This window comes from Colias croceus, chromosome 12, assembly GCF_905220415.1.
Source record: "Colias croceus chromosome 12, ilColCroc2.1".
Lineage (NCBI taxonomy): Eukaryota > Metazoa > Arthropoda > Insecta > Lepidoptera > Pieridae > Colias > Colias croceus.
The window spans coordinates 8669484-8782668 of NC_059548.1; the positions used below are offsets into that span (position 1 = coordinate 8669484).

General features: G+C 36.8%; 5 protein-coding genes across 48 annotated transcripts; 1 reads left to right on the plus strand and 4 right to left on the minus strand.

Annotated features, from left to right (window-relative positions):
• Positions 1-2347: 2347 nt before the first annotated feature.
• On the minus strand, positions 2348-3244 carry LOC123696514 (28S ribosomal protein S18a, mitochondrial-like). 2 transcript variants are annotated; one of them, XM_045642770.1, is made up of 4 exons: positions 3092-3244; positions 2731-3021; positions 2465-2613; positions 2348-2364 (listed from the first exon to the last, which is right to left on the minus strand). In XM_045642770.1, exons 1-3 carry the CDS (start codon positions 3192-3194, stop codon positions 2471-2473), a joined length of 537 nt encoding a protein of 178 aa, XP_045498726.1. In that variant the 5' UTR covers positions 3195-3244; the 3' UTR covers positions 2348-2364; positions 2465-2470. The 2 variants fall into 2 exon arrangements, with proteins under 2 accessions (XP_045498726.1, XP_045498725.1); XM_045642769.1 differs by lacking the exon at positions 2348-2364 and having other exon boundaries at positions 2420-2613.
• A 7926-nt stretch (positions 3245-11170) lies between these two features.
• On the minus strand, positions 11171-44160 carry LOC123696513 (perilipin-4-like). 43 transcript variants are annotated; one of them, XM_045642722.1, is made up of 30 exons: positions 44011-44160; positions 43868-43914; positions 25583-25762; positions 23783-23917; positions 23324-23389; positions 22952-23038; positions 22533-22619; positions 22371-22457; positions 22123-22221; positions 21938-22024; positions 21758-21856; positions 21599-21685; positions 21347-21445; positions 21048-21146; positions 20512-20598; positions 20328-20426; positions 20162-20248; positions 19860-19958; positions 19672-19770; positions 19493-19591; positions 19217-19315; positions 19027-19125; positions 18830-18916; positions 18653-18751; positions 17860-17946; positions 17654-17752; positions 17466-17534; positions 16880-17020; positions 11736-11893; positions 11171-11392 (listed from the first exon to the last, which is right to left on the minus strand). In XM_045642722.1, exons 1-30 carry the CDS (start codon positions 44124-44126, stop codon positions 11306-11308), a joined length of 2970 nt encoding a protein of 989 aa, XP_045498678.1. In that variant the 5' UTR covers positions 44127-44160; the 3' UTR covers positions 11171-11305. The 43 variants fall into 43 exon arrangements, with proteins under 43 accessions (XP_045498678.1, XP_045498677.1, XP_045498692.1 ...); XM_045642721.1 differs by lacking the exons at positions 11171-11392; positions 11736-11893 and adding exons at positions 13122-14142; positions 14489-14682; XM_045642736.1 differs by lacking the exons at positions 11171-11392; positions 11736-11893 and adding exons at positions 13122-14142; positions 14489-14682 and having other exon boundaries at positions 43868-43933; positions 44011-44130.
• A 784-nt stretch (positions 44161-44944) lies between these two features.
• On the plus strand, positions 44945-87120 carry LOC123696508 (centrosomal protein of 131 kDa). Its single transcript, XM_045642711.1, has 16 exons — positions 44945-45176; positions 45606-45717; positions 45937-48010; positions 48202-48291; positions 48602-48731; positions 49091-49198; positions 49578-49736; positions 49955-49999; positions 50481-50686; positions 51206-51342; positions 51774-51862; positions 57486-57697; positions 74576-74688; positions 75444-75502; positions 86042-86184; positions 86914-87120. Exons 1-16 carry the CDS (start codon positions 45045-45047, stop codon positions 87047-87049), a joined length of 3945 nt encoding a protein of 1314 aa, XP_045498667.1. The 5' UTR covers positions 44945-45044; the 3' UTR covers positions 87050-87120.
• A 2836-nt stretch (positions 87121-89956) lies between these two features.
• Positions 89957-92126, minus strand: LOC123696380 (hairy/enhancer-of-split related with YRPW motif-like protein). The gene is made up of 3 exons (XM_045642517.1): positions 91999-92126; positions 91598-91693; positions 89957-91393 (listed from the first exon to the last, which is right to left on the minus strand). Exons 1-3 carry the CDS (start codon positions 92077-92079, stop codon positions 90317-90319), a joined length of 1254 nt encoding a protein of 417 aa, XP_045498473.1. The 5' UTR covers positions 92080-92126; the 3' UTR covers positions 89957-90316.
• Positions 92127-101892: 9766 nt separating this feature from the next.
• Positions 101893-110341, minus strand: LOC123696466 (coiled-coil domain-containing protein 186-like). Its single transcript, XM_045642640.1, has 11 exons — positions 110138-110341; positions 109946-110057; positions 109611-109742; positions 109048-109106; positions 107052-107208; positions 106396-106564; positions 105538-105720; positions 105101-105248; positions 104078-104797; positions 103183-103270; positions 101893-102674 (listed from the first exon to the last, which is right to left on the minus strand). Exons 1-11 carry the CDS (start codon positions 110166-110168, stop codon positions 102485-102487), a joined length of 1989 nt encoding a protein of 662 aa, XP_045498596.1. The 5' UTR covers positions 110169-110341; the 3' UTR covers positions 101893-102484.
• Positions 110342-113185: the final 2844 nt, after the last annotated feature.

Below are 113185 nucleotides of genomic sequence, written 5' to 3' on the forward strand. Positions count from 1 at the left end.
TAATGGAAAAACGCCCATTGCATTAAAAAGAATTCAGTAGTTTACCAGTGAAAAAAAGAGTCGAGCCATTTATTCGATTCAATATTAATCAATCTTTATTATTCATCATCACATGGACTTATTATATCCATAACAAGACTTCTATTGTAAATTAAAGTCAAATAAAAATATCCTGTCTTACCACAAAAAACTTTAGACAGGGTTTAACTTTAGGGCTAAATAGGGCCGATTTTTCAATCCATGGTTAAAATTTATCCGTCCAATAAAGTCGTCCAAAAACAAAAACATTTTAAAATGTCATACGGACAATTAGAATACATTTTTGAAATAGTAGTTTAATATGTTATTTGATGAATAAATTTTAACCAACAATTGAAAAATCAGCCCATAGACAACTTAATAGTTGTCACTCTTAATGAGTGACAGATACCTGGTGGTTTAAAGTTAGACTGTGTTTAAATTGTTTTGTGGTTGACTTACTTGACTTAAGGTCCTATGGCCCCTATGTGGGGCAGAGGGCGTCCACAGTGCGAAAGTTTGTTTTGTGGTTAATAATATAGTTTTAATCCGATATAACTCCATTAATCACGGAGCTCTCTCATCGAACTAAGTTTAAGATATTGCTTTTATTATTAATTAAACTATTAAATTGGTCTCATTATCACAAAAGTGATATTTCACGTTAAAGCCTAAGGTATGTGTACCAAAGCTAAAAAAAATGTGTGCGTGTACTAGTGTACACACGTAAGAAGTGAAACTTCTTTAAGACCTTATTTTTCAAAAAAATAATTTACTAATGCAACTTACGAATCACGCGTGGTAGGGATAAAAAAAGATGGCGCGTAACGGAAAAATGTTACACTAAATTTTTTTCCAACCCCGATAAAGAAGTTTCACTTCAAAATAACTAAAAATCTGAGATTCTATAGGTATGATAAGTATCATTTTATACAGAAATACTTACTCGTATAAGATGTATAACAAATAATAAAGCTCATGAAATATTATAGTTACAATTTTAACTATAAATACTTAAGGCATGCTTTTATTCACGACTATGGTAGTGATGTGAAAGTAGAAAAAAAGTTCTTGTAACATAGATTATTATACTTTTTTTGCAGACGCAATATTTTTATTTACTTAAAAGCTGTTGTTTTAAAGAACTGTCTATTATAATAGTTCAGGATACATCGCCCATTTTTGCAAGTGACTACTATCAAGCTAATTTTCCGTTTGTAGCTTTATTTTGATGAGACGCCCAATAATTTCGTGTACGAAAGTCTCGATTGTGGTAGCTAACAGAGATAACAAGGATAAAAATTTTTGATTTGATGGTTCTCAAATATTTATTACGAACTGAATTTTTTTTTTGTTCAATCTCAAGATAATTACCTAAATTATTCGAAAAAATATTTGTCCTACAAAATCTATGGTTTGTTCAAAGAGTCCCCCTTTCCAAAGTGTATCGATTACGAGGTCATCATAAATGATTACTAACAAGCTGATTTTTTTGTTTTCACTTACTTAATGTTTATATAATTCAACAGACATATTGTCCTACAAAAATTTTTATCCTTGTTATCTCTGTTAGCTACCACAATCGAGAGTTTCGTACACGAAATTATTCGGTGTCTCATTAAAATAAAGCTACAAACGGAAAATCAGCTTGATAGTAGTCACTTGCAAAAATGGGGGATGTATCCTGAACTATAAGAAATAAGTAGTAGATATGTGTGAAATTTCAGATGTTTTATGTCAAAAATGTTAGATGAATTTCTATGTGTATAAAAACAACGAATAAATTATTGTCTTAATTTTTTGTTTTATTTATCCTACACTCCACTAAAAGTGTGTACTTCCCAGATAAAAACATGCAAATAAACTATTAATATGGATTAATTCAGACAAGATTGTTAACATCAGATTTGATCAGCCATTTCTGTGAAACAAATAGTAACGAACCATCACTACAAAAAATCCATATTTGGGATATGCATCCCTTGAGATTCGAGATTTGACTATAAAATACATATGTATATTGAATAACATGCATTATGTTATAGTCAAATCTGTTTGCGGAAGGACTGGTTTATCTTATCTGATAGTTTTGTACTATCAATCAATGAAAGCTAGTGTAATTAGTTATAGGTTACTATCAAAATTTGTTGTTGTAGTAGTAGATTATAGGCTATACCGCTATAGCTTATGTGATTCTGCTAGATAAGCTACATAACTTGCAAGTATGTACCATAAAAATTTGCTCAGTTTTTGGGTAAAAACATTACAAACATACACTCCAAACTTTCATTTTTATAATATAAAGTAGTTATTTTACTTGTACTTTTATAATATCTACAAATAAATAGTCAGGAGAAGTAATGATTGGGCTAAAAATTAGTATTGAAGTAAAACAAACATATTATAATTTAACTAATTTATTATCTAAATCTGAATTATTATAAATCTATATTTATCGCTTAAATTTATCCTTTTGATCTGGTATTCTCTTCATAAAGATAGTTGACTCATCAAAGTAAGTGTTGAACTTTTTGAATCCATATCTTTTCTTTGGATCCTTCTTACAAAATGATGGAGTTAGGTTAATCATAAGACCTGAAAATATATTATTAAATTAAAATAGATAAGAAAACATTATTAGTATCATCAATACACTAGAATGAATCTTCAGAGGGATTATTACTAATTATACAAACACTATTGAATACTAACCAGCTTTTTGTGCCATTGTTACCATTTTGCCAACTTTAAACTGTTGTCTCCTACATAGACCAGTGATACGACGTGGTAGCATGCAGCCGTCTGATCGAACGAATTGACTCAATATCAAGACATCGGTATGCTTAACATCCAGCCCCAATTTACACATGTAACATAGCGGTTTCTCGGCTTCAGGTAAAGCCAAGCCGGGTACATTCTCCGCCTTTACCAACACTTCTGAACGCGGCGATGGGATTGTTACACCTTCGACTACTAATTTATTTCCCTCTTTATATTCTCTCACTGAAAATGTATAGATAAATTTAAGGTTATGTTATGATCATTGTATATGAAATTTCTCAATGATACTTACATTCCTTTATATTTAATTGTTGGGTTAGGGACAATGCCCGTACAGAAGTTGATGTTATCGCATTTTTAATTAAAGAAAATGTAGTTTTTGCAAGTAAGGCCATTTTCAGAAAATTCTACTCATAATAATTATTTTCGTACATTGACATTATTGAATGACAGTTTGTCAAATGTCAAGTTTGATAAATTGTCAGTCACAACTCACTGACGTCTGACAGTGAGAACATACAGTGTTGTCATAAATTTTTATCATTGTCCACTTTTTTGTGTTTTTTACATAGCCTTTTTCGAAAAAAATTGTCCGTTTCACATTACAGTAAGAACAGAACTAGTAAGTTTGTTTTTACTGTTCTGTGTTATGAACTGTGAAATACCGTGCTCCCACCTTTTGTGATATCGGGCAGATGCATTGTTTTCACATCTTCATTGATCAATTTTCTTTACGGACAAGTTGTGTTATTAAGCATTTTATTATGAATATACGTGCAGTGGCCAAAAAAAATAATCGATACGTTCAATGTAAGGTTTTTCGGTTTTTCGTTCATTGAAAATGGAATCAAGAAATCTTTGAATAACTCGTTTTTTGTATTTTTATAAACGTAGATTTTCTCATTTCATGACATGATCAATCATTTCACGAAATGGTCGCATTTCATGAAATGGCCAACATGGTTTGATCGTTAAATCATCAACGTTTCACGATATGGTCATCCACATTTGGCCAGATCGTATAAAATATATTAAGTCCGTAAAACTTTAAAAAATTCTGAATATTTTTAGAACTTGTTTATTGTCATTTCATGTTAGTGTCACGGCAGTGGCCGGCGAATAGTTTTTGCAATAGAAAACATTTAGGTTAGGTTAGGTTAGACTTTAATAAAGAACGCACGAGCCGAGCGAGCAAAGCGAGCGTGCCACGGTAGCGGCCGGAGAGTGCCAGAAGCGAATCGCTTTTTAAAAAAAGGAACAATAATTATAATAACATAGGTTACATAAATATAATTATGTAAAGGATTTTAGACGCATTTTTTCCTCAATATAAGATATCCATAGTATTCGCATTTTCCATAGTACTCGAATCTCTTCGTCGTAAATTATTTGCTATGACTTTCTTCATATTGTAATAAAACGAACTATGAAGTTTCTGCGATAACTGCGAATAATTAAATTTTCGCCGGCGGCCGCCATCTTATCACATAAACACAGCGCTTGCAGCGCCTCTACCAATAATTAATGTAACTATTTTACGATATGATCAAATAATTTTGATCATTTCATGAAAAAACCGCGCGTTTAGTTGGCCATATCGAGAAACGATTTTTTATCATTGATCTGCTCAAACCACGTCATGATGTGGCCAATAGACATTCGACCATTTCATGAAATGCGACCATTTCACGAAATGATCGATCATATTATCATGAAATGAGCAAATCTACGATATGGCCACGACATCTACATACCTCTTACATACCTAGTATAAAACAATGTCGCTTTCTCTGTCCCTATGCCCTATGTTAGGCTATGTATTATCTTTAAAACTAAGCAACGGTAATTGATGCGGGTTTTTTTTAAAGATAAAGTTATTGTCGAGGGAAGTTTTTAAACAAAGCGAGGGCGAGTCGCTAGAAGATTTATAAAATACTGGGTAGGCTCCGCGGTTTTATCCACAGTGCTCGTGTTGGTCTCAGCGAGATGATTTTTAAAATCGGACCAGCAGTTTCCGAGATTAGCGCGATCAAACAAACAAACTTTTTAGCTTTATAATATTACTATAGATAATTTTTTTTTTGATAAGACTAAGTTTTCAATTTCCCTTTTTTTGTTTGTTTTAGCGATGTTTTTAATCTATTTATCACTAATGGTCCGCCCCGGCTTCGCCCGTGGTACATATTTCGCAATAAAAGGCAGCCTATGTCTCGGGTATCAAAATATCTCCATACCAAATTTCATGCAAATTGGTTCAGTAAGTAGTTTAGGCATGATTGAGTAACAGACAGACAGACAGAGTTACTTTCGCATTATTTTATAATATTAGTATGGATTAAACATATTGGTATTCTGTCAATATTATGTGTTGCTTGAATAAGTTGTTTTCGTGAGTTGAGTGAGTATAATAAAAATAGTTAAATGAAAGAAAAATCATTTAATGATGGAGATGCATTTATTAAACAACAAATACACAATCATGTCGACTTAATTTGAGTAGGCAATTAGAAATAAAACATATAAATATATTAAACATGATTAAAATTTAAGAATGGATAACATAATATTCAAAAATAGGAGGGTAGGCGTGAAAAAGGCAACAGTTAAAATTTTAATCTGATAAATATTCTGTTTTTAAAAATATTCAAAACCAATTTTTCAATCTAATTCTATGGAATACTGATAATTAACACCTACCAGCACTAAATCCTATAATATTTTTTCCTCTATCTTCGCATAAATTTTCAAGTCACTTCAAACTCACTCTCACAATGGAATCAATTAGAGAAACTATGGCACAGATGTCAGAAAACTTTAATAAAAGGATGGAAGAGTTTCAAAAGGAATTGCAGAACAACACTTCTCCTGCTGCTACAAACATATCTGGTGATTTTGAACTTTTTAGAAAATTTGTTATCTCCTCGCTTAAAAACATCCATGATGAAATTGAGCTTCTCTTCAAACTTCACGACCTCCAGGAAACTCGTTCTCGTAGGAAAATGCTCCTGATTCATGGTGTGCATGAAGATAAAAAAGAAGACACTCGTGCATTAGTAGTGAGAACATTATCTGACAAGCTCCCGAACATTAAGATCTCTATCGAGTCAATAAGCCGCTGCCATCGAATGGGTCGAGCTGTCAGTGGAATCAATGATGAAGCCAGTGGTTCAAATTCCAAGCCCCGTCCAATCTTGGTTAAATTCAGTGATGTGCAATTGAAAGATAACATCTGGTTCAAAAAGACTAGCTTAAAAAACTCTGGTATTACACTCTCTGAATTTTTAACTAAGAGTCGCCATGAAACTTTTATGGCTGCTCGTAAGAGATTCGGCATAAATAAGTGTTGGACAAGAGACGGTAACATTTTCATTATTGGGCAGAGCGGTGATAAGATTTGTGTGACCTCCTTAAGTGAGTTGGACTCGATACCGTGCACAGCCTCGGCGCAGGTGGTCTCCAATGAACTGTCTAGTAACGACCCTAAAACTTCCAAATGTGTTGCGTCTAGGTCAAGAAGGTTACTTAAACAAAATAAGTAACAAGTAAGTTTCACACTTCATATTATATCGATCTGTCAAGTGATTTTAAACCTTGTTACACTGTTAAACATTTTATTTTCGTTTTTCTTTCTTGTCCGTTCAAACTAAAACTTTATTACCCGCTTTTGTCTTATTAATATTTTCATTGTACCAACTTTAAATTATAATGTTACCTATTGTATTTGTCATGTTGTTGTAATTCTTTCATTTGTTTACTGTCAAGTGTCAACTGTCAAACATTGGCTGTCAGATGTCACCGTTTAAACGTTCCGATACAGATTATAAATGCGTTCAATTCTGTACATTTAAATTGATTGCTGGGGTGTAGTTAAAATAAGTCATAAACAAATTTTTATTTTTTTTTTCTCTCTTGAATATCAATTATAATCATATTTATTCATTACTATTAGAATATATAATCATTATTTTTTATCTTTATTGATTCATATAACTTGCATAAAACATTATCATTCTGTAATTATAGTCTATTATTTTACTTATTCTTATAGTTTATTTAATATTTATATTATATTAATATATTTTATATATACATTTTATATATTTACTTTTATTTATCTTTTTTCAAATGAACACGCTGAACGAAACCTCTTCTAGTGATTTTAACTATTTGTCTTTCTCGTCTGAGGATCCTGGCAGTGAGGACAGCTTCCACAGTACTTCTTCCTTCACTCCTCTAAATAATCTCCTTTCAAACTGTTTCCCTAATAGGTCCAAAATATTCAACGCAGTACACATCAATGCGCAAAGTGTTCCTGCACACTTTCCCGATTTGTTAACAACTTTCGATTCTCTCAACATTCACGCTATACTTATCTCAGAGTCTTGGCTCAAGCCCTGCCTTCCTTCCTCCTGTTATTCCCTTCCTGGCTATAATCTAATACGCAACGATCGGATTGGTAGAGTTGGCGGTGGTGTCGCGATCTATCTAAGCTCACAAATCTCCTACAAAATAGTTAGCGTGTCCCCCCAGCCTCCGCCATCCGATGCTGCTGAGCATCTAATTATTGAGGTTACTTTGCATCACTCTAAGCTCCTGCTTGGTGTTTTTTATAGCCCTTCCCTTTCCATAAATTACTTTCACTCCTTTCAAACCATCCTCGATCATCATGTTCCCATCTATGAAAACTCCCTGATAATGGGTGATTTTAACACCTGTATCATCAAAAATGATTCCCGAGCCAAGACTCTCCTATCTGCAGTTGAGTCAGCGAACCTACACCTTCTTCCCTTAAATCCTACCCATAATTTACCTAACTGCTCTCCCTCTCTCCTTGACCTTATTATTGTATCCTCCCCTAACCTCGTCCTTAAGCACGGTCAATTTGCTGCCGATGCTTTCTCCCACCATGACCTTATCTATATCTCCTACAACATCCGTCCTCCTAAACTGAAATCCAAAATTTCCATGCGACGCAACTTTGCTGGAATGGATGTTGATCAACTTTGTCGTGATGCTCAAGACATAGACTGGTCCGTAGTTTATTCTGAACACAATATCGATGCCAAGGTTGAACTGTTCACCTCACGTGTTACACAATTGTATGACAAGCATGCTCCATTGAGACCTGTTAAACTCAAACACCTCCCTGCACCTTGGTTAACTGATGAATTAAAGTCACTTTTACATCTTAAGTCTAAAGCTAAAACTAAACTGAAGTTGAACAATACCGACGCGAACAGAGAGAAGTACACAAAGATTCGGAATCGTTGTAATACATGTTGTAGAGATGCACAAAGACGCCACATTCATTCGTCGGTCGAGAACGGCGACCCTGCTAAAGTCTGGAAGTTCTTAAAAACCTTAGGAGTTGGCTCCAAAGATCCTAACACTGATTTTAAAAATTTTAATATTGAACTTCTTAATCAGTATTTTGCTGAAACTCCTCCCTTCGATAATATTACTAAAGTTACGACTCTTAATACTCTTTCTTCTATTCCAACTCCTAATTTTCCTCCGTTCTGTCTTAATCAATTTTCTAGTAGTGATGTTAAGAAGAATATTATGTCTTTGTCATCTAACGCCGTCGGGAGTGATTGCATAAGTCGTAGCATGATCCTTCCTATCCTCGATGTAGTTGTTCCTGTCATTACCCATATTCTTAACCATTCCGTTTCCTCTGGTACCTTTCCCTCGTCTTGGAAAAAGGCTAAAATTATTCCTCTTCCGAAAAAACGCAACCCTTCCTCTTTTGCTGATTTTCGTCCTATCTCCATTTTACCATTTCTGTCTAAAGTCCTCGAAAAGTTAGTACATCACCAATTAAACACCTTCCTCAATAAAAATAACCTGCTGAATCCTCTCCAGTCCGGTTTTCGTCCAGGTCATGGTACGACTACTGCTCTCACTAAAGTAACTGATGACATTAGACTTGGCATGGACAACAAGCAGCTCACATTGCTTACGTTGCTGGATTTTAGTAACGCTTTCAGCTCTGTTGATTTCGATGTCCTTGTGAGTCTGCTTCGTTCCCTTAACATATCTCCAACTAGTATTGATTGGTTTCATAGTTATTTATATGGACGTCAGCAAAGGATTCACAGTGATGACGTCTCCTCGTCATGGTGTGATATTCGTGCTGGAGTTCCTCAAGGTGGCGTTTTGTCTCCACTCCTTTTCGCTATTTTCATCAATTCTATCTCAAAATCCTTAACTTCTCTCTACCACATGTATGCTGACGACGTTCAAATCTATACCCAGTCAACCCTAGCTGAGTTGCCGGATGCTATCCAAACAATGAATAGTGACCTGAGTTCAGTCCTTCAGTGGAGTAACCAATTCGGTTTGAAAGTTAATCCATCAAAAACGCAGGTCATCATTGTTGGTAGCCCATCGGTAATCGCGAAGGTTGACTGGGCTTCGCTTCCTCCAGTCAGTTTATGCGGTACTCTAATACCCTATAGTAAACAAGTCAAAGATCTTGGCATTTACATCGATCAAACACTATCATGGGATGTTCAATTGAATAATGTAAGTAGGAAATTGTTTGCTTCCGCAGGTGCTTTGCGGCGTCTACGGAACCTTCTGCCCATTCCAACAAAGTTAGCGCTTGCTCATTCCCTTCTTCTATCCCACCTCGACTATGCTGATGTCACCTACCTTGACCTTTCCGAAGCCCAGTTGGATAGGCTTGAGAGACTCCAAAACTTCTGCATCCGATTCATATTTGGGTTAAGAAAATATGATCACGTTTCTGAGTTTCGAAAGAAGCTACAATGGCTCCCTATCCGACTGCGGCGTAACTCCCATGTCCTTCATCTCCTGTACTGTGTGTTGTTTGATCCAAAAGCTCCAAGCTATCTCCGAGAGAAATTCAAATATGTAAACTCATTGCGTTCCTCCTCTAATCTCTTGCTTTTTATGCCGGCCCATAATACTAAATTTTTCCATAACTCATTTGCTGTTCGTGCAGTTCAATTGTGGAATTCTCTCCCCATAAATGTCAGACGAGCCCAAAATTTAAATTCTTTTAAAACTTTAGTAAAACATCATTTCATGTCTCTTTCTTAGTTCTAATCTTAGCTGTCTCGTTAGTTATATAATTTTGTTACTTAAACTAGATGTGTTCAGTTTATATTTATACCTAATGTACGTATAATTATTTCATATACAGTATACTTATATTATAAATATTTTATACTATGTAACTATTTTATTTTATGTACCTTATTATGTTATTTATTTATGTATATTGTTATTACATATTGTTATTATTATATAATATATTTATAATATATATTATATATATATTGTTTATATTTATATATATTTCTTATTTTTATTTATATGTTTAGATACTAGATAGTGGATTTGAATATAATTTAATAAGTGTAATAGAATTTTTTTTTTTTTTTGTTTTTTCCAGTTTGCCTTGTTTTTGCTCACCCACTTTTGTTTTGTGTATTTCCTATATGAAGGGTTGCCTGGTAGAGATCGCTAACTAGCGATAAGGCCGCCTTTTGCTTATTTTATGTTATGTGTTGTGTGCTTTTCCACTTGTATTTTTAATTTATTATCTATTTATAAGCAATAAAGAATATTCATTCATTCATTCATTCATAATATTAATTCACATATTAAATGAAATATTATAGTCCTAACGTTTTATTTTTTACTTTCATAAAACATAATAATAAAAAAACTTGATAAAAAAAAATTTATTCATAAACTTAGGACCAACATAGAAATCTAAATAACAGTGTCTTGTTATTTAGATTTCTATGGACCTGAAAGAACGAGATAAGATAGTGTTGAATAATTATTTATTCGCCGTGACATTTTTAAGCGTAGGTAATATTATACATAACTATTATGTTTTTTTTAATGTGCGAATTGGACAATAGATGGTAAACAAATTTTAATGATAAATATCGCATTATAATGACTACAATTTCAAAGCGAAACATAAATATATTTTGTACGATTTTAGGCCCAAAATAAATCTTAAACACTATGTAGCTTATCGCGCATTATTACAAAACATAACTGCTTAGGAGAATAAACTCTACAATCATAAATTAATTTTCGAGAAAGAATTATTTTGGTGAAATCTGACAGCTTGCAAATATTACTGTGCTTTTTTATAAATGGCGTATGTATATTTAGCCTTATTTTATATTATAATATAGGTAGGTACTAAACACAGAACAGTAAAAACTTAGTTTTTACTGTTCTGTGGTACTAAATTACATATTAAACTCTACTATTCGATAACAGTACAATAAAGCAGATATATTAGAAATTCAATATTATATACTCTATTAAAATTACTTAATGATCTAAATTTAAAAAGGAAAAATATTAATTTGCAAACTTAGGTATAAAACTTTATTTTTCATCACAATATTATACAGTATTAAAATAATATATTTTATTTACAATGCAGTCTGTCAGTTTCCCGTATATAGATATCGCAGAAAAAACAAGGGAGATGAATTTTAGTAGATTTTTATTTGAAAGCAGAGAGGCCCTTGTTTAGTAGTCCAGCAGCACCCTCGGCACCATCGTGGGCTGCTGTTGAGACCTTATTGACAAGCTGTAAAAATAATACAATTTTCATAATAAATATATGTATTTAAATTAAAAATTTAGCTAGTTATATCAGTATAACTTATGTTTTTAAGTAGGTATTTGAAAATAAAAAATAATAAGTATGTTTAATTAAAAAAAGTAAAAGTCTAAATGCATTAATTCATAATACGTAGTTGGGCTAGATTTTTCCATAAACTTTTTTAAATGAAAATGGCAACACAAACACAATTAAGTTGTGAATGTATCTATATATTAAACAACCTATATTTATTTTTAGATTTAAATCAATAACCTAATCTTTACAAATTATCAAATCTAACACAAATGTGGTACATTTCCAAACTCACCGTATCCTTTTTCTCATCGACAACTTCCCCAGCATTCTTGAGTCCTTGGCCTGCGGCATTGGTGGCATTTTCCACTCCCTTGAGAGTATTGTCCACGGCGTTAGATGCGTCGGCTGCTACTTTTTGTGCTGCTTTCTTGGATGCTTCCATTGCTACGTCTGGTAGTTAATGGAAAAGAATATATATTTAATGAGCTTACACATTTAGGTGAGTATTTAATATGTGTTTTATTTTCAGGAAAAACACAGCTATTAAACACTTGACCGTAATTTGAAGCTTACTATATTGAGACGTGTTTGTGACCCACCTGTTAAAATCACAGTACGCAACTTACTTTTAAATGTATGTTATAGCGTGTTGTATTACGTAATTAAATATTATGTACTGATATACTATTTCTTAGACATCTTTACTCTACCAAAGTCAAGACAAGAATGCTCCGCAACTGCAGACGACCGTTATATAAAGGACGATCGAAAGTCGAAACAACTATTCGAGTGGTGTGAGTCAACGCAGGTGTTATCTGTGTTGTTTTGATCGTTATTTTGAATACTAGCTTCCGCCCGCGACTCCGTCCGCGCGGATGTCGGTCTTCGCGTGGATGGTTTATTTCTCCATTTTCAGTAACTCTGACAATGACATCTTATAAAAAAAAAAATCACATATTTTGGTTTGGTATCGATCCAGTAACACCCCCTGCTATTTATTTTTTCAATATTTTCAATGTACAGAATTGACCCTTGTACAGATTTATTATATATGTAAGTATAATAATAACAAATAATAACATAATGATAACACTAAGGTAATTTTCCATCTCCCTTATGTTTTTTTGTATATTTTAGCCAGTGCCGGCGTTAAGGGCCACTGACACCCCGGGCGAAAATATTGTGGCGCCCACTTGACGGTTTTCGCGTTGCATAAATTCGAGCGACGTTCGAAGTTCGAACCCATCGCCCCATCACGCCCCCCCCCCCCCCCCCCTAACGCCGACACTGATTTAAGCTATGTTGCTAATCTATGTACAGTGCCACAAACTTATCTGACCCGGTGGCAAAAACTGGAACTACGTGCCGCCTTTTTGAAATGTCACATTTGACATTTTCACACTTTTCATACGGAATAATTTGGATAAATAAAAAGTTACTTACCTATTAATGTTAATTTACACCTTGATTTACACCATTGGCAATGACCAAGGCAATGACATTATTTTTACCCTTGCCGTGCTAGTGACACCGTCACCGGGTCAGTTAAGTTTGTGGCAAGGTTTGTTTGTGGCACTGTATCAGTTTAAATATTGGCATTCTGTCAATATTATATATTATGTTGCCTGATTAAGTTGTTTTCGTGAGTAAGGTAAAAATAGTTAAATAAAAGAAAAACCATGTAATGATGGAGATGCATTTATTAAACAACAAATACACATGCTGACTTAATTTGAGTAATTACAAAAAAACATATAAATATATTAAACATGATTAAAATTTAAGAACGGATAACATATTTCATTTTATATACTTAGTAACATTTTATTTTTTACTTTCATAAAACATAATAATTGATATAAAAATATTTTATTCATAAACATAAGTCCTGAAAAAACGAGATACGATAGCGTTGAATAATTTATTCGCCGTGACATTAATAAATGTGCGAATTGGACAATAGAAGGTAATAATGATGTTGGTACGCTTATAAAATCGCACATTGGACGGTATTACGTAAGCCAAGCATGATTTTACATAAAATGCATTAAAATGCTACAAAACGAAAGTTCTTACTTCAAAGCTTACAACTAAAATATCCAATTATAATGACTACAATTTTATTTCAAAGCGAAACAAATATATTTTGTACGATTTAGGCCCAAAATAAATCTTAAACACTAGCTTATCGCGCATTATTACAAAACATAACTAGGAGATTAAACTCTTAACATACAATCATAAATTAATTTGTGAGAAATAATTACTTTGGGAAATCTAACAGCTTGCAAATATTATTGTGCATTTTTATAAATGGCGTATATATTTTAGTCTTATTTTCTATTATAATATACTAAATTACATATTAAACTCTATTATTCGATAACAGTATTATTCTTGTGTAAATACAATAGCGGATATATTATTAGAAATACAATATAATATAGGTACTCTGTTAAAAAGGAAAAATATTAATTTGCAAACTTATAAATTTTTTTTTCATCACAATAATATACAGTATTAAAATAATATATTTTATTTACAATGCAGTCTGTCAGTTTCCCGTATAGATATCGCAGAAAAAAGAAGGGAGATTGATTTTTATGAGATTTTTATTTGAAAGCAGAGAGGCCCTTGCTTAGAAGACCGGCAGCACCCTCGGCACCATCGTGGGCTGCTGTTGAGAAGTTATTGACAAGCTGTAAAAATAATAGATTTTTCTTAATATATTTAAATAAAAATGTAGCTTTATCAGTATCACTTATATTATTAAGTAGAAATTTTGTTTAAATATAAAATCCTTATGAAATTTTAATAAGTAATAATATGTTTAATTAAAAAAAGTAAAAGCCTAAATGCATTAATTCATGTTGGGCTAGTTTTTTCCATAACCTCGTTTCGAAAATGACAACACAAACACAATTTGTGCAGGTATCTGTTTATTAAACAACCTAAATTTATTTTGAAAATCTAAATCGATAACTATCACCTCATCTACTGCTTTACAAATTATCTAACCCAAATGTGGTACATTTCCAAACTCACCGCATCCCTATTCTCATTGAGGTATTTATCAGCATCCTTAATCTTAGAATCGACAACTTCCCCGGCATTCTTGAGTCCTTGATCTGCGGCATTTTCAACTCTCTTGAGAGTATTGTCCACGGTACTGTGGACGGCGTTAGATGCGTCGGCTGCTGCTTTTTGTGCTGCTTTCTTGGTTTCTTCCATTGCTACGTCTGGTAATGGAAAAGAATATATATTTACATTAGAATTTATATTGAGCTTACACATATGTTACAATTGAAAGGTCTGATTTCCTAGCTAGGAAAATCCAGTTTATAAATAGGTTGATAATGTAATGCATCATTTGTCGATGCGTGTGTGCAACTATGCGTGCGAAAGTTTTAAAGATTTACCTAATATTAGGTATATTAGTTAAATCTTTAAATAGCTGTGTTTTACCTGAAAATAAAACACGAGGATTGACCGAATTTTGCAGTCGCTTCTAGAATTGACCAGGCCAAAACCAAAACAGAAGAATTTACGTTCGACTGAAAAGTTAGGAGCTCTTAGGGTTGAGTAATAATACTTCAGTCAAAGTGCGAAATTATATTATAGTTATAACTTGTTTGTATATTATATTTTGAATACAAGTTACATTGACCGACAGAAAAATATTTTAACATAATATACATTAAAACTAGATTGTACGTACGTGCATTCATATTATGACGATTAAAACTTTTAGAGCCAGCGCGCACGAGCAACTTTGTCTCCGCAACTATTGTCTCTCCCACCCATGGGCTAGTATGAAAGTGCGCATACGTAGCGACGCAACTCCCCATACAAATTGATGGGAGAGACAAAATAGTTGCGGAGACAAAGTTGCTCGTGCGCGCTGGCTCTTACAATTTTAAGCATCGTAACTATTATATCAAAAACGGTGGGGTCGTATGAAAAAAATTATTAATACGTTTTTTGTAGATAATTTTATGATCTACAATTTTATCTCCGATATTTTTCCGATTAAACTAAGTTTCCCTGAAAATCGCGAAGAACTATTTTTTTGACCTTTAACATTGAATAACAAATTTTTCACGCATTACAATGATTGGTAATTTCTAAATTTTATTTATGATTGTATTTTGAACAACTTTACTTTACTGATTTTTAGCTTGTTGGGAACACGGAATGTTTAGATTGACCGGATTAATGTGTAGTGGATTTTCCCTTTCAGCTCCAGTTCAGTAAACCAGAGAATTTCATTGTAAAATTTTTGTACTTATGCGTATTCGACCTTGCACCTTGACCTACTCGCCTTAACCAAAAAAATTGCATCATTTGTACAAAGGAAACGTAACTTTCGGTCGAAATCCGTCGGTTCAAAGTCGAAATCCGACGGTTCAAAGTCGAAATCCGTCGGTTCAATGTCGAAATCCGTCGGTTTAAAGTGGGTCAAAATCGAGTCGAAAGGAGTCGGTTACATATACATACAAACATACAGGTGAAGCTAATAAAAGCGTTTTAATAAACTATTGCTGAAAGATTCATTAGCAACATCAGCATTTAAAATAAAATCCAACAGTTATACCGTTGGTTTAAAAGACTCAACTCACTGCGAACTCACTGTACTATCCGACGGGGTACACTTTTTCACACTTAGAACTTGTTTTACCTATGCAATACTGATTACTAATAGCACCAAGGTTGTAGACAACCTTACTGCAGCGAAAACTAGACACCAATGAACTACAAATAGCGCCTGAACATTATCGTGCGCCGCGATTATGTGCAGGCAGAGAGATAGCATACATACAACGGAAAGAGAGGGAATATCTAGGCGAAATAGCTAGGCCCCTTCTCAATATAGTACTTCAAACTGACGGCCAAGTTTTTAATTTGGCATCATTACCTACCTAACCAAAATTTTAACACGAATTCCAAACTAAAACTGATGAGTGATGGAAATCTTGCCTAAGAATCCTTTGATACCCATGGCTCCCGGGGAAGGAGCCGTGGGTTAACAACCGACTAAAACCCCACGTGTACCAACGCGCTGCTTTAGCCGGGATGCGGGAACACTTCGCAATCTTCCCATCTTCACATGAAAGACTTGGCATGACCCGCCCAGCAGTTGCCCGTTTCCAGGCCCTCCACCAAACGCCCATCTCAAAGCCGGCGCAAGCTGTACACGAGCTCACGCCACCCGCTCCCCAATGATGGATTGTAAATCTTCCGCCGACTATGACAACCTATTACCTACCTCTATCCTATCTATATTCAAAGAATATTAAAAAAATGTCAAAGATGCTGATGACGTTTCTATAACTTATCGCATGGTATCGCTCCTTGAGACTTATTTCTCACGTAATAACATTAACCATTATGATAAAATTAAAAGTCTGTCTCATAAAAATAGTTACAATAACTTACTGGCAGCACGCTTGGCTTCTTCAGCAGCAGCACCAGCCGCCTTCCTGGCCTCCTCCTTCGCGGCTTCAGCAGCCAATCGAGCCTTCTCCTTGGCATCTTCAGCCGCTTTCTTTGTGTGGTCTACTGTCGCGTTGATACTATCTGTAACGATTTTTATAAACAATAACAATTACACAATTATCTTGAAATAATTTTAAGTTAAGATTAATATTAAAAACGCGTCAAAATTAGAGAATAAACAATTATTATTATGTTTTGTTATCGTCAAAAGGCTAAGCAATATAACTATAGATATAAAATAGTTAATAAAAAACAATTTTCAAATTGCTGTTAAGTATCACAATGTTTAAATATCATAATTTTCGCGTTACGCAATTAAAAAAGCCGTTAAAGTTCTTAAAAATAATTTATTTTTTAATAACTGAGTCGACATAACAGTACAGTGGAATTTCATCGACCTTGTAAAACAACAGTAGGTAATAACAACATTATATCATCAACAATTACCACATCGTAACACATAGAACTTACCTTCAATACAATTAATTGTTAACACACTAGGAAAAACAACTGAAAACTTTAGTACCTTTACCGCTGTCAATTAGACTTTTTCCCGAAGATTCATTATCACCCGACACCAAACTTGATACCATATCTACAATTTAGCAAGAAAACATAAGTACAAACAAACGTGCAAAAAAGAACAAATGAAATAAGATATTGGTGAAAAAGGAAGAGTAAAATTAAGAAGAGTACAGAGTACTAATACAATACCTTTAGCTCCCGTAACCAAAGAGGCACTTTTATCATAAATAGAGCCAGCTACATTTTTAGTTGTATCTACTGTGCTTTGAACTGTGCCTGATACTGTATCTAAAATAATAAATTGTACAGGCGTGAGGTCTATCGATAAATTCCTTTTCCTATAAATCTTTATATTTCACTCTAGCCCAGTTCCACTATTATATAATTAGACATACCTTTAGCACTACCTATGAAAGGTGCTCCTTTACCAAAAGCAGATTCAGTAACAGATTTAGTGCTGTCTACAGTGTTTTCTACATTATCTAAAATAACAATAAATTTTATTGTAACTACATATATCATTTACTAGCGGTCCGCCCCGGCTTCGCCCGTGGTACATATTAACGTTTTCTCTACATAAGAACCATCCTCGTACTTCAAGGAATATAATAAAAAAAGAATTATCGAAATCGGTTCAGCCGTTCTCGAGTTATGGAATTACAACGAAAAGTGGCATTGATTTTTATATATTAGATAAACAATAATATTAAAATGTGAAAAATGCATGTTCCTGAAACGATAAGCGAATGAACCTTAATGAACGCATGAATATGTCGTGATACAAAATGATGCCAAGCGAATAATATGGCTTCTACCTTTTGTGATTATTACCAATGACTTGCCCTTCTCCAAAACAGATGATACTAAACCTTTGCTTGTATCAATCGTACTGTGAACAGTGTTAGTTAAAGTATCTACAAACATAATGAAATTGTAGTACAATAATATAATCGTCAAAAAGCAATGATAATATAATGAGTGAAACAGGTCTACCTTCAACACCGCGAGTTAATGAGACTCCTTTACCAACAGACGAAGGAGAGGCAGCCGTATTTACATTGCTACCTGTATCGCTAGTTAATGAATGCACAATGACCCACACCAATCGATTAAAGAAATGAACAATGAATGATAGAAATTTACGCATAATGAACATGAAGATATCGTCTGAATCCATAATAAAAATACCTTTAGCCGTATCTACTAGTGATGCGCCTTTATCATAAGCTGAGGAAACAGCCGTTTTTGTGGTATCTACTGTTGAATAAACAGTATTTGCTACTGTATTTACAAAATGAAATATGAGGGGTTAAATAGACGCAATATCATTGATTGTAACTCATTTGCATTTACGAGATTGTATACCTTTAGCAGAAGTCATGAAATTAAGCCCTTTGTCTGTTGCAGATGAGGCAACATTCTTTGTTGCATCTATTGTGCTTGCTACAGAGTCTACAAATGATAATGAAATAAAAAATAACTAAAAAATTAAAACTTAATAAGAATAACAACAACCAATAAAAATAAATAAACAAGGATAAATAAAATGTTATATTCTATACCTCTAGCAGTGCCTACAAATGATGAACCTTTGTCTACAGCCGCGTTAGCTACACTTTTAGTCGCATCTACAGTGCTTTGAACTGTATTTGCTACTGTATCTAAAATATGGAAACGTGAAAATAGTGATTTTGATAAAAACAACAATAGTGAACAATAAAAATAAATCAATATTTGAAATGATAAGCGAACCTTTAGCAGTGCCTACAATGGATGTGCCTTTGTCTAATGCTGCATTGGCTACATTTTTGGTCGCTTCTACAGTGCCTTGAACGGTATTAGTGACAGTATCTAGAAATGGTGGAATCATGACAACAATATCAAACAAATTTTAATTTAAAATTATCTGAAAATCATAATTCAGAAAGCAAACAGAGTACTTAATAAAGCAACAGAAACAAATAAACAGTGACTTGATGTCACTATAAATAAATCATTCATATTTTGTAAATTGTGGTATTTTTATACCTTTAGCAGTGCCTACAAAGGATGTGCCTTTATCTAATGCTGCGTTAGCTACATTTTTGGTCGTGTCTACAGTGCCTTGAACGGTATTAGTGACGGTATCTATAAACATGACAAAAACATGTTAAAAGTGTCTCAAAATATCACAACAGAATAAAAACATAAAATGATGTGCGTTATACCTTTAGCAGTGCCTACAATGGATGTGCCTTTCTCTACAGCTGCGTTAGCTACACTTTTGGTCGCATTTACAGTGCTTTGAACAGTATTTGCTACTGTATCTAAAATATGGTAACGACAAATTAAAAATGAATTACTAAAACTACAATGAATAATGAAAAAAAAATAACATGTGAAGTGATGAGCTAACCTTTAGCAGTGCCTGCAATAGATGTGCCTTTATCTAAAGCTGCATTAGCTACATTTTTGGTCGCTTCTACAGTGCCGTAAACGGTGTTAGCCACAGTATCTAAAATTATGGAATCATGAAACGATTTTAATTTTAACCAATACATGATCATGTATAATGTACTGTAGATTGACTTCGGTAACATTAGATTGGATAATAAAAAATGATGTTTACACAGAATCTAAGGAGTAACGAAATAACTGAGCGTTATTTAAGTAATATTTACTTCGTCTATAATATATCAGCTGATTTTTTATGTTTACCTTTAGCTGCGCCAACATAAGAAGCGCCAGTATCAACAGCAGATGACGCTGCTTTCTTAGTAGAATCTACTGAACTCGCAACCGTTTCTATAGAAATACATTTTATCAATGCATAAATTAATTAAATATCATAGCAACTTGTAAAAGACATCTAATCAAATAATACCTTTAGCACTATCTACAAGTGATGCGCCTTGATCGTAAGCAGATGCAGCAACCGTTTTTGTAGAATCTACTGTTGAATAAACAGTATTTGCTACTGTATCTAAAAATCAAACGTTAAGTGTGTTATGGACGCATTAAAATCTGTGACTCTGAATATAGATAAATATGGACGTAACGTTATGTACCTTTTGCAGAAGTCATAAAATTAAGCCCTTTGTCTGTTGCAGATGATGCAACATTCTTTGTTGCATCTATTGTGCTTGCTACAGAGTCTACAAATAATAATAGCATGATAACATAATTTATATAAAAAAGAGCGTGTGTGTCGAGCACACGTGTCAGAAGTGAAACTTCTTTGGCGTGGTACAAAGTTACTAAAACCGTCGCCTTATTCCATAACGGGACGGCATTGCCATGACGCGATCTTCAAATTTTACTCGCGTGCCTAAAGAAATTTCACTACAATAAACTAAAAAAAACGAAAAAGAACTTAAAGAGCAACGAAAACAAGCAAATATAAATGCTATGCAGATTTATACCTTTAGTTTTACCTACAATGGATGAGCCTTTGTCTACAGCTGCGTTAGCTACATTTTTGGTTGCTTCTACAGTGCCTTGAACAGTATTTGTGACGGTATCTAAAATAATTGTAACGCGGATATTTTAAATGAGATTAAAAAGAAAATCTTAATAAAATTAACGTGTAAAACGATAAGCTAACCTTTAGCAGTGCCTACAATGGATGTGCCTTTGTCTAATGCTGCGTTAGCTACATTTTTGGTCGCTTCTACAGTGCCTTGGACGGTATTAGTGACGGTATCTAGAAATTGTGCAATCATGGCAACCGTAAGAAACAAATTATTTTATTGAAATGATCTTAAAATCATAATTCAGAAAGCAAACAAGGTATTAAATGTAAGCAAAAGAAAACACATAAACATCAAATTTGGGGACTTGATGATTTGATGTCCACATAAAATATAAATCAATATTAATACGTAAATTGGGGTGTTTTTATACCTTTAGCAGTGCCTACAATTGCAGTGCCTTTGTCTACAGCAGCATTAGCAACATTTTTGGTCGCTTCTACAGTGCTATGAACGGTGTTAGTCACAGTATCTAAAATTAATGAGTACACGATTCTATTTAAAAATATGTAACAAAAAATATGAGCACAAATGAAACAACTCAAGTCTCAATGGTCTAACGTGGTCTAACTGTAATAGGTGGCAAAATTGTGGTTTCATATTTATTTTCATTTTATTTATATACCTTTAGCTGAACTGACATAAGACCCGCTAGTCTCGACAGCAGACGTGGCTGCTTTCTTTGTAGAATCTACTTTACTTGCAACGGTTTCTAAGGGAATTCATAATTTTAATAACTAATAATAATTTACAAAATGATATATGACATGTTAATCTAGTTTACCTTTAGCTGTGTCAATATATCCCTTTCCAGTTTCAACAACTGTTCCTGCTGTACTTTTTGTCGTATCTATAGTGCTTTGAATCGTGCTTTGTACGGTATCTACAAGTGCAAATAATAATTCATTATGAGCTTTATGTTACTCTATTTATGTGGTTTTAAAGCTTATTGTTTCTTAATTACCTTTAGCAGAATCTACGTATGACTTGCCCGTTTCAACTGTTGAATAAGCCGCTTTCATAGTACTATCTACAGTGCTCGCAACTGAATCTATAAATATTTAAATAGTAAAATTATCCGAGCTAGATTCTTTAAACAACTATAAGCAAATAATAAAGAAGCGAAACAAAAACATAAAGCTCAACTACCTTTAGCAGAGTCTAAATACGATCTGCCGAACTCATATGCGGAATATGCATAGCCTTTTGAATTATCCAACGCGCTTTGTAAAGTGTTTTCGGTTGAATCTAAATTAGTTAGCAGAAACCAAAACAAAATTAGTAACTCATTGCAAAACAATACAAATACCTACAGAATTAATTAGACTAAACAAATATCACAACACAGATTGTTATTACAACACTCAAACAAAAACAAAACACTACGCTCAAAGTACCTTTCGCACTATGTACATAACTTTTGGTTGTGTCAATTCCTGAGCTAGCTAATTTCTTATTTTCTTCCACTTTGTTGAGAACAGTATCTTTAAAACAATCATACATTTGAGTAATTCCAATATTATATTTTTAATTTAAATTTGTATTATTCTTTTAGTTACCTTTGGCACTGTCTACATAACTCTTGCCAGTCTCAACAGCTGATTGCGCTGATTTTTGTGCAGCGTCCACAGAACTAGACAGAGTATCTAAAATATTTTGTATTATATCGATATGTAGCATAGATATATCTATAAATTTTAGTATTTTGGCCTCAACCGAATGAAGTTATAATGTTATTAATAGGGAAGATTAATAAGGACAATAGGTTAGGTTTGACAAGCAATCTATCAAACTACAACAGAAAATAGAAAGAAAAGATTGTGCAGAAATAGAAAAATTTAGAAGTTTATCAAAATGTTTATCATTTATTCCGATCGAATCAATATTTGTGTTTTATTATTCAAGCATACTGATTCATCACTATCTATAGTTTTTCCACTTTTACCATTTTGATAAACTTCGTCATTAATATCAATACCTTTAGCCCCGGTAGCATAGTTTTTCCCCGTCTCCATAGCACTTTGCGCTGTACTCTTGGTACTGTCTACTGTGCTACTGATCGTATCTACAACACATGCATTTATTGTAAGACTGGAATGCGGTGTTCAGCGTCGATATTTAGAATGTTTTGTTTACGATTGCTTGAATTTTTTAAGGACCTTTTTGCACACGGTAAGCTAATATTATTTCGTGTTTCTATTGGAATTTGATGTGCTAAATCGTACGCAAATCAACAAAATTACATTTGAGTTTGAATATCCAACCAATCGTAAGAACACATTCTATTAAGTATGTCAAAACCGAACATAATTATAGTACTTAATTAAAACAAATCTCATATGACACCTGCCTTTCGCTGTGTTGATCGCTGTCCCAGCTGCTTTCTTCGTATTGTCTACTGTTGTCGCAATTGTATCTAAGAAAATCGAACAAAAACAAAATAAATAAAGGCTACAAAATATAAGAAAATAACTGCAAAATAACTGTGTAGGTAAGCTGTACTAAAATTGGCTACACACTATCAACTTATGTGAAAAAAAATACAAGTGCAATATCAATTTAACTAACTACGTAATGTTTTAAGAACAATACCTCACTGTTATATCCACATCCGTCAAATTTCCTCCTTCTTAAACAATAGTTCTACTTAAATAATCATCATACCTTTTTGCTACATCATCATTTAAACCTTCCTTATAATTCCGTGGTTATCTAGGATCAGAATTTTCAGGTCTTTTCTATACTGATTTTATTTCTTCACTTAGCACGTTTACTGTTTTCATTCCTGATCTTTCTTATCTAGACTTACCTTTAGTTGTATCGACGACTTTCTTGCCGTCAGCGATGGCTTTAGCAGCAGCATCTTGGGCTTCACCAGCAGCGAGGGACACTTTAGACAATTCCTTGTCTAGAGCATCAATGGCAGAGTGCTTAGCGTCTGCGGCTGTTGAAAACGAAAATTTAAAACATTAAAATATTTTGATATCTATCCTACTAATATTATAAAGCTGAAGTGTTTGTTTGTTTGTTTGAACGCGCTAATCTCGGGAACTACTAGTCCGATTTGAAAAATTATTTCAGTGTTAGATAGCCCATTTATCGAGGAAGGCTTATAGGCTATATAATATCGTCACGGCCAAGACCACCGGGAGTAGAGCAATGCGGGTGAAACCGCGGGGAACAGCTAGTAGTGTTATAACCATGAGTTTCCTTTTTAAATAATAATTTTTTGAAATAAATTATAAAAATCTTTAGTTAATTTATGTAGCCTGTTAAACTACCAAAATTCTGATGATTTCAACAACGAAACGAACACCAAAAAAATATACGCACATACATAGTTGTACCTTTAATAATATGTATAGGTTTTGAGAAAAATACTATGTATTATCTATAATATAAAAATGAATCCCAAAATGTGGGTAAGCGCATAACTTTAGAACAGCTGAACCGATTTCTTTAATTCTTTTTTTATTATATTCCTTGAAGTACGAGGATGGTTCTTATGTAGAGAAAACGTAAATATATACCACGGGCGAAACCGGGGCGGACCGCTAGTAATTTATAATTACAAGGAATGTAGAAATAGATAGGTTCAACGTATTTATGTGAAGGCCATTTATTTATAATCCATCTGCTTAGTAAGATTATAGCTGTCGAATAAACATGGTGTAAACAAACATTACAACACATAAATTGTACCAAACCACTTACAATTTTTTTTTGTGTTGGTTATAATTTCGTGAGATTTGATAATACAAACAAATAAACATCGGTCATCGTAATATGACATTCCCTTTGACTGTGACCTAAAACTACCCATACAAAAAATAAACACATTTTTTTTCTCCCCTACCACCAAACTATTTTTTTCCACTCGCTTCTATCAATCTAATGTGCATTTGCATTAGACTACCTAAACGCATTAAACCATTACATAATAATTACAATGACATTATCAGTCGTTATCAATAGATCATTGCCCTATTTCGTTAATCACATTAGTAAAAGGAACCAAAGTGCGATGACACAACGGTGTCACTGTTTTTTTCCATTATTCCTGGACTTTGACCGCCAAGAGGGCGTAGAATACTCATATTTATTTAAACTGTCTCCGGTATTTTTATGTTGATCTATATTATTTTATAATAGACTTTTAAAAGGTCATTATAAAATTTGAGTCTATGGAATGTTCGTTTAGGCGTAATTTTACGAAGCCGTATTTTATTCAGTTGAATTCTGATTTTAGTTTAATTTCCTTACTATTAGTTATAGCTTTTTCCATAGCTTACAATAATTGATGTTTTTTTTAGAAATGCTTGATGAAGTTTATGAAAACTTTCAGGGCATGCTGTCATGCTGACATACGAAGCGTAATACATATCTATACTAATAATTATAAAACTGAAGAGTTTGTTTGTTTGAACGCGCTAATCTCAGGAACTAACTATTGGTCCGATTTGAAAAATTATTTCGGTGTTAGATAGCCCATATATCGAGGAAGGCTATATATCATCACGCTAAGACCAACAGGAGCGGAGTAATGCGGGTGAAACCGCGGGGAACAGCTAGTATCAAATATCTATATTCTATTCATGTGTACACTTACCAGATCCAGCCGCCTCATTAGCGGTCTTCTCAGCTCCCGCGACGAGTTCAGCAGCCTTCTTGACCTGATCCTCAACCACATGTGCTGCTTCTGCCGCCTTCTCCTGGGCGATCTGTTCAGCGTCCTTCTTCTTTCTGTCGAAGAGAGATGACGCCTTCTCGCCCATGCTCCGGAACGCTCCTAGAAATTTTTTGGATGTAAATTTTGTTGAATGTTTAGGGTGTGAAATTGGATTGTGACGTCATTAGTTTTGTTTTTACGTGTCGGTACACGTAACAGATGCTATATCTAAATGTAACTGTAGGTATTTAATTTATTCTGAACTACATCCTGTTTTAAAAGTATAACTTTGATAGATCATTGAACTACCTATCTAGGGTTTATGGAAGAAGACAACAATCAGTTCAGAAGGATTATTTAAAGCGTTAAACTTAGTAGGTATATAATATACCTACGTAGGAATATTTTAAAAACTTTCTCATTTGTTATATTAACATAAAACAATCTAATTTCATTTTATTGTTATCTTGACGTGAATGTTTAGAAAGTAGGTAAATGCGTAGATTTCTGAACAATGTAGGTAGCTTAATTTCGGTAAACGGTATACTAATCTAATCTCATATCATAAAGAGATTTATTTTTTCGGATGTATGTTTGTAAACAAAATAAAATACTGGACCGGTTTCAAATAACTTCACCAGCAGAGAGCACTACATTTTTTCTGAGTCACATAATACCTATGATAAAATACGCTTTTTCCTCTGCAGCCGGTAAGATAAAATTAATAAGTGCCGACAAATTTTAAATATTCCCCTTATGCTAAGTAAATACACATAATATGTATTGTATTTATATTTTATTCGCCAGAGTCAACTCTCAAGCCGTGAGAAACTCTGTGCAAAACTCATAAATATTAGCATAATAAAGTACCTACTATTAATTTATAAAAGTTAAACATGTTTTTTACGGTGGAGGTCTATAAAAATAACGACTTTAAGATTAATACAAATAAGTGACAATTTTCTTAAATGTAAATGGTCTCATTATCAAAAGCCGACTTTTTTTTTAATTAAATAAAGTTTAATTAACTTACATATTTAAATAGTAATAAAAATTAATTTTCTGAGTAAAGCTCGCTAATGGAAAAAAATGTTAACCTTTCACTTCACTTATTGAATTATTTTTTTAACAATAATTTTTTCGTATTTAGGAACTCACATCTTCACTCTTGTTACTGAATAATATGTTTTCATCTTAAAAAAAAAAATGATTTCAATACCATATTTCAAAAGTGATTTGATTGTTTAACCTTTTCAAGTCTAAACCGCTGAAGAAATCAATAAAAATCTTCATGGAGAGTTAAAAGTTTTAAGTGTTCTGGCATTTTTCCAAAACATCATCATTAAAGAAATGAAATAAAGATTAATATCCTGCGAAAAGACACGTAGCAGGAAGTGCGAATGCAATTAGTTTTAGGAGAAAATTATTAATTATTGCTAATAGTACTATAAATATGCTTTGTAATTCCATATGCCTTGACAGGTATAGGATATAGCTGGACATAATGAATGTCCTGACCTGAATTGCACCCATGTTCATGAAATAAAATATAGGTAGGTATGAATATTATTATAATGCAGTTTCCAGAAGTACCGCAAGCATATTGATCTCCCAGAGATGCGCAATACCTTCTCTTTCTGGGTCACATCAGGCGCACTGCGAAAGGCAGTGCTTATATAAGGTAGCCTGCAGGTCTGGGTATCGACCACTTCGTGTCAAGGTGACCTGACCGTTGGAATGTCAGTGCCGAACCTTTAGTATTCTTTTGGCTGGACAGTGCATTTTGTGAAGTAAAGAAAATTAAATGTCCAATTTCTTTAAATCTTGTTAATACATATTATAACTGCTACTAAACTATAATTGATTTAAAATTAAATTGTAGGGATCCCTATCATGTTTTACAACACTTTTATTTGATCGATTGTCTTGAAACTTTTTCTTTAAGTGCATGTTGCCACTGGCTAGCCTTCTGTACCCATAACGAGACATTTGTTTCTAGTCTCCAACTTGCATTAAACCCACGACATGCGTTTACATACAGAGACAGTCCAGGGTAAGAATAATGTCTTAAAATAGTAAATAACATTGTAAACACTCCTAAAACGAGGTTCATTACCAATTCACTGGCGACCTTCTGGCGACGTGTGGTCTAGATAACAAAGTAAATGCTTCCATACTGCAAAATGGTAATGCAGTTCAGAGAAATGAACATTATTTAAATACATCGTTTGGACAGGAGCCAATCGTGTCATAGAATTATAGCGTTTAAAAGTGGAACAGCGTCATAACTGTTATTTTTCAAATGATGCTTTATTGTTGTATAAATTAACAGCAGTCCATACTGAATGATATGTATTGAATACTGCATACTTGAAACATCTTGAAACACTTGAACGGATAACGAATCTCAAAACTTAATATTTAGTCATTAAGAAAACTTAATTTAGAAGCACTTTTATTTTCTTTTAATCCTATAATTCTGTGCCTCCAGTGAATAAGGGAGTAAGACGAGTTATTCCCTTTGGTTTTTATTGCACCATTGGATTCAGCTCGTCAAAATACACAACATATCAAAACGACATATCTCTAGCTGCATCCTAACCCATTTTTTCGAATGACCCAAACGGTATAAGTAGGGTGTGATTAACGGTATAAGTTACCTTATCCATCATTTTAGGCAATCGCAAAGGAACTATTCGTCTCGAGTCAAAATAACCCACGAACACAAGGACGTACGTGTAGTTATACTTTTTGAATAAAGACATAACTCATTTTGTTCCATCCGTGCTAACACTATTTTAGTATATATAAACGCATTTGTGTCATTTTTCTAACATGAGCATAAAGGAACAACTCTTGTGTCTTAGTGTCATTGGTTCAAGTGACTAAATGAGACAGTTTCGCATTAATGCCGTGTTGCTATTGGTCTATTTGAATACTGCACGGAAACAACAGACACTATTTCTTTTTGCTTTATAATATTTTTCAATCGTTTTTTCAATAAATATGCAACAATAAATCTTTATATTTAAAAAAAAAGGTTGATTGATCAGTCAACTTGGGATACTAATAATATTTCTATGGAAATTAACTATTTTTTCCAATAGATAAAAATACAGTTTTAATTAACACATTAAGTGCATTTAATGATATTATACTCTTTGTTTATATAAATACAGAACGATAATTGAATTTTCTAAAAAAGCCAACAAAAATGTTAAACTTATATTTTCTTCTTATAATTAGGTAAGTTTTATAAAAAATAACTACTTAGTTTTTTTTAATTTAATCTAACCAATAATACTATAATTATAGACGCATAGAAAAAAAAATTATAACCAGTCTTGACAATTATGAATATTGTGTTCTCTCTCATATAGCGTTTTAGCCACTTTAATTTGCCTTTTTTATAGGAAAAAATCCGCAATATCGATACTATTTTGGTCCTGACTCCTGCATAATCGTTAAAATATTATGGATACTCTGGTACCACATATTTTGAAAAAATTGGGATATTGTCACGTAGAGTCTCATCAAGTCGTATTTGCATCCAAGGCACCTTCAAATCTGTGCTTAATTTTTTCATAAAATCTCTGCGGCTCATTGTTTTTTCTTTATTTATCTATATTATTTTGATATTATAAGATATAGAAATTGTTAAAATTTCATATCATGCCGTAAAATATCGCCACAGGGCACAGACTACCTATAACTTTCCCTGTAAGGTAACTGAACATACAGGAATATGGTTTTCGAGCTTCTCTTATCTCTTTATAGTGCTTGTATCCTCAATGTATAACTGTCGTGGTCATATCGTAGATTTGATCATTTCATGATATGAGTGGCCATTTCACGAAATGGTCGCATCACAAAATATTTTTTTAAACAATCGTAAAAGTTACGAAAAGCCCAATTATACGTCAAATGACGTACAACATCCTCTTTACTACAAAATGGCGGAATTTACCGGGAAGAGCCAACTATGTACTGCTAGGTCTCGACGGCTAATGAGTTGTTTCTGGATTTCGAAGTGATTCGATGGTAAATATAGAAAAGACAAAGATATTTCGCCGCGGTGTACATCAAATTTACGTAGATTGGACTTCTAAGGTTAAATGCATAAACACCTAGGTAAATGTTGTTTTGTTTTTATTATATCTAATAACGATAAAAAATCCGTTGATTTCATTCGTTTTTCAAGCTACATGCATGGTTGTTCCACTAAAAGGCCTCAATTGAGTCATAAAGTACACAAATTTCAAGCATGATAAGTCGCATTATTTCTATAAAACCAAAACTGGCAATAATATAAGTCGTGTTATGCGACTATGAACATAGTGCATTAGGGCATAAGTCGTTATATTGCAAAGAGCAAAAAAAAATTATGTGAATACATTGAGTTATTCCATGAAGTACTCGTTCATAAGGCCACAACTACAAAAAAACACGAAAAAAGTATATTTATGGGGTTGTTACAATATCTGTTTATATGTTAAACTAAAGTCTAACATCATATCTTACCCATACAAGCTTAAAAATTTGAAGTTACAAAGATTTAGTGTTGATATATAGTTTTTTGTCTCTCCTGAAAAGTGCTGTTTTTGAGTTATTCCCTTATTCACTGGAGGCACAGAATTATACGCAGGTAAAATAATTTGAGTCTCAAAAAGCAGCTTCTATTAGAGGGGCGGAAAAAAACAAGAAAGTTCCCGTTGCCAATATAATGTATAAAATTTTGCGAATCGGTGCCAACAAAGGTTATTTTGCAAACAGTTTTTGCATAAAAATTTTCCATTGTTATTACCAGAGTTAGTAGATATAAGTAGTATATGGTAAGCCCATATTAAATTTTAATGACTTTACTCCCATATTTTCAAACTTTAAATACCTATATCAATGCTTTCTATTTATTTTATATACCAGCTCTTTATGTATAAAATGTGCTTAGTATATAACATTGCAAATATATTTAGTAACAAATTACCCTTCAAGGTTTTAAACCATAGTAAATGAAAAGACAAACAAACATATTATATAATGCTAATATGTAACTCACCAAGGTTTTTGTCTATCGGACAGCATGGAAACATAGTAAACATTAGACATTTTACGATAAATTTTTATGATAGAAAGGTTCCATGCTAAAAGACTACTGAATTACTCATGCGTCCAGCTTTACCTCTGTAACTATATGGTTCATCAAATAAAATAGCATATTAACATTATTAAATACCATGATTACTACAACGTGCTATTACAGCAGGTAACTATTAAATGTTCTAGAATTCTATGAATGGCCATTAATTACTAAAAGTATGACTAATGTTTGCAAAATGATTGTACTTACTTTATCCACTATTTACTCAGGTTCATACAAATTCAATCATCATCCATAAAAATGTATGTACTTGTAAGTACTTACTTTATTCTACCCATTTACTGTTTACTCAGGTTCATACAAAGTACAAACTCAATTATCATTCATAAAGATGTATGTACATTCAAATAAGATCAAATATAACAAATCCTACGTAAATTGACTCAAAATTAAGCTCTCAATCCGCTATATTTGATTCAATAAACAGACCAAAACATACTATAGTTTCAAACCTGTTTTATCTCGGCTAGCGAAACAAGACTAAATATTTACTTCACTAACGTGCAATCGATAAAAATAATTATTATTTAAATACATTTCTAACTATTGTGAGTCATGATCATGAGACATGCAAACTAGCAATACAATTAAAATTTATTATTTACTATGTATGTTTCATTGTTATTTTTTGAACTAGGTAGGTATGTGTCACCAAAATGTGACCTATCACCCTTTAAATTATGCCGTCACTGCTCGAGCATATAATACCTAGCTATACTTATCTACAAGGATACTAACTATACTACTTACTTCTTTTCAACAGTACAATAACAAACAAAAAATATTACAAGTGTCGTAAACAATCGTAAACTTTACGTTTTAAACGTACTTAAGTACTCAAATTTCAGTATTTACATTTTACATCTTAACTGACTTGCGACCTTCTCCGATCAACCTTTACCATCATCAGGTTTCTATATCGTATATATTACACGAGCGTGATTTATTACGGAATCCATACCTGATTCATTCATCATATTGCCTACCTCTACATTCTTAGCGATATACTCTGATATAAGAACAAACGGGAGACGTTGCGTTGTTATCTCATGGTCATTTAACTATTAATCATTTTCTTTTGACTTCCTATCCATTACAGTCTTATAAACTTTCCTAGCCGTCAAATATTTTAAAGTCTTGCCAACTTGTGCAATTTCTAATAAATAGAACAAGTTTAATACAGTCTATGCCGCATTTCCTCTCTCACTGTAACTACAAGATTGTCGTAGGCGGCGACCGGTGTCACGTTAGTACAATGATCTAGATTGTTCGAAAATAGACCATAACTAAATGTACTGCTGAACTTTTCTTTGAAGCTATGTCTACAAGGTGATGGAAAAGTTCAGCAGCAGAAAGAAATAGAATATAAAATTAAGGCAAAAAAAAAAAGAAATGTATCATTGCAAATGTTCGATACTATGTTACAATGTAGTGGCTCGAAACACGAAAGAATATCCGAAAGTCCAAACAATTATCAATCTTCCCGATACTATACGTCTAATCATATATCTATCTTCGAATTAAAAAGTTATCAATTCAGATAACGCTCATCGCTACCGTAAAATTTGGCACTGTTGCCATAGAAAACCCGGATATGTCATCTCGCACGACTCATCTATGAATTGTTTTACATTATTTTTTTCGAAATAATTGAATTAAAACAAAGTCAGAAGTTCTTTAGGCAGCCCTTTACCTTGCCTTTACCCTTCCCTTACTAAAATAACAACCAGTTATTCAGAAAACATTTTACAAAGATAGACAGCAGATAAGAAATGCAATGGAAAAATAAGGTATCCCAGATAAGTTTATGTTACTTCAAGGTATAAATAAGATAATCCTGACCGCATTCGTACACCGTGACCAATCACGACGGAAACTACCAATCTACACAGGAAATTTTACAATGCACAAGTGTATGAGCAAACACTTAAGTCAAATAGAAAACCGGATACAAATGGAGAAAGATCAGGGTGCAGGAGCGATAGTTTATGTGCTCTCTGAAGTGGGGGACATATTACTTTGATACCTAACTGAGTCCGTGGTGGTTTACACTTTACCATGATAAGCAAGCAGTCTTACAAGCAGTATTACAATTTGGAAAGAAGATATTATATGTAGCTATAATACAGAATATAGGTCGTCTCACGTCTGGCACCATAGCTTTTCCTTTCTGGAATTAATGCTGGTTTAAGACTTCACGGTAAGCCCACGAGTATTAAGTATAATATGACACGATTACTTCTTTTTCTAACCTGTAAAATGTACTGCCACTGCCAATCATAGAATGCTAGCACGACAAAACAAAAGACCATAGCCATTAACACAATAACTTTACGAGCACACTGGTCTAATAACCATTTACCGCCGCCCGCCTGTCTAGGTTTTATATAATCGAGATTCAATATTGATCGGGTCACACTTTTATGACCTGAATGCTAACATTGTGGCGTTTTGTAAGCTTTTGTTTTAGTTGCGTATTGAGTCTAACAATTTGCCTTACCTACCAAAACTGCACAACTATATATTTTTGAATATCAATGTACATATTATTATTTATGCCTATTAGGTATATTGATTTGTAAACTGGTATACTAAGAGTGAGAAGGTGTAAACATGTAAAATTATGTAAGTATAGGAACTTCACACCTACTGAAGATTGGATAGATAAATTCATAATTCATACTTCATTGAATTTATCCCGCAAGATTCTGTTTTTCCGTTACCATTTTTGTACGCAACTAAAAATAATGCTATAATTTTGTCTACAGCAAAAAGTTAATGATCACTAGAGATCATAGTCATAGTTTTTTTTTATCTTCCTACAACTAAATTAGTTGCGATTAAAATGGAGTTCCGTATGCGGCCCTCAAATCACGGTGCTAGATTAAAACGGTGACGTCACCTATGACGTCATCATTCAATTAACTGCGGAATCTCGCCTCCGTATCACGACTAACAAAGGAAAAACAGTGATTGTCCTTTGTAATGCGTTGTTTAGATAATACGAAGTTGGACTAAAAGGATATTTTGGTACTTAGGTCTTAGATAAACAATGCAGGTATCCTGATTATGGTAAGTACCTATCTAATTATTGTGGACTGAGGAACTCCAGAATTATGTAATATGTTGTTATTCTTTAAAAGCCTTGTTATTGTAAAAGTAATCTTATGTACTTACATTTGTTATTTACATTGCTGTGTAATTAAATGGGAGTATCACAACACGGTTGCATTATTATCAATCGGTTATTTTTCTTATAACATTAAACTGTACCTATTGCTTCGATAGCATACGCTCTTTTTCATACAAACAAACAGCACATTTGCATCACTTAACTGTATATTAGACATTAGTATTTAGTGCCGATAAATATTGAAGACGGTATTGTCATACGGATTATTTCAATAGGAATACCAGTTTAATGGTATACTTGCACTGCATACCAATAGATTGATATGATGAACTGTAAACAAAGACTTAAAGAAAACCTTTGCAATCAGTAACTAAAAATTTTGGTAATTATTTCAATTCTGCAACTTCGAAGATTTTTATGAGACTTAAAATAAAAAGATTTCTGTGTTACCTTACGCAATTTTACACACAATTTTTTTTCACCGCCTCCTTGGTACCTACAGTGGTTAGCGTAGAACCGAGGGGTCTTGGGTTCGATTCCCGGTGGAGACGAAGAAAAAAAAATGTCTCGGTCTAGCAGGACACAGAAGGCTGATCACCTACTTGTCCCTAAAGAAAAATTTATCAGTGAAACAGATGTAAGTGCTTATGCATAAATCATTAATGCATATGCCCCTTACTGCACTTGGGGACATGGGACTTCACTTTACGCAATTTTAGACTAATGTACTTTTGATAGCAGAAAAAATATGACCTCTATGAACGTGCAGAAAGGAATAATTTTAAATCTTTCCGATAACCCAGAACCTAAAGATAAAAAAAAACATTAAAAGCAATTAGACCGTACCTAGTTGCTAGGAAGTTAGAATACATCAATTTCAAACACCTACGTATAAAAATAACCTGCACGTATACATTGCGTGTTAGCCATTAAAGCAATACAAAGTGCATTAGCTACCGCCTGAGGTCACAAGTCCACGATAATATCAACAAAACAATGATTCTATTGAATACCTCCATGTTACATTTGAATTTTGAACTCATTTGATAGAAAAAGATAGATAGTTTTTTTTTTATTCTTTGTTACACTGTGGTTAATCTGACTGACAGTTTTTGATAAATTTATAGTTTATGGCTTTGTATGTTATGAGCTAAGGTTATGACCACAGTTATGACCTTGGTTATGACTATGAGCTACAGTATCTACCTATTTACAGTTTGATAACTTAAAATTCATTTTAGGAGTGGTATGTTTAGGAAACTAAAAAGTATTAAAAATCCTATAGGTATCTAGTTATCTATGTGGCAATGGAATCGACTTTAATTTTAATAATACCTACATAATCATTGATTATGTAATCATATGTGTATCAGTAACAGTAACACACGTTATTTTAGGCGAATCGGTTACGGCTACGAGCTTTTTCTATTCGTTCATTTATACTTATAGGATAACCGTCCTTCATCCACTTTAAGGAAAACAACATTCTTGTTATAAATAGTCCGTAACCCCAGCATACCTCAGTCCTCAACACACACGTTTGTAATATTACCGTATACAAAGTCTATTCCATGTCTCAATTTCCCCTCTCACTTTTTTATGCGCATGATGCATGCAAAAGAAAAAGAGGGAAAATTTGCGTTCAGCTCAGCTCCCACCGGTTGACCTTGGTGATGTCACCACGTCGCGTCGCGGGAACGCTCCGATTGTAACATTGTAACTTCAAATTACTAGGTATGTGATTAGTTTGCAGTAAACAATCGAGAAGATTGCAACAAAAGTAAAGAGAATATATGGTAAAAATTAAAAAATACGTCGCCGTTATTGGGCGTTGCGGGTGCTACGGGGAGGATGATGCAGAAAAGATTGACTATGAACATAATACCTAATTATTATAAATAGGTATACCTACTTGTTACATTGACTTAGTTACGAGTTTTTAATTATTACCTGTTTTGAAAATAATAATGCATGTGCTTACGCCTACACAATATATTAAATTTATAGGAAACATAGGTAGGTACACGGTAGGTACATATACTTTTATATCTTTAACATGAGAAAAAATAAATGCTAGGTAGGTACTGTACGGGGTTGTAGGGCCCGTACAGAGTAAATAAAAGAATTAAGTACAATAATTGCATTAATTATTGCCTTAACTCTATAATATGGTTAATGGTTATGGACGTGAGAACGCGCGATTGCTGTGGTGACCGAAAGCGATTAGCGAACTAATGAAATGTATTAAAATGCCGCGTGTCCGCGTAAAATGCTGACAGCGCGCAATGAAGCTATCACGAAGTACATTTCAAATTTAATATTAAATTTGTAGTGAGCAGTAGCACATTAATGCAATAATATAGGTAGGTACATTAATCATTGTGGTTCGATGTAAACCAGAATGTCAACAAATATTGATACATTTAGGTACCTACATTTTACAAGCGCGGCGTGCGTAGGTACGATATTAATACGAAATGGTTTTGTTTACAAAATTCGATTGCTCATTCCTCGTCCACATGATTCTAAACGATTAATTATCACATTTTCGCATAGAGTTAATAACCATAATAAAACCTTACGGAATTGTATGTGTTAAGTAGATGTATTAATTCGATGTGAATCATGGCTTCCCTCGAGACCTTGACAAATTCGATTCCTGATTATGAGTATCGAAGGTTAACAATGTTCTCTTACATCGATGATAGATAAATAAAATACTATTTAGAATAGGTAGGGAGTAGGGACAGTACCTCGGTACATGATCAAGAATCAAATGGCCGTAACAAACCGTAAAAACATATATTTTAGTTCATGATCGGCCTATTTTACACGAGTAATATCCAATTAATTAATTATTTTAATTAGTTTTCGGAAAAATCTCATGATTTTAACACACCATTGGTGGATATATTTTTTTTTTTTTGTGTAAGAAAATATTTGTGAATTGACACTGTCGAACTAGGTATTTGTACACAAACTAAAATATACCAACGTGACTAGGGCATGAATATCGGAATCTCGGAATCTCGCAATATCGGAATCTCGGAATGAAAATTGCGATATTACAATTCCGATACTGAATGATCCAATATCGTTATATCGGAATTAAGATTTTGCACGCCTCATAAGCGAAGCGTTGAGGTGGGTACTACTGTCACTTCGCGCAAAACATCTGATTTTTCAATCTTAAAATGTCTTTATGTATCATACATTGCACTTGTAAGATAATACATACACACACATATTAAGAAAAAACACTATTTTTAACATTCATGATATTTTTGATGTCATTTTTGTTATTTAAACTAGTTAAAAAACAGTTTAAAAAAGTTTTGTCTTGGACGTCCGTGTGTCTGTATGTGCGGAGGATTTTCTTGTTAACACGATAGCGACCGAAATACTTTACTAATCGAGTCTTTTTTTTTCTCTTACGCTTGAGTATGCTCAGGAATAGAACCCTTTCATTTTTCAGGGTCTGATTCGATGTGGTTTAATTGTTATTAAATAAACAAAAAAAAAAAGGATGAGATTATGAGGCGTGCACTTTTGGATTTTCCAAATTTATTTTTTTATTCAGTGCTAAATTACTAAATTGTGACGCCGTTGTGGACTTGTTAACAAATATAAAAATAACCAAACCCGCTCTATCACTGTCCCGCAAACTGAGAGTGAGTGTCGTACGGCTGTTTTATCTTCCGATGAAGATGATCGTCCCCTATCAAGTCTCGCTACAACAAGTGAGCTAACCCTGCAACGACAATTGGAAAAGTGCAAAGAGAAGAAAAAGGCAATGCCTTCAAACGACGAATTTCATCTTTTAGGATTTGTAGTGACTGAAAAAGCTATATACGACAACAGAGGTGAAAGAGGTGTTTATTTGACACAGGCGTACACGTACCTTTCATCAGTCTTGCCTACGAGTGTCGAAAGTGAGCGTGTTTTTTTCATCTGCTAGATATTTTTGTAATAAAATCCGAAGTTCGTTATCCGACAAAATGCTTGATGCTTTACTATTTTTGAGAACTTATTTCCAAGAGAAGTAAATCTTGCGTTAAAAAAATAATCTTATTTCTACTCATTGTTTATAATTGTTGATTTAATGATTTTGAATGCAAATTTAAAATTATTTAAGTTTTGTTATGTTACCTAATGTTAATTCTAAGTTTATTAAATAGCAACTAGCATTCCTGCCGGACTCCACGTCCATATAATTGTTGATTTTTCGTGTTATATTTTATGTTTGTAAAATTTTATTAAGTTCATCCGATAGTGACTAGTGTTAGTTAAATTTATATTTTAGCAGTAAAACAACTACTAGTCGTGTGAAAATCAAAGAGTTATATATGTATATAATTTTTTATATTTTTAAAATTGTATTGCTTAAAACATGTTTATTTTGAGTCAGTTAAATAAAAGTTGTTTAGCAGTAAAATAAGCAAATAAAAGATTATGATTATAATACGTTTTTAATTAATAAAATCCACCTTTTTATCATATATGTCCAATTCCGATATCAATATCGGAATTCCGATATTGAGCTCAAATATCGGAAATCAATATCGGAATTCAAAACTGTTCCGATATTACATGCCCTAAACGTGACTTTGCTGCGCAGTTTCTCTGAATAACTACCTAGGTACCTATTTCCCAAACATTTTGCGTTTCATTTAAGTTTGGATTGCAAAGGACTATGTAGGTAGTAGGTAGGTACCTGGTTTCACTGAATCAAGGCACCGAAAACACATGTGTGCGCATGCTGGGTGGCTCAGTGGTGGACGTGACCTTCGCGAGCACCTCTCTTGCCTGTCGTGTCCAAGGTTGGCGAGTCCTGTCGGAGGTCGAGACCTTATCTGATCATAAATATATCAGATTCGAGGTTCTCCCTACGACAGGCACTACGAGGAATACAAACCTCGATACCTACTCGACTATCGAGACCAATCCGAGGTGGTCCCTTAAGAGCCTGGATGGACACCTACTAGAGCTAGCATCCTTAATCAGGGCGTGGTGTCCGAAACCCGATACCATAAATGTAGATGCCGAAACGGAATGGTTTGCCGAGACAATGACGCAAATCTCGGATGCCGCGATGTCAAGACTGAGAAAATTTCTCCCACGAAACAAAGTCTACTGGTGGTCGATGGAACATGCGCGGCTCCGATCTGCTTGTGTGACCGCCAGACGCCGATATACGAAATATAGGCGAAGGAGGAGACGCGTTGACTATTCTACTGCTGAGGAGGCCGAACGATACAGCAATTATCAGAACGCCAAAAAGGCTCTCAGAGATGCCATCGCGGTTGCGAAGGAAATAGCCTGGGCTGAACTGCTAGACACGCTGAACCTGGATCCCTGGGGACGCCCCTACAGGCTAGTAATGAATAAGCTGCGCCCTTGGGCACCACCGCTAACAGCTACATTAGAGCCATCGCTGCTTCAAAGGGTAGTGACCACCCTATTCCCAGGTTGTAGTCTTAATGCCACCGATCTTGCGAGCCGAGTTGGAAGCATCGAACAGGAAGAGTTGAACTGCGATGAACCTTTTTCGGACGTGTCCCTAGCCGAACTGAAGGCTGCAGTAGACCGTCTGAAAAGGAAGACTACCACACCGGGCCCAGATGGAGTGCACGGTAAAGTGTTGTCCCTCGCCCTGTCGTATGGACTGGACCAGCGTTTCTGTAATTTATTAACAGAATGCCTTAAGAGCGGGAGGTTTCCGGAGCGTTGGAAGACGGGGCGCCTAGTTCTGCTAAAAAAGAGTGGCAAACCGGCAGACTCACCATCAGCATATAGGCCAATTGTCCTCCTCGACGAAGCGGGTAAGCTCTTTGAGCGCATTATCTCGAGCCGCATTCAGACTCACCTGACAGGAATAGGACCAGACCTTCAGGACGCGCAATTCGGATTTAGGCGGGGACGCTCCACAGTGGATGCCATAGCTCGCCTTCGTGACATCTGTGAAGGATGCGTCTCCCAAGGTGGGGTTGCACTGGCAGTATCCTTAGATATTTCCAATGCATTTAATACCCTGCCTTGGGACAAAATATTAGACGGCCTCGCCCGACACCAGCTACCGTTTTATCTCCGCCGTATCGTCCACTCATATCTCTACGGACGCAAAATTGCCTTCCCAAGGCAAAATGGTTGGGGTAGCCATAGCGTTGCACGCGGTGTTCCACAGGGCTCCGTACTGGGGCCTCTTCTGTGGAACATCGGGTACAACCACGTGCTACGAGGAGGGCTGCCGCAAGGAGTTAGCGCCATCTGCTACGCTGATGACACCCTAGTGGTTTCCACGGGCCGGGATTTCAGGGAGGCGCGACTTCGAGCTACGGCAGGAGTGGCACAAGTGGTTGGCCGAATCAAAAGCCTCGGGCTAAAAGTAGCCCTCGATAAATCTGAGGCTATATGCTTCCACGGCCACCGGAGAGCTCCACCACCCGGAGAAGAGATCGTGGTGAGCGGGGTGCCCATCCGAATCGGGCCCAGACTGAATTATCTCGGTTTGGTGCTCGATCCGCGATGGACATTCCAGGGCCACTTTTCGGCACTGGCCACCAAACTCAGCACCACGGCAGCGGCTCTTTGCCGCATTATGCCAAATATTGGAGGGCCGAGCTGGGGGTGTCGCCGACTGTTCGCTGGTGTGGTAAGATCACAAGCGCTGTATGGGTGTCCGATATGGGCGGACAAACTGTTGACGCGTAACACAATCGTGCTAAGGCGGTCCCAACGAGTGGTAGCCATAAGAGTTGCTAGGGCGTATCGCACCGTCTCCTATGATGCGGTTTGTGTCATTGCCGGAACTGCTCCTTGGCATCTTGAAGCCGCTGCCCTGGCACAAGTTTATTGGCGCAGAACTGAGGCAAGAGAGAGGGACGAGAACCTGCCCTCTGAAATGCTCCAAGGATGGAAACAGGAAGCTCGCGACGCGGTGTTTCGCCGATGGCGTCGAGAATTGGACTCGTCCTGCGTGGGGGCCTGGACTTTGAACGCAATCAGCCCGATGCTCAAGGAATGGGTGGATAGGCGGTGGGGGTCGGTCAGTTACCGGCTTGTGCAGGTTCTGTCAGGGCACGGTTGCTTTGGCAGTTACCTGCACAGAAGCGGTCGTGAACCGGCTCCCGCCTGCCATCATTGTAGCAGCCCTCAAGACACGGCTTTGCACACGCTTGCGGAATGCCCAGCATGGACAGACGAGCGTAGGTCTCTCGAGAGCCTGCTAGGGACAGACACACAGCTGACCCTGCGGGCTCTTGTAGAGACTATGGTCACTGGCGACACCGACCGTGCATGGAAGACCGTCGTCACTTTCTGTGCGACGGTTATGAAAAGAAAGGAGGACGCCGAAAGGGCCCGAGAGAACGACCCAGCGGCGGATCCTCTGCGTCGGCGCAGACCCGGCAGGCGTAGGCGTCTTTATGACCAGCGCCAGCCGTAAACTACCTTAGTGAAAAAGCGCGGGGGGAGGTTTCCGTAGATACGCGCATACTATAGTTATGCTCGCGGCAAGGAAACCAGAGCCCCCCGCGGCGTAAGGTGGCTAGGTCCGAAAATGAAACGACGATATTATTTAATATCGTCGCTCATTGCCACTTCCGGACCTCGAAGGGCCGCCAAGAAGCGGCAGTCGCCACAGACGGCGGGGGTACAAGGCCTGGCTGTTAACCCCCGCCGTTCAAAACGATAGACGGCAACCGTTGGGTTTTAGTGGGTATGGCTTCGTGCGAGTCCCACATACCCCCTTGGACAGTAAAACTGGCGAGGGGGATGCGTAAAGGCATTTCCCAACGTTAAAAAAAAAAAAAAAAAAAAAAAAAAAAAAAGGTAGGTACCTACTTAGCCGTATATATATTAATCATACGTTTATAAATATAAGGAACCTTCCTAATCTGAGAAGCAAATATTTTTCGGCTTGTGTTCTATATACCTATCTATCTATAATATAAAAATGAATCCCAAAATGTGTTGGTAAGCGCATAGGTAACTTTAGAACAGCTGAACCAATTTCTTTAATTCTTTTTTTATTATATTCCTTGAAATACCTACGAGGATGGTTCTTATGTAGAGAAAACGTGAATATGTACCACGGGCGAAGCTGGGGCGGACCGCTAGTATAAAGATAAAAACAACATCGTGTGGAATTTAGCTTTCTAGATAAGAGATTTTATAAACAACTTTATATGGATATACCTAGTCACCTAGATGGGCTAGGTGGGGATATGCCTAATTTATTTTAATGTTACCGCTGACCGGATTAGAGCACTTTTTTGTTGCGTACTAGAACTAGAATTTTATTTTTATATTAAAATATAGTACCTATTTGATCGCCTAAAATGTCAGTATCGTGGAGCAATGAAGAAACTTTCAGGTTTATTGATTTATATCAATCTGAGACCTGTACGTCCATCGCAAGTGGCTTGCCAGTCAGCAATGAGACATGGGCCATTGTGTGAACAGCAATTGATCGTGGCCTCCAGTTGTGCATTGCCTGCAATGGATCAGCATGGACCATTGTGTACTGGGGCTTTTAGCCTTTACCGCGGCAGTCCCCGGACAGGCACGGTCCCAGCCTGACATTTTGGGGGGGGACACGCAGCTGGAAAGGTATGGAATCCCCCCCCAACCGTACTCGCCAAATATCGTATTCACGTGAAGAAGAAGTGATAAGTAAAAACTTGAGAAAATCGTACTCGATAAAATAGAAAAAAAATTCTTATACTGTACAATATATTATAAAAAAACCGGCCAAGTGCGAGTAGGAAGCCGTTAGCTGCAAATTTTCGCAAATTTCAACATTTGCAAGGGATTAAAAACAGGTTTAAACAGAACTTTAGATGTGCGAGTGACTCCGATTTGCACCAGTTTTTTATATATTGTACAGTATAAGAATTTTTTTCTATTTTATCGAGTACGATTTTGGGGGGGTCATGTCCCCCGTGACCACCCCCCTGGGACCGCGCCTGTCCCCGGACCCCGAGTGCCACACGTCTTTTTTATTATTACCGATACTATTATAGGTATCTAGGTAGATATAATACATCACTGCAATGACTCATGATCGAAGGCCGAAGCTGATCATTTATTTACAGAAATACAGACACTCCAAAACAAACGTTAAATCATTAGCTCAATGAGAGTTACGAGATATATTTTAGTTTTACAGTCTTTTACGGTAGGTAAAGCGCTCGTTTTTGCAGAGAAAGGTTAGGTAGGTACCTACCTATTTGAAATATTATTGTCTATGCACAAGCACAATGCACATTGTTGAATAATCGAATGTCCTAAACGTATGTACCTATTTATGTTATTATTTTCTGGATCTCAACAGGTTGGTACCTACCGCTGACGCAAATTTAAAACAACATCTGACGACCCGGCTATTTTATTCTCATTACAAAGTCATAAAATATTAGGTACTTTTCCTATCATAGCTTGGTAAATCATCGAGTAGAGAGTAGAAACCTGTGGTAGACTATTAGTTGTATACGTAGTATATTATTATTAGTCTGTGCTATTAGAGACCAATTGATTACTACTTTGTGTCTTGTGAATGGGAGGTCACGCATAGGTAGGTGTGGTCTTAAAAATCTAAATAAAAAATATGCCTCATTCATTTTACACGAATAAAACTGTACATCACACTAATATTTTCTTACAAATGATTTTATTACTATTTTTACATACATATTAATATTTACAGTAATTTCATGCTTGAAAATAAATTTAAAAAAGAAATTATTTCTAACTACCTATAGGTACCTACCTACATTAATTAAAAACTAGCATGCCTACATGAATCGCTAGCTAACTATAAATTAATATAAGAAACTACCTGTAGGTAATAATTATTTTTATAACATAAAAAATGTGTAAAAACATGCACAAATATAATAGGTAGGTACTTCTCTAATAAATTATTAAAACTCACCTGCGATTCCGCTAAACATTTTTTCAAATTTGTTGAGACTTAAAACCCTGTTAAAAAATCACAACACTATTAATCGATAACATTCACTATTTTACAATAAACTCAATATATAAGTGCGCTTGTACGCAGTTCAACCGATTTACCGAAATAAAATCGACGCGTAACCTTCAAGAAAGTAGTAATAGGCAAAGAATCCGAGTCGTAGGTATTCGTTTACTAACTGAATGACACATTCACAAGAGAGGCGAATCGAACACATACAACTTGTACCAACTACCAAGATGATCAATTCCAGTTAGTTAATTTTATCTCTGACGTCATTGCATAATAAGCAAGCGTTCAATGGTTAAATTGACAATTCGTAATATCTCCTTTTAAACTATAATTAAAACTATTTCAAACGGATGGAAGTATAAAGAAATGAAAAAGCTATTGAAATAATTTTTTATTTATCTTTAATGAATATTTTTTTTATTTAGCAATGGTGAGTTCACGCATTTTAAAATACTAACGAAGATGGCAACACGAGTTATTTTTTTCGCACGTTTGACATTGACACATTGTACGCCTACCTATTTTGAAATTGCCACAAAAGGAGACCCACGGCGAAGTTACGAACTAAATTTGACAGGTCTGCCATATTGTACAAAAATTACCAGTTGCCTCCCTTGAACAAACTTGAACAAGTATGGGAACTGATGAAACGAAGGATTGCATTGAAATACCAAAATAAAAATATGTTTAGACAATTCATACCTAACTCTTACAACCATCTTGAGTTTGGGTGTAAAATAACTGATAAAAAATCTGTTCCGTGGTACGTTAATGTTTTAATTGTTCTCTATCTTTTCGATACTATTGTAAAAAGAAAAATAAATAACATATACATACTCTGAACAGAAACAATGAATGTATTTTCTATTATACTTTTCATACCTATCTATTTTCCCCAATTCTGTGGGATTAGGCTTTAATACTGGCAGCATTATTTTAGGCGCCAACAGCGCCGCGCTTATGGTTTTTTTTCGTAGCACACTACAATGACAATGACATTTAAAATGACAACCGTTGCCTAGCAACATATTTTGTAAACAAGCAAAATTAAAAAAATGGATAAATCGATATTGCTAGGCATGCAGAGCCGAGAATTCGAAGATATCTTGGAATAATCATAGTGATGTCGAAAGAAAATAATAACTTACGATTGTTAGGTTCGCCTGTTAATCTTTCTTATAGAAACAAGAAGAGAGAAGACAAAAGAAACAACAGAGGTCGACCGCGATCAGCGTTGCAAAATTCTTCTGTTCCGGTAATATTCCATTTTTAAAATATTGTTTCTTTTTATAAATTGAAAATTAATGTTCACGGACTACATCTACATTGAAATAATCCTCGGAAATAATTATAATGTTTTGATAAAAATCTAGTTTTTTTAGCAAAAATCAACAAGCTAGCTAGACTGATTGTTTATGTTCATAGTATTAATAAAAATATGTACATATATACAATTTGAAATTTCCAATTTTCTTTTTCCATGTGTTTGTACACTTTATAGTTATTAGTTACCTGAGCTATTGTGCAGGGACTTTGTCTGTGTGCTAATTAATTTTATAGTCGCATAACACATGTATGTGTAAGCAAATAGATAGTTTATACTTTGTTTCATAAATATACAAGAGAACTAGTTCTATAGAAAATTTAATGACTATTTTATTTATTCCATAATTTTTTCCTGCAGGACAATCAAGAGAGATATAAAAGACCATTTTCCGCTGACACTAAGGACAGAGCACCCTCTACGAGATCTTTTTTCAAAGTATTTAGTGCTGAACTTTTGCAATCATATAACAGTAAGTTTAGACACTTGGCATAATATATTATATTTGAAAGACATATAAAATTGATTTAGTTTCTTGTTAAAAATTATGTAAATTGCAAAATATTGCTACAATTACTCTCTTTTCACTTTTATTTCCATTCCTTAATTCTCAGACTTATTTTTTTAGTGTGTTTTTATTATCATGAAGATGTATAAAAATGGTCTTATGTTTTTCCTATTTACATTTCAGATTCTCCGTTAACAGTAAAAGTTCTACCACCAACAGAAGAGTTACTCGGCAGTTCAAAGAATTTTGAAAACCAAATTACCAAAAAAGACAAAGATATTTGCAGCAACGCTTCAGATTACGGTTCTGAAGACACTTTCATAAGCTTAGGAACTAAGATAAAAGCCAAAGCGCAATTGGGTCCAAAGAATAGGAATATTAATTCTAAAAATGCTCTAAAGTATAGGAACAATACAAAGAAAAATCGTAAACCAGTAGATATGAGTGCAAATTCTAAGGATTCTCCAAGGGATAATTATGGCATGGAAGTCACTATTACAGAGAGACCAAGGTCAACGTCCCCCACAAGATATAAAGATATGTTTGAACTAAGATCTATGTCACCAACCTTTAAAAATAAACCATATGAATCTTACTTTCTTCCACTGGACAAGAGACCTACTGAGAGCAACTTAGATCTTGATCCTGCTTTAAAAAGTTGTTCTGTAAATGATGTTGATACTTTTTCTCGCCGACTCTTGCAAACAAGGCAGCAACTGTCGTTAGTTGAAGAAGAATCAACACAAGATTTGGATAGTAATATTTCTCAACATATGCTAAGCTTGCCTCCAGATGATGTAAGACAGGAGACTAATAAGTCTAAGGAAAATGATGTAGATAGAAACTTCACTACTAACTACTTAGAACATTCTAGTACTCATAAAAATGAAGAAACTCGTGATTATATTAATGGATCTCACACATACAGGACAATTTTTAATGAATTTCATACAAATATTATTGACAAAGCCAAAATGTCAAGCACAATGATCCCAACAGATGCATCCTCAAAAGATTCTGGTTATCAAGATAGCGGAGCAAAAGATGACAAACCATACAATGCACAGACTTACTCCCTACCATCTACATCATTTAATGGTAACTCCAATGCAAATGTACATGAACAACCAAAGAGTTTAGAAAGTACATCTTCTAAAGAGTCAAACTATAAAGACTTTTCAAATGACAAGAATAAAATAGAGCCTTTAAATCATAGCAGATTGCTGTATAAGGATTTTTTTCTTAAGAAAGAAGGTCATGTAGCTCTACCACCGCAAAATACACCAAAGAAAGATGATGATACACCTGAATCGAGTGAACCAACAAGCTCCAAGATTGATGAGGAAAACACGAATTTGGAGTATCCATCATACCTTTTGAACAGTTCAACAAAAGCATATACTTCAAAAGTCATTGAAGATTACAAAAAAGAAATAGCGGCTATTAATACTTTACATGAACTGACTCTAAAAGATATAAAGACAGATGCCGTTTCACCTACTCCGCTTAACATCAACGAAATGTTTGAACAATACTCCACTAACTTGTCAGATAATAGGAGAGATGAAGGTGGTAATTCCAGTTCTAATACTTACGACGATTCACAATCAAAAGACAAAAACTCATTTGATCAGAAACAAAAAGATATATCAAAAGTAACAACAAAAGAACTGATTCAAAATTATTTCAAAGTCAAAGGAGATTACAAGCCGGAAAACATGCCAAAGAATATCAAAAAGTTTGATAAGAAATTAAACAACATGCTGTCGAAAAATGAAGAAAATTCTGGTTACAAAAGATTCTGGAATAACAAAAACGCAAATAAAAATACTGACAAAAATTCTTCTATCGCAAAAAATGCTGGTCAAAGAAATGTATTCACGATGAAAACTCCGCTAAGTGCAAGGACTGATAATATTCAAACTGATAAAGATATAGAATCTTGGATGTCAATGTCGGCTCCTTCGCCAAGAATACTCGAAATAGATACCGAAGTAACTACAGAACAACTTCCTAGAGCCAAAAGTCCTGTAAAGAGTGAAATTACTCCAGTGAGTCAAGTTCAGACAAATAATAATACAGATGTTCCAAAACCAAAGGATCTGAGCTCAAATTCTACTGTAATGGACATTTATTCCATGTTAAAAGAGATTGAGAGTTACGGAGACAATCCGGTCACGTCATTTGCAGAATCTCAAGTGCAACAAACACAAGTAAAAGAGGAAGAAAGATCTCACACACCGAAAGATAACTTTATGTAAGTCGTTAATGGTCAAAATGTAACTCAAACATTTATTTTTTCAAATGGACTTCTGAGTTTCTACAGAAAAGAGCCTTCGTAAAGGAGTAACTTCCTTTAAAATCTGTACATTTTTAGAATTTCTATAATATGTTTTTATATTTTCGTTTTAGTATAATGACGTATTTATTTGTAGTGTTTGTTTTTAGGGAGATATTCGAATTCCTGGAAAAAGTTGAGCAGAGCGCTAGTGAAGCTCTTTCAGTTGTTACCAGTTCAGTGCCTCAAAGCGTTCCAAAGTAAGTACTGCACTTATGCTTGAGTGATTTATAAATAATTTTCATAAAAAAATAATAAATATAGCTATGCTTTAAAAATCACACCCATTAATCCCTTTTCCTGATCAGTTTTTTTTACCATCTCAAATGTTCCAATAAATTGTATAACCAAACATTCATTTAGCTTTTTCTTCTCATAAATAAGGCTAATATTAGAAAAGAATTACACGGGATAGAAGGCAGTATCTCCCAAGAACCAATGGAAAAGTAAATTCCGCATGTTCTAAAATATTTCTTTAATATTGTAACATAATTATTATTAACATTTTAGACTCGAATTGCTCCTAAAACTACCTCAAACTGAACTAGCACAGCGGTTGGTCACAGCTTCATTACAATTGGAAGAAAGATCGTGCTGCATCGCTCTGTTGCAAGAGAGTCTTGCTAATCATAAGGAGCAGGTTAGATTGTTTCTTTATATTCTCTTTCTCTTTTTTAGTATATTTCTTCTGCTCTGTCTTGATAATGATTACTTATAAATAGTAAAAATACATTTTATGGACCAGGAAAAATCTAGGAAACACAACTTAATAACTAGAGTAATTGAGTTGTGTTTCCTAGATTTTTCCTTTTTTAACGAATATCTTTTATCGTAGCTGTTCAAATTTCAAAGAATCTATTTACTATCGTTACATGAAAGGCCATAAAGAAAGTCATCTTTAAGCATTTCTATTCTATTTTCCATGCTACAACAATAAACTACATATTTATTTTTAATTATGAAGTGAATGTTACAAAACAATATGTTATTCGATTTCAGATGATAAGCAAAGTCAGTAACCTAGAGAAGCAGTCGCACCGTAACATCGCTAAAGTGAAACAGGAGTGCGAAGAAACAATAAAGAGACATCAGAATTTTATTGATCAGGTACCTTTTTTAGTGGTGAAATCTTGCATATAAGATACCCAAGATCCCCGGAGATGAAGCCGTGGGTTATGAGATTCTTACCGACTAAAACCTCACTGTATTCGGTCGAGCCACTTTAATGACAGAGCCGTGGGTATTGGTTGGAGTTCTTATACGATCATTGATCAGGACTTAAAGCTTTTTGACATATTTTCTTAAGAAAATAAACCTAAGGATAAAGGAGGGTCTATTTAGTAGTTTGGTTAATTGAAAAAATGGTCCTAAAGTCTAATATTTTAACTCAAACATAATATGTTTTCTTCTTTCAAATTTCAAAATAACAGAGCTCCTTATACTTAGCTTTATAAAGTACTGTATAATCACCATTATAATGTTTCAGCTGATAAATGACAAGAAAACGCTTAACCATCGTATAGAAGAGTTGGTGGACGAGAGAAGGTCACTAGAAGAGAGATGGAAGCGATCTGCTCAAGCTTTGGAGGAGAGATACAAGTTGGAGCTTCGAAATCAACACGACAAGATGGCCGCCGCTCAACAGGTGACAGTTGTTTTTCTGTTATTTTATAATGATAAAAAAGTAAAAAAATACCTACTGTTTACAATCAAATATAACAATCATACTATCTCTTTATATATAAAATTATTGTGTCACCATGTCAGTTACATTCCTCGGAAACGGCTCGACCGATTCTCATGAAATTTTGTATGCCTATCTGAGCTAGTTGTTATAATAAAATTATGTTCATTTAATTGCAGGTAGCCAGACAGCGTTGGGTCCGACAGAAGGCTGAGAAGATTAAGGTAAAACCGGAATATTTTTACTTTATGAATAATTAATTAACATGTTCCATGTTAAATATAATCTATACTATCTATACTAATATTATAAAGCTGAAGAGTTTCTATTTAAGTTAATATTATGCTATAGTTTTGTTATTATTGTGTCATTAAGGAAGGTGGACCCCAAAATACAGGCTGTCCTAGTTTGGGGTCCAAATGTTACATGTTTGTACCTAACCCACAAATTGATTGACAATAAATGATTTTTATTTTATTTTTATTTATTATTTGTTTGTTTGAACACGCTAATCTCAGGAACTACTGGTCCGGTTTGAAAACATTATTTTGGTATTAGATAGCCCATTTATCGAGCAAGGCTATAGGCTATTATATCATCACGCTAAGACCAACAGGAGTGGAGCCACGCGGGTGAAACCGCAGAGCGCGGCTAGTGTATTATAAAATTAATAAAATTTTATTTTGTACATTTTTCTTCTTCCAGGAATTAACAGTAAAAGGTCTAGAGGGGGAGCTTAGAGAAATGGCGGAAAGACAACAAAAAGAGATATCCGACTTGAAGATGTTTCACGCGGAACAAATCGGAAAGTTGAACGCGAAGCGTGCGAGCGAGATGGAAGATCTGAGACGCACGCTCGAGACAGAGAGGGAAGAGGCTTTGGTTAAAGAGAGGCAATTGGCTAGCTCGAGGTAACGAAATACTGTATATTTATGTGTGATATCTAATGATTAAAATAAACTATAATTACTATCTACACTAATATTATAAAGAGGAAAACTTTGTTTGTTTGATTGATTGTAATGAATAGACTCATAAACTACTGGACCGATTTTGATGAAATTTGGCACAGACAATTTTTAGACCCTGAGAAAGAACATAGGCTACTTTTTATTGCAAAATATGTACCACGGGCGAAGCCGGGGCGGACCGCTAGTTATTAATAAAATAATTATCAATTTTTATGAACATGGAAAATTGTCGTATAATACATGGCCAGCGCTAAATTTTTGTAAAAATTAAAAGTACCCAAGCTACCCTCTTAAACATAGTTTTATAACTAAATATTTGATCCCATTTCTATTTTTTCTGCATAATATCCAAAACATTATTATTATATTACAAAATTTGATAAATGTTTGTCTATGTCTGCTTTTTCTGTTTTTCTGAGTTATAACTGCTACATTTAATATAAAATATTCGTTTTCTAGGTTAGAAAAACAAATACTAGAGCTAGAAATGTCTTACCAAGAGCAACGCACGCGACTCATAGCGGAGATGAGAGCGGAGAACGAGAGAGTTGCGCAAGAGTTGAGTGAGAGAGAGAGGACGCAGAGAGAGGAGTTTGGTAAGAGAGTTATTGCTTGTTATTATGTAATATGTAGGTAATTTTCTTTGGACTTTTTCGATAAGGTGTTTTTTTGTTCTTAAGGAGAGTTATTTTATTCGTATTTAAAGCGGTTTGGTTTGCAATTATCTTTACTTTCGCGGTTTCACCCGCGTGGCTCCGCTCCTGTTGGTCTTAGCGTGATGATATATAGCCTATAGCCTTCCTCGATACATGGGCTATCTAACACTGAAATAATTTTTCAAATCGGACCAGTAGTTCCTGAGATTAGCGCGTTCAAACAAACAAACTCTTCAGCTTTATAATATTAGTATAGATTCGGAATGAGCTATAAAAACGCAATCCTTACAATTCAATGTCTATTTCCAATACATTTCATAAATCCTTGAAATTAACTACTATGAGTAAGTATATTTTGCTTTGATCTATAGAAAAATGGCGGACGGAACAAGAACGTTTATTGGAGATGAAGAAAGAAAATGTTGAAGCAGAGATAATGAAAGAGAAGGAAAAGTTGCAGGTATATTAGTTTTATTAAAGAGCAACTATGAAGTTTCTTGCCGGTTCTTTTCCATAGATACCGCTTTCTAAAGGTAGCTTCGAAGCTCAAGCCAGGGCTAAAATTTGTAAGACAGATAGTGCCAAAAACTACTATATCGATTTAAAAAAATATGTTGCATCTGCACTTCATCGAGAAAAAACAGCTTACTTTGAAACATACATTAATTCTAACATACAAAATCCACGGGCTTTATGGACCCATATAAAAGATAATGTACAGATTAAACAAAAAGATGACTTCATACTTCCAGCGCATATCAGTGACGCCAATACTATAAATACACATTTCCTAAATGTCCCTATCAATAACGCCGTACCAACGTCTTACTTAGCTTACTTCAACGAACATCGCTTTATAAGCAATGCCTCTTTCGAGCTGAAGCCTGTGAGCGAAGATACTGTACTTAAGGCATTAAAGAGTCTCAAGTCTCAAGCAGTAGGTATCGATGACTTGTCTCTAGATATGATTAACCTCACAATATCACAGACACTACCTATCTTGACGCACATTATTAATGTATCTTTAAAAAGTGGTACATTTCCGGCGATGTGGCAGAGTGCATTGGTGCGACCACTTCCAAAGAAAAATAATCCTGCATCTGTTAAAGATTTACGGCCTATCAGCATCTTGCCATGTTGCTCCAAAATCCTTGAAAAGATTGTTCACAAACAGTTAATGGATTATCTTGAGTCCAATAACATACTGCCCGACCTTCAATCTGGTTTCAGAAAGCGAAGAGGTACTGTAACGGCATTGACAGATGTGCTGGATAATATTTTATGCGAACAAGATTGTGGTAAAGGAACGCTTTTGGTCCTTTTAGACTTTTCACGTGCTTTTGACACCATAGATACTAACCTACTTTTGTCAAAATTGGTCTATTACGGCTTTTGCCCACAATCTGTTGCTTGGTTTAAGAGTTATCTTAGTGAACGTAGGCAAACTGTAGTGGTCTCTAATAGTGACGGAACTACTTCTCTTTCTCATTGTAGTCCAGTGAAACGAGGAGTACCTCAGGGTTCTATTTTGGGACCTATTTTGTTTGTCTTGTACACTGCAGATATAATATCGAAAATTAAGTACTGCCACTACCATATTTACGCTGATGATGTCCAATTATATACCTCTTTTAAACCTGATAATACTGACGAATTCATACAAAAATTAAACGACGATCTAGACAGCATTTCAAAATGGTCAATGAATAACGCATTAGTGCTCAACGCCGAAAAAACCAAATATATGATACTGGGTACTCCTCAAATTATTAAAAAAGTTGAGCAACAAACGTCGCTGTTGCATGTAAATGGAGTTCCATTGGAACGTGTGCGTGAGGCTCGGAATCTAGGTGTAATTTTCGATGAAGCACTTAGATTCGAAAAGTTCATAAATACGACAATCGCAAACTGCTTCTATCGATTAAAACTATTGTATCGCATAAGAAATTATCTAGACCCTCGTCTACGTCTCAGACTATGTGAGTCTTTGGTTTTGTCAAAACTCAACTATGCGGATGTAATGTACGGTCCTCGTCTCCTGTCTCGTACTAAAAACGCCATTCAACGAGTGCAAAACGCTTGCGCAAGGTTTTGTTGGGATATTCCTGCTCGCACGCACATCTCGCCTTATTTAAAAAAAGCAAATATCCTTAACATGGACCATCGTAGGCGTTTATAAGTATATTAAGAAGAGCTGGAACGTCAACACATTTACACATTGCACATGTTAGGCCGGGAGATACTGACACAAAATTTCGGGTCATTTGTAACAGGATGGCGGTCTAGAGGGGTCTTACTTATCCGACGAGTGTGACTTACGCCCACGCGACTAGTCCGCCGGTACCAGCGTTCTGACCATCATTTTTCTTTTTGTCATTGCGTAATAAGACCTCTGTAGAACCGCCATTCTGTTACAAATGACCCGAAATTTTGTGTCAGTATCTCCCGGCCTATGTATGTGTCATATTTTGCAATTGTTTATAAATACAGGGTGATGTAATTGGTGTAGTACGAATATCTAAAAATCTATGAAGAATTTTGTGATACAGTAAATGGAAGAATTATATACTATTTTACAGTATTTAATAAAATCATTTAATTTTTTGTTCATTTTCATTAGAAATGTCAATTTTTCTCACCAAGGTGGAAATTGGGATGATAAGGATCTTGTTAGAAAAATATAAATTTTGACTAAAATCTGCATTTTTTTTTTCAAAAATCAAATTACTAATTAATAATCAAAGTTATCCACATTATTAAAAAAATAAGCCAAACTATACACAATTTTTACTTGATGCAATCCTCAAAGATCATGGACATAGTGTATTGCGCCTTCCACCGTACCATCCAGAACTCAACCCAATAAAGTTACTATGGGGCATAATTAAAGAGAAAGTAGCATCACAAAATGTGAACTTTAACTTGAAAACTGTGGAAGAATTATTTAGAAAGGAAGCAAATGCCATTAGTCTGGATATGTTTAGTGACGTTTGGAGAAAGACGCGAGAACATGAGGAAAAATATATTCAATTAGAACCAAAAGTATATAATTACACTGACTCATTTATAATAACATTAAGAAATTCCGACGGCGAAACATCGAGTTCTTCGAGCGATGAAAGTTTCAGTGAAGTAGAAGATTACGATTATGATTTAATAGATTCTTCTTCTTCTCTATAGATACTGCTTTCTGAATTGGTGGTAAATGTTAAAACTGTTAAACTGTTATGACGATTCAAAAGTGCTTCTAGAAGAAGTCTAATAGTATAAATGTTTGAGTTTGAGTTTAAAACCAATAGTGTGAAAATTATACAATAAACATGTAACATAATATATTTGTTAGCGCGTATTGGTAGGTATTACGTACTTACTACAAAATATATAATGTGGAGGAAGGAAGGTGGAATTCCTCCATCGAAAAAGGGAGGATCCTCGACCAGTCAACTCGACTGGCCGGCCGTAAAGGCCCCGATGGATGATGTCGGAAAGTTGTATATATATCTCTGTAGCGAAAACATTTCGCTTGCGCGATTCAGAGCGAGGTGTCGCTACAATAATATTTCTTAGATATTTTTACTCGACCAAAGTCAGGACAAGACTGCTCCGCAACTGCAGAAGACGTCCGTTATTTAAATCATTATCAAAACAACCATCCGTGTGTTGGGACTTGGGAGTGAGCGCACGTGTTATTTGTATTGTTTTTATGACCTGAAATTTAATTATTATTTGATAATTGAATGATTATTAATACTTTTATCCAATTGATTATTTTTAGAATAAATCATAAAGTTCATCAATTGATTTACTTTTAAATTATAATTTTACAGGTAAATTATGAGAGCTTTCATAATTATATTTCTACAACGCACCCATTTTACAATTCAAGTCTAAAATGAAACTAGAGTCGCATTTATTTTTGAACATACTGTAAGTGAAATTGCATAAGTGTGAGTACTGTGAACATGCCAGCTTTCCCTAATTGACCTGTACATCTTGCATCTCTTCTCTTTGATGTGATCAGTACCAAAGCCCCAGCGTATCTCTATAATAAACTGACATGGATGGGATGTAATAATGGTATAACTACTAGGGCGACTCTCGTCAAACTGGCAGTACCTAATAATAATAATAATTTATTTATTAATAGAACAACATAGGTCCACTTGTTAGTAATTTCTTAATTACTATGTTAGTACATTACATTAATTATTTAAATATCATTTTACAATTTACAATTTACCATCTATATGTCATTTTATTTTTATTGATATAGGATGTGTGTACTTGCTCGCAATGGTGCAAGTACACACAATCAAATCTGTCTGCGCTCATTTTAAACACCATAAATCGATTTTTAAAGGTAGTTTTAAATATAGTGCGACTAAGTGCTGGAATAATTTACCGCCTCCATTACGAAACTCGAGGACCTTATCAAGTTTTAAACATGGCTTTAAAAAGCAGCTTCTTACCGAGTTTCGTAACCAGCCTTAGTCGCATAGGATATTACAGGGTACGATTGTGTTTATTGTTTATTGTGTTATATTGTATTTCATATCTATATTACCTATATGTAAAATTATGTTATTATGTCTTGTTTATATTATATTACTATTATTATTAATATGTACTTGTGTTGTGTATTCTACTAATTATTATATATTTGTATATTACCTATATTTAAGTATACATGAGAAATAATAATACGTATATTTTATAATTCAAGTCTATTGACTGGCACTCCAACAAGGGGCTACTGAAAATCAGCGCTTCACAACAAGTGCAGCACATGCTGAGTAGCGACCCTTTTTAGCACCACACTGATTAGGAATAAGTTCTATTTTTTTTTTTTTTTTTTTAATTTGTTGCTTTTGTTTTGTGTTTTTTTTTTTCCTTTTATTATGTGTGTGGTGTTGAATAAACTTTTCTTCTTCTTCTTCTTCTTCTTCTTTCCGAAACAGTGGTAAATGTTAAAAATATGACGATTCAAAAGGGCTTATATATATGCAATAAATAAATGTTTGTGTTTGAGCTTATTAAAAACTAACAAACGAAAGTTATTTTTTGTTAATACACCTAATAAGAACTTAATTTTCAACAAACACACAAAAACCGTAAGAATTACAGGCGCCTGATACTCGAAAATGTTGTTTATGACAATATTTTTCATATAAATTGAATTTAACATATGCCGGGTGATATTCCATAAGTTTATACAGGGTTGCTTGTAAAACACCGGCAACCTCGCAGGACAAGATAGCTAACATCATAAGCAACAACACTTGTTCTACGACTTTTGATAATTTGTTAGATTTTATTTTCATACAAAAATAAATATTCATTTAATAATTTTCCGTTTGAATATTATAAACTCTACGCCTCACAAAAATTACGTAAACAAGAAGCGAATGAGAGGGGGAAGGGGGTGTCGCGTCGTCCATCTAATAATTAATAGAACATAGACTTACAAATGTTAAGAGAGTACAATAAAAGTTTAAAAAATCATTCAAAAATAATTTATTGCGTTATGCCAAAAGTCGTTGAACAAATGTTGTTACATATGATGTTAGCTATCTTGTCCTGCGAGGTTGCTGGTGTTTTACAAGTAACCCTGTATAGTACTAGCGGTCCGCCCCGGCTTCGCCCGTGGTACATATGAAAAATAGATGTTGGCCGATTCTCAGACTTACCCGATATGCACAGAAAATTTCATGAGAATCGGTCCAGCCGTTTCGGAGGAGTATGCAGACTAACATTGTGACACGAGAATTTTATATATAAGATTACACAGGCATAGTTCGTTACATATTGTGGATGTTATAAAAACGAACGGATAACTCTTTAGATTTATACTCAACTAGCTTTCCGCCGGCGGCTCCGCGGTTTCAAAGAAAAACTCGCATAGTTCCCGTTCCCGTGGAATTTCCGGGATAAAACCTATCCTATATTACTCGTGGATAATGTAGCTTTCGAATGGTGAAATAATTTTTAAAATCGGTCCAGTAGTTTATGAGCCTATTCATTACAAACAAACAAAGTTTTCCTCTTTATAATATTAGTGTAGGTAACAAAATATTCCCTCACAGGAACAAATGAACCAAAAGCGCATTGAACTAGAAGAAGAATTCGCGTCATACAAGAAACAGCACGAAGCGGAACAGCAGCTTGCGTTCAAAAAGAGAGTGACGGAGATAGCGGCGCAGCACAAGTGCGAGCGGGACAGGGAGATAGAGAGGGCGATAGAGAGCATGGAGGCGGAGGCGCAGGCGGGCAGGAGGGAGTTGCAGGATGCTTTGAGGTGTGTTTACTTAATAGTAGCTTTTGCCCGCGGCTTCGCCCGCGTTTTCAAAGAAAAACCCGAATTAATCCAAGTTACCCTCTATATGTGTGCTAAATTTCATTTTATTCGGTTCAGTAGTATTTGCGTGAAAGAGTTCCCGTTCCCGTGGGATTTCCTGGATAAAACCTATCCTATGAATTAATCCAAGTTACACTCTATATTTAAATTTCATTGTAATCGGTTCAGTAGTATTTGCATGAAAGAGTAACAAACTTACACACACATCCATCCTCACAAACTTTCGCATTTATAATATTAGTAGGATAGGATATTAGTAGTACTAGTAAGTAGTAGAAAATATCAATGACTTCATAGGTTTTCCATTAAATAGAGAAAAATATAAAAAAAAAGTGTTCAAAATTTTGAACAATTTAAAAGATGTATAAAACACCCAGTATTATGTAAATTTATATGTTAATGTTGGCGGCAGGCCCTCTCAAGTGGACTGTAGTGGCGGGGGGGTTTGTAAATAATACAAACAATTATTTCTTCATACGCAGAGGGCCAGGGTGCCAAGCCGGAGCGGAGTTATTTCCTTAGTTTCTTCTTGTAGCGCGGGAGCAACTGGAATGCCATGACGCAACGACGAGTGGGTCTTCACACACGCGGCCTCCGTTAGGAGGCTGCGTGGGGAATGCTGATCGGGGCGGGAAGCCCCCTGCAGCAGGTATATAGCGCCGCCCGCTAATACGGGCGGGTTACTGTGGGGGCGAACCGCCCTGTTTAGATATTTGGGGCACAGTATAGGAGACTGTGCCCGACTCGGAAGCTTTAAACCTTTTCGCATTTTGCGAAGACTCGACCGACCTGTGTTTGGTTTTACGAGCCCGGCCAGAACTTTTTAGGCCGGGGACGGACAAGGAACCCGGGAGCGACACAAAACCGATTGGTGAGGTAGGAAGCGCCAATTGCGCGTGGGGATAGGCGTGGGAGTGGCTGGGTACGTTGTGTACCGATTGTGTAGGAGTTATGCAGGGTGAGGCGACAGACGGCGCGGTAGGGTGCGCCGTCGCAGGCGGGGCTTGCGTGGGTGGGGGTATTATAAGGGATTGCGCTATTTGCGCGTGGGAGTGGATTTGGTAGGAGGGAATAGTAAGGGGCGCACAGAGTGCGTGGGCGGCAGGTGGCGCTGGAAGCGCTAGATTGGATACCGACGCTGTTTCCAACGTCGGCTGGTGGGAGGGCGCTGTGGACGCCTTAGGAGAGGGGGGTGGTAGTAGGTCGCGCGGATTTGGACGACGCGACCCGGGAATGGCGCGGTGCGGAGCAATCTCTCGGAGATGGTGATGAGAGGAAGCGTCCGCCCGCGAGAACATATTTTGGGAGAGACGAAGGATAAACTCATCCAGCGTTTCTACACCGAGATCGCTACGTATTAGCTCGTTTCTCACATACCTCGGCGCGCCGGCGATAGCGCGTAATGCGAGTGACTGCCGCGCGCGCATTCTGCGGCGCAGGCTTTCACACACATACACATACCAGGCGGGCGCAGCGTACGTGAGGAGCGGCCGTAGGTAGGTTTTATAAACGCTTACCTTTATACGCAGCGGGAGTTCAGCGTATAACACCGGACGAAGTATGGCGTGGGCGGCTTTGCACTTGTTGATTACCTGCTTCACGTGGCTGTTAAAGCGAAGCCTGCAATCAATAGTTATACCTAGGTAAAGGACGGTATCGGACCATGGGATCTGCTCACCAGCCAAAGTGAGTTGGTGGGAGGGGGTCAAACCACCGAACCGAATCACCTGTGTCTTTCGCGCGTTGACAGATATCCGCCAACGCTCGAAATACGCAGGCAACTCATCGAGCCAGCGTTGCGCCTTAACCATCGCATGCGTTGTATTCAACGATGCGGCGATCAAAGCTACATCGTCGGCATATAGTGCGAGGATTTGATTAGAATTTAGCGCGGGGGAAGGGAAGTCATCTGTGTAGGCGGAGTAAAGCGCGGGCGATAAACAGCTGCCCTGCGGGACACCCGCCTGCACAGAGTGGTTTCGGGAAATGGCGGGGGACACGGAAACGTGAAAGGAGCGGTCCGTGAGGAAGGAGTGCAATATCCTCACAAGCCGCGCGGGACACTGGGTAGTGGTAAGGATCTTATATATAAGACCCTCGTGCCAGACGCGGTCGAAAGCCTTTTCGATATCTAGAAATATTGCGACCGCTCTCTCATTCCTGTTCAAGGCGGAGCTAACATGGTGCAATACTCTAGATATCTGAAGGGTGGTACTATGTGCCGAGCGAAAGCCGAATTGCTCAGCGCGCGGCGACACGTACGGACGCAGCATAGGCAGCAGTAGTGACTCGAACACCTTGGAGACTGTGCTCAACAAGGTGATGGGTCGATAACTGCCCGCTAAGGAGGCATTCTTGCCGGGTTTCGGGATCATTATTACGCGACCGGTTTTCCACACTGAAGGGAAATGGCCGGTGCGTAATATACCGTTAAACAGCCGCGACAAAGCCGCGACTGTTTTACGGGGGAGGTGGCGGAGGGATTCGTTCGTCACGCCGTCCTCACCGGGCGCTTTGCGCAACTTTGTACGCGAAATCGCACGGCGGACGGCGGACGGGGAGGTGAAGAATACTTCCTCAGCGGGCGGTATCGGTGATGCTAGAAAACCTGACAGGTGTTCGTTCACCACTGCTGCGTGGGCGGCGCTCGACGGCGTCAGGGGGTTCGGCTGAAAAACTTGTGCCAGATGTTCGGCGAACAAGTCAGCGCGACCCTGAGGGGCGTATATATAATTACCCGCGGAATCGGTGAGTGGGCGCGCGGGGGCAGTTGAAGATTTAAGCCTGCGACAGAGGTTGTGGAGCGAGGGCCAGTCCTCGGCGGCCGAGTCGATCGCACGGTGCCAGCCCTCGATCCTGTTCGCCTCAAGCGCATCGCTAACTTGCTCTCGCAAGCGAGCAAGTTGCCGCTTGAGGGTGGGACAGCGCGAATGCTGCCACTGCCGTCGCAGAGCTCGCTTCTTCTGGATGAGGGCTTTGATGTGAGCGGGAATGGGGGGGAGTATGGAAGTGGACGGTTTAAGTGTCGTGGCTTGGGAAAGAGCGGACTTGAGTGCTTCATGCAAGCCATTCGCGAATATCTCCACGTCCTCGGCGCTTGAAACCGCGCGTGAGGGCGTAGAGCGCTCAAGCGTATTCGCAAATAACTCCCAATTAACACAACGGCGGGAGTAGGATGGGGCAAGCGCGGAACTGTTTGCAGTGATCTCGACCAATACCGGCAGGTGGTCTGAGCCGAGATCGTCCACAATAACAGTTTGCGACATCGACTGGCGGATCACATTGTGAATCGTAAAGTCGATGACGTCCGCTTGGTGGGAGTCTGTACGAGGATAGTGAGTGGGTTCGGAAGGGCCCTCTATAACAATGTCGTTATAATCGATAATGTTATAAAGGGCTTTGCCGTTGCAACAATCGAGGCGGGATAACCAGTGCGAATGCTTACTGTTCCAGTCGCCCGCGGCGATCGTCGGCACGCTCGAGGCGAAAAGTCGTTTCACCTCGTTCGTGTCAACTCTCCCCCCGGGCGGCCTGTATACAGCATACATACGCAGCCTGCCCACCGGAAACTCCGCCTCGATGCCGAGCGCGGAAAAGGATTGGGATGTGAAAGCGGGGAGTGGGGTGTGAGGGATGGACTTGCGGATAAGGATCGCAAGTCCGCGGTACTTACGCCCATGCGGGGAGCATTCGTCCTGTCTGTACGAGACGTAGCCAGACGCGCTGAGTTTGTCAGCCGCGCCCAAGTGCGTCTCGTTTAGGAGGACGACGTCTACTCGTTGTTCACGCATGAGGTGGCGCAGTAATGTCGCTCTCTCCTTGCTGAGCCCGCTCGCGTTCCAGTAAATGAAGCGGCTACTCACTGTTGAGCGAGAGTCAGCAGGCCCTGCATGATGATGGGGATCGGGTCGGCGCCTTCCTCCAGCGCGGCCAGCATGCTCTGGAGCACCTGGCACGCCACTCGCATCGCAGTCCGCTTGGCTGGGTCGAGCTGTGCCGATGCTGGGCCGAGCTGTGTCGAGGTTTGTACTCGGGCGGGTTCGGGTAAGTTCGGCTGCGATCGTTGCGCCGAAGTTACCCGAGCGGAGGTCGGCGGCTGCGCTCGTGTGCGCTCGGGCTGGCGCTGCTGCGCATGCGCCGGCGCCTGCGGAATGTGCGCGGGCGGGCCGGCAGGGAGCACGGAGGCGGTAGCGGTCCGAGGGGGCTGCGTGCGGGAACGTTTCTTACCGCTGCGCCCCCTTCGGTTTCTTCTTGCGGATGTGGTTGCGGGGGCGTTGTTCGCCGCCGCCATAAGACCGGTGGAGGGGGCCTCTCCACGAGGCACCGGCTCTACGGGCGCGGGTGGCGCCGCCGGCGCGCTAGGCCGCACATTCGGTGCGGCGCGCGGCTGCTGCGGCTGCTGCTGTGTGGTCGTGGTGCGCGCTATCGGGCCCGCCTTTTTATTGCGGGCCTCGCGCCGCAGCACCGGGCAAGAGGAGTGGTTGGCGGGGTGTGGTCCCGCGCAATTTGCGCAGATGGCGGGGGCGTCTCTTGGCCGCGGGCAGTCCGCGGTCGCGTGGCTCTCGCCGCAACGCACACAGGCAAGCGGCCTGTGGCAATTGTGCGACGAGTGTCGGAAGCCCTGGCACCTGTGGCATTGCGCGGGGCCCCGCTTGGAGCGCCACGCCTCTATGGTGACGCCGGGCATGTACAGCAGCTCTTTGACTGCATATATGCCCGGCGTGAGGTTCTCGGTCTTTCTTAGTATGACCAAGAATATGCATCCGGGGCGCCCTTTCCGGGCGCGGATGGGCCGCGCGAACTCGGGGTCATATCCCCGGTCGCGCAGCGCGGTCATGAGCTCCTCGGGCGTGGTGTTGACGGGAAGGCCACGGACGGCGACCTTCACACTGCGCTCCGATTCAGGGGAGTAGGAGAACCAGGATATCTCAACTCCCTCCTCCTGAATGCGGCGCAGGTACCTGTCCACCGCCCGGTATTCCACCTCGTCCTGAGGCGAGAAGCGCACGCCGGTCCCGTAGGCGCGCGCGCTTACCTGTCGCCCCAGCGAGGCGGTGATGTTACGTAGGTGAGTCGCCCAATTTGGGAGCGACTCAACCACGATAGGCGGGTAGCGGGGTGTTTTCGGCGCGCCGCTAGGTGGCGCCGTTGTAGCAGCGGTGGATGCGGGGGCGGCAGCGCTAGGTGGCGCTGCTGTCGCCCTCGGTGTGGGGGCGGTCGGCTGCGCAGGCGCACTGGCGCGCTGCATGCCGGACGGGCCCGGTTGCGGCTCCTCGGCGGCCTCCACGTTGATACGGCGGGGGCGGCGTGGATCGCGTGGGTGGAGTGGTGGCACGACGGCGCCTGCACTTACCGCCGCATAGGTGGGCGGAGCGGGTGTGGCTGCGGTCGTGTCCATGCTCTCGAAGTCCGTGGTGGTGGTGGTGGTGGTAGCGGGAAGGAGGGCGGGAGTCTGGCAAGGCCGCTTGGCCTGTGCCGCCTCGACCTGCTCCTCCTCCTCGTCGCTGCTGAGGAGGCGACGGCGCCTCGCCCGTGGCTTGCCCGGAGGGATCGGGAGGGTGGCAAGTTTTGCCAACAAAACCTGTTCATCCTCCGGCGATGGCTCCTCCAAGCAGCCCAGCGGTATGCGCGCCAGGTCGCCTCGTCTCATTTCGATGTAAGAGGCCAACCAGCCGCGCAGCTTCCATGACGCAACCAGTTTTGCGTCGATATTTATACTCTACGCGTTATCCCCTCCACTCCGGCTGGCCACGCCCCTTTCCTCACCCTTTATTTTCATTCTCTTTATTTTTACACAATTTTACATTTTCTACGTTTTCATTACATTCATTATTACATTACTAATTAATTCTACATCCATAACATATCTCGCCAACGCCCCGTTTAGACTGCGCGCACGATTTTCCCGAAATTTACTTTTATACTACCCCGTCCCCCGCTTCAGGTGTATAAATATACTGCGGGGAACGGTTTGTGCGCGCAGTCGCGGACGTGATGCTGTCGGGAAAAGAAACATTAAATTTACATATCCTAATCATTACATAATCATTAAATATTAACATCTACAATAGTAAATTCAAAGAAAGACAAAACATTATCGTATACTTAAGGCAACACATAAACAAAGACATTTTCAATATTCAATAAACAAACATAAACATTTACTATCATTAAACAAGACATAAATATTTTAAATTCCAAGTAAATAAGTCTTCAGTCATAATCTTTCATGAATTTTCCTATCTAATTATGACTACGTAATAACAATTTAACAAACATCTTTACATATAAATTCGCTATTCTATTCTTAGTTATAAAATAATCCTTCAGGCATAAGCCTTCAGGAGCTTACTCTACGTTAATACTAGACAGATTAAATACTTTACTTTCCAAACATATAAACTTTACATTTAAGAACTCAAATAAGACATACATTTATTCATACTAAAAATAAGCCTTCAGGCGTAAGCCTTCAGGAGTTTATACGTTATCTTATTCTATACTAATTAAATGAGTTGTGTACTTTACATTTACGTTTCGTCGTGCACATTTCTCCCGCCGTCGCACTCTGCGATTCGAACTGGTAGCACGACGATCTTCTTGGTGGGCCGCCGGAGGATTCTGCCGCCGCTGGTCTCCACGTCGACCACTCGTACCTCGCCGTCCTTGCCGGGATACGTGGCGATGACTCGTCCTCGGGGCCACGTGTTCCTCGGATGATTGGAGTCGCACACGATGACCAGGTCGCCGATCTTGGGGGCCGCGCCGCTTGCGTGGGGCTCCCGCCGCTGTTGGAGTACGGGCAGGTACTCTCGCACCCAGCGTCGCCAGAAGGTGTCGGCGAGCTGTTGCGCGCGCTTCCAGTGTGTGCGCGCTGTTGTTTGGTCTTCTTCGATGGTGCAGGGTGGCGGCACGTCGGGGGTCACGGCCACATGAGTGAGTGGGCGTGAGTTTACGGTGGCTTCTACTTCGGCGAGGAGTGTGACGAGCGTCTCGTCACTGGGGTGCTGCTCGTGAAGCGTGTGGCGTAGGGCTTCTTTCACGGTGCGTACCATGCGCTCCCACGCGCCGGCCATGAATGGGGCGGCCGGCGGAAGGAAGCGCCAGCTGATGCGGCGGGCTGCTGCTTCTTCTTCAAGTGCGGCCCACGCGTCCGTGAGCTCTCGGTTGGCCGCGCGGAAGCACGTCGCGTTTTCTTTGTTCGACGCCCACCCACGTAGCCCGAAGCCGGCGTATCGATGTATGCGATCGACGTGCGCCGTTATCTCCTTTGCTTCATCTTCGGTCGCGTAGCTATGTATATAGTCGTCCATATAATGGTTCTCTTGAATCGCGCGTGCGGCTGCCGGACTCTCGTTCGCGTGTTCTTGCGCGTTTCTATTCTTGATGTAGAGCGCGGTGCACGGTGATGAAGAGGCGCCGAAGATGAGCGATGTCATTCGATATTCATCGGGCGGCCCGTCGTCGCGTCGGTCGCCACGCCAGAGGAAGCGCAGCGCGTCGCGGTCTTCTTCTATAATTTTTATCTGCATGAACATTTCCTTGATGTCGGCGGACACGGCGATTGGATGTTGACGGAACTTCATGATGACGGCGGGCAGAGATTGCAGTAGGTCGGGCCCGGGCAGCAGCATGTCGTTGAGAGAGCGGCCGTGTGACTTAGCGGCCGCGTCGTGCACCAGACGAATCTTCGCTTTGTCCGGGTTGATCACTGGAAAGTGTGGGAGGTACCACACTCTCCCGCCGGTGGGCGGAGTCTGCGCCTTCTCTGCATAGCCGGACGAGAGTAGATTTTCGATTCTTTCCTCATATTGTCTCTTCAGCTCTTCGTCTTTGTCCAATTTCTTTTCCAATGTCTTCAGTCTTTTCAGTGTGTCGCCGTAGTTGTTCGGTGTATCTGCGGACTCGTCTCTCCATAGGAGTCCGGTTTCATATCGGCCGGACGGCAGGCGTTGACTTTTCTTTTCCAGTATGTTGAGTGCCTGCTGCTCCGGGTCGCTGCGCTGTCGCTTAGGTTCGATGCCGATGGATTCTAATTCGAAGTATTTCTTCATCATATTTTCGAGTGTGTCGGGTGACCTCTCCGCTTCCGAGAGATGAGAACAGAACAAAACTGGGTGCTTGTTCGATGAACGGCAGCCGTGCAGTACCCATCCTAACAGTGTCTTCGATGCGACGGGCTGACTCCTCTTGCCGTGCCGTAGTTTACGTGTTATAATGAGCTCCCAGTTGTCTTGTCCGATCAGCAGCTTCGGTGTTGCATTCTCGTACAGCAGGTCGTCTTGCAGGTCGTGCAGATGGTTGCAGCGGGCGATGTCACTTTCGCGGATGGACTGCGTGAACGCGTGGAGTTGGTGCACGGTGCGGGCGTTGTCTAATACGTAATCTTTTTCTTCATGCCGTCCTCGTACTCGTGCCTTCACTCTCTTGCTGTACTCGTGCTCGTTCTCGTGTCCATTCACACCTTGAATTGTGATGGACTCGCGTGGCCCGTCGAGACCCAGCTGTTCTGCAAGCGCCGTTTCTATGATGGTCACCGTGCTTCCCTCGTCGAGCAGCGCGTACGTGTCGCATTTTCCTTTCGGCCCAGTGATGGTGATGGGGGCGATCTTCAGATACGCGCGGCGGCGCGTAGGTTGCTCCGACGTAGCGCTGTTGATGTTTATCGCCGACACGAGGACTTTTTCGTCGTTCTTCGTTTCGGCTTGCGGTTGAGTCGTTTCTTCATTTTTCTTTTCCGCTGTCTTTGTATGATGGAGCATCTTGTGGTGCTTCATGGTGCACCCGTTGAGGCCGCATGGACGAGCGCGGCATGTTGCTCGTTGATGTTTGCTTCGCAGACAGCGGAAGCACACTCGATGTTTCTTCGCTATTTCCCATCGTGTATTTACGTCGCTGTTCGTAAATTGTCGGCACTCGATAAGCTTGTGTTCTCGCTCGCACACCGGGCATCTTGTTTCTCGCTCGCTCGCGTTGCTTGCTGCGTAGGCGCGCTCCGTCCTTTTCCTTGTTATCCTCTCCGTCTCTGTGTCTAACGGAGCGTAACTGGAGCACTTGTCTGCTTCTTTATTCAGGAACTCTGCGAGCTTTTTCAGTAGCGGTGTCTTGTCTCGTTCGTCGGCGGCGAAGTCGTACCACTTATTCTTCATGATCGGTGTGAGCTTCTCGAGCACCTGCCGCAGCATTTCCGGGCTGTGCAGGTATTCTGGTTTTCCTAGTATTTCGACGGTGGCGACGATATTCGCTATTTTGTTTGCGAATATGCAAACATCCCGGGGGTTGTCCGACACTCGTGGTAGCGATTTAATTTTTTCCATTTCACCCAAAACGAGCGCGTCTGGGCGGCCGAACCTTCTCTGCAGGGCTTCGATGATCTTCTCGGGTCCGGTGTGTGATATGAGTAGGGCGGTGACGGCTTCTAGGGCTGCTCCTTTCAGCGCCTTCCTCAATCGTGCGACGTTTTCCCCGTCGGTGAATCCCTCTTCAGTTTCTTCATACGATGCCTTGAACGATAGCCACTCGTTGCTGGAGCCGGTGAACGTCGGTAGTTCACCGCCGTATCTTATTACTTTCCTTTGGCTTCTTGCGACTTCGTTGAAGGCGGTTACAATTGCCGCAACTTCTGGTGACCGCGTGGGCGGGTCTTTCTTCGGTTCCCGTTGCCCGTCGTCCTGTTCCTGGCGGGCCCCCCATCCTCGGTCTTCCTTGTTGTCGGTGTTCTTCGCTATGTAGCGTGGCGGTGAGAGCTCGCGAGTCGGGTTGGCGGCGGGTGGCAGTGGCTGGCTTGAATGCTGTTTCAACCACGACTCGACCCGTCGTTCCGGTTCGTAGTCCTCTTCTTCCTCTTCCGTTGTTGATTCTTCTTCAGCGCGGATTCTTTCTAACCGCGCCTTTTCTAGTTCTGCTGCGGCCTTCGCTTGTTCCAGCTTTAGTTCGGCTAGGCGTTCCTTCGCCTCCAACTCCGCGAGGAGTCTCTTGCGGGAGGCTACGGAGCGCCGCGACCGCACCTCTGATGCCTGGCGGAGCGTCTTCGAGCGGCGTGCTGGCGACCCGACGGCGACGTTCGATGGCGCCGCGAGAGCGGCGTTTGTATTTAAGTTGACGTTGCTTATTGGCGCCGCGAAAGCGGCGGACGTCGGCGCGTCGGCGTTGTCGGCTGGCGCCGCGAAAGCGGCGTTTGTGTATCCTACGACGGGTGACGGCGCTGGCTGCAACTTGTCGGCGGGCATGGTGCTCGGCGTAGGTGGCGTCGAGCTGCTCTTTTCTTCTGTCCTCGTCGTTCTCGTCGCGGTCGTGCAGGTCTCCGATGTCTCCGTCGTGCCGCTCGTTTCTTCCGATGTGTTCGTTGATGACGTTCCTGTGGCGGTGGCGGTCGTCTCGGATACCGATGGCGTGGCTCCTCTTCCGCTCCGGCTTCTCGTGTTCATTTTTCTTCTGATCCGGTTCGAAGCTGACCAATGTTGGCGGCAGGCCCTCTCAAGTGGACTGTAGTGGCGGGGGGGTTTGTAAATAATACAAACAATTATTTCTTCATACGCAGAGGGCCAGGGTGCCAAGCCGGAGCGGAGTTATTTCCTTAGTTTCTTCTTGTAGCGCGGGAGCAACTGGAATGCCATGACGCAAGCTTCGGAGCCTTCGCTCACACCATCGACTGATGTGGGGAAAGAGTACCGGGGCTAGGCCCCCCCACTCTGGTTTCTCTCGCCTCTCGCAACTACGAGAGGGTCCCTGGAGGACCCCACAGTTTTTATGGGGTCATCTAGTTATTTTATTCGCATCCTGCGTTTTGCTCTATGATTTTCGGCTCAACGTAGCACCCCCCACCCAGGCAACCTGCCCTCGGCGACTCGGGGTTTGCGTTTCCGCGATCTGGGCGATCCGCCCCACCGGGTGAGACCCTTACGGGAGGCCCAGCGAGTGCGGGTCAGCGACCAAGTGCGGTGACGACGCATCCCCCTTGTCCCGGGCCAAGTCACGTGGGTAGGGTTTCCTGTCGATCGCACTGGAGTGCCACGGAGCGATGGTTTGGAGGTGTGCGAAGTCCGATGTTTCCGTTCTGTCGTACATCTTCCTTGCCTGGTCTGCGATGACATCCTCAAGGGATTTCACTCCCAGGTCCCTTTGGATAGTGTCGTTTCTGACGTATCTGGGGGCGTCGACTATCACTCGCAGAGTGCGCGACTGAGCCGTCTTTAGCTTTTTCTTGTTGGTTGCAGAGATGTAGCCGTACCAGACTGGAGCGGCGTATAAGATTTTCGGCTTGACGTAAGTGTTGTATAGTCTCAGCTTCAGTCTGGTAGGCAAGCTGGACGTGAAGAGCGGTCTCAGTCGCACAGCTGCGACCTGTGCTTGACGAGCGGCTTTTTGGGCTTGGTAGTTGAAGGTCAGGCGCCTGTCGATCTCCACCCCCAGATACGTGGCCTTATTCGACCATGGGATCTTCGTCTGCAGGATCTCTAAGTTTGCTGGGTTTGGCGCACAACCCATACAAATCGCTTGCGACTTGCTCGGGTTCACCCGCATCCTCCACTTATCCAGCCACTCGGGCAGCAGGTCCAGGATCCTTTGCATCTTTATTGCTGCATGGTTTCTGTTGAGGGATGTTGTTATGTACGCCGTGTCATCCGCGAACAGGGACAATTGGGAGTCCGCCCTGCTCGGGATGTCATCCGTGTACACGGCGTACAAGTGCGGTGATAGGCAGCTGCCCTGGGGAACCCCCGCCTCGATCCTCCTAGTGCTGGAGGTGGTAACGCCTACACGGACCTGAAAGGCCCGGTCCTTCAAGAAACTCCTTATGAAATCAGGCAAGTATCTCGGGCAGTCCAGCCTGTAGATCTTGAAGAGGAGGCCTTCGTGCCAGACCTTATCAAATGCCTTCTCCATGTCCAAGAATACTGCAACTGTCGCTTCCCTCTTGTTCATAGCTGCCGCTAGGGTGTGTGTGACTCTGGACAGTTGCAGTGTTGTGCTGTGTTCCGTCCTAAAGCCAAATTGTTCTTCTCGTGGGGTGAAGTGGGGTGTAAAGCGCTTCAGGACTAACCTTTCGAGCACTTTGGACATGGAGGGCAACAAGGAGATGGGTCTGTATCCGTCTGGTCGCGATAGATCCTTGCCCTGTTTGGGCAGCATCACCACAGTGGCAGTCTTCCACTGTAGTGGAACATGTCTCAGTCTTAGACATCCGTTGAACACGCGGCTAAGTGCCGCAACCGCTCGCCTGTGTAGGTTTTTCAGGGCCAAGTTAGGGATAAGGTCGTTCCCCGGCGCCTTCTTCACCTTTAGGTTTCTGATTTCTCTTTTGACTTCGTTTGGGGACACCGCCTTTATCTCTTCTTGCAGTCGCGGTCCGGCATATTCTTCGTGAAGTGTGTTCTCCACTAGTTGGACGTGTTCCATGTCCACTACTGGGAGTGGCCTAAAGGTGCTGGCCAGGTGGTCAGCCAGCAGCTCCGCCCTCTGTGCCGGGTCATATATTAGGCCATTCTCTGTCCTTAGTGGTATGGTAGGGACGGCTTCATTTGTGAGGGTCTTACAAATCCCGTATAGGGCCTCGTCGTTGTCAATGGCTGCGTCCATCTTGTTCTCCCACTCATCAATTTTATGCTTCCTCAGCAGATCCTTCGCCTCCTCGTCCATTCGGTTTAATCTGCTGCGGAGCGTTGGGCACCTGGTTCTTTGCCACTCCTTCCTGAGCCTCCGCTTCTCACGCAGTTTGGCTTCTAGGTGTCTGGGCAGCGGTGGGCGGTCGCCTGTGATCGGCTCTGCCGTGGAGCTCTGTAGGGCCTCCTGGATGTTTCGGGTAATGTCTCCGACATAGTTTTCTATGTCTTCCCTGCATCCAATCGGCCCTACGGTTATATTAGCCGTCCGCTCGGTGAAAGCCTCCCAATTGGTCTTCCCCTTTCTGGGGAGTGGCGGGATGGTTGTTGCGGGCGTAGCAATTTTTACCACAATAGGGTGGTGGTCTGAGCCCAGGTTGTCCTCCAGTACTTCTTGCACTAACCTCCCATCGAAGGCCCGGGTGACTGCGAAGTCTATAATGCTCGGCATGTGTGTATGCGTGTCCGGGTAGTGTGTTGGTACACCCGGGCTGTGGATGGTGGCACCGATGTGGTTTAAGGTGGCTGAAAGTCGTATGCCAGCGGTGTTGGTATTTGGTCCACCCCATTCCATATTTTGGGCATTCCAATCTCCCATGGCCAGAGTGGCGATATCCTGCGGAGGAGAGAAAATCGCTTCGATGTCGCCTCTGGAGATAGTGTATCCTCCCGGCCGGTAGATGCCAAGAATTCTTGTTTGAGTGCCCCGGATGTCTATCTCAATTCCCAGGGCATCCATGGCTTCCAGCTGCGTATAGGGGGGCAGAGGTCTGTGGATTACTGCCCTCTTAACTAGAACAGCGATTCCCCGGTACGGATGTCCAGCTTGATTAGTTTTGTCCTCCCTATACACGTGGTATCCTGGGACTCTCAGCTTTTCCTTGGCCGATAGGAGGGTCTCGGAGATCAGGGCGATGTGGATTTTGTATTCTTGTAGGACCTGCTTGAGTAGAGCGGCTTTCTGTCGCAGGCCCCTGGCGTTCCAGTATAGGATCCGTATATTATCCATTATGGAGCTCTAGAATCTTCGACAGTCCTTGGACAACCGCCGTCACTGGGCTTTCGTCCTTCAGGATCGCGTTTAGAACGTCGACTAGGATCTTGACCAGCACGGCCACCTCCTCCTTCTGCCGGGGCGAGTCCTGGCGCGCCTGGCGTGGGATTCTTCTTATATTTTCGGACGCTTGTACGTCCTTGGCTGCTGTTGCCGCTTGACTGTCCGTTTGAGCGGTTGGAGGCTCCTCATTGGGCGGCTGCGTCTCCTTTTTCTTCTTCTTTGTCTTCTTCTTTTTGCCTTGTGTGGCCGCCGCTGCCGCTTTAGGCATGTTGGCCACAGCCATCAGTGAAGTACCCGTCTGTTCGCCCAGCGGGACGGGCTCTATGGTCGGCGGGGCGGGGGGGTCCTTGGGTTTCCCCTTCGGCGGTCTCGTTGCGGCCGTGGGACCGGCCTTCTTGTTCCTTGCCTCTCTTTTGAATACTGGGCAGGAGGCATTGTTGGCCGGGTGCGGCCCTCCGCAGTTCGCGCATGTCGCCGGTAAGTCTTTTGGGCGACTGCACTCACTTGCCGCGTGCGCCTCCCCGCATCTTACGCACGCGATTTTTCTGTGGCAATTGTGCGAGGAGTGGCGGAACTTCTGGCACCGGTGACATTGCGCCGGCCCCTTCTTCGCACGCCAGGCTTCTATTTTGACCCCCGGCATACACAGCATTTCATTAATGCTGTATATAGCCGGGGTGGTGTCTGCTTCTCGTTTTATTATTGCGAAAAATATGCAGCCGGGCCGGCCCTTCCTTGCCCTTATATGGCGCGCATATTCCGCCTTATGCCCCAGTTCATTGAATGCCTCTATTATCTCCTCCGGGGTCGTCTGGCTGGGAAGGCCGCGTATTGCGACCTTCAGGCTCCTCTCTTGTGGCGGCGTGTATGCGTGCCACGCAATGTTTTCGAGCCCCCCCAAATAATTTTGGACGGCCCTGAACTCGTCGCCGTCCTCCGGCACAAATCGAATGCCCTTCCCGTATGGGCGGGCGCTGGGATTTCTTCCTATAATTTGCTTCAGTTTTCGGAAGTGGGCTGCCCAGTCGGGGAGCTCATCCACGACAATTGGTGGATATTTTTCCTTTTTGGTGGCAGTGGCGGCGGTGCTCTGTGTTGCAGGCGGTTGGTCTCCCGCGGGGGGCGGGGAGGATCCCACGGCCATCGCGTATGATGGCGTTACAGGATTGAGCCGCTTTTTCGGCCTCTCATTTTCTGCTTCTAGTTCGTCGCTTGCGGAGCGGGGGCGCCGCAAGGGGGTGTCCATGGGAGGGAGGGGGGTGCTCCTCGCCTCCTCGATCGCAGCCTTCTCCTCCTCCGGTATCGGTTGTGCCATCAATCTCTCGATTTGCTTTCTTCGCTCACTTAAACATGCTGCCATTGCGGCGTGCATCTCCTCGGAGAAAGCCCCCATCTCAAGGAGGCGGCTTGTAAGGACCATGTCCCTCTCCAAGCGGGAGCGCGGCGATAGGATCTCCCTGGTTGATTTGGCCGAACTCGGCGGCGGAATCTTGGGGGGCTCAGGTTGTTCCTCCTCGTCCTCCGAACTTCCATCGTCCTCCATTGGGGTGCTCTTTTGAGAGCGGCTCTCTGCTCGGTCAACCTCGGTTTCAGTGTCTCTGCGGCTCTCCGTACGGTCAACCTCCATTCCAGTATCCGTAACTCGAACGCTAGGTGGCGCTTCGGTGCCGCGGCTTTCTTGGCGGTATACCCGCGGGTTCGCCGGTTGTCCGCCAGGTGGCGCTTGGCTGGTGCTGGTGCTGGGCCTTGCCAGCCTGGGGTCGCGATTGCGAGGCTCCATTACAGCGATATGAAATTATATTTCGCACCGCTGGAATGTAGTTTGGCCCTGAAAAGGGCCTTTGATTTGGATACACTCTCCGAAGAAAGTAGGGAGCGACCACACGGTCCCAGGAGGGGGATCTACAGCCCCTCCTCCTCACGTTCCCCGGTGAGACCCGCTTGTGGGAGGCCGGGAAATGTGAGGAGGCGAGAATAAACCTTCCCTCCGGAATCAAATATGTTGGCTTCCTACTCCACGGCGGTTACTCGATGCAATTTTGCTAAGCAAAATTTCTTGTAACTCCTCAGTTGTGTTCGTGGACCCGGGTGTGCTAGTCGTCGCTCAGCGAATCCGCCATGACGCAACCAGTTTTGCGTCGATATTTATACTCTACGCGTTATCCCCTCCACTCCGGCTGGCCACGCCCCTTTCCTCACCCTTTATTTTCATTCTCTTTATTTTTACACAATTTTACATTTTCTACGTTTTCATTACATTCATTATTACATTACTAATTAATTCTACATCCATAACATATCTCGCCAACGCCCCGTTTAGACTGCGCGCACGATTTTCCCGAAATTTACTTTTATACTACCCCGTCCCCCGCTTCAGGTGTATAAATATACTGCGGGGAACGGTTTGTGCGCGCAGTCGCGGACGTGATGCTGTCGGGAAAAGAAACATTAAATTTACATATCCTAATCATTACATAATCATTAAATATTAACATCTACAATAGTAAATTCAAAGAAAGACAAAACATTATCGTATACTTAAGGCAACACATAAACAAAGACATTTTCAATATTCAATAAACAAACATAAACATTTACTATCATTAAACAAGACATAAATATTTTAAATTCCAAGTAAATAAGTCTTCAGTCATAATCTTTCATGAATTTTCCTATCTAATTATGACTACGTAATAACAATTTAACAAACATCTTTACATATAAATTCGCTATTCTATTCTTAGTTATAAAATAATCCTTCAGGCATAAGCCTTCAGGAGCTTACTCTACGTTAATACTAGACAGATTAAATACTTTACTTTCCAAACATATAAACTTTACATTTAAGAACTCAAATAAGACATACATTTATTCATACTAAAAATAAGCCTTCAGGCGTAAGCCTTCAGGAGTTTATACGTTATCTTATTCTATACTAATTAAATGAGTTGTGTACTTTACATTTACGTTTCGTCGTGCACAGTTAATTTTATTTTATTTATGATTATTTTATTTTATGAGCATTTTAACATAAATGGTACGAAATGTCACGAAAATGACTAGATTTTCCGTATCGAAAAGTGCGATTTATATGCACTAAACAAAATATTGTTATATATTTGTATCGAATCACTATCATACATTTATGCTTTATTACAGGAGAAACAAGGAACACTATGAGACTGAACTAAAGGAATTGGCTGAAACGGAACAAGCGACGTTAAAAAGATACCAAGACGCACAGGCCAGGATACGGCTGCAGGATGATAAATGTAAGCAGCAGGCCGAGACTAACGGCAGAGAATAGAATAAACGCTAATGGTCCAGGATTTTCCCAGTCAACCCATTTTTAATACATTTTTTAATACACTAAATTTATTATAAAATTGGTCTCATTCTATTATCACGCCGTTGCATTTCGATTTTCGACTTATATTCGGATCTTAGACCATAAGGAATAGAAACTGCTTTCGCTAATTTATTGACATAAGCTCACGACATTTTAGTAATGGTTCGGTCACACTACCAACGACGACGACGACAACGACCAAAATTCTCATCCAGACAAAATTCGATCAAAATAAAATATTAAAATTTCCCGTCATACTGGTACTTGCAAGAAAAAAATTTCGAGGTCAATTAATAAAAAAAATAGTTTTTTTTGCGATTTTCGCCGAGACGGTAAGTTAATCATATACCTACCTGGGACCAAAATTGTAGATCATAAAATTATCTATAAAAAACTTCCAATACATTTTTTTCTAGGAGTCACCGTTTCTACGAAAAATCGATTTTTTCATTCATTATTCGCAAAAAAAATTCCAATCACCAGAACGACAGGAAATTTTAATATTTTATTTTTAAGTGTGTTATTCACAATTTTGCTTTTGACAATAATTAGTATCGCTAGCGGATTCTATTCCTTTGCTTTTTGACGGTTGTCTCGGCGCTCTGTTTATACAACGTTGATAAATAATATTAAAAGAACTGCTTACATATTTTCTTTAATTTACTCTCAATATCGTAGGTGCGGAGTTGGAAGTGGCCATAAGTCAACTGGAAACAAGGAATAGGATTTTGACAGAGGTAATTATTAATAGCCATTCGAGTATTGAAGTGAAACTTCTTTATCGGGGTGGAAAAAAATTTAGTGTAACATACATTTTTTTCGTTACGCGTGACATTTTTCCGTTACGCGCCATCTTTTTCTTATCCCTACCATAAAATTATAATAAATCATAATAAAGTTGCATTTATAGTAATTTTTTTTAAATAAGGTCATAAAGAAGTTTCACTTCTTACGTGTGTACACTAGTACACGCACACATTTTTTATTTATTTTGAAGTATTTTTCACACATCATTTCCTTTACGACGCATTTGAACGAATGTTTATTCTAACCCCACTATCTCAAATTATTTTAGTGTAAACAGGCGTAGAGCATTCTTTCGTTGTTCTTAGTGCGTTCGAAAAGATTCTATGCAATGTTCTAATACTGAACAACACTGAATACGAGGTTTCGTTTACACTAAAAGATCACGAAATAATGCTCTTGCTCTATGTTCGTTTTATGTAAATGCACGAGAATGGTCTATTTAAAACTTAAAACTTATGTAAGATTGCAAGACTTCCTTTGCCAGTTATTATACGATTTTTTTTAAATATTCAATAATTAAAAATTAATTAAATAAACAATATAGATGCCCAAATCAGTTATCATAACTAAAGTTGTACTATACAGGGTGTCCCAAAAAGTCTGGAATCACCCCCATGTATGTTATGCGAGTTTTCGTATTTTCGGAGTTGACATACAATTTTTCATCTATTGCTGAGTACGATGAGATTTTTATTTATGCAAAAAGTAGTGATGAACGGTAGCTGGGAGGTAGAGGACCTAGAGGGCTATCCGAATCACTTCCATGTATATTATGCGATTTTCCGTATTTTCGCAGTTATGACATTTTTTTCAATTTTTCATCTATCGCTGAGTACGATTTTTATTTATGGTGACGTGATTTATTGCGCTAGATGCTTGATTTTTTTTGTTTGCTAAGCTGATAGATAGACCAATTCATTATGACAACATTTACTATCGTCAGATCTTTGAATGGAATAAAAAAAAAGAATAAAATTCCAAGAATGTAAAAATTACCCAGTATGTTCACAACTTCAAGGGACCTTAAAAACATAAAATCACGTAAAAAAAAATTACCGTTTGGCTTTTAAAAACTTGCTCTATCTATCAGGTAGCTACCCTGAAAATTTCATTTTATTATTCATAATGGTTCAATCTAAAAATTGCAATCTTAATGTGGTAAGTGCAAAATTTTTATTTACATGATGATTAATGCAAGCAATGCAAAACCTTTTTAAATTAATTTCCTTCTAAATCACGCACTGGGCATCAGTAGAAAAAGAACAAAAAATAAAAGAGGATGAAAATTTTCACGTTGTCGATCACCTGATCATTGTATTATTACCTGGAAACGACTAAGTGATAATGTTTTCTCCACGTGACTAGTTACGCAGAAATGCATTATTATTACGGTTGTGCTAGGGGGAATGCGATGGAAGCTTCAAGGCTGTACCAGGAACATGTGGAACGAACATTGAGATATACATATGGAGACGACACCGCCTACATCACTTATGTTCCGCTCACCATAAGCCATATGTCTTAACTGCACGCTCATTTTTTATTTGTTTTAAAGTGAAACGCATCAAATATGCCTTCGTGTGTGTTACGATATTGCACAAATAATACGGAAAAGTGCAAAGGAATAACTTTTCATCGGTAAGTACTTACCTAACTAGATAATAATTTTTAAAACTTAGAGCACAAAAATGCGCCCCGCGCTGCCACGCGCCGCCATCAGATTTTGTTCGTGGTGTCTCCTCCATACGTAGTAATATTACTAACGTCGTACCGGACTTTCTAAATCTAAGATACACCGTACACTTCAGAGCGTAGGATATCATCCGTTTCACATTAGGAAAGTGCAACAATTGAAACTGGAAGACTCAGACCAATAAAAAAGGTATAGACGGAGCTGTCGCAAACAATCGGGGCGAAATAAGTGAGGACTAGTCTCGGCTTTGTGTGCGTAACTTGGTGTAAGACATCGTAGATTTGCGCATGTGTGCTAGAGAAAAATGTTGCAAGCGTTGCGATGCGACTCCCAGGTGCGAGAGATATACTTTAGTGAAAAGTGTTATTAGTATGTAGTATTGTTGTGTATTATTAATTTATTATGTATTTGTCTTGGGTGTATGAAATGAAAGATAATTTCTTTTAATGACAGTTAGGTATTTATTTTCATTTTAAATACAATTATGAAAAAAAAATCTAATTTAAGAAAGAAAACACACAACATTTTATACGTGAATGGATAAATTTTGAAGGGAGCCACTCGACATCATTTCTGTTGTCCCGTATAGTTTTAATCCAGTTTTCTTTCCACGTTTTTTCAGCTGGGAATCTAAGAAATACCATTTCAAACACATATATAACAACAATACATAATAACATACCTAATGTATACCAAAACTAAGTAATTATGCAATAGTAAATTTAATGTAGTAATTTTGCTTACTTTGTAAAGTACTTAGTATTCGTAAAAAATTACGATTTCCCTTACTTTTGGGAAAAAAATAATGTTTTTAACTTGCAACACTGACACAATGGCGTGTTCCGAGAAAGTATGTCTAGTATTTTTACGATTTTGTTTAAAATATACAGCAAATAGGTTACTTACTTGTGAAAAGTTATCCCAGAAGCTTTATTTTTAAAACAGGAATTGTTTTTGCAATACTTTACAACACAGGACGGCATAATTTCGCAATTATTAGGTATTGTTTACTACGTCATGCGCGCTCGCTTACTCGCTGCAGACTACCGCACAGCCGTCTTCATATTTCCGAATCGTCTTCATATTACGTGCCTCACTTGTAGGAGCGCAATGTTCCGTCTATACTTTTTTATTGGTCTGAGCTGGAAGATTACAATCGGCGAATTGAATTTTGTCAGGAAATGCTGAGGAGACAAGCTGAAAATGAAATTTTTTAACCAAATCTTGACGTGGACGGATGAATCCCACTTTAGACGCAATGGTAGGTATTTTTAATGTGCACAATTCTCACTCATGGGCAATTGATAATCCGAATTTAAAAAGGGATTCAACGTTCCAAGAACACTTTAGTGTTAACCAAGGGGGGGGAGGGGACACCTAGAACAAACTGACATTCATTAAAGAAAGCGACGCCATCTATACTTTGGCGAGTAAAAACTTATTTTTATTAGTTATATTAAAACCCCAATAGATGGCACTACACTTTTCAAAGTTATTGCAAATTGTTTATAGATATTTAAAAAAAAGGCAAGGTATTCTTGAAACATTGTTTTATTTTAATAGATCGAATGCATAGCTTACCTTTTTTTCAAATACCATTTATTTACTTTGCGATTAATATCATTTAATACAGTACACACCAACGACATTGCTCAAGCGTTAAGTGGAGAGGGAGGCCAACAGTACATCAGGCTAAAAAGACAGGACATTACAAACCTTGCACAAAAGATTTTAATATAAATAAAAATTAAATAAATATAACACTGGATTACAAGGGTGGAGTCGCTGGACGAGCCCCTTGAAACGATATCGTCTTCCCGGACGGAGTTCCAAACAATATAAGCCAATTGTTTTCTAACAGATTGCCTCGTCGCGGTCGTAGTAATATCAAAAAAAATCATATAATATGGTATCAAATTAACAAACTAGCATCATTTTCTGAAAACTTCTCAGTGTTGTTAGTAATAATTAGTAATAATCCATACTAATATTATAGATGCGAATGTAACTCTGTCTGTCTGTCTGTTACTCAATCACGCCTAAACTACTGAACCAATTTGCATGAAATTTGATATGGAGATATTTTGATACACGAGAAAGGACATAAGGCTACTTTTTATTGCGAAATATGTACCACGGGCGAAGCCGGGGTGGACCACTAGTAATATATAAAACAACAAAGTTGTAAAAAAGTAAAAATCTTTCTACAGTAAAAGTTTATGAATTAGATTCTAGAACAATTATCTCCGATTTTTATTTCAGTATCATATATAACTATAATTCCGGTAAATATTTTAGATAAAAAATACTGTGTCTGACTATATCAATATAGAAACTATTTTATTAATTTACATGAGAAGTGTTAAATATGATTTAATAATTGGTAACATTGATAACTGAAAATATCAATGACTAAGAAATATTTAAAAACTTGCAAAATAATTGTCAAATGTCATTGTCAAATGTCAATTCTGTTCTGTCATATATTGGCGGCTACTTTGCTTTTGCGCTCGTGTGTAGTTTATTAGGTAGTTTATGTTTATAACCAGTTTCAACACAGTTTATAACTTATAAGTCATTTTGTTGATTATCAGGTGTGAAAAGTTTCTAGTAAAGCGTCGAGTCGAGCCCTACGTTCCTCCGCATTGCTTTCGAAACTTTCTACTAAAAATTCTTGTTTAAATCTTATGTGCACGGACACTTGTTTTGTTTTATAATTTTATATTAGTCTGGGAATCATGCCTAATTTTTGTGCATTTGGCTGTAAGCCTAGTGGTGAGTACCTTTAAAGTAGATTTTTTTTTTTTCATACTTGAATGGTGACTTTATGTAGCTTCTGGTCCACCTGATGGTAAGTGGTAATCACCGCCCCTATAGACATGGATGTATTTTCTTAGTATTTCAGAAATAAAAAAAAATAGACTTAGGTACTCATAAGTTTTACAATATACCTAAGATTAGATTAATTGTTTACGTACCTATCAACTTGAGAATTTCTCTACATTTACTGGTAAAAGAAAATAGATATATTAGTTATTTTACTATTTCAGGCCAGGCTATGCATCGGTTTCCAGATCGTGTTAAATATCCTGAAAGGTTTATGACTTGGGTGTCTCTTGTTGGTGGAATATTACAATCAGAGTCTGATTATGAACATTATAAAAATAAAAGGATTTGTGATGTACACTTTACTGAGAAGGATAAAAATCGTAATAACAGACTGAATGCTTTGGCAATTCCAACGCTTCAGTTATCTGGTAAGTCAATTACCTTCATTTTTTGCTTTGGTTCCAAGGTCTGCTATCTGATCATTTGACAAAGAAGAGGAATGACAATATCCTAATGTTAGACCAGTTTGAGGATATTAGTCACCCCTTTAAACCGCCATTTCTGATAATCATTCTCATAGTCTAATCATTATTTAAACACATTGGTGAATATAATTAATTTTTATTTTATAACTAGCTGTTGTTGTCTCGATACAACATACAACATAAGTTGTAACTTATCTCAATCTATCAAAATATATAAAAAAAAGTCTTTATTGATGTTATTTACATTGTCCTTTTTTATTCTTCTCCACATTCCACAAGTTTCAACCTCAATGCAGCAGCAACAAACTTCATTACCACCAACATCTAATACAGGTAGCTAACATTATCCACATTACTTTTGTAAACTAATTATACTCTATTCTATAAGTAAAACTTTATAATCATTGTAATAAAATATCTATGACAAAGTTATTTTTATTTTATAGTACATACTGTAATATACTTATAGTCGAGCCAATTTAATAGGCAACATTTGACGTCTATCAATTTTATCTTCGAAGAGATGTAACTTGTATAAAAACATCGATTATAGTGAATTAATCGATACGGATTTGAAACATTTGTCAATCGAATTTATTAATTTATGATGATTATTATTCACAAGTAATCAATGCATTCGATTCTAGATATCAGATTTCGATTTTTAGAGTAACATCTCTGGTATTTAAAAAGAAAAAAGGTTTATTGACACAAAATTGCAGCGACGTCAGTTCTTCAATTCAGAAATTGTTTATTTTGTTATAATGGTTTATCAGTAAAATGAAATCTTAAAATTACTTGTATTGGTCATTATTATTATAAATATGTTATCGTAATTTAAAAAAGTTAAGCAAATGTGCAGTTCGAACAAAACGAAATATCATGTTATTCTATGTCGTCGTTACTAGGTTACGTTGTTGAATTTTGTTGAACTGTCAAATGTTGCCTATTAAAATGGCTCTACTATAACACACTTATGCAATTTTGGCATAATTATATTTTGTAGAGTTTTTCTAAGCTGTTGTAATAATTATGGTATTATAAATATATGCATTTACAGATCAATTTGGCTGTAATTCAGTATTGGAACAAGCATCATCCTCAAAAGATATATTACCATCACAAGCAGTTAGCACAGGTATTTTGTAATATTATAAATAAATTATTGTCCACTTCTAACTTTCTTGTCAAACTCACTTTTGTTAGCTGGGTCTCTGCCATATCTTTATATTAAATAAACATTAATGTTTTTAAGGCTGATTAGTGATGCAAGAGGGAAGATTAGCCACTCAGTCATTAAAATATATTAGTTTAAGCTTACTAAAGCTAAGTCTTTTTAAAAAGAGCTTGATTTTAATAAATCTAAAAAAATAATAATTTGGTCTTGTTACTAAAGATTGGAAACATTAATATTTTAAAGACAGACCTTTATGAGTTTTTACAGCCATTTTACAATGGAGCTGATTCTTAGGGGTCTAGCCACTGAGACAAATAGCTATATTATCTATACATATAACGAATCTGTAGAAGGGTCAATTCCGTACATTGAAAATATTGAAAAAATAAATAGCAGGGGGCGTTACTGGATCGATACCAAGCCCAAATATGTGATTAAAAAAATTTTTGTCTGTCTGTCTGTATGTGAAGGCATCACGTGAAAACTAACAGTTTGATTTCGATGAAACTTGGTATAATTATACCTTATTATCCTGGGCATAAAATAGGATACTTTTTATCCCGTAAAAATACGTAGAAAAAAAATTAATCTTCATTGTTCCGCGCGGACGGAGTCGCGGGCGGAAGCTAGTTAGTATATATTTATTATTATCTATACATATAATAAATCTGTAGAAGGGTCAATTCTGTACATTGAAAATATTGAAAAAATAACTAGCAGAGGGTGTTACTGGATCGATACCAAACCCAAATATGTGATTAAAAAAATTTTTGTCTGTCTGTCTGTCTGTCTGTATGTGAAGACATCACGTGAAAACTACCGGTTCGATTTCGATGAAACTTGGTATAATTATACCTTATTATCCTGGGCGTAAAATAGGATACTTTTTATCTTGGAAAAATACGTAGAAAAAAATTAATCTCAATTTTTCAGTTATCCATAGACGTTGTTCTGTAGTAGGTACCGCGAACACACGTTGCGTATTATTATAGACCTAGCCGTATTTGGGTCCAATAGATATTTATAAGATGTCATTGTCCGAGTTACTCAAAATGGAGAAACAAACCATCCACGCAAAGACCGACATCCGCGCGGACGGAGTCGCGGGCGGAAGCTAGTATAGTATATATTTTTATTTTTTTAGGCGATACCTGCACTATTGCTGTGTCTAAAAGCGTAATGTTGGAGCATAACTATAACTGCATTAGCAGAAAACCTAGAACATCTAGAAAAGGTACTTTAATTTTTTATTATATTTTATAACAAAATTTGATCATAACAAAACAATAGGTTACCCCAAATTTATACTTTGAATTACATAATATATCAAAATGTGTGCTTGCTATCTATCTATTTCTATCTTGGGTACTTGCTTGCATTTTAGATTAATAATTTCTGTTAGTGTGTCATCAAATTCAAAGATCATTACAGTTGATCCTCCATTGTTTGGTCACCAATGATTTTGTTAATCATATTAACAAAAAATAAAACATAAATACTAATGGTACATTATTTTTTTAAATGATATATAACATTAATGCCTCTGCATGGATAGATTTATAGGGTGTATCTATTTGTTTATTATTGTTAATTCAAATTGCCTTAAAACAACTTAAGTATCTGTAATTAATTGGGAAAAATCCTAATTAATCAATTAAGGTTTTTACATTGCTTTTATGTTACATATATTTATTTTAAGTTAATATTCAAAATCTCCTGTTTTTTATAGGTGCTGTGGGCAGCTCATTTACCCAGATCAAGCTTCAGCGATCTGAAGTATCTCGTTTGCGTAAGAAAGGGCAAACTTTTATAACAAGATTGAGGAATGCAGAGGCTTTATCGGAAAATAAACGTTTCCAGCATTTTGCACGGACGAGCAAACCAGATCAATTATTTGTGAGGATGCAATTAGAATCATCAAAAACTCCTAAAGGACGACGTTTTACGAACGAGGAAAAGGTACTTTCATTGTCCCTTTTCAAAAAAAGCCCTAAATCTTATGCACATTTGTGTAAATATTTTATTCTGCCTTCGTTAAAATCGATGAAGCGACTTCTAATCACTATCAAAATCCATCCCGGCATCAACTCAATAATATTTAAGAAGATTAAGGAGTCAGTTTTGGAGAAGCCAAAACCATTAAGACTGTGTAGTCTTATATTTGATGAGATGTTGTTGATACCACATCTGAATTACAATGCTCAGAAAGACATCTTCAGAAAGACACTATGGCTAAAAGCAAAAGAAATGTTAGAAAGCATTAAATACCGCCAAATTAAAATTGTTGCGAATAATATTCGGCTGATCGAATCGACCATTCCGTCTGTGACAAATTTAATAAAAACTATAGAGGGCATGGAAGCAATTTGGAAAGTTTTAACGCAAAGGTATGGTTTTGATACACTATTAACAAGAAATTTCAATTAAGACCCAGTAGAACACTTCTTTGGGAGAAGTTATGGGATGAGAAACAATGCTCCAAACACTCCAAACGCATTTGAAGGGGCTTTTAAGTCATTACTTTTAAATAATTTCAACTCACCCCACTCTAATAAAGCAAGTTGCGAAGCAGATGGCAATAAATGTCTGCAGACTACATATTGTTAAAAAGAAAACTATGAATCTTCTGATGTTCCTAAAGATGCAGATAATATACAATTTAATAATGACCTGTTCAGCTGTGATATAAATAAGGAAGCTGATGCAGGACAAAGTAATAATGTATGTGGCTGGGTCTTAACAAAATGTTTAAAAAATATTGTTAAAACTTGTAATATGTGTTGACAAAACCTCCTAGACAGGGAAAATAAAAATAGCCAAAACGATTTCATAAAATTAAAAGAATATTCAAATAAAAAGTGGCTATGTTACCCAAGCGTAGAACTACAAAAGTGCTTTCATGATATACAAAACATAACCGAGTCATTTAAAAAATGTACCAAAAATCTCTGAAAAAAACTCAAAAAAAAAATATTGTTATGGTTGCAGACACATTGGTCGATTATCCGTTTAAATGTCCAGTTCATAGAGAAAAACTAAGAATGTATTTTCTAGAAATTACAATAAAAATTATAATATATAGCTGGTGTAGATCAATCACCGAATTTTATCAGGGAAAGTAATATACAATGGCGATGATCAAATTAAGGTTGCTGCGCAACAATATTACAATAAGCGAAAACATTACAAAAATAAAAAATAAAGTGTACTAATTTCTTTTATTGTCCTTTTCTTCATTATTCTTGGTAATGTTTTTTAAGAAATATGACTGAATAATATTTAGCACTTCCAATATCCCATTTTTATAGACCCCTTGGTATAATATTCTTTTTTTTTAAGTAATTTAAATGTAATTAATAAGTGAAAAGTATTTTTTTTTTCAAAATCTTTAAGCACTTATATTTATAATCATTTAGATTCAGTCTTTTTTCTTAAATGATAAATCTTTGTTTTATTCTCTATAACAATATCGCTCTCCTGTTACGATAACGACGCAAATATTATACGTGAATATTTATTTCAAGGCACATGTTTTGAAGTTTGATTTCAAATATCAAGTAAAAAATATTTCGCCTGAAATAATAATTGTTCACATTAAATTGCGTCGTTGTTGTAACAGAAGAGTAATACTAAAAATTGATATTATCTATAGGTATGTATGCGTAGGTAGGTGAATAGTTTACACCCCAAAATCCAGAAGGCGCATTGTCGCCTGTCAAAGTCAAAGATTTGCCATGATATGCTTCAAGAGGGCTCTCTATGCCCTATTATACATTATACTCTTTGGTGTTAACCTTTGGTCCGGCATACTAAACGGTCAGCTAATCGTCCTTTCAGCTGTCAGAAATTTTCAAGATACCTGATAGATAGAGCAAGTTTTTAAAAGCCAAACGGTAATTTTTTTTGTGATTTTATTTTTTTAAGGGCCCTTGAAGTTGTGAACATACTGGGTAATTTTATCTTTTTTTTATTCCATTCAAAGATCTGACGATAGTAAACGTTACCATAATGAATTGGTCTATCTATCAGCTTAGCACACAAAAAAAAACCAATCATCTAGCGCAATAATTCACGTCACCATAAATAAAAATCTCATCGTACTCAGCAATAGATGAAAAATTGAAAAATATGTCATAACTCCGAAAATACGAAAAATCGCATAAACATACGGAGGTGATTCGGATAGCCCTCTAGGTCCCTGCTTTCGTTCATCACTACTTTTTGGCACACCCTGCATATTACCTCAATATTTATTTTTCTATATTAAAAAATATATTATTAACAGAAAAATATCCAACTCGAGGGTCGAGCGGAAGAAATTAAATCCAATTGCGAAGAAACATGGCGGGCGAAGGTAGAGAGCTTGCAGAAAGAGATGGAAGAGTTGAAGAAGACCCATGAAGAGCAGATGCATCAGTTGTATGCGAAGTGAGTGGCTTTTTTAATAATTTTTAGTCAAATAATGAGAAGATTGAATGGTTTTTAAATTGGAAATATCTAATGGGAGATTGCTAGGGTCTTTATATTATGGAACTTTATATTACTGAATTATTTTATATTATTTATTTTTATTCTATAAATAATTAAACGATACATTAATTTCAAAATTTTAATAAAAAATACTTCATCCCCAAGTCTAAAATTTATAACCTGTGTAGAAAAACAAATGCTTTTTGCAGTTTTTCTAGGTTTTTCATTCGACTGAAAACTTTGATACCTTTAAGACTTTTTATTTTTGAAAATACGTAGAATTAGAATTTACATGAATAAAAAATGTTTGACTCAAAGATCATTATAATTTCAAAGAGTACTAGAAATTACTAAAACAAAACTAGACTTTCTTGTCTAAGTTGTAGGATTTTTTTGTTTTAAATAATTTTGATGTGTTTAAATACTTTCATTAGCAATGATATTTATTATAAGTAAAAAGGTAGATAGGTAATCAACACAACATTAGATCTTCAAAAACGGCACACACGGTTTGGCGTCAAAGCGTCAAAGTAAGATGATGTGATTCAACCATCGCGAGCGAATAAGAGACAAAAAAAGTAAAATGTGGCTAATTATTCACATTTCGCTAATAATAATCTATCAACACCTTTTTACTTGTAATATAATTGTTCATTATGGTTATTTTTCATTCGATTGGATTTACAGAGTCAAAGTAGCAGTAGCACGCAAGGACTCAGCCATACAAGCGCTGACTCGAGAGAACGGGAAGTATCAGGAAAAAATTACTCTTTTGGAGCAAAAACTGCAACAACAGAGGAAGGACTTTTTGAAGTCCAAATAGATGTAATATTTTGTAGTTTTTATGCGAAAGAAAAGATTGATATTTGTTTGGAATAATATTTTTGAAACTGATGTATTAAATAACTTATTATTTGATTAAGGGCTCATTTTTCAATCGTTGGTTAAAACCAAGAAGCTTATATCTTATACACTGGAGATTTCGGTATGAACATTTGACGTGTAACAAGAAAATTGTTGTGTTTTATCACTTTCACACCTAACTTGGTATTGCCACTGTTAATACGAAGTTTTCCCAAGGCTACTATGTATGCCGTAATATTCTGTGCAAAAGGTTAGTTTTTGTACATGAGTTTGTTGATAAATTGCCAACAACGTCATTCAGAAGCATTATTGGATGAGACAATTATTATTTATGCTAAATAAAATAAGTATCTGGACCAATTATTAAAAAGCGATACTCCCTGATTATGGGTAGTTACCATAATAAAATTGTAGCAACTCTCACTTTGACAATATGGCATAAGTGTCAAAAAAATTGCGTCGCTTCGAATATTTAAGTTAATATTGTTGCGTATTTAATAAATATTTTCCGAATATAAATAATGTATTGCATTGTGAAAAATTGCAGAAGTGTTTGGACACCAAATTCTGGCATAGAATTTCACAGGCAAGTGTATATTTACGTTATTTACAATATTCCTCAATACTCCTGCATTTACCTGTTTAGAATCATTTCAATGGCAAAAATTGTAAAATTTTGCATCATTTTAGAAAGCAGTCATGTTAAATTTGTTATTTTCCTAATACTTTATCATTTTTCAACAAGTTTTCAATAAACAAAATTAACAAGTAAGGTAACCATGATGACAAGTTTTTATGGATAGTGAAGAGAATATATTGTAATAACAATATTATGATGAAATTTAGAACACCATTTTCAAGAGTTTTACTAGTACCTAATGAAACAACACTCGACATCGGTATTGCACTCACATGTAGTTATAAGATTGTTCGTTTTTACATTGAAATTTATACTTTTTTAACTTACCTCATTTTTTGTTTTAGGTATTTCAGCTTTCCAAAAAGTAAAATAAAAAGAAATATATGTGCCCATCAAGGGTAAAATTACTGAGGATTACGACCCAGAAAAAAATACCTTTTGAAAAATAAACTTTGTAAAGTTAGCTGAAATTTGTGCAAGGCGTTTATTATAAACAGTTTTTCTTTGATGATTTTGGCTTGAAATTGACCCGTCGAAGCAACGCGTTTAAAAAGAAGATCTGAGTAGCTTACAATTTGGTAAACAGCATCTGATGCAAAACACAACTTTCCTCTATTTACAAAGGATGTTAATGCTATATATCGGTTCATATCCAAGCTTTGTAGCCAAGAGTTATTTAAAATTATCATTCTATACCAATTAAAATTGTATGTACCTATAAAGTATGGCCAGTAATATTATAATATAATTAATACTGTTAAAAATATATGTCGTTATTATTTATAGACCATGATTTTTAGTTTTTTCTATTTCGAAAAATCCTGAATATACAAACCAGTGTGGTCACCCACAGAAAGAGACAAAAAACAACACTGACGTCATTCAAGGTTATATTTTCTTGTGACAAGTCAATGGTCATAGTGCAATCTCCAGTGTATTAGATATAAGCTTCTTGGTTAAAACTTATTCGTCGAATAACGTATTAAACTACCATTTATGAAATGTATTCTAATTGCCGGTATTTGACAGTTTACAGGTGACATTTTAATATTATCGTGTAATACTTTATTGGACGGGTAAGTTTTATCCAAGGATTGAAAAGTCGGCCCTAAATAGTTATAAAGGGAGGTTGGGGTGATATAGACTTAATGTCATCGACTGAGATTTTACTCACGTGGTCACTAATAAATTTCAGCTAGTCATTTATAAATATTAGGATTATCATATTCGGTTCCTTCTATAATTGAATAAATTATATAATTTTACGATTTGTATAAAAATAAAAATTCAAAAACAACATTTTAGATTATTATCTTTTCAAGTGTTTTTTTTATACCTAAAGCAAATACCTAGTTTGAACTCTCGTTATTAATATTTTTATACCTATTGTTAATTCACATTTTGATCTCAGTATTAAAGTAGGTATATAATATTGCTTACCAAACACGTTTATCTTGGGCAGGCGCGTAGCTACCGCCGTATCTGCTGTATCAATTATACGGGGCCCCCGCGCCAAGGGGGCCCCCAACGTGCGTAAGCAAAAATTATTAAAAACTTCCCAATTTTTTTTTCGTTTTTGATATAAGTCAAAAAAAGCAATTTTCTGGCCTCCTGTGTAAAATTTTGGAATAAGTGACAGATAGACAGTAATTATGATGAATACTTAAATATTTATTTTAATTTTATGCAAACATTTTTTTTTCTTTTGTGAGAAATCTTTACCTTTCCTAAGGGCCCCTAAACAAATTTTTATACGGGGCCCCGCCAAGGCACGCTACGCTTCTGATCTTGGGTTTAACTAAGTATGTATTTATTCAATGGATATGAATTTAAACACAAAATACAATTATGTATCTTAATCGCAATAAAATTATGTATATCTAATAATGTTGTGAGGTATAAGATTTCACATAAAAGCTGATATTGTTGTAAAATGCTACTACTTTTTTTTGTTTCTTTTATAATAATTATTATGAAAATTATCCGTCCATGTGTTCAAGGTTGTGATTGTTTAAATAGTGTTCATTTGTGTATGAATAATAATTTAAGTTTTTATTTATTTGTGTGCTGTGTCGATTATGATAAAAGAATAAACTATATTTTTTATCTTGATTTAATTTTTTATTTGTTTTCTTTAAGTGAAAATAAGTTGTAAAGAATAAAAATACAGTAACATTTATTGGTAATATGAATAAGGTTATAATTAATAAAACAAACACATAAATAAAAAAAAATAACAGTTTAATAATAAACGAGAATACCACATAGGTAAATTCTTAAAGCCACGTCTCTTCGAATTATATTCTATAATTAAAGATAACTTATATCTATTCTATAATAGTGTTACAACTGCTTTGTATAGCACCATTAAATGTAACAAGTATAAAAATAAACTAAAATATGATACCCAGATTGGTATACCTACTCCTGCAATAAGAAGCAGGATCTCTTATAATTATCAAAATAGACGCATATATATTCTGTTGCATCTTATAATTAAACTTTAACTCATTGCAAATGCATGTCGCCTTTATAATCTTATTGGATTCTGGTAAATCGTTTTTCTTAGTCTATATCACAGTTGACTCACCAAGGACGCCACATTTCTGTACTAGAAGTGCCTTGAACTGGAGATTTTGAACTAGTATCTGCTTCAACCTTTTCTTTAGCACTTTCAGTACTCGTTGAACTAGATTGCGCTAAAGATTCAGCAGTGTGGCTTATCACAGTTTTAGGCAAAATCGGTCTCCTTTCAAAGGGAATTTCAATAGGAGCTGGTATGCTTGGAGGAATCGTTAACTTTCTCTCTGGGTAAGACGGTATTCTATCTGGAATTCGTTTGAATGCTGAATGCAAATCTTCGACTTTCTTGTTAGCTACGTCTTCCATTAGATCACGTCTTGGTATAATTGTATGTCTTTCTGGTATAGTTACTGTTTTTTCTGCATCCAAACGTATGAATTTCGAAGGTGGTCCTACAGATTCAGCATGTCGTTTATATTTATGCCGTATCGAATAATCCACTGCGCGTTTTGGCGACGCGTCAATGCCGATTTTGTAATTTTCCACATCAATCACAATAGAGAGGGGTTCCATTATCTTTTTATTTCTTAACGCTTCCTGTTTTAATGTTTCTGGCGATATTGTTGTGGAGGAAACTGTCGCTTTCTGTTCAGGGCTTGAGTCTTGATCTGACGCGGAGTGGCTCGGAGGTGTTGGGAAAGGATACTTCTGAACAGGGCGTGGAGGTGTTTCTAATTCTGTGGAGGAATCGCAAGCTGAATCACAAGAAAGTGGGCTAAGTGGTGGGCTCGTTGGTTTAGTTGATTTGACGAAGTGAAAAGCACTGGGTCTTTCGTCATCTAGACGTAATGGATCTGGTACTAAGGGAGCGTATTCTGAGGGGTTTAGTCTTTCGATGCCGGAGATGCAAGAGTTGAGGTGGTTTCCGAGTCGATAGCGAATGCCTGTTGGTACGCTAGCTAGTCTTGAGAGGTATCTGCGAACTTCTACAGCACAGTCGCCGAAGCCGGCCTTGAAGCGGTGCAGAACAGCTGGATCGGCTGCTATTGCAGCGGCTAGTTGTTGCCTCTGCAGTGTTTGCAGGTGCTTGACAGTCATCTCGAGTATGTCGGCTTTTTCTAGTTTAGAATGACGCGCTGGCTGTAAGTTAAAAAATAAATTGTAAGTTACATAAATACTTAGGTAAAAACATTGCGAAGATAAGGATAACATTAAGTACATAAAAAAAATTGTAGGTAAGTAAACAATAATTAATACTGTTTCTGTCAAGATAATTTAAGTTAACTAGAACTTTTTAAAACTTGAAGAAATTTCATTTATGAGAAACAATGAAAAAATACTTACGTCCTTATCCATGGAATCCATTAGAAGATCTTTTAATTCGTTCAGGCAATTGTTGATGCGCGCGCGCCGTTTCTTTTCCATTATGGGCTTATTTGTCTGAAAAAAATAATAAATTTATTAGCACACAATAACTTTTTTACTTCAGTGACTTGTTTTTTTTTCTTTGATACAAAACTTTATAAAAACTATAATAATATATTGTTGTTTTCAAATTAATTTATTTAAAATCTTAGAAAATCTTTTTAGTTTTTTATTTTAATTACTATCACTGATATAACACTAATATCCACTCAATAAAAATCGAAAATTGTTATTTTATATTATCGAAACCAAAAATTATTTTAACTAACGCTTTATCAAATCACTTTAAATAATTTTAAATCACAAATTTATAAACACACCTTTCTTAATTCCGCTTTAGACATTCCTTGTGTTGATTCCGAAAATCCATTTTGAGAATCATCGTCTTCACTGTACGGCATTTTATTTACGTATATATTCACAAACACAAAACACACGTCTGCTCCCGACGACGTTCGAACACGTTATGAAATGATATAGTACACGATTCAGGAGCAGAGTTTAAATTGACCCCTTATCCTTGTTTATCCTGTTTCGAAGTTGTTCCACAGAACTCGTGTTGTCTCTTTCCAACTTGGGGCTTGAAGCGGTGGGAAATGTGTCGGAATGTTTTGTTTTCGTCCCGTCTCGCTCTAACAAGGGAACCTGTTGTGAATGAAACCGTCGCGTCGTCGGCGCGGTGATTAGTGGGTGTTATTGTGTAGAGTTCGATTCCAGACCAGAGCAAAAAAAACATTTTTTTTTTTCAATTAGGTAATATACTGGAAACGGTTGAATGAACATAGAGTTTATTAAATATATGATTTAAATTAAAGTGCAAAAATGTATAACTTATAATTGAATAAGTATTAATTATACTTTTAATATAGAAAAAGGTAATTACTTAGTAGGTATATGAAAATTGTAAACCATAATAATTACACTAAGCCTAGTTAAAATTAAAAAATCTCAAAGTGAAGCTACATTTTCTTTACCCCATGTATGGGAATGCGTGATCGCGCGCAACCATAAAGAACCTTATTACGCGGCGAATAAAAGCCAATAAAAAAACTCGGTACTTTGCATTTTCTCACCTTTCCATGAAGTACCATAAAAATATGTTCCACGGTGTTTGTACCGAGTAAAGTTTAATACGATACTTGATGTGTGCAGCGTAGCGTGTAAGGTAATATTTTTTATGCAGTATTACGTTATGGGGTGGCTTTCTCACGCTGTGTGGGAATTCGACAAGGTGTAAGGGTTGCTTCGGTAATTGTTTGTTCACTCGATACTATGATCATTGCATGCCTATACAGTTTACACTATACAGTTACTGGACTTGATTTTGTACTGCTAGATGGTACATACTAGTTTTAATTTTTGTGTTTTTTGTGAGGATATTTTAATAGAAATTGTTTTATTAAATTATAAATACTTAGAAGGAAGTAGTATATATATATACATATATATTTTGTATAAATATATTTCTTCTTTGAATGTGTCAATGAACTCCTAAATGGCTGAACCGATTTTAGTTATAAAATATGTATAAATAAATTGATACAAAATATGTTTTGAACTTTTCTTATAAAATGTTTATTAAATGTTTATATTTGTCCAATTTCATCATCTGTTAACGTCCTAATGTTTATCATATTGGAAATCATCTTTAAAACAAGGAAAACGTAGCTCCTTAAAATAACACTATAAAAAACTATTCAACTAAAAGTAAACAAATAACATAACAAAATACGGTAACATTATCAATAACGGCTATAAACGGGCTAACTAATTACCATTATAAAGTTCCCTGACCGTCCCAGGTGTGACCTTTGTGTCGTATTTGTTCCCCACATACCGACGTACTATAAAATATTAATATTCAATTTATACAATTCTCCCACGGTCTCCCCTAATTCAACAAACTTATAATTTCTTTCAAAAAACCCACACATTCAATTTTCAACTTTACCCCACCGCAATAAAAACTACCAAAATTTTAGAGTTCGCAAATTTATTTTGGCGCATTGGCCATGGATCCTTCGATAAAATTCAATTTAAACTCTATTAATGACAGCACAGAGTATATGAAATTGCGTCACTTTTTTATCTGTATTCTGTAAAAATTACCGAAATAAATGGAGCTGTGTTGCATTTTAATAAGGTCGTAATGTAAAAAACCGGTAGGTACAGATCATTCGTTCATTGAGGTGAAGCGACGGTACATGCGATCGCGTGATGGGTGTGCACTGTGCAATATAGGTGAATGCTCTGTCATATTGTGTCGTTGACGTTCACAGGGATCAGTGGGAACTTTTTGGAAATTTAATTAGGACGTTAACAGATGATGAAATTGGACAAATTATGTGTCCTGTGGTGTATGATTACAGTTTTGCATGGAATTGTTTAAAAATATATTCATACTTAGCTTAGGTATAACTTATTTCAATTTAAAATTCGCTCTTGGACTTGATACAGAACTGTTCATGATGAATGATGTCGGTATTCAAAGCGATAAGAGCAGATAATTTACTGTCAGTGTAAAACTATATTAATGAAATACATAATCCTTAAAATATGCTTAAAATATCCTTTTTCACACCTCAAAGAGAAAAGAGCGCGCGGCGCTACAGGGGATTAGCTCTCGATTTTTATGCGACCGTGCAAAAAAACTTTATGTCAAGGTTTCTCTAAACTTTCAATTACTAAGAACAAAATAAATTCCTTTTAAAACCAACTGTATTCCCATTTTAAGGGCAAAAAGATACCCATAAAACGAAGCCCAACAATGCACATTCCCTCACAAACATAAAAATCTTTACCCAAATCCCCGTGATTTCTGATCGCATCGGAATTAAAACAATAATAAAAAAGTAGAACGAAAATGCAAGTTATAAAAACAATTTCTCACATATATCTTAGCTGGGTCGTGTGAACCGGACAGAACTAAGCCCGCCCTATTTCTTCCGGACTCTGAATGGTAGCCACGTTTTTGTTCATTTTGTGGATATTTAAAATGTGTTAAGTAAATAAAGTGCTGTAATCTCGAAGTCTTATGATATAATATCATATTGTAGTGTGCTTCCGTAATTAACGAGAATTATTAAAAATTAATTGACTCTGAAAACAGCGAAATAGCAATTTGCTTTAACTACTACTTATTATTCTGTGCTTTAAGTAGGTATTAGATACATGTTTTCTGGTTAATATGTCGTTACAAAAATTTAAAACACTTCAGAATGAAAGTTACGTAAGTATAAAGGTAGCCTTTAGTGTTTTTTAAGAAGAATTAAGTAAATAATGTACTTATTTATTGGCCACATAAACCAGTACATGTGAGCATATTATTCTAAGTTATTTACTATTTTACAAGTCCCGCGTTCACTTCATGTATGCGGTCTCTACTGAGCAGCTTTAAAGCTGAATCCCTCGGATATGTTGAAGTTCTTTCTCAGGAAGGTCATCACGATTGCTATTTAAATTACGAGGGGATTTATTGAGATACACATTAAAATTTAACATAGTTCCTTTTTAGGCAGATGCTGCAAATTTGTGGAAGCGAAAAGCATGGTGTCTTTAACATAATTAAGCAACCAAAGGTACGTAAATAAATGCATTGCATTCTTATTAAATACCTATTTATTAGTATAAGCTGGCGTTTATTGTATTTCATAAAAATTTAATAGGTATGATCTATTTAAATTTTATTTTCAGAACTGTGCCACTCGTAGGTATCGTATTTAAACATCTATTAAATCTTATATCCAGTAACTACTTATCTACTTACTCGACCACTCATAAGTATTTACAAATATTTACCTATTTGTCTATGAATCACAATGCATTGTACTCGACGAGACCCGGAAATCCAACCCCGGACGCTGGTCCGGAAATGTTTTTTCTTTTTAATAAAAACGAGTTGATAGGCAAGGGCGCTAGTTTTTATAACCACCTGTTTCCATGGGAACTATATGAAGATGAATAAAAAATATCGCCCTTAGAAAAGCAATCAATTTTGATACAAAAACAGCATCCTACTTTGATTTTATCGACTACTAATAAAAAGTTAGAGCTTGTAATGATTTCCAAAAAATATAAAGCCAAGAAGTTGTTTTATATAATTTTTACTACGTAAATTTAAAAATGAGACATGAACTAAATATCTTGATTATTTAATTGTTTAGATCTAAGGTTTAGATCTTTAATTCTAATTTAAAAATCGTGAAAATTGGGTAGTTACCTAATACTTCAAGAATTAATGATTAATAATTATCATAACGGTCAATTTTTAAACAATCCTAACAACGGCATCTATGCAAATTCAATTGAAAATATTCCCGTTAAGTAAGTCCTACGGGCTACGACACACCTTATATTAAATCAAACGGCTCCTTCCTCCAGAGCCCTACATTCTCACGCTCAAGCGACAGGTGTGTCGAGACGCGCCAAAAGTTAAACTAACAAAATCAACTTTATTTCATTGTGATAAGAGCTTGCAAAATACCCCTAAATTATATTAGTGCGTGAAGGAATGACCTCTTTTCGCGTAGGTATGAGGTACATATTGGTGAGCGTGTGATTTTTTTTTCAGTAGCATGAAATGTCTGAAACTTTAATTTTTTATGGGTTATGGCTTGATTATGGATTCATTTTAATTTTTAGATTAACATACTTAATATTATAGATAGGATTACAAAATAACGTTATTTTAAATTTTTAAAGTTCTGCTTGAACTTTTAAACGTTGCAAGTACAAAAGCACAACAAAAGTCGGATGCGTTCTATTTTTTTCCGTTAAGAACTTCAATTCATTCAATAATATCAATTTCAAATCATACGTAGAGGTACACTCACTGTGGACATAATGCAATGCTATTTTATTTATTTCCTATTTTATTTGTTGTTATTGTTTGACCTATGGAAATCTACATCATCAGTGAGTAAATGGGATGAATAATTTAGTACACATACGACATCTGGAGTTATGCGTGTGAAATATCGGGGCGCAGATAATATTATGAAACTATAATGTTAAATTACGAATAAAATAATGAGTTGGAATATTTATATGAATATTCGTCTGCGGTGTGAGGAATAGAGAATCCTTTAGATTTAGAATGTGGCCTTATGCAATTTTTCTATATTTATTTACGTAACATTGTATTGACTTAAAAAAAGGCCAGTGATGTACACTACCAATCATTCAAAAGTCACCTCAATACCTTAATCTTGTTTGAGCTGGACCACAAATCCGTGTCTTAGAAAAAAAATCTGCAATCTTGTGGGAAACGTTCGCCGAATCATTTCTCAGTTAGGTCCGACTCGGCTCTTTTGTGTTAACACCTTGACTGCAGCTTTTGTGCGCCCCTCATAATGGGAAATTGAACGCCTTGTAAATGTATACTTGGATTGTTTTTTACGAGATTAGGAGTGGGTTAATGATCTTGTTTGATACTGTGAATTTGATACTCTTTCTGAGAAAATAAGATTATGCTTGCTTAAAAAAATCAAATGCTCGAAACATTCTCTTGCAACTCTATTACTTAGTTATATTATTAAAAAAATATTTTTTGAATGAAAATTTAACAGAGCAGCTACTTTAAAATTATTTTAAAAAGTAGCCGCTGCCCGCTATGTTAGATTTTCATTTTTATGTGACAAGCTAGGCAGTAGAGTAGATAGGATAAGTTCTATATCCATACTAATATTATAAATGCGAAAGTAACATATTTTGATACCCGAGAAAGGACATAGGATAGGTTTTATCCCGGAAATCTCACGGGAACGGGAACTATGCGGGTATTTCTTTGACTGCGCGGGCGAAGCTAGTCTTTAACCTTTTGACCGCCAGAGCAAAAACGCATCGCCGTGCCCTCCACGCCAAGCCACAAATTCAATGAGATAACCTTGAAAATAGTAGGGAGTCCAAAATGTTATCGATAAACATAATAATTCACGTCTAAATATTTGAATAAACAGCTTATAACACAAAAATAATATTCATTTAACCTCATCTCCTACTGTAAAAACTTAAGACCACATTTATAGCAACTATCAACAAAAAAAATCAACCTTTTGAGATACAAAAATACATATAAAATTGCAGCAAGTTACAGCACTATTCTCTATCAGTTACGCCCCATTGGCATGTATACATGCCAATGGCGCGGGCAACCATCCTTTTTTTTATAATCTCTCGCTTCTGATTAGGGATGTGTAGCTGTATATTATTATAACTTATCGAGTTTATTTATTAAGTTTATATGAACTATTATAGGTATTATTGTGGAGTGTTTATTTGTAAATATCAAAACAACTATTACCTTTAAATAAAGGGAATTGCATTAAAACTACATATTTATTTTCCAATCATTTGGTTTAATACTTGAGTTATTACAAATACTAATTATATGTAGGTACCTATTTAGGTCAATTACCATATTTTGATATGACATAGCGACAATTTGTATCATAAGAATATTCTAATAAAGGCACTGATTAGACTTATTAGGTAATAAATTTTGAAAACTGCTAAATAGGTAAGTACCTACAGATTTTTAGAGATATTTATACATTTTGGACCTAAGCGAATTTTTATCATTACATGGACAATAAATATTATGCTAGAACGCATACATTGTGTTTGTGACGATAAAATAAAAAATAATAAAAAATCATCATTATGTTCATTAACAGCCTTGTATTTACCTACCTATCTATATAATTATTATGCTCATTAATAGCCTTGTACTTATTTAATTATAATATTGGTAGATACCTTCTCGATAAAATATTTTTACAACTTTCCGCACTTAACAACACGGCACGCGCTTACGACGTCACCAGTCCGACATCTATTCATGTCAATGGCGCAGAAGGGATTGCATATCGATACTGTGCTAGGGATGCGCATGATTGGCGAAAAGGAAAATATTCAAATCAACAATATCCACAATATAGACAATATGGTATTATACCAAAGAATGTAGTATTTACCTTTTTTCTCAGTGACTAAGCTTATATATTTTTTTTGTAGTTATTACAAAAATTAAGCGAATTAGAGTAATTTCGCTGAAATTTTAATGAAGTTACTTGAATATTACACTACATCACTAGTAGGCACGTATACATGTCATTGGCGCGAGAGAACATGCTGTTTTAGCCATTAATTAAGTTATTTTTTGTCATCAAATATTTGAATAACTACTTGGCAATTTTGTTTACTGTGTATATTTATGTAATAACTGGGGATTCAGTTCATAAACTGTATAAATAAAACACGTAAAAGTAAAGGTTTAATATGTTTATTTTGTGTTTATCTATGATCTGTTTCTTGGCATGTATAGGTGTCGTTGGCGCACAGGGCACGATTGCGCATGGCATCTATAGATGTCATTGGCGTTCAAAAGGTTAACAGGTTCACTGTCCACAGACCAAATATGGTCTGTAGAGTATATAGCACTACTAGTCCACAGACCATATGTGGTCTGGTCGTCCATACGATTTCCAGGCTGTTTTTAACAGTGAACGTGGAGAGATCGTCATTTATTTCAGGTGGACTTGACAGAACATAACCTATATACCAAATAGTGTCGGGACATAGGTAACAGATGTACCGTTTTATCATAAATAATTGCTGGACGGACATAAAAACATAACTGGACGTGTGGAACAATTCTCACTCTATAAGCTGGACAGTGAACCTGTTAATAATAATCGATAAGTAGTTTTTGAGTTTATTCATTAAAACTAAATTTACAGAAACTTCAGCAGACTATAATTATAATCTTCGTTATAATAGTCTACGAGCGTAGTAAAATTCTAATTACGGGGGGAAGTTTTGAGAAAAATCTTAATACCTTCGCTTTTCGAAATTGATAGAGCTAACTAATGTTAGTTAAAATTTTAATAAAGGTCCTTCAGATAATTTAATTACACGATTTTTATTTTTAAAATAGATTTCAGTCTAGCTATTATAAGTGAGAAAGATTTACATGCAAATGAAGTTAACGTAAAATAAACAAATGAGGTTTGGTTTGTTTGGATTGAAATAAAACACAAGAATATATTTAAAACCAATTTATTTTAAATGCTAAAATAAATGCGTGACTAAGTAATAAACAACATGTCATAGAGTTGTAATAATCTTAATTAATAATATACTAAAAAAAAAAACAATTGAAAGTGTACGAAACCCTATTTTTTGTTACCTTATCCTGTGCATGCTTTATGTAACGGTGCATTTACATCAAACGAGCGTCAAATTCTTATCATGTAAACAGGCGTAGAGCATTCTTACGTTGTTCTTAGTGCGTTCGAACTATATGCAATGTTCTAATACTGAACAACACTGAATACGAGTTTTCGTTTACACTAAAAGATCACGAAAGAATGCTCTTTCTGTTCGTTTGATGTAAATGGAACGTAATGTTTCGCAAGATTTTGTACCTTTCGTTCAATACGTAAAGAAATATAAATGATACAAAAGAAAATAGGTAACTTAAAATTTATGGATAGTGGGAAAACAAACCGGTAGATAAGCTAATTTAAATAAAATCGTTGGTTGTAAAATTATAAGTATGTTATAGTGACGTGTTATGAATAAATTTTATTGCATTTTCTTATTGGGCAAGCACTTTTCTGTACTGTCTAATAATGAAAAGATTGTAAAGGGTACTTAAATTAAAAAAAATATATATATGACGAAACTTTTAAACACAGCTTACTTAAAACAGCGAAACGTTAATGCTAAACAAATAATGTTGCCTTATTAAAAAATCTATAATTTATTTGCTCATGTGAGCAATTTAGCTAAATTACAAAATTGCAATTTTAATTATGTAAATTTAAATTCGTCTAAGCACCAATTTTTCATACCATATCTGCTTTGTCTTCAACATATCTCCAATTTTTGTTCTCCCTTTTAGATGAGAATCAACTACGAGTATTAAGATATATAATTTTTGTCAACTGTTATTAAATTTTTATTTTCTTTAATTATCTGTTGTTCGTCATCGTTGTTGATATGTTTATTTTCTTTAATTATCTGGATATTATGAAACCGAAACGTAAATGACTATCATATTATAGAATAGACCCAGAAAAAAAAACTAACAAAACAAAATCTAGACGTAAAAACGATTAAAACACAATACTAATGTTCATTAAAATTATTAACATAAAAACTAATTAAAAGTCATTAAAACTAAACATAAAATAAAATGCAAAAGAGATTCAAAATTATTTAAAAATACTTGAATCTATGTTACAATTAAAAACAAAGAATATTTATGTTATAATAAGGAGTTTTTATCAAAAATTGAAAAAAATCCTGAAAATTTATCTATACATATAATAAATCTGTAGAAGGGTCAATTCTGTACATTGAAAATATTGAAAAAATAAATACCAGGGGGTGTTACTGGATCGATACCAAACCCAAATATGTGATTAAAAAAAATTTTGTCTGTCTGTCTGTCTGTCTGTCTGTATGTGAAGGCATCACGTGAAAACTAGCGGTTCGATTGCGATGAAACTTGGTATAATTATACCTCATTATCCTGGGCGTAAAATAGGATACTTTTTATCCTGGAAAAATACGTAGAAAAAAATTAATCTTAATTTTTCAGTTTTATCCATAGACGTTGTTCCGTAGAACCGCGAACACACGTTGCGTATTATTAAAGGCCTAGCCGTATTTGGGAATTGGGTCCAATAGATATTTATAAGATGTTATTGTCAGAGGTAGGTACCTACTCAAAATGGAGAAATAAACCATCCACGCGAAGACCGACATCCGCGCGGACGGAGTCGCGGGCGGAAGCTAGTTGAAAATAAAATACAGAATTCTAATTAATGCTGTAGTTCCATGACATTTAAGTTCAATTTTGTTTAAAATTTTATCTGATATCTTTTTAACATACAACGAAAACTTAAAATTATCTTAAATACTAAAACTGGCACTGGTATATCACAGAATTATATTCTGATTATATTAACGAAAGCAATAGTTACGCCCATTATTTAGAACTTGTTTATTCAAAGTTTATAGTATTATTATATTATTACTGTAATAAAAATTACACTTAACGTTTTCGCGTAAGATAATGAAATAAGTATTTTTATAAAATGTTACAATTGTCAATAGGTCAATGAAATTTTTTAACAGAACATGTTGGCAATAAGTTTAAAAAATTACAAAGGATTTATAAAATCTAATAATAATCATAACATCTCTTGTGCATTATTATATTTTATTAATCTATAAAAATTAATTCTAAATGCAATAATTCGATAAAATTTAAATTCACATGCAATTCACAACACAACTTTACATTGTCTTACATAAAAATATAACATAAATTCTTTGGAATTGTGCGCAATTTTTTAGACTACTCCATGTATTTCCATAGTCTAGTTGCAGAGAATAATAATAATTATTAATAATACTTGCAGGCAATTGAATTTAATATATTAATAATAGCACTCTGTTCAATTAATTAAATTGGCGTTGTTAAAAGTAATAAAATTACATATTTATTATACAGTGACTTTACTATGAACAAGAAGGTCGTATTTGCCTTTGAATCGTCGTATGGGCAAATTTACCCATACATTTACAAACTGGCAAGTTTTAATTCACACAAATATGAGTTGAGTGGATCTATTTTCACATCGTAACATGTAATGTTTGCTAATGTCATTAATACACACACAATTTGCCCATACGCATACTTAAACAAAATTTGCCCATACGCTTACATACAAAAAAATTTGCCCAACACTCATTTAAAGGCAAAATTGCCCAATTTACCCAACATTCCACAACCTACATAGGCACATCGGCTACATATTCTATACGGAACAGTAGATCCATCAGATCGTGAGGCTGCAACCAACTCCACGTGGTGATTGGTGAACAGCGTGTATGCCATCTTTGTGTCACGTTATATAGTACGGATATAGCGCAGAGGAAGCAAATCACAGCGAACACTTGGAACAGACACCTCAGCGGCTCCCTGAAAATAGACTAGAGTGAGACATGTGATAGTTTTGAAGCCTACCTACTTGTAGGATATATAGAAAAAATATGAAATATTTAAACATATATGGTATTTAATAATAAATTTTAATATCCTAAAAAAATATTAAAATCAAAATACATATGGAATTAGACAATAGTCTGTAGAAAAGTGGTTATAATAGAATAGAACAGTTAATACGTAAATAAGTAAGTAATGCACAAACTGTATAAGTCATTGGAAATTTTCTAACAGGATTTACATGAAATAATATTTTAATATTTATTTATTTATTTATTTTCCTCAAAAACTTACAACTAAAGTTACAAAGTATTACATAGTATAAATTGGAGAGGACTGGTGTCTGCGATAGGCAAAGCCTGTAATGCAGAAATAACAAACACTAATAAACAACATAAGTAAACATTCGCCATTATTTGAACCCGCCTCATGAAATAATTTTTTCTTACCCTAATTTTTTAATAGGTTTTGTTGTGATACTTACCATAAATACCTTCTAAGTCGGTGCGGCGTGTTCCGTTTCACGCAGGACGAACACGGCAAGTCAGTTTGTGAGCACACTGACACTTGATCTGAAAACGATTTACTTTTTAATACAAACTGTTTTTTGAATGTTTAAACTAGATTTTATAAATAAATTAAACTTCTCAAAATAAAAATAAAATCTAAACTTATTTAAAATACGTCTTCCTACAAATAAAGACCTGGATCTATAATATTGGAATATTTCAATTATTAACATCCTTGAAAAAACAAAAATATATTTCTTTATACAATCATGCTGGATACTATAAGAAATACACTTATATATAAACATTAACTACTTTATCTAACTACAGGACAACACAATTTACATAGCTAAACTAAACAAAATACCACTTAATAAAATAAAATAAATAAAAAAACACTTAAAAATAATAATATTACTACTAATGTCAGAGAGTAAAACCCAAAAATATAATACATTCTTAGTACTAAACTATAATACACTAGCTTTCCGAGCGCGGCTTCGCCTGCTTTGTCTAAAACCTAATAAATTATATACTAAAACCTTCCTCTTGAATCACTCTATCTATTTAAAAAAAACCGCATCAAAATCCGTGTAGTCTTAAAGATTTAAGTATACAAAGGGACATAGGGACAGAGAAAACGACTTTGTTTTATACTATGTAGTGATGACTGATGAGTAACATCTCTAAGATCTAATCTAAAGAAAACTGAAAATAATTACTTTATTAAATTTAAACTAAACCTACTGGACTATAAAATATAATACATTCTTAATACTAAACTATAATACATAATACTTTAATATAAAATAATAAACCAGCCACCACAGAACGTCACAAATCTAACTACACACACATACAATTGTTTACCACACTCAGTCTGGGCCTCCGCTGCGCACGTTTCACAGCACAAACTCTTTATCCGTTCCCCTTGGTCCATGCATTTCTCTTCTAACACAACCAACTTAGCTTTTAAATTATCTACTACTGTTCTCATATAGTTGTTCCTTTCATTGCCTTCGTCGACGAATTTCTTTAAAACATTTAAATTGTTCTCGTAACTGTCTATTTCCCGTCTCATCTTTGCAACGGTTGCGTGCGAGTTTCTGAAATCGCTTTCCAATTTGGTCGTATAATCATTGAATTCTTCTAACTGTTTACAATTAATGCATTCTTTACAAACATCAGTGGTATTATTATTCAAAGTGTTAGTTTCTGTTTGAATGCTTGTATGTACTAGTATTTTGGGTGGATCTTTTTTAATTGGCCGGGTTAATTTTGGTATTTTTCGTGCCAAAGCATTTTTGTTAACACCAATAGTTTGAGTTGACTTTGTTTCCAATTTCATTATAGATTGTATGGTTTGAATTTCAGCGTCCATGCAAGTTTTTTCCGTTTCATCTGTTTGTGTGGCCACGTTTATAAATGATGTATCAAAAAGTTTATCGTGCGAGCTAATCTCAGTGATATTAGTTCGGGACATGTTACAGAAGCTGAGTCGTATTTCGTCGAAAAGCGACATGTTAGTTGCGCGCCCTTGTTCCTCTTTCAACTTGTTGACGAACGATTCTTCGTCGAGTATTTGATTGTCTAGATAAATGACTTATTGCTTAGTATGGGGATTAATAAAAAAGCACAATGTATGGTTTGTTTTAAATTATGGTAAAAGCAAGAGATTTTAATAAAAAACGTAAGACTGTAATATCGACAAAAAATAAAGGATTTTTTGAAACAATCGTTTTCTATATGCATTAAACATATTAACATAACACCCTAAATCTTACATTCTTTATCAAAACACAAGGAATTAATCACACGAAAATGAAAAATTAATCACATTGTTAATACTTATATACTTTAACTCAATACTTATATACTTTAACCATCTCTTACCAGAAGAAAAGCGACTCTCAGCATTAAGACTGTCCAAAGCGGTCAGCATTTGGTCCTCAGTGTAGCTGACGTCGATGGAACGGTCCAACTTTAAGTGAGTTTGGTTCGTTTTGTTCAACATGTCTTTTAGCTCCATTTCTAGCAAAACCTGAAAATTATAAAAAATAATTATGGTAATGTTACTTTAAAACTTTAATAATATAATAAATAAATAATTTAAAGTTATACAAATAGTGTAAAGTGCTCTTCGCAGTGTGTAAAGTGCAGTTCGCAGTGTGTAAAGTGCACTTTCGCAGTGTGTAAAGTGCACTTTCGCAGTGTGTAAAGTGCACTTACGCAGTGCGTAAATTGCAGAATCCAGTGTGTAAAGTAGTTTTTGTGTAGGTGTAGTATTTTTTTCAGTTTTCCACTAATATGTAGTGTGTTTCCAGTATGACCTTCTCACTGAGCACGGTCTGCAGCGCGTCGTGCTGGTCGCGCAGGCGCGCGCTGAGGTCGGCGTGCGCGGCGCGCAGGCGCTCGTTGTGCTCCAGCAGCGCCACCTGCCGCCCCGCGTACATCTCGTTTATGCGGTGGCACTCCTCTTTCGACTTAGCTAGGAGTTCGCTGAGGGTTACTTTCTGAAAATAGATTAGTTAATATTTATTTATTATTACAAAGAACATGTTACAAGCGTTTCAGCAGTGCCGGCGTGAGGGCCACTGACACCCCGGGCGAAAATATTGTGGCGCCCACTTGAGGGAAGCGTTAGGTTAACCAACTTCAGACCTTGGCGCCCCCCAGAATTTGTTGCCCTGGGCCATTGCCCCCTCTGAACCCTCCCCCCCTTAACGCCGGCACTGCGTTTCAGTAAGATATATAGGTACATACAATTATTACGAATAACCATAAGGTACTTCCCCTCGTGCTAGTCGCTGACACCACTGTGTTACAGCAGGGAAGTTTATTTTTATTTATTTATTGATATAGATCAAGCAAAAAGGGTAATTTACATTGATGTTATGGACTTAATAGTCCAAAACAAAGCCGCATCCAGCTGTCTGTCTCTACCTCCAAAACTACTTAATGATACCAGTTCAAAGATTTTTATTGAGAAGTGGAAGATTTATGTCTATAAGATGCCTAACTGCAGCCGAGACGGAGCACTAGCCGTTGAAAAACTTCACTTACATTAGTCATGATTTTTTTTTAATTGTCTACCCTAGCTAGCCAAGGCGGAGCACTAGCCATTAAAAAACCTCACTAACATTAGTCATTAACATTTTTTTTTATTTCTACCCTCAATCACCGCATACCTCGCTCTCAAGCGCGCCAACTTGCTCGGCGAGCAGTCTGGCGCGCCGCTTGCCGCCGTCGAGCTCGCGGCGCGCGTCGTCCAGCGCCCGCTCGCTGACGCACAGCCGCTCGCACACGTCCTCGTAGTCGTGACGCACGTGTGTTAGCGTTGCGTTCTCTTCACGTAGCCTTCAAGAAAATATATTTTTTTTTGTACGTATGTCGTGCTTAAAGATAGAAAACGTTAAACGAGCGAAAAAATAGTAGAAGATCCAGAAATTTGTGTTAAGGCAAATGAAAATACCCACGACGCTTCGTAACAAACATAGAAAGACCAAAGACATATAATTATATAATAAATAATATGACCTTGGCTGAAGAATGTACTAAATATTAAAATTAGTAATTTCATGCTAATACAATGATGTCACTAACATCTGTGTTTTGTATTTAAAGTTTGCAAACAGCTATGTATAACATTACTATTAGCATTATTATCCCTGTACAGAAGACATCAAACAAAAAATAAAGATAAAAAAATTCCTATTAAAATTCTGATAAATACAGTTGATCTGAGAAATCTAACAACCTACAAATAATAAAATTGATATATCACATAAAACATCATTTACCTCACACAAAAATATATATTAATGATTAATTAGTTTCCTCTTACATATTAAGATGTGACCGTAGCGAGTCCCTCTCCGCAGTGAGAGCTGCCATGGCCTCCTCATGCTGCCGATCCGTGAACTCCAGCTGGCTGCGCAGCTGGTGTGCGATATGGGACTTCTCTCGGAGTTCACATTGCAGTTCCTCCAGGAGTTGGAATCCTGGAATATTGAAAGAAAGAAAAAATATTTATTGCTACATGTTACACACACTTAACAACTACTTATATTACTAAAAAATATATACAATAGTTTACATGGCAATCGGGTCAGACTCAGCCATGTAAATGTAAATTACAGTTGAAAAAAAAATTATTACATATATTAATAATATTTTTTATGGATGGATATTAAAAATTTCAGAAAAAAACAGTGTAATTCCTACTAATATTATAAATGCGAAAGTTTGTATGGATGTTTGTTACTCTTTCACGTAAAAACTACTGAACCGATTACAATGAAATTTAGCACACATATAGAGGATAACTTGGATTAACACATAGGATAGTTTTTATCCCGGAAATCCCACGGGAACGGGAAGCATGCGGGTTTTCCTTTGCAAACGCGGGCGAAGCCGCGGGCGGAAATCTAGTTGTTATAAAAGTGTAGTCTAAATAAAACTCTATGATGATGATGTTAAACTGCTAATCAGTTTAATCTGCGAACTGTATGATTAAGGAAACTAAAACTTTAAGATAATTTATTCTTATATTGTTACTTCCGCTATCTTTATTCTACTTTGTGATTGGTAATCATTTATTTTCACAAACAATACATACCATAATACAACAACAAATCATTTAAATTAATATAACTACACACAGTATTCCACAACACAAAATTAAAAACTAAAACGCTTGAAACTGGGTCCATTTTGAAAGATTTAAAAATAAACAAAAATCACTTATAACATGTGCAATTAGTGTTAAATGTCTTGCACTAATGGTTCTTTATCTCATGTGACATGAAAATTGTTTGTTTTATGATAATAACTGTACAGTTGTACAAATAACAATGCTCCAAATTTGCACAAATGCAGTGTGTTATGTTAATATTTATGTTGTATCTTGTGTTATAAAAGTCTAGAATAACTGTGATATAGATGTCAGAAAATAGTATGATAATTCAAAAAGAGATATTCAATACTAGGTTTTGTCTTGTTGTATAAAGCTAACTAATAAATCTCTTATTTATAAGGTTTAAAGAGTAGTTTTGTTATCAACTAAAAATGAGGTAGGTAAAGAATAAAAGATTATTGTTTTTTCTTGTTCCATTATTTTTTTATGTTAATTCAACTCACTACATCCAAAATCAACTAAATATTTTATGGATATATTTATAAATAAATGGGTTTTGTTTCCAGTATTATTATCTGTACTTATATTATAAAGCTGAAGAGTTTGTTTGTTTGAACACGCTAATCTCAGGAACTACTAGTCTGATTTGAAAAATTCTTTTGGTGTTAGATAGCCCATTCATCGAGGAAGACTACTAAGACTATAGGCTATATAACATCACGCTAAGACCAACGGGGGGCGGAGCCACACAGGTGAAACTGCGGAGTGCAGCTAGTGTTATACAGGGTATCCCACTATCGGTATACTAAACGCGAAGAAACTTGTAGTCTTGCATACACTGATCACGTAAAAAATACAACAACAAAATTACGCCAAAAAATTTTTGCTAAATTTTTCCTTAAAATTCATGTTTTCTTCTCTAGCTTCACGCAGCCGGCATATAAGGCTTCTCTAATGTGAGCATTTAGTCTACGAAAATATAATCTTAAACGATAGCTCACGTGCTGGTGGCAAAGTTGGGCGGGTTGCTTCTTATGGGTGTACACAAAGAGTTTTAAGAATTCATCTGTTTGAAAAAAAAATGCATCTGGAATTTTATAAGTATTTTTTACGTACTCAGCGTATGCAAAACTGTAACCTCCATTGAGCTTAGAATACCAACGGTGGGACACCCTGTATTAACTCAATAAAATAAAATAATTACCATCTGTAGAGATCCCCGAGTCCGAGTCATGTGGAACCTGTCCACTTTTCAAATTAAAACTGCAACATAGAGAAAAACAGTTAGAATTTTTTTATTTAATCTATTGTAAGGTTAATAGAGGTTATCACAATTAATAGTGTATTATGTTTCAGTATCTGTGTCATTTTCATCAAATTATTAATAGAAATAATACAAAATATATTTAACAGACATTCAAACAACTCCAACTTTTCAACAAAAGCCATTAAATTTTGTTTTTAATGAAAATTAAATTAATATGTTTATCTTACTTGTATTAAAATTACCATGTAACCTTTATTTATTATTATGACTCCTTTAAATTACTGTTTTTCATGCAAAATAACCAATAATTTTCAAATTATATGAACAATTTGAGATAGACACATAAAACACTTCAAAGTTTTTTCTAATATATTTCAGTTTATTTTCTTTCATTTAGCTATGAAAGCACAGATACAGATATATAAAATGTTATATTTTTGTGATTTTCTAATGGAAACAACATAGAAAATAGCATAAATTATTATTTTTATATATCTTACCTCTCTTCAAGATCCACTTTGACTTTTTGACTCTCACTATATTTATTTAAAGAGTCAGCCAGTTTGCTGACTGTTATTTCCGGATTATTCTGATCCGGGTCTAGTAAAGACTTGAGGTAGCTGTATTCAGCTCTGAAAGAATAAATATAACTAAACCTTTGCAACTTAATTGATTCAAAAATACCATGAGGCTGCTTACATATAAAATATAATGTATATTATGTACAGAACATTATACAGAATTAATGACCATATCTTTACGGGTTTCCTAGCTGCTTGTTCATATAAAAAAGCAAATTAATCGAGTTACCTATGTTTTATATTTCCATAATTACCTGTTAGTTTTTATGAAAGGCGCGAATTTATCCATCAAGGCATCGACCCGTAAAGTACTTGAACTGTCTGCCCCACAGTATTCAAATATCTGGATAGCTGTAACAATGTACTCTAAAACCAAAATACAACTTTAAATGGGTTAACCAGGAAACATACCAACGCGTTGATTTATTAATAAATATTAAACATACCGTCCGAGTTTCCATCTCCCTCAATGTTCATTTTTGTCAGTATTTAATATAAAACTTAATTCAACAAAGCACTTGTTTACGAGAATTGTATGCTGAAATAGTCACAGTGGTTTGTTTATCATTAGAATCATTAAATTCGTTACGGCAGTGAACAAAAATAGTTCAATGAAAAATAAAACGGCCGCTAACGTTTGTTTATTTTTCTTTCTTGATGATTGATGGCTTGGCTGGATACCAGGAAGTTGGACTGTCGTCTGTCACTTGGGCATTATAGTCCGGTCTATTTACACATTCAAGTTTACATAAATTCCCATAAAGCTGAATATTGGCATAGTTGTTCAAAACATCATTATAAAGAAAATCTCAAAAGTCCTCATCGTTCCGAGGTGTGCTAAAAATTTGGCACGGGGTCAAAGGTCAAAAAAATGAGTTTTTTGCGATTTTTAGCGAAACGGTGAGTTTTTTCGCAAAATTACCCCAGTACAAAATTGTAGATCACAAAATTCTCTACAAAAAATATATCAATAATTTTTTTCCTAAAAGCCACCATTTTGGAGATATAACGTTCCGAAAAGTTGGATCAGTCGTAATCCCTCTATTTTGCACACGTTTCCACGCCACCTATGAGGTAGTGTACAAAGCGCGTTTTTTTTAACGTGGTTTCCCCAGTAGGCCTATTCCACGGGTCTGCTGAGATTTTATATGTTTTAAAACTATTGCAAAATAATATTATATATTATAGTGGGCAAAAACAACGGCGGTGTAATTAAATAAAATACTTAAAATAAAAAGTTAGTCGTCTGATTCATAACTGTCCAAGATTTCTGTTTCTTCTTCTTCTTGATCTTCTTCTCCTTCTTCTTCCTGTTCATCCTCTTGTTCTTCTTCTTCTTCTTGTTCTATTTCACACGTAAACTGCCCCAATAGCGATTCCTGATCGGTATCAAACGAATCTTCAAGAGTTGGTGACTCAACATTCGAGCATGATCGGCCTTGACAGTGTGTGCATGCCAGGGAACAAAACAGTCCAACTTTTCTGCAACCACATTTTGCACTACACCCTTTCTTGCAGTTGCAAAATATTGTGTTGAGAAGTTTCTCAGGTGCTGGTGGAAGTAAAGTTTGAACTGGCTCTAGTGTATTGTCGATCAACTTCCAACCCCAGTCTTTAGGGTCCAGATGATTACCAAGCCACACTTGAACTTGGTAATATACCCGAAACAGATGTTGATGAGCAGCTACTGAGGTTGGAGGAAGAGAAGCTAAGTTGACTTGTTTTTTATTACGCGTATTTTTCACGAAAGATGTGTATCGCAACTTATCTAAGCAAGTGGTTTTTTTGGGGGCTCCGTACATAGCAAGAAGAAATTGAACTCCGTTGGTGATAACATGTTGTTGAGTTGAATTACTATTTTTAAAAACTTCAGCACATTGTAGTAAATCTTTTTTTTCAAACATTTTGAAAACTGTTGTTTTTCCTCTCCTGTAAAAAGCAGATGTCGTATCGCAGCCAGTTATTGCGTGTAGAAACAATACATGATTTTGACATTTAGGAAAATTGGATAAACTGTTTGATGAATATATTTTCGATTGATTTTGGGCTTTTTAGTTTAACTTATATTTTACATAAGCAAGTTGCCATAAATAATAGCGAACTTATTTTAGTTCTATTACACCTTTAGTGACTTTCATATGTGGCGTACGTGTGCAAAATAGAGGGATTACGACTGATCCAACTTTTCGGAACGTTATATCTCCAAAATGGTGGCTTTTAGGAAAAAAAATATTGATATATTTTTTGTAGAGAATTTTGTGATCTACAATTTTGTACTGGGGTAATTTTGCGAAAAAACTCACCGTTTCGCTAAAAATCGCAAAAAACTCATTTTTTTGAGCTTTGACCCCGTGCCAAATTTTTAGCACACCTCGGAACGATGAGGACTTTTGAGATTTTCTTTATAATGATGTTTTGAACAACTATGCCAATATTCAGCTTTATGGGAATTTATGTAACCTTCCTCCTGATTTTAGGCTTAAATAGACCGGACTATTATACATCCTTCCTCTATGCACTTGGGCAGACTTTTCATGTCGCAGACAGTGTTGCAATATTACAATTTGTATTTTTCACACGTATTTTTATAAGTCTTTGTACCTTAGCTTATACCTTGCTTTGTACTCATTGTACACAGAAAGTCTACACAAAAAATTTACAGGGACTCAGTTAATTTTAATTATAAAATCGATTTCAAATGACGCTCTCCATATCATTTTATTGGTTCGCCGCGTTGGCTTTTGACTAGAGCTAGAGTGACCATCACTCTACCTTGTGCTACCTACCGAATTATTATTTCTGCTTTTATTTCAAGGCGGGACATAAAAGTCCAGGGCTAAGCAATTCGCTTCAAAGTATGTGTTTGATTTTGAAATACAATTAACTTTTTAATAGCTGTAGCAAAATGTTTAAAAAATCATAGATTACAGTAGATCTAAGATTAAAGTTGTTGGTAATAGAATCTATTATATAATTTACTAGCTCCGCGGTATTACCCGCAGTGCTCCGCTCCTGTTGGTCTTAGCGTGATGATATATGCCTATAGCCTTACTCGATAAATGGGCTATCTAACACCGAAATAATTTTTCAAATCGGACCAGTAGTTCCCGAGATTAGCGCGTTCAAACAAACAAACAAACTCTTCAGCTTCATAATATTAGTATAGATTCTATACCAATATAACAATTAAAATTTTAGTGTCGTTTGTACAATAAAAATATAACCGCTTTTTATTAAATGTATATGTCGTGGTCATATCGTAGATTTGATCATTTCATGATATGAGTGGCCATTTCACGAAATGGTCGCATATCATGAAATGGCCAATTTAGTTTGGCCACATCATGATGTGGTTTGGGCAGATCAATGATAAGAAATCGTTTCACGATATGGCCAATTAACGCACGGTTTTTTCATGAAATGATCAAAATTATTTGATCATATCGTAAAATAGTTACATTAATCGTTGGTAGAGGCGCTGCAAGCTCTGTGTT

What these genes read in the sequence shown, in the direction of transcription:
- LOC123696466 (XM_045642640.1), bottom strand. Translation starts at nt 110,168, where the DNA reads ATGAACATTGAGGGAGATGGAAACTCGGACG. An exon ending in AAAGTGGATCTTGAAGAGAG is followed by an intron (nt 109,107 to 109,610) that starts GTAAGATATATA and finishes TCTATGTTGCAG; the next exon opens with TTTTAATTTGAAAAGTGGAC. An exon ending in TTGGCGCGCTTGAGAGCGAG is followed by an intron (nt 105,721 to 106,395) that starts GTATGCGGTGAT and finishes ATCTATTTTCAG; the next exon opens with AAAGTAACCCTCAGCGAACT.
- LOC123696508 (XM_045642711.1), top strand. Translation starts at nt 45,045, where the DNA reads ATGTCGAAAGAAAATAATAACTTACGATTGTTAGGTTCGCCTGTTAAT. An exon ending in TTGCTAATCATAAGGAGCAG is followed by an intron (nt 48,732 to 49,090) that starts GTTAGATTGTTT and finishes ATTCGATTTCAG; the next exon opens with ATGATAAGCAAAGTCAGTAA. An exon ending in GACGCAGAGAGAGGAGTTTG is followed by an intron (nt 51,343 to 51,773) that starts GTAAGAGAGTTA and finishes TTTGATCTATAG; the next exon opens with AAAAATGGCGGACGGAACAA.
- LOC123696514 (XM_045642770.1), bottom strand. Translation starts at nt 3,194, where the DNA reads ATGGCCTTACTTGCAAAAACTACATTTTCTTTAATTAAAAATGCGATA. An exon ending in ACAATTAAATATAAAGGAAT is followed by an intron (nt 3,022 to 3,091) that starts GTAAGTATCATT and finishes ATACATTTTCAG; the next exon opens with TGAGAGAATATAAAGAGGGA. An exon ending in AACAATGGCACAAAAAGCTG is followed by an intron (nt 2,614 to 2,730) that starts GTTAGTATTCAA and finishes ATATATTTTCAG; the next exon opens with GTCTTATGATTAACCTAACT.
- LOC123696513 (XM_045642721.1), bottom strand. Translation starts at nt 44,126, where the DNA reads ATGTGTTCGATTCGCCTCTCTTGTGAATGTGTCATTCAGTTAGTAAAC. An exon ending in CTATGCTACCGGGGCTAAAG is followed by an intron (nt 22,620 to 22,951) that starts GTATTGATATTA and finishes AAAATATTTTAG; the next exon opens with ATACTCTGTCTAGTTCTGTG. An exon ending in CATTGTAGGCACTGCTAAAG is followed by an intron (nt 19,126 to 19,216) that starts GTTCGCTTATCA and finishes TCCATATTTTAG; the next exon opens with ATACAGTAGCAAATACAGTT.
- LOC123696380 (XM_045642517.1), bottom strand. Translation starts at nt 92,079, where the DNA reads ATGCCGTACAGTGAAGACGATGATTCTCAAAATGGATTTTCGGAATCA. An exon ending in CTAAAGCGGAATTAAGAAAG is followed by an intron (nt 91,694 to 91,998) that starts GTGTGTTTATAA and finishes TATTTTTTTCAG; the next exon opens with ACAAATAAGCCCATAATGGA. An exon ending in TGGATTCCATGGATAAGGAC is followed by an intron (nt 91,394 to 91,597) that starts GTAAGTATTTTT and finishes TTTAACTTACAG; the next exon opens with CCAGCGCGTCATTCTAAACT.